Source organism: Homarus americanus, unplaced genomic scaffold (genome assembly GCF_018991925.1).
Source record: "Homarus americanus isolate GMGI-L3 unplaced genomic scaffold, GMGI_Hamer_2.0 scaffold38801, whole genome shotgun sequence".
In the NCBI taxonomy this organism is placed as follows: domain Eukaryota; kingdom Metazoa; phylum Arthropoda; class Malacostraca; order Decapoda; family Nephropidae; genus Homarus; species Homarus americanus.
Window position 1 is genome coordinate 137,927 of NW_024732537.1, and position 144,179 is coordinate 282,105.

Consider the following 144,179-nt stretch of genomic DNA (forward strand, 5'->3'; position numbering starts at 1 on the left):
AAATGCACGTGTCATCAAGTGGCTCTTCAACTGCCAGAAGGCACAGGGCACGTATGTCTCACGAGTATCTTCCACCAAGAGTTAGCCACATGGCTTAGCCACAGTATTTACTAGTCTTCAGCCATTATTAATTGCGTAAGAGAGGAAAGTGTGAGGGGATAAGCAGACTAGCTGTTCCCTCCTCTCCACTGTTGCACATCTTTGGCTGTTTTACTGTGATAATCAGAGTGAAACCTCATACATAGAGCACAGTCAGCCCTAAATAGTTCAGCAGTCATTTATCCTAAGTTGCAGGATCCATCAGAACATAATTATAGAATACACTTCTAATATTAGTACTGTACCATAGAGAGTGGTTTATCTCTCTTTGTTTCTTTAACGTGTAACCACACAAAAAATTTTCTTATGCATTTTAGCAAATGATATTTTCCACACCTCGGAATGAAAGATTTGGAACGAATACTTGGAAAATCTAAGCAATGAAAAATTAATATGCTGTACAGTATGGACATCTGTGGTGTAATGGTCAGCATTCTCGCCTCTTAAACAAGTCGACCTGGGTTTGATTCCTGGGCAGAGTGAAACTATGGGCATGTTACTTTATCCCATTTGCCTCTCTCTACCCAGCAGTACTTGGGGACCTAGATGGTAATACAGTAGATTTACTGATCGTGTTCCGGGGTAATAGTTGCATAAGAACTCTACTGGAAACAAGTCTCTCATGGCAGACCACCAAGAACAGTACAGTACATGGAGCATGAGTGTGGCAGACCACCAAGAACAGTACAGTACATGGAGCATGAGTGTGGCAGACCACCAAGAACAGTACAGTACATGGAGCATGAGTGTGGCAGACCACCAAGAACAGTACAGTACATGGAGCATGAGTGTGGCAGACCACCAAGAACAGTACAGTACATGGCGATAGTGTGGCAGACCACCAAGAACAGTACAGTACATGGAGCATGAGTGTGGCAGACCACCAAGAACAGTACAGTACATGGAGCATGAGTGTGTGTGGCCACCAAGAACAGTACAGTACATGGAACATGAGTGTGGCCATACAGGCATGAGTGTGGCAGACCATCCAGTACACATAAGTGTGAGACCACCAAGAACAGTACAGTACATGGACACAGAGAACAGTACAGTACATGGAAGTGTGGCAGACCACCAAGAACAGTACAGTACATGGAATGAGTGTGGCAGACCACCAAGAACAGTACAGTACATGGAACATGGTGTGGCAGACCACCAAGAACAGTACAGTACATCATGGAGAGCACCAAGTACATGGAGCATACAGACCAAGAACACAGTACATGGAGCATGAGTGTGGCAGACCACCAAGAACAGTACAGTACATGGAGCATGAGTGTGGCAGACCACCAAGAACAGTACAGTACATGGAGCACGAGTGTGGCAGACCATCAAGAACAGTACTGTACATGGAGCATGAGTGTGGCAGACCACCAAGAACAGTACTGTACATGGAGCATGAGTGTGGCAGACCACCAAGAACAGTACAGTACATGGAGCATGAGTGTGGCAGACCACCAAGAACAGTACAGTACATGGAACATGAGTGTGGCAGACCACCAAGAACAGTACAGTACATGGAGCATGAGTGTGACAGACCACCAAGAACAGAACAGTACAGTACATGGAGCATGAGTGTGGCAGACCACCAAGAACAGTACAGTACACGGAGCATGAGTGTGGCAGACCACCAAGAACAGTACAATACATGGAACATGAGTGTGGCAGACCACAGTACATGAACATGATTGCAGAGAAGAACCACAGCTGGTACTGTAGTGTACTCCTATGCCCAACTGAGCCACACTTTACAATTACTGTATGTTTAAAATACCTGCAGAGTTGTTTGTCTTAGAAATAAGGTTCCTAGGAGGTAGTAATGTCATACGCCCATTGAATTTTGTTGGAGTTAATTTGTAATGCTAAATGAAAAATCCAAAGTAATTCATGAGGTATAGTCCTTACTAAGTGCATTATGGTTTGCCATATTTGGAATTTGTTTGTAATTACCTCAGTTTCTTGTCATAATTTTCAACGATTGTCATACAATATTTACTTATTCAGGAGGAATGCATTACTTGCACAAACTACAGGAATTAAGTGTAAACCATAACCGAGGCTCAGATATATTTTTAACGAATTTGAAGTCAAAAGTGTTTCAGAAATCATAATTTACTTAAAAGTCAAAATCAAATATTGTATTGTAAAGCCTCACATTACCAACAGGTTAATACATGTTTTGTTTTTTTGCTTATTATATGTGAAAATATTATATAACACCTACTACAGCACCTGTGCTTGGAGAGTACAGTACTGTACAGTACAGTACAGTACTTGGGAAAGAGTCCATGCCATTTATTAACTAATATCTTATTGCACAGTACAAAAAATATGACAATTATGAACATATATCTTGCTGTTTACAAAATTGTCTTTCTTTACTTTTAATGTCGGTTAAAATACACAATTTCAAAGTATCCAATGTACTCTCTTTATAGCTCCTGCTGTAGAACTTATGGTACGGGTACAATATTGCTTATAGAGCACCTTACATACTGAAATGAATTAGTGCATAAAAGTTTGTGGAAAATTTTTGAAAAAATAAAAATACATAAAATTCCTTAGATCATGCAGGCAGCTTGTAGTGCTGGTACTTTACTGCAAAATTACTTTTGGGAAATAGGAGTTGCTCCCTACACCTCCATGTTCCTAAAATTACTTAATTAAAAATTACTTTTTACAGTTAACCCTCAGTAAACTTTGTAATCTCCACTTCAGTATTGAATTATGGTATATAAGGACAAAAGTTACATTTTACAAATGTAATTTGTCAATCTTGACTGCACAGTACAGTATTATCAAAGAAAACCGAATTGGTTAAGGACCAATACAGTATTTTACTTGGCAAAGCATGAGTTTATTGGCCTCATGAATGCTGCTTTACAGTGAGAAACTTATATTAGTTGTACTGTACATGTGCTATATGTACTGAGTTACATACTGCCATTATAACTGTCCACATCTCCAAGTTAACACTGTACACTGCCAATAATATTGTCATTTAGGGCATATACATCAAACATTTGTACATACATTTATGCTTCATTGTGAGTACTGTATTTGCATTCATTTATGTTTGACATTCCATAGTTTATATATATTAAAACAAATTGTAGCAAGACTGAAAAAGTAGATGAATCTTACCATATGTACTATATTAAGAACCCCAGAGATATAATTTGAAACTAAATTTATGTAAAATTTATATACTGTCCTATAATGTATTGTGACATTTTTGTTAACAATATTGTGACCAACTGTTTATTGTACATATATAATGTATTACTTAAATTATGAAGGCTGATGAACTATAATTCTTTGGGTTTATGGATTATGACCGAAAGTCACTGCCACAGAACATTGCCTTGACATTCACTCCCATACTTGACTTTGGATTAGTAAGGGTCAGCTGACATCTCTACTGATGGCCACCTACCCCAGTGCCCCTTGAAACGTAACTAGTTATGTGCCGCTCCACACAAGAGAGAGACTTATCTTATAATTGAAAAGCTTCATTGTGGTGAAGCGTCAATGACAATGTGAAATTTAAGGAGTACTGTACATAGTGCATTCACCGCATCAGAATGGAGAGGAGTACCAATGTACAGTACACTGTATGTACAGTACAGTACTATCATACTGTTTAATAATATAATGGATGCCTGTAAACAAGATCCAAAGCTGCTCATTAGTAAAGAATAATAAATTAATTTTAGAGAATTTAAACTAAGTTATTAGGATGGTGTATACAATCTATTATTATTTAGAGTTCCTTTGTTTTGAGCAGACAATAACATTGCACCACAGTTATGGCAAGTTACAATAGATATGGCAAGGACAAAGTTTAGATTGTCATATTAATGCTTGGACATATTTGTCTACATTTGGAATTATTGTGAACTTTAACCCTGTCAAAAATGAGAACATGGACACCTCTGCAATATGGCATTGCATTAGGTACAGTATTTCACTGTACTTAAGGTACCTGTATCTGAATCATGATAAATCTCCAGGTTTCATGTTACCAATACATTACTGTATTGGGTAAAAGTAAAAGTTTTTCATAATTTTAGCTTTTCATATAGAGCCAGAGTGAATGTGTCAGCAGAAGTCAGTAGCTTTAAATTGGTTCACAGTGTCTGAACTGCAATCTTAAGAAACTAGCACAGCTAATTTTATAGAAGTTTTGTATTGATATAAGTAGATTACTGTACATATTATATACAGTATATGGAGGATAGATTAATGAGAGGGTCTTGTTCTTTAGAGAAAGTCAACTGGAACTTTCTATAATGTTTTAATCTTATGGGATTCATAGTTATTGGTAAGCAGAAATTTATATTCATAGCCACATTGAAGAAAAAAAATGGCATGAATTTGCATCCACAAAAGGACTATGAAAGCTATGCATTTGACTAGGAAAGAGCCAAATAATTTCTTATTAGAAAAGAGCATTGATAATAATCGATTGTTCTTTATGAATTAGCTAAAGGTGCTCAAAAGTGATATTCCCTTAAGTATATAAGTGCATATATCTCTAGCCATGTGCAGTTTATCTATACCTGTACTGTACCCTTTAACACAGCATATAATCAAACTTTACAGTTTACCTAATATTATTGAGTCAAATTAAATATTATTAAAATTAAAATGGAAACTCTTTCATTGTATAAAAAGGAACATCTACAATTCATCATAAATAATTGTTAATGCTGCACATTGTTATTGATATAAAAATTTCCGTTGATATTTGAGGCTTTTTACTGTTGTAGTCTTGTACTGTATGTTATCTGTGTACTTTAGTAGAAAACCAACCAGTATTTAAGTATTTCTATTGGATAAATGTGTTTATATTGACTTTTACAATGAATTTATATTATGTATGATGTGTGTGTAATAAATCCAATAGAAAGTAATCATTACAGTATATCTTTTCCCCTACTGTTCCTGTATCCTTATGGGTTTTCAAAATTGGTCAGCTGAATGAGAAAAAGTTGTAAGAATGCCAACAATTATTATACAGTACTGTATAGCAATATGAAAGACAAGCTAATCAGTATACTTTGAGTAAATCAATCTTGGATGAAGTCACTTAATTCTATTTTGAGTAGATTTTTTTTTCCATCATGCAATGTGTGTATAGTCAGTTCTCCTATAATGCCAAGTTCTCCCAGTATATAACTATCGCATTATAGGAGGACAGTAGAGCATACTGTGTCTTTGGTCAACAAAAATTACTTTACATAATGACATGTTTTCTTTTACTTTTATCCTCTTCACCACTTATCGGCTCGTTAACTGCTTGAGCAATCGGTCACGTCTCTGTCACACACTGTTGGCAAGTACTAGTCATGTACTGGCTCTCTGTTATGCACTGTTGGCAGGTACTGGGCATGCACCTACTCCTGAATGGACCTGAACCTGCTCCAGTGTTGGTCAAGTCTGATCTTGAAAGAACTCACACTCGGTGCCGTCACAACACTTTCTGGCAGATTGTTCCAAGAGTTCACAACTCTCACACCGAAAAAGTTTGCCCTCACAGTTTTCGGGACTTGCAGCTTCTTCAATCTTGAGCTGTGACCCCTTGTGGGGCGAGATACCGCCAGCTTTAAGTAAGGATACTCGACTGAGTAGTGCCCCTTGAGATGCTTATACGCCTCAATTAGGTCGCCCCTTGCCCCTTTGTAATATAAGCAAAGCAAGTTCAGGCTCTCTAATCTCTCAGGGTAGTTGAGGTGCCGAAGTGCAGGCACCAGTCTGGTGGGCCTCCTTTGAACATTTTCAACCAATTGATAATCCCTAGCATATCTCGAGGACCAGACGGGAAGACAGTACTCCAGATGGGGAAGCACTTCACTCTTGAAGATCATTACGAGGGACGGACCGTCTAGATATCTGAACGACCTTCTCATAAGACCCAATAATTTATTTGCCTGATTTACCTTCTTCTCGCAATGGCCCGAGAACTTGCATCTCATTGTCAACATACACACCTAGGTCCTTCTCACATTCAGTCTCAAATAGTACAGTTTCTTCATCCCATTGGGACATATGATACGCCTCCTTACCGTTGGTACGCCCCAGGTGCATCCTCTTTCACTTTGTGACACTGAATCTCAGCAGCCACTTCTTCGACCATTCTTTGAGCTCACAGAGATCCTTCTGCAGCTCTTCAATGCTAATTACTCGCCAATTATAGGTTCCGGGATGATTTTGATGTTTTTGTTTTATTCTGGAAGTACTGTACGTAATTAGTTAATCTCCGAGAAAAAAGTATATCTTGGTCCAAATATTCTTAAGCCTTTTTTAGGCTTACCGTTTTGGTGATTTCAGCCCAAAATCTTGATTTATGGGATTTTGTTCAAAATCTTAACTCCTGAGCCTGCTGATTCTGAATATATGATTCATAAGTCGATTGCAGGGTAATTTGTGGTCATACTGACACTTGGAAGATTTTAATGACATTTTTCGATGCTAATTACAATAAGTCCTCGCTTAATGTCGGGGTTACGTTCCTAAAAATGAGATGTTATACAAAACAACGTTAAGTGGATCAATTTTCCCCATAAGAAATACTGTACAGTAGATAAAATACGGGGGTTATGCTCCTGAGCCTCCCTTTGACCTGTGAAATACATTACATATACAGAAAATCATTGGCATTTCTATTGAAAATAGTGCATACATATACAACTGCTAAGTTTGTATTGGTACTCACCAATGGGCGGAGGTGGTAAAGCGAGTGTCTGGTGGGTAGTGAAGCAGAAGAGGCGGATGGCGGGAGGGGAGGAGTATGGGGGAAACGGAGGAGGAGGGCGGGAGAGGAAGAGCGTGGCGAGTCACTGAGACTTTGCGCCAAGCCGAGAGAGCGTAGCACGGCCAGACGAGAGAGGGTGATGCACCGCAGAAAGTAGTCTGTGACGACGCAAAACAACATAGTATCGGATCACCGGGACGCTAAACGAATTTTTGGTCTCTAAAGTTTAGTGACATAGTACTGAAACAACGTTAAGCGGGAAGACGTTAAGCGCGGACTTACTGTACTCGCCAACTATTGGTTTCTGAGGTGCGATTTTGGTGGTTTTGAGTTCTCCTGGAAGTATTTAATTAGTTAAATTCTAATTCTGAGACAAACTAATATCTCAACATAAACTAACCCACCTAATCAAATCTAACCCAAAGTCTATAGATATACTGCAAACCTTGATCTGCTAGGCAGTTGCAGGTGTTCTAATCTCTCTGGTTAATGAGTTGCTGTAGTGCAGACCGACCTGTGTGACGGTCCACTGTCTACGTACAAGAGAGGTACCCTGTGTCTGGAGGACATCACTAGGAGAACAGAAAGGTGCGTCCAACGACACCAATCTGCTGCAGGGGGCCGACCCTCTTGACCCACAACACCCTTGCCCCAACTGTGGCTCCTGCATCGGCCTACACAGCCACATGAAGTGGCATCAATTAGTTGGCGTTAAATCCTCAACCTTTCATGACCAGGAGTAACGTCATCATCAGCCTACAAAGGACTGCCATAAGCAAGTACTTAAGCACAGGTACCAGTCTGGTCCCCCTCCTTTGGATATCTTCAATAACTATTGGTCTCTAGCATATCTCAAGGACCAGGCGGGGTGACTACTCCATAAGGGAAAGCACCTCACTCTTCAAGATCGTTATGAGGGATGGACTGTCTAGATATTTGAACGACCTTTTTATAAGACCTAATAATTTAGTTGCTTAATTCACCTCCTCCTCACAATAGCCTGAGAACTTCAGTTCATTGTCAACATACACACCTAGCTTCTTTTCACATTCGGTCTCTATTAATGCAGTTTCTTTGACCTTTTGGGACATGTAATACACCTCCTTACTATTGGTACGACCTAGATGCATTCTCTTACACTTCGTGACTTTGAATCTTAGCAGCCATTTCTTCAACCACTCTTAAAGATGGCAGATCTTTCTGTAGCTCTTCACAGTCTGTTTGGTTCTTAATTTCCCTGAATAACTTGGCATTGTACACAAACATTTGTATAGAGGAGTGTGTAGCTTCTGGCATGTCATTTATGAAACAAACAAACCAATGGGCCCAGTACACTGCTCTGTGGTTCCCTGCTAGTCACTGGTACACATAACGATTTTGCCATTAATCACCACACACACTGTTTGTGGTCATGAAAAATATCTCCGATCCATGCAAGGACACTTCCCTGAATCCTGTACCCTTTCAGTTTAATTTTCCGCCGTTCTTAGGGTACACTGTCAAAAGCCTTGGTAAAATCTAGGTATATATTATTGATAATACCACCCTGTTCCAGAACTTTTTTTTTTGGAGGGGGGGAGGGCACTCCCCTACATCCTTGTGTAAGGTGAAGCGCAGAAGCCTTTACAACGCCCAACAGGGAAGCATGCTAAGTTCATACTTGCCTTTATGTCTCATGAGTTAAGGGTGTAGAAGCCTGAAGAGTCAATGGTTTATGTCATCAAGTTGTTGGAAGCTCCAACAACTTGTCCCTGAATACGAATTCGCAACTTTCGATTTACACCAGGTACCTACTTTACTGCTAGGTGAACAGGGACTAATGGGGGCTAGGAAGTATGTCCAAACAACTTCCACCGGCCCGGGAATCGAACCCGTGACATCTCGCTTGCGAAGGCAAGAGCGGTACCACTCTACCACCAGCACCCCTGTTCCAGAACTTGAGTCCAAACATTCAGTACCTGGAATAATTGTGTTAAGCAGGAGCATCCTGGCATAAGACCGTGCTGGCAGTCCTTTACAAGGTTGTTTTGTAGTATATGTTCCAATATGGTACTGTATCTCTTACAATGATTTCAAGTACTTTACACGGTATTATTTCATTTGCTGCCACTAAACGAATCACGTGAATTTTATAGTTGCAATCAGTAATTTTGACAATTCTAAGACACTTTTCTTCAATGGCATTTCTGGCACAAACTACGTTTAAGCAAGATATTTAACATTTTATTATGTATGTTTGTATGTGGCGGTACACACCCAGAACATCAAACGACTGTGGAGCTCCCCAGTTAGGTTAGGTTTGGTTGGTTAGCGTGTGTACCGACACATATGAACATACATAATAAAATGTTAAGTATCTCATTTAAACGTAATTTGTGGCAGAAATGCCACTGAAGAAAGGTGTCTTAGAATTGTAAAAATCACTGATTGCAACTATAAAATTTTTGAGATTCGTTTAGTGGCAACAAGTGAAATAATATGGTTTATCCTCGATTAGGTTTGGCTAGGTTAGGTTTGGTTTTGGTTAGGGGGATCATAACTCAGAAACGAGTGATTTCCAACAGAAATGGATGTTAGAGTCCGATGACTCTCACTAAAAAACCTTAGGAAAAGAAAATTTTAAGCTTCAAAGGGAATTGGGTGTTAATCAGACAATTTATCCAAAGCTATCCATTGAACATCAAAGCAGCTTACCCTCATACACCACCAAAATACAAGAACTTTATGAACTACTGTATACAATAACGAACCACTGAACACACGTAAACACAGCCAAATTTAGAGAGTTTACTCAAAACTTGAAGAATTGGAGGACCCAATTTTCTCCCAGTTAAGAGAAACCACAATAACACACAGCTGGTGGCCTATGAGCTCCATGCTAACATAGAAGAACCAGACCCACTATATAATGTAAAGTTTCACTAGTTGCCACTATACGAAATCGCAGTTAAAACTATGTTTTTACGGGTTAGGGTCATCTCATACTCAAGTCAACTCGTACCCAAGACAACTCGTACCCAACTCACGAGACAACTCTTACACTTTTAACATGGTCTTAAGTCAACAAAATATAGACATGCATAAAACCAGATTGATTTTCCAGCTCCAGCTATTTGTAAACAAATCAGTTAGTATACTATACAGCATATAATTCTGGGCTCTCTGGTACTTCTTCTGGTATAATGAACTTGTTCTAGGGAGTGGCTGACATCGTCAGGAATTTAGAATGAAATACAGTAGCAGTAAGGATATAAAAGAACGAAGAGTGAGAATATTGGCCAACACATACAATTAGTTATGTTATTGTATGTTAATGATACTTTGGATACATTTGTTAAAATCAACCTTGTCCACGTTTCCACTGTGGATATATATATATATATATATATATATATATATATATATATATATATATATATATATATATATATATATATATATATATATATATATATATATATATATATATATATATATATATATATACATATACATATATATAGCTTCAACCAAAAGTCTTTCTGTAACACAAGATGATTTGAATACTTCTAAGCTTTTTTCCCAAGTAATGGGATGATTATTATTCCTAACATGAACGAACAGGCCCAAGTTTGAATGTAAATGGAAGTGTTTATTGTACTCCATGTAGCAAATGTAATGGTAATTATGTAGGACAGACAGGAAAAACATTGCAGTACAGAATCAGACAACATAAGTACAATATCAGAACAGCATCTGAAAGCAGTGCCCTGTTCGTTCATGTTTGGAATAATAATCATCCCATTACTTGGGAAAAAAGCTTAGAAGTATTCAAATCATCTTGTGTCACAGAAAGACTCCTGGTTGAAGCTAGTTTGATTAAGGAATTAAAATCAATAAACCTTAGTGATGGTCAGTTCAAAACGGATAATATGTTACATAAATTTATTTGTCAGTGGCCCAAGGTTAAAAATGCTTTGAAAACCTTGGATCTAGATGTAGGATAGTTATTTAGTGGGTCCCTTTATTTTTGACCTGACCTGACTAGTCACGTTGCCCCCTTCTCTTAAGCTCCTCTACGTGTGTGTTGGTGTGGGAATTAGTGGATGACATCATTATGACCTGACCTCATGTTTAATAAGGTCACCCTGTATATTTAAGCCTCTCTCTGTCCATGTAATCCAGTTGCCTCATACTGGGCAGTCCCATTTGCACCCAACCCCTATTGCTCATATATCCATCCATGTTTGAAGCTATCCAGCGTATTCGAGTTAATGATGATGTTTAGTAACTTGTTCCATTCATCTACTATTATTTCCAAAGCAAAGTTTACCTATCTCCCGCCTAAATCTAAATTTGTCTAATTTAAAGCCATTATTACGAGTTCGCTCCTGGTTGGATAGTTTGAGTACCTTTGTAATGATCCCTTTGTAAACAGGGACATAACATACGAACATACATAATAAAATGTTAAATATCTCACTTAAATGTAATTTGCGCCAGAAATGCCACTATATAAGTGCCTAAGAAATGTCAAAACCACTGATTGCAACTTTATAATTCCCGAGATTTGTGTAGTGGCAACAAGTGAAATCACCGAATTAACATTTGTTCTGCCTACCGTTTACTCTTATGAAGGCCTGGGCTGAGGTTCATGATCCGTGTTCGACTTCACAGGCAGGGATGGGTAGTTGCTGTCGCCTTCCAAAATTATTGCTTTAAAAAATCAATAGTTCGATAAATAAGGTCTTTATTGTGCTTTGGGCACAGGAGGAGACCTGGGCAAAACACAGTGCTCACGATAAAAGCCCTGTCATTATTTTCACAGAACTCGGAAATGGCAGCAAAATAGTTCCGGGTCCGACTAATTACCCAAATGTAGCCGCAATGAAGTCAAATAATGATCCTACATGAATAAATCGGACTGCCAATCACTTCTCGACTAGTATTTGGTGTCACACAGTCACAAAAAATTGGAAAACTTAATTTAATCTGAGTTAATAGATCGCGTGCATGAACCGAGGGAGCGAGTAATTACCCAAATGTAGCCACAATGAAGTCAAATGATGGTCATACAAGCGTAAATTGGGCTGTGAATCACTTCTCGATTAGTATTTGGCCACGGACTGACCAACTGACGTATCAACCAGTGTTCCCACAAGTTCAGATGAAGAATTCCCTAGACTAAGGTTGAAAATTCCCTAGATTGGATCAAAATTCCCCAAATCCATTTTCCACACATATACAGTATATATATATATATATATATATATATATATATATATATATATATATATATATATATATATATATATATATATATATATATATATATATATATTAAATCACGGAAAAAAAGCAGCAGGCATAGCTTTCTGTCTTTATTCAAGACATCTTCAGAAACTAACTGACCTACTTGAAATATATATATATATATATATATATATATATATATATATATATATATATATATATATATATATATATATACAGAGGAGGGTGAGACCAAGTCCACAATGGTCAAGTATTAGGTAATGACCCTACTAATCTTCAAAAAAGCACCGCAGCACTCGGTTGTCAGGTCAGGTTGGGTCAGCTTACCCTCTGACATGACGACCGAGTGCTGCGGTGCTTTTTTGAAGATTAGTAGGGTCATTACCTAATACTTGACCATTGTGGACTTGGTCTCACCCTCCTCTGTATATATATATATATATATATATATATATATATATATATATATATATATATATATATATATATATATATATATATATATATATATATATATATATATATATATGCAAATAAATCACCGCAGGTGCGCGTGATCCAGGTATATGCTGATAACCACAAGGAAAGAAGAAAACACGAAGTTCCCAAGCCCTTTCGTGTAATTCACATCTTCAGGGGTGAGTACAGACTAAAGAGAAATACAAACCAAGGTGTATATATACAAAGGAGGGTGAGACCAGGTCCACAATGGTCAGGTATTTTAATCAAGAACTCCCCCAACAACACAATTGGTTGCATTTATAAGGTTCCTTGCAAGGAATGTAATATGTTTTACTTAGGCCAGACAGGTAAAGATCTTGCAACTAGAATTAAACAACACAAATACAGTGTTAGGACAGGCCAGGAATCCAATGCTCTGTTTGTTCATTTGAGGGATAACAAGCATTGCATTGACTGGGATATTACCTTGTAATTCAATTGATAGTAGGAACATCTAGTCTTATTAAACATACCGAAGCATTCAACATGAATTTGAGTAACGGCATGTACAAACTGGACAATTTTGTAATTAAGAAGATTTGTAACCAGGTGAGGTCGGGTCATCTTACCATCTGACCTGACCACCTTGGTTTGTATTTCTCTTTAGTCTGTACTCACCCCTGAAGATGTGAATTACACGAAAGCGCTTGGGAACTTCGTGTTTTCTTCTTTCCTTGTGGTTATCAGCATATATATATATATATATATATATATATATATATATATATATATATATATATATATATATATATATATATATATATATATATATATATATATATATATATATACACACAGTATGCTAGTGACTGCTGGTTGATTGACAACACCCAAAAGAGACACTCAAAAACCTTACCATTCACAGTATCTAATAGTGAATGGAGTTAAGCCCTATGAGTTCTTTCAAGCTAAGTGAGGCAATAAAGGCATACAATATATTACAGGGTACTTGGTGCGTGTCCCCTGATTTATGATTTAGGAATTTGATTGAAGTGATATCATAATTTATTGTTACTTTTTAGTGACACTGAACACTTGGATGGGATAAACTTTATGGAAGACAGAGAAACTAAAGCGAGATCTTACATAAAAAATGATAATGGATAATAAAACATAATGTACATGGAAATTTCCTTCACGGTAAGCTTTTATCTGAATGGCAAACATTACAATGACATCTTGGGGACGGCAAACAGCAGTGATTTCACACAACTTTTGATTTTACTTACAAAATCATATTCATGTAATTGTTGTCTAGTTTGATATCATCCCCGAATCATATACTACGACTCAAACATTTAAATACTATGATAGACAGTAGAAGTTGTATAAATAGTATGATAAGGCTTAATATAAAGGTGAGACTGCATCTCTAGTTATCCATATTACAACTTTAATCTATAATAATAGCTTATGTCAATTATGTGATAAATAAATATGAATAGTAAGCAGCAGTCTCAGTCATATAGAAACATCATCATCTGCAGTTTTACACTGTACAGCTTACCTTTATACAAGGTTACACTGATGTGTAGATATTTCCATCCACACAATTATGGGGGTGTACAAAATGGAATAAACATACACTGGTGTCGTGGTTTCTGCCCTCTAACTCGAAGGTAATATTAGGGTGGGATAGTTCTGAACAGAGCAACATCTGAGAGCAAACAGACAAAGACGGAGTCCTTTTCAAGGTTGCAATTCAACATATCATAGATGACACTATAAAATGTGAGACTCAACCTTCACAAGAACCTGCATTTTCTTCCCATTTTTGCAATGAAACAAAAAGCTTTTTTTTTCCAATCCAGTAAAATACAAATTTAATTTAGCTACTGTATTATGGCTTCTGTCCCCCAAAATAATTCCCATTTCTAATGTATTACACAGATCTTACTCATTTTTTTTCTACTAAATTATCATCTCTCTTCTAACAACATTATTCACCCTCCTGTCTGCTCTCACCTGTGGCTGTTGAGCAACACAACTTCATACATTAACTTTAGAAATCACAGACAGATTATAAAATGACTCACAGATAGCATCACTGGTGTCAAACACTGATCACCAAATTATGCTAATCTTCAATAAAAACCCATTTCATACTTGGTGATGAAATGATCTTCATTGTGATTTCACTCCAACTTCAATCTTGTGATCATGTCACATTCAGTATTATACTGACAATAACAAAGCAGTACTGTACACAGTTACTGTATATCCCAGAAGTTATCTTGATGAGGGTCTTAAGTGACACCATGCACTCTTACCCTGCACTTACAACAATTACAACTTTAATATTCAAACATAATGAAATACCAGGTACTTAACTTTTCACATAACCTGGGTCAATTTTGGAATGAAAACATCATAAATCATACCACAATGTTCCTTCTCAATAAACACAGCTCCTTCATTAAAGAATCAATACTCATCCTGTAGGATCCAAAACACATTTGTGGAAGCTTCACACCGAGCACACAAGCGTGAAATTAGACAGAAAGTGTGATATAATAATTATGACAATCAAAGCTCACAAGGCTTTGTGGTAGACAGAAATAAATAAACTGTCGCCCAATGTATACACACTGTACATAACTTAAAAGTACTGACTGACACCTGGTTTCATGACCCGAGTAACCCGAGATAACCCAGGCAACCCGTGACACCGTGCGTGACGTACAACTATTTTTGCAACTTATGGTGACCTGAATAATTCATGATCACATATAGATCAGAGAACTTTTCACACCACCAAACTGCATTTAGTACAAGCAAACCATGATACATATCAATTATGTTGGAAGTCAGGTGTAAAAACATATATGCACACTTCATATACCCAACAGCTTTGTCATGTGTCAAGTTCAAAACTGCCTAAAATTTTTACCATGAATGTCAATATGCATAACCTTAATTTTTACACCTGAATAAATAAGTGGTTGTACAACCTATAGCTAGACATAAATCATTGCATTTTATATTAGCAAGGCTTTTGGATCTATTTGATCCCATTGGCATCCACAGTATAGTACAGTATAATATTGTAAATTATGACTAAAGACGCAGTAAAGACAGGTTAACATAACTGCCTGCCCAAGCGTCAACAAACACATTGATCATTGCCATTAGTTGGCACTTCCATTAAATAATAAATAATGAACTGTCAACCTACTCATTAATTACAATACTGCATATAATATGCTTCATTAAGAGCCAAAATAGTTTTCTGTATAAAATACTGTAGTAGTAATATATTTATTACTAGATAGCAATCACATATTTTGGCCATCATATCAATTAAAGCACATCACTTAGGGTGAGTTGGTGAAAAGGATCTAATACATACATAGATATGGCACCCATAATGAATACTGGATGATGGTGTCGAGAGTACAAGTGATTTGATTCAAATTATGCACTTCCTATCATAAAAGGACATGTCTACAGTACATACCACCGGATGCCGTCGGACTGAGTACCACACTAACTAACTATGACTTCATGGAAAAATTGGAAACTTTGTTTAAACTCAAAGTGAATATTTTGTGCTGCAAACCATAAATAATAAAACTTTTCTTAAGATCTATTGACACCCTGAATTAAATATAGCAAATTTTCACAGTAAATAAATAATTAATATTATTGATAAAGTTATTTCATGCTTAAGGCCATCCTCAAGAAACTTTCTGATATTAACCACTTGATGCACAAAAGCCTTACCAACACAATTACTTCAACTGTTTACTGGCTCCATTATTAATGTGTTGCACATATGCAATCCCATGATTTATGTGAGGGATGGTTTTCCAACATTTCTTGAGTATGAAATACATAATAAGTAACTTTGGTAACAAATTCACTTTTTAAATAATAAATAACTAATATTTAAACACTTTTGACCCACAGAGGGTAGACAATGGCATCCATTCATACAGCTTGTAACATTTGTAACTCAGAGCAAAGTTATACTGCTGTAAAGAACAATTAAAAATTACAAGCTATTCCCCCACCCCCCCAAAATAACAGAAACAAAATAAAATAAAGATCAGAATTGTGAAATCACATTTTATGGCTAAGGAGAAAAGACAAATGACCTGCAAGATTACTCAGCTAGAACACCCTTTGGCAGATCCTGTCTTGCCAAGGGGAATATCTGCTTTCTGAGGTAGGTACACTGTCCTCTCAGATCACTGTAATTTACTGCATAGGTGAACAATGATTCATGAAACAAGCTCCAGTGGTTGTGCTTCAAGAAGCTATCAGGTCAATGGGTGCACCTGTGTGAATCATTGAGCTGGTTCAACCGACTCAAACATCTCGGTCATAAATTTGAATTCTAATCTTCATTCCTCATGAGTCGACATAGCTACAAGCTCACCAAGTTATCATGCAGAAAGAATTTAGGGAAATACTTTTTCCCACAGAGGTTGGTAGACCTATGGAACGGTCTACCAGCCCAAGCTGTGGAATCAAGAAGAGTACCGAGCTTCAAAAGGGCCCTTAACAATATTATCAAGAACAATGGAAGGATTCCACAGAGGCCACTGGCCTCCTCCTCTCAGCATGGCCACCTCTAGTGGGTGGCCATTAGGTAAAATAAGATAAATTCTCTTACAGAAAGAGGAACCCACCAAGGGATGATGGTAGGATTCCAGGCCACTTTCCCCTTGATCATAAACTAAGATTTCAAACTTTAAACCTTTATTTTATGACCTACAGATCATTTAATAAGTGACCCACAAGATTTCAAACCAGTTAAGAAAGAAGTCATGCATCAAGAGAAGCAACTGAAAATACCAGCTAAGATAAACTCACTTTAAAAACAAAGTACTGTAGGTTAATCTTAAGATCTTGTCTTGCTCTGAAGCATCTACAAGATTTTTCACTTAGACATTATAAGATGTCTTGTAAAGGTCTGGAGAGCAAAATCTTAAGCCATTCATAAATAAGCTAGTAAATGGGTAAACTCTCCCAGTAATGATAAGTACCCTGTAAAGAGAAATAAATAAAGGGAAGACAGACCTAATCCGTTACTAGTTTACCATGTCAACTTATGAAAGAAACGAAAAAAATTATTAAAGGACAGAGAAGAACAAAGGTAACTCTTGTCGACAGTAAGCCAAAGATCGGTGAAGTGTGAAGACTGAAGTCTGAAAAGTCTGAACCCTAAGTTATGACTGCAGGGTTTGAGGAAAGTAACCTATACAAACAAAGTATCACAGTGTGTCATACCAGGTGACTTGATATCTCCTTGACTCTTACCAAGATAAAGATGGGAGCTTCCTTTTTAAACCAAAGTTCATCTGAGTAAGAAACTGTTAAAGTAATAAATTACACTGACCTAACAAGACAATGCCCATTTCAGAACAATGGGCGAGGCAGAGTCTACAGGAGGTGCTGGTGGGGAAATTACTTGTCTAATGACTGACCTAGAGGCCATGAAATTATCATTACAATACAGGGTTTGAAGTTAAAAATGTAATACATATCATTTTTCTTAAAATGTAAATTTCTATTACAGTACATGCATACATATACCTATACAGTAAATATATGTGTGTGTGTGTGTGTGTGTGTGTGAGTATGAGTGTGTGTGTGTGTGTGTTTTAGACAATGACAACCCCATACAATGGCTTCTTCTAAAACTTTTTCAGAAATATAGTTCTGAAACTTAATTTTTATTAAAGTAAACAAAGAGAACAAATGCCCATCAATGCTATTATCTTGCTCTCACAATGAATAATGAAGAAATGAAGTTAAATGCATAACCTTGACAAAGAGATATGACACTTCTAATGCTCTTCCGTGCATACTGTACTGTACTGTACTGTACCTGAATTTAATATTTTCACTGTTATCCATTCTTCAGACATCACAGTCAGACTCACTTAAACATTATAAATATGACTTAGGGAATATAAAGAATGCCCAGCAAGTCTTTGGAATAAGAAATATACATGTTGTAGTACAGAACACTTTAACAACAACATGGTACCCAAACACTTATTACCCGGGAAGTCCAGTTCTCCATTACTGTACTACATTCAAAGAAAATTATATGGTTACAAATCCAAACTAAACTTATGAAAATGACAATGAGAAGGAAGGACTCAGATGAAGATAAAGTCAAAATTTCTAGGAAAAATACTGCAGAAATAGTTTTCAACCTTACACCTGTACTGTACATTCTATCATGGGGAGAATTTTCTACAGAACAAGTCAAGAGTCAGCACAATTGGTGTTCCTTCTTTCTAAGTTACTAGAGATCCTCCCTCAAGCAGGTCACCAGTTCCTTCTTGGTCATCAAACAATCCACTAAGAGCAGATCTTCCTCCAACACCATCAGAAGTACAGTACAATATGTGGAGTACAGTACTGTACCAGTAGATCCTAATGATGACACATATGTGATCTAACTCTGCCTCTGCTCCTACCAATGTTCCAGCCCACTAGTACTGCACCCCAACTCCTATAAATAACATATGCACACCAGAAGAGGCACTGCTACACCTTTTGAAGCAAATTCATGTTGCTAAAAATAATTTAGTAAAATTTGGCTAAAAAAATTTTTTCCTATATGCAGTACATATGTTTTGTACCTGGGAACTATTTTGTTAACAAATTGCAGTTATTATGATTCACTCACATTTCTTAATGCATGACTTATAGCAATCTCTTACAAGCTATGTATTGTACTGACAAATAAGGTGAGAATGATTGACTGAAACTAGTACTGTACTGTACTTTATGTAACAATCTTAAGATACAATAAATATGCTTTCAGTATTTAGGTTGATCAGAAAATAATGACAAAGATCTGTAAGCACAATGAATAGCTGAAAATGATAATGCAAAAATGTTCACATGAGAAAATTTGCAGTGTTGTAGTACATATATCATGGTCAAGGGATATGCAAGTGGGTGAAATTTATCTCAACTATACTATAGTATAGAGGTTTAGAATGACTTGTAAACTGGCAGAAAGTGAGTCATTTAAAAATGGTCAGTTGTACAATAACCTCTGACCTCTGCACTGCACACCCAAATGGAAGCTGTTGAAAGAGTTGGGGGGGTGGGGAGGGAGGATATCTCCACAACTAGAACCTGTACTATGATCTCCCATACTAATACAGGTACTGCCGCCAAGATGAAGTTCAAGAATTGTTGCAAACAGTATGACAGGAATAGTGCGATGGAGACACACTCTAGGATACACACTACCAAAATAAATATGTAACAAGTAATGAAATAAATTGCTTTCAGAACTAAACACCTTATTTCTGTACTTTCTGATCATATCATATACATACATATTTGCATTATACAGTGTGTATGTATGTATGTATAAAACAAAAAAGATAAATTGCATTTGAGGACTTAAGATTCTTCCAGGCTTTAAGCAATATTTCCCAAAGAAAAAAAAGAGTCTTTAGTTCAGTCAGCATGGAATAAAACAAGTTCCAACTATCCCTATACGGAGCAAATTAATATTAAGATACTGAGGATGAATATTTTTCATAACTGATATTTTCCACAGTTATTATTGTTTGCAATGCTTTCCTTTTGAGGGCAACCTGTTCTTCATTTCCTGTCTTGTGTGTTATTCAATATGAATTATATTTTCTTACACAATAATACATACATTTGCAGGGGTACTGGTAGGGTGATAAGTTCTAGTCTTTGTAATGCACAGTCTCCTGGCTGGCCACTGCACGTTGTCTCTCACAAAGAAGGTTACTTATCTTATACCTCTTACCTTCACTATTGGCTCGCACGAGAAGATTCCTCGTGACGGCAGTCTGTTCTTCACTGTTAGCCCTGACAAGAACATTCTTTGTTGAAGAATTCTGTTCTTCACTGTTGGCTCTGACAAGTATATTTCTTGTAATTGTGCTTTGGTCTTCACTTCTGGCTCTGACAAGAAGATTCCTCCTGACAGTGCTCTGTTCTTCACTTTTGGCTTTGACTAAACAGTTCTTTTTGGAGAGAACTTTCCCATCAAACCTCGGTAAACACATGAAGTCTCGCCGAGTGTTGTTCTTTTCTTCTCCAGGTGAGTCTTGCTGCTTTCTGTCTCTGTCTCTCCTCCTCCGCCCAAGCTGGTTCAGGATGCGCCTAAGAAAAGCAGTGGGTCCAGCCGGTGATCTGCTGACATCAAGAGCGTCAGCAGAGGGAGGCGAGGGTCACCAGGCGTCTGTATATCGCACATCTACCTCGAGAAGGGATGGCAGTGTTTCTTTTAGTGTTTCAAAAGTTTGTACAGATAGGCTTGTACTATTAAGGTTTAACTTTCTCAGGCTCTTGATGGCTGCAAGAAAAATAACACAGGACTTACATAACATCATATTATAGTAAAATAATAAAAATAATATGAATAACAATGACCAATGAAAGTTCTATATTACCTCTGCCAGAAATGAATGGCGACAAAGAATTGACAAAATCTTCCCCCAGTTAAAAGTTTATTATAAAAAAATTGTAGTGAGAGATGTGGTGCATTTACTCTGCTCACAGACAAAACTATTTAAAATAATTCAGTTCTAAACAATCTATTAACCATACCAAATAATAGGCATAAATATCCTTACCTGCTAAAGCTTCAAGACCTTTGTCTGTAACTGGAGTTTCACATAAATTGAGAACTTGTAATTTGTGAAGATGCTCAGATATAAGCTGCAGTCCCACATCACCAAACTGAAGGAGGGAGCCACTTATAACACTGTGATCATAAGTCATGTTCATGATGGATGGATGGATTTAGCTTCTTCACCAAAATCCTAATCCTAACCTACTACAACTTTTTACCTGATCATTTTAACCTACTTTAACATTTTGAATGGATGTTTATCCAGGATGCAAAAAAATGAAACATCTATAAAACCTAATTACAACTAAATATCTATCAGGTTTAACTAAATACAAGACAATAATGTACAGTATAGTCTCAATTTACGCGGATTTCCTTTACGCGGCACCTGGCCAGACACCAATTATTAGTTATGCGGTACATTCCATCATTTACGCGGGAAGTGACGCGGGCAGGGTGCGCACTAGGTCGCCCAGTCAACAAAACATTACCGAGTTCTTCACCCGCCACCCACCACAGCCAGCCCAAGTCAGTGATAGTGAGGATATGGACTTTGAGGGGTTTGACAAAGAGGCCCTGCAAACCTCTGTGGTGGATAGTGATACAGGTGATACACGTGATACAGGTGAGGGCCAATAATCTGCCCTCTGCTTCGGAACCAACCCCCTATCCCCGTGTGCCCAGCCATCTCTTCTACTAACGTAATTGTTAAAAAACCTAATATTATTGATATTTCTCTTATATATTAATTGTGTGTGCATACCATCATAAAATTAAGATGTTATTTTTACTACAACGTAGGTATTGTGTCGGAAAAAGGGTAGTCTGGGGGTCAGCCCAGTCTCTATTTCAATTAATCCCATATGTTCTGTTATTTCGTTTACTCGTTTCTCGTTTTATGCAGACCTCCACGGGTTTAATTGACTGCGTAAACCGAGACTATACTGTACTGTACTGTATAAGTAGAATCATTAGTTTACAACTTGACCAATAGTCATGCGAATGAGTCCTCAGTAACTGCTACATAAGAATTTATTTAATATGAATCAATCAAACTAAATCTGCACATACCTGGGTGGCCCAAAGGTTGAGGTAGCGAAGGGTAGGTAGTTTGATGAGTTGCTCAGCGCAGGCACTGGTAACACGGGTAAATGCTAAAGAAAGACACTCCAGATTGCCAAATGAGCCAGAAGACAGCATGCGATTAACATCTGCATCAGTACTGCGGCTGGGCAGAGTGAGCTTTCTGGGGCCGCCTTTCTGTTGCTGTGTAAAAGAGGATGTAATAAATACATAACTTACTGCATTGTGTATAAGCAATACGACATGTAAGTGTTCTTCTCTCTATCAGTCTATAATAATCAATGTATAGTACTTCTCAAGCTCTACAACTGTCTGTAAATACTCTCAACTGTGTACTGTACATCCTCATGTTGACAACTTTACAACAACTCATTAAATATGTGACAATGATTCACATCTTCTAATCCACATATACAGCTACTCCCCGACATACGACCTACTCGACTTAAGTCCACCCGCACTTATGACCTGCCTCAGTCGTACCAAAATTTGGTCAAATTATGTATTTTTGAGTCCCAAAGTCAGTACACAGACAAAATTTTCATCTGTAATTCACTTTAAAATGGCTGGCAAGCTTAAAAGTGAGTGTTTTGTGGTGCTGAGAAGAAAAAGTGACACCCATTTTCGATTTTCTATGTGTTATTTAAGCATTTCTGACTTACGACCTGGATGTCGGTCCCTAACCCCATCGTAAGTCGGGGAGTACCTGTATTGTATCTGTGAAAGAATTGCCTTTTTCACACAATGCAAGTTCAGTACAATATTGTTATTATTATTTTTTTAATTCCATCTACAAGGGGTAGGTTATATACATAATACAGTACCTCCTTTACATACATCATAAGCCAATACTGTACATTTTTTTTCTGCCAAACTATGTCATCAGGTGAGATTTCCCAACTCCATCCACTCTTTACCTCACATATAAATAACTTGTACAAATGTGCCCATCCGATCTTAAACCTACCTCTCTGTAAGTGTAATGACTGCAACCTTCCACACCACCACTCACAATACAGTCTACCACACCACCACTCACAACAGTTTACCACCCTACCGCTCACAACACAACCTTCCACCCCACTAATGGGGCTGTGATCCTGAAAACCCATTTCATAACTGAGTCACTGATGAATGACTCTAACATAAGCCCCACCAGAGCTGGATTGGGTTGCTCCAGGTACAGTAACTCCACTCTGAGGAAACAAAGTTAAATTCAAAGATTTATACCCAATTCCCCACAGTAACCATCACCTTCAATATAGGGAGATTAAAAACCAAGATGGCCCTAAAGCTGAATGTTTTTTGAGTCACTGCACTACACAGCTTCTTGCACAGTCCAGACCTCAACTGTCTTGGCTACAAACTAGGTCTGCAGTGCCAGACATTCACTCCAGCCAACCTTCAAGGCATACATGGAGGCTGAATGTTGCTCCTTAATGACTCATTTAAAAAATGTGTTTTCACACACAAACTCTCATTCATAACCAAGTATTATTTTGGAACAACTCAAGTATCAAAAGTTATGAACACATTGTATAAAAACAAGATTTTCTAACATCTGATCTCTTCTTTTGTACCATTCATGGTCCAAAGACTTGTTGCTTCTCCTGATGCTCCACAAACCTCAAGATTCAGACTTGTGAACCCAAAGCAGTAGATACTGGTGCATTCTTCTGTCCACGGATGCTTTGGAATTACGAATCTGAATCTTGTGGTTTATAGAGCAGCAGGAGAGGTTACAGGAATTTTTACCACAACTGTAAATTTTGTAAAAATAATAGACAATAACAATCCTTCAAATTAATGTAAAGCCTTAGAGCTGGACACCAATCTCCCCAACACCTAGTATCATTTAATACAGTAGTACTACAAGTAAACCATTCCTTGTTCAAAGGCAACTGTCCAAATAAACGAGTTACTACAAGTTCATATGATTAATTTCAATACAGTATATTTCATTTCATTAAAAGTTTGAAAGGTATTTTAGTTACCAATTAAATAAACAGAAAGTCCTCTAGCAGTGAGTGGATGCACTGCATGTAGGAAATTCCCATAAAATACTTTTTCAAAACACACTCGAAATGTTGCTACCTTAACTTATACTGACTCAGGTAACATGTACAGGTTGTACCTCTCTAGTCCGGCAACCTCGGGACCTGACCGGTGCCGGACCATGGAAATTCACCCTTTTCCTGGATAGATAGTGACTTGTGCTTATGCTTGGAAGCACTAGCCCCACTTTCTCTGCTTCATGGTCTCTTTGAAGACATATTGAAGGGTTAAATGTCGTACAGTAGCTTCTCAAATTTCGCGAGTTTTTAATTCAACGTTTTTTATTTGAACACACAAAAAAAACACTACACAATTTAAAATTTTGATGGCGGAAACTCGAATTTCGACGGGTTTGAACGGCCCACCAACGTTCAGACGACGTGCACAATCGTGTAAACAGCGTCATTTCTCATATGTACAAAGGATTCGTTATTGTTTATTATTGAATGTCTTTTTGATTGAATTAATGTTTATGTGTGCAAAATGAGCAATACAATTCATTAATAATGCGTAGAATATTAAAACACATGAAATGAGACAGCATTGTTTTCGTTGATTACAAAACCAGTGACTGGCTGGTTCTACATACAGTGGGGTATGCTATAACGAATCTAATTGGTTCTAGAACCTTGTACGTTATAGCATTCGTTCGTTATAGGAATAATCCGTTCCAGGCCCCCAAATACAACCACTTAACACTGAAAAATATAATATAAAATTGAAAAAATTTGTAAAAAGTGCATAAATATGCATCTAAACCCCTGAAATAAAGAATATCATTAATACTTGTAATAAAAAAAGCAATAAATTAGTAAAAAAAAATATATACTGTATATATATTTTTTTAAATAATGTTCGTTGTAGGAGTTTCATTTGTTATAGCATTCTCAATTTTATAGGTAAAACCGTTCGTTATAGGAATATTCGTAGTAGGATCCGTTCGTTATAGCATACCCCACTGTATAAAACTGAAGAAAATAAGACCCTGATTGTAGATGTAGTAAAATTAATTTGGTTGTTTTAAGTAATGTTATTTAATGTTAATAAATGGAACAATAGAAGTAGCTAACGATAATGGTAAAGAAAAAAGAGAGATCGCGTATTTAAGTGCGCACATGTGAAAACATATTGTCATTACTCTACATAAGAATATGAAAGCAACACTTATTTACTGTTCATATATATTTTACTTAATGTTTCTGAATTTTTGTTTTATTGAATTAATGTTTGTGTGTGCAAAATGAACAATACAATTCATTAATAATACGTGGAATATTAAAACACACGAGGAGACGAGACGGCTGCCGGCTTTGTTTTCGTTAACGTTTACAAAACCAGTGACTGATTGGTTCTACATATAAAACTAAAGAAAATAAGACCCTGGTTGTAGCTGTAGTAGAATTAATGTAAAAAAATTAATATGGTTGTTTGAAGTAATGTTATTTAATGTTAATAAATGGAACAATATAAGTAGCTAACCATTAATGGTAAAGAAAAAAAGTGAGACTGTGCATATATAAGTGCGCACATGTGAAAACATATCGTCATTACTCTACATAAGAATATGAAAGCAACACTTATTTACTGCTCATATATATTGAAGGGTTAAATGTTGTACTCTGTATGGACAAGCAGAGAGAGAGAGAGTGCAGCCGAACTGCCGGATGTAAACAAACCTTAACTTCCCGCGGCTTGTTGATGTTTTTTTTATGGGGATTAGCCCACCCGGGCATAGGTCACTGACCCACATTGGGGCCTGAGGGGCAAAAATTTAATACTCCTGTAATAATAATAATAATTCAGATAAGTAAAAAAAAATAATAATAATAGTTGCCTATCTACCTATTGGGCAAACTAAAATCGTTCCGGACCACGGGAGTTTCCAGACCACAGAATGCCTGACTAGAGAGGTACAACCTGTATCAATGGTGTAAGTGAGGGCAAGTCATCATGGGGAAAGTGTTACACCAAGTCACATTAATGAGAAACTCAACTGTATCTGTGCTGGTGCTTCTTGGTTGAATATTATAAAATTCATGAGTGTTCTTATAAATGAAGAACAAACATGGGAACAAATAGAAACACCCTCACTGAAATCATCTAATTTGGTTTCATCCAACTAGAAACAGAGAACAATACAGTTACAGTACCCGGGAAAATGGATATTAGGTAAACATCTAATAAATTCCCACAGGTAAACATGGCAACCCCTGAACTCATCAACTCCATGAGAATGTGTATCCTGATGCACTATTTTTGACCTTGCCAATGAGTTCCTGTTAGAAGCATAGGATGGAATTCCCCTAGAAATAAAGCAGACTGAACTAGGCACTGGAGAGTATTTGCTGCCAGTAGATCTCCTTATCTCTGCCATACTCAGTAACTCTTAGGTTAGGTTGTTAGTACAGGGGTATACATAAACACTGATACAATGAAGTACAGTGGGTATAAACCACCTCTTGTCAGATGTACAACACCTACTACTGAATAGGACTAGCGCACAACCCAATGTCAAATTAGAAATAAATTTAACTTCTTTCAATAGATGTGGTTAGACAAATAATGTTGTGTCAGTAAGGTTGGTGGGCAGAGTGAGGGTTTGGTACTGTAAACATGTTAGGAGTCAAAACTCAAAATAACTGAGGTATGTAGGAAGCTGCATAGTATAATGGCTAGTCAGTCTTCCGGGATTACAGCAACCTTGGCGTCTAATCATCCATTCTTGAGGGCAGTGGTTGCATCTGGGGAGTTGGTTAATCTTTGAATCAGCCACCTAGTTTAAGGTTCCTGAGCTAAACTTACAGCTCTTGGTAGTGATCATACACGAGTCATTCAGAAAGAACCCAAGTTATAAAATTAGTTTAAGCAAAGGTATTTATTAAACACAAACTTAATGGTAAAATTCCCTTACAGTTAAAGGCATTGTGGTCATGATCAAACATATGTACCTTGTCATTACTCACACATTACCTGTACTTAAAAAAAAATAATAATTAAAAGTTGTTGAAAAGAAATTTTACAAATGAAAGTTTTGAAGCTACTGTACTGTACTGCACTGTACTGTAATATAATTAAGGCCACCATCATCAACACCGGCAATGACCTTAAACTGTTTATGACTAACTTAATACTGTACTCACTAAATGTGATTATACTGGTCCAGTTAACAAACAATATTAAGACTGATGGAGGTGGAGACTAAAGTATAAAAAGCTGAACCAATTATGATGATATTATATCCAAAATATTCATTATATGATCAATTTAGTCAAACTTGTGGGACAGCAATAAATATTTAACCCCAGAAAGTTAATTATATATGAAAAAGGTGGCCATGAGAGGATCTTCCTCTACTTGACAATACTAACATCAAAGGAATGCTTACATGGATGACCTTGGACAGCACAGTGGATCCAAAGGGGAACAATGAATTAACAGCAGTTTAAATTTGGCAGCAGACACAAAATAATACTTAAGAGAAATGTTGGGCTGCAAGGAATTTACATTTGTTTATGTAAACAGGAATAAAATGGCAAATATTTACAGTATATCTATTATTATCTATCATACCTAAAAAGATTTTCCCCCCTAAAAATGGCACATAAGGAAACCATCTCTCTGTCATGTAATATAAATAATCCCTAAATTCATCCACTATAACTGGCCATAATAATTTTGTATGATATTCTCCCATTTTCCTAACTTTTTTTTCATTCATAGACTCCCTTCTTCATTTCATCTAATTTTGAAAAAGAAGTGTTTTCAGCTGTCAAAATCTCATACACTCGTTCATCCTAAAGTTTGAGTTTGCTGACAGATTCCACAGGACATACAATTCTATCAACAGTCCTGAAACTCATGGTCTGCCCAGGTTATAATGCTCCATCAGTGGGTCTCTATTATGGGAAGATCTCCGGGTCTAGGGTTCACCTAACATGTTTTCCACCATCTTGGCATTTGCTCCAGACCCTTGATTTCTTCATATAGTTTTGCTGTATATTTTCAATGTTACTTTGAAAACATTTTGATAATGGATAAGCCTCAATGTCAATTATATTAGGTTAGGTAATTGTTAACTTAAGGTTAGGTTAAGTTTAGGTCACATGGAAAGAAACTACAGCTAAAGATAATAAGCCAAGATGGTAGGAAAAGCATAAATGCTCAAACACAGGGACTCTCCATGTAGGGTTCAATTGACAGAACAGTGTACCTGCAAGTAATGGTAGTACTGTACAGTGCATTGATGATTCTTATCTCCAAACTTCAGATACCTCAAAACTATGGCCATTTAAATCATTTGGATAATCTGAATTCAATTGTTATTGTTTTCAATAATAAATGTTCTTAAATAGACCTTTAGTGTCATTTCAGTATGATTAGGGGAAGAATATTTTTGTAGGATTATATCTCCCATTATAAAGTTAAAATTTTTAAATAAATATAGCTTTTATATCAACATTTATATCACTTATTTTTTTAATTAACAATTAGTACTACAGGTATAATGTAGTCATTTATCTTAGTTACAGAAAATTGGTAGATACAGTACCTATTTCCTTCTGGGATTGTCTTGGGACTGCATCCTCTAACCTTCAACATACTTTCTCACAATTTATTTAATACTTTATGTACTGTTACTCTACTATAGGCCCATTACAGAATTTCCCAAATCCAGAAAATTCTTGAATTACCTGTAGGTTAATTTTTGGTCTTAAGTTTGCCGGATAACCGATACACAGTATTAGTAGTTTAGGGCTGAGCTGCTGGAGCTGTAACCCTTTTATTTGAAAAAAAAAAAGATTCAATCATCCTAAACCCCTTTAAATTAATTAATGTGATATTCCTCCATATTTTTACTAGGCATAGACACATGATAGACTAGATAATAAACGGCCGGGCTACAAGACGTAACCAAAAGGGCAGCAGATGAGTGACACTATCTCTAGCACTCACAACTTCACTTTAACATGGCCCAGAAGCAACTGTAAAGAAGCAGGACTGACATCATGCACTCCATCTGTTTCAAAGATCAATAATCATAATGACTTACAAAACATTTTACTCGGTTGTAATGCAGTGAAGGAAAACTGTTCCATCCTTGCTCTTCAAGTTCTTTTCTGCATCCAATTTCTTATGTTTAGCCTTACTAAAGTTATTACGGCACAACTGGGACAATCTGCCACTTGGTTATTTACAGCTTGGGTTACCGAGTTCCAGTATTTTTCTTAAAACACAATATGGGATTCCTGAACATACTGTACATATATTCATTATCCTGGACTGATATTTGTGTCCAGTATTCTTTTCCACTAATGTTGACTGAACCTGTCCATTATACTTCATTCATTCTCAAAATGTCATATTGTAACCTCTCCCTCCAAACATCTACATTTGGTACTTCCAACTTTCACAGAATTTCCTCACATTCCAAGTTCTATTTTGAAATTTTTCTGTTCATTGTTGAGCTTCCTCGGTTGTTATTTACTGTCCAGGACTTTGTTTTATTCAGACAAAACTTCCTAGCTCCCAGCGACATATGCTTACAAGCTTGGGAGCAAATGGGTTTATCTTTCTATGTTGAGAGTTACACACCATCTATTGCCTTTTATCATCTGGTCTTTTATCGGTCCATGTATCAGGTATCTCCTCTAGGTATCATTCATCAATCCAGTAGCTTTTATAAATCTAAAGCCCTTTTCAGAAACAAATTTGTAATGTCAAATTTGGGATGAACAAATGTTACCGTTCAGGTTCTCTAAAAGATTTGAAGTAAGCAAAGATATATAAGAGCTGGAGGTCTAAATATAGCTGGTAATAGTGTTTTAAACTTTCTGATATAAAATCTACCAAATTTGCCACCACAGTTAAGCTTGGTCACAAACATATGCAGAAAAATTATGTTTTACTTTAAACTCCTGGCCCTTCTTTAGTAACCCAGCCCTCTCCTCCCACTTTCTGTGTGTTCACCTAAAACTGATATTTCATGAACATACCAATTCCCTGAGATGCATCTGGCGGTCACATAGGGCCTGGTACCGTCTTTTCCCCGTGGGTGTTGACTGCAGTGTTGTCACCACCTGGAGGCTCTGGTCTGACCCCTCAATGAGCTTCCACTCCAACATTAGACACAACACCTGCAAGAAGAAGTCTTGTTATCACATCACTGTGGAAACTTTTTAAGTTTAATGTAAAAACACAAAGTTCTTTAAAGTATACCAGATACACACAGAGTAACCATTGATAATATTTATTCATTATACAGTACTTTTATATTTCTTATATCAATATATATATAAGTTTCAATCAGTTTACAAGTTTTTCTCGACCCCAAAGTGTCACGTCACAGCTCGGAGAGTATGTTTTGCTCCCTAAACTGTACTGTGGGGCGAAATTGTTTAGACTATTTCTGTGTTTCAACAACTAAGTTCTTTAAGCACATACTCTAAATAGGGTCTCACACACACACACACACACCGGCTGCAACTCTATTAATAAACAGTTTATTATTATTATTATTATTATTATTATTATTATTACACACACACACACACACACACACACGCACGCACGCATGCATGCACGCACGCACGCACGCACGCACTGACCCTTTCGACTCTCACTGACCATCACCACGACCTCATCTGCAAATTTGGTAAGAAGCTTCTACACCATCCCCGACACCGGCTCCTACTACCACCTGAGATCCCTTGTCCGAGAATTGCTGTGACACCACAACCGCATCCAGCCCATACGTGCACGAACTGATCGCTATAAGAACAGCCCAGTCCCAACCATTGTAAAATCAATAATTCACTAAAGTAAACACTACTCCTTGCACTGTCACTATGTTGAAATGAACTGTAGTTTGAGCTTTTCCCCATCTAGTTATTATATGTCTTATTTGTGTCACTTATGTTACTTGTATATTATTTGTAATTCGTAACCCATTCCCCAAATATGTAACTGTATATTTACAGCCTTCTGGCTGCCAAGCTCTTTCAATAAACCGTTAATTATTATTATTATTATTTTACATTATATAAAAAAATAGAAGCAGTCCTTCCTAAAGAGGCAAGGACAAGATTACTGTAGACATGGTCCATGATCATCTATGAGGATGAAGTGTTTGGCAGAATTGCTGAGGGACTCGTACAGAACAGTAGAGGTTAACCTTAGCAAGAGTTAGGAGTCAGTAAGCTGAACAATCTATAAAAATTAATCAGTAAGACCCCAATATTATCTGAGTTCACAAGAGAAGACTACAAAGGGGAATAGTTATATATTACCTCACACATGGAAAATATAGATGAGGTCAACTGGAATAAAGTGAGGAGAGGTAACAGCATATGTACTACTATAACACAGGGAATGCTGGAATTAACTCTCATTAAGGTAGAGTTTGAGAGGCTACAGGAACTGGGAAGAGTTTAGAGAAATTTGTAGTTTACATAGTTTTTATTATGTTGCAATTTTGAATGAGGGAATAGAAGCTGAATGATGGGGTCTGGAAATATGTGGATGTGGTGAGAAAGTTAATAAGTGCTGTACAAGTGACTTACATCCTGGGCAGTGACATTCCCTCTGAGAGCCAACAGCATACAAGCACCCAAAGACTTAACCAACATTCCTAGGAACTTCTTTCTCTTGCAACAGCAGGTAATGAGTGTCTGCAACTGTAAGTATAAGTATTTCTATGATGTTTTTTTAACATTCATTACGTAAATTTTATTAAGAGTATTTGTCATCAAACAATTAACAGTAATCTCTCCAAGAAATACAGTAAATCTTTTAATTCCATATAGCTTAAACAGAAGCACATTCTTACAGTACAGTATTAGATGAAAGACTTACAATAGAGGCCCAAGCTGAGCCTTCATCCACACAGGCTAGAGAGGAGGGACAGAGAACATTGAGCCATCCTTCCTTGTCGTCCCGTGTCCCCAGCACCATTTGGTGGACTTCACATCGAGTATCAGTCCCAATTTGCTCAACAATTGGCAGGATTTGTCTGTCAGATGGAAGAGTAATTGTTAATTTCTAAGTCGATGAACATGCAGATATATTACTGGAAAAGTGATTGCACATTATCACTAAATAATATGTAATATACAAACAAGACTGGGGAGTGATTTGTTTTGTCATCTATAATACAGTAGTACTTATTTATCTTTCAAATTCTGCAAAACCAAAATTCTGCTTCTTTATTTCTTGGTAATGAATTAATAATTAATAAAACAGTACAGTACAGTACCTGTATTCATTAATTTCTCAAAATTAATTTTACACTAGCCAACCACAACTGATCTCTTACAGTAGCAGCTGTCAATATGAGAGGATAAAGACAAACTGCTGCCGTGTGATCACCCCAGGACACCAACAGTAGTCAGACTAATGAAGTCCAGCAGCGTCCGATGTCACATGCTGAGATTTTTGGCATGCGCATTTTGATCAGAATCTAAACTACCTAACCTAATATTCGAAGGATAATCTCAACATACTTTTATAATGTTTTGATTGAACTGCACATGCTCAGAATATTCTCAGCAAGGTACAATCTCAGCACCTACTACAGTACTGGTTTAGAGAGATTTCAGTGTACAGTACTCAGGCTGATCTTTCATACAAATACACTTGTACATTCTGCTAGTCTTGTATGCATTACATGGAAAAATGTCTTTAAGTATAATCATTTTCCTCCATAGAAAATTTCCCTTAAGTGGTTCCTTCTCATGAGTTAGTCCTCTAAAGTATTACAGGTTGTACCTCTCTCGTCCGGCATTCTGTGGTCCGGAAACCCCCATGGTACGGAACAATTTTAGTTTGTTCAATAGGTAGATAGGCAGCTTTTTTTTTTTTTTTTTACCTGAATTATTATTATTATTAAAGGAGTATTAAATTTTTGCCCCTCAGGCCCCAATGTGGGTCAGTGACCTATGCCCGGGTGGGCTAATCCCCATAAAAAACAACAACAAAGCCGCGGGAAATTAAGGTTTGTTTACATCCGGCAGTTCGGCTGCTCTCTCTCTCTCTCTCTCTCTGCTTGTCTATACAGAGTACAATACAACATTTAACCCTTCAATATATATGAGCAGTAAATAAGTGTTGCTTTCATATTCTTATGTAGAGTAATGACGATATGTTTTCACATGTGCGCACTTACATACGCGCAGTCTCACTTTTTTTTTACCATTAATGGTTAGCTACTTATATTGTTCCATTTATTAACATTAAATAACATTACAGGTACTTGAAACAACCATATTAATTTTTTACATTAATTTTACTACAGCTACAATCAGGGTCTTATTTTCTTCAGTTTTATATGTAAAACCAATCAGTCACTGGTTTTTTTAAGCTTTAACATAAACAATGCCGGCAGCCGTCTCGTCTCATCGTGTGTTTTAATATTCCACGTATTATTATTAAATTCTATTGTTAATTTTGCAAACAAAAACATTAATTCAATAAAAACAAATTCAGAAACATTAATTAAAATATATATGAACAGTAAATAAGTGTTGCTTTCATATTCTTATGTAAAGTAATGACGATATGTTTTCACGTGTGCACACTTACATACGCGATCTCTTTTTTGTCTTTACCATTATCGTTAGCTACTTCTATTGTTCCATTTATAAACATTAAATAACATTACTTAAAACAACCATATTAATTTTACTGCAGCTACAACCACGGTCTTATTTTCTTCAGTTTTATATGTAGAACCAGTCAGTCACAGGTTTTGTAATCAACGAAAACAATGCTGTGTCATTTCCTCGTGAGTTTTAATTTTCTACGTATTATTAATGAATTGTATTGCTCATTTTGCACACATAAACATTAATTCAATAAAAAAGACATTCTGTAATAAACAATAATGAATCTTTTGTACATATGAGAAATGACGCTGTTTACACGATTATGCACGTCGTCTGCACGTTGGCGGGCTGTTCAAACCCGTCGAAATTGAAGTTTCCGCCGTCAAAATTTTTATTTATTTTTTTTGTGTGTGTGTGTTCCAATAAAATACGTTGAATTAAAAACTCGCGAAATTTGAGAAGCTACTATACGACATTTAACCCTTCAATATGTCTTCAAAGAGACCATGATGCAGAGAAAGTGGTGCTAGTGCTTCCAGGCATAAGCACAAGTCACTATCTATCCAGGAAAAGGGTGAATTTCCATGGTCCGGCAATTTCCATGGTCCGGCACCGGTCAGGTCCCGAGGTTGCCGGACTAGAGAGGTACAACCTGTACTAACAAATAAAATATAGATGAATGAATAAAGTACTGTATATACAGTGGCCCCTCGGTTAACGAACACAATCCGTTCCAGCAGGTTGTTCGTTAACCGAAAAATTCGTTAACCGAAACCATTGTTTCAATGGGTTTTTGGGTAATTGGTTCCAGCTCACCGAAAATTGCCTAAATTCAACAAAAATGGTAGAAAAGTTCACTTACTTTGAGGTGTGTATGTAGAAGGCTCCTGGATGATGATAATGATGGGAATTAGAATGGGGGTGGAGGAGAAGGCATTGGGGTGGAAGAGAAGTCACCCCATGGCACCATTTCACCCATAAAATTTTAGTTCTCTTGGTGTAATTCAAGATTATTTTCTTTAAATCAACACTGCACTGCATTATATATTGTCAATATGTAAAATATATTTCAAAATGACCAATAATTTGCTTGGAAACAGAAAAAAGCGTTTAGTTGAAGAGAGTCTCAAGCAATATGTTACCTCCACTGAAAACAGAGAGAGACTAACGCCTGTTTGCTGTGTTAAGAGGCTGTATGCCACGCATTAAACTAGTCACTTTACCTTCAATTATGTTCAATAATTGTTAAAATGACTAAAAAATTTAATATTAAACTTTTAAAATTATTGAATAGTATAAACTTCTTGATATTTACTAAAATAGTAAGAAATTTAAGCCCTAGAACCGATTAATGTATTGGCGGACTAATACTAAAGCTGGCTGACCGGCCAGTGCAAGCGAAAACATGTTGAGGTCGGTTCGTAAGAAATTCGTTAACCGAATTTTTGTTCGTTAACCGAATTTAAGAATATTATGGGAGGCAGTTCGTTAACCGAAATTTCGTTAACTGAGGCGTTCGTTAACCGAGGGACCACTGTATGATGAATCTGAAGTCAATTATTATCTATCTCACAAAAAATGTTCTGCCACATACACTTTGTCAAGAGAAAATATTATTCATGATTTATCTTAATATAATGTGGCTATCCTCACTAAACCTTCCTCACAATCTATGGGACACTGACCTGATGAATTCTTCGTCTGCAAGAGCTACATCAGGAAAGGGGATAGGCTGTAGGAGCTGAGCAAGGCCAGGTCTCCAGTCATCATACTCACAGCTGCATGGAGAGAAACAAAAGAAAAGAAATTAGAATTGGATTTTTTTACGAGTACTCTACCTAATTTTACCTTCTGGCCACCCTTCTAGAAGTGGTTATGGTGGGTGATGGAGGCCATGTCTTGAGAAGGATCTCCCATTATTCTTGATAGTCTTATTTAGTGCTGTCATAATATTTACAGTCCCTACACAAGTCTTTATTATTTTATTGGGGAGAATTACATTCACAAAAACTGTACTGATAATTAAAAGTACTTTATTTTGTGAAATAACAAAATGATTTACAGTGTTCTCTTTATCACAATTCCTTGTTATCTGCAGGTGTAACTGTTCACAGTCAGTAACTATTCTGTATGGCTACATCTTGAAAGTTCTCAAAACTTGTGGAAACTTCTCTGGCTGCATCACAATACAAAAAGTGGTGTGGACTGGTGCAACTTTCCTCTTGTGTGAGTCCATGCATCACACCATGACTATCTGTCTCCCTCCCTCTCTGCTCCACTGCTCTACCATACTTTACCCATTTATTCTACATCTGGGGCCGCTACAAGAAAAGCAGGTAGCAATAATGGTGCTAAAGTGATGGAAAGGAAAAAGAAAGTGATGACTCTAGCACAGAAAGTTGAACTGCTAGATAAACTCGCATGTGGAATGACAGTTGCAGTTATGGGTTGTGCTTTTGCCAGTGACAATATAGAACATTAAGTTAAGCACAGTAAATCCTCCAGACTTCCATGGGCTATGTTCCTGGAAAACCTTATGAATACAGAATTTGTAAATGTGGATACAGTATTTTTATCCAATAGGAAACACAGTTTGTTCCCAGGTCTGATTGAACATACAGAGGATGGTCATACATTCTCTCTGCAGCCACTGAGGTACAACTGACTCGAGAGCCAGCCAGCACAGTAGATGATGCGCTACCACTCAGTTGCCACATCAATTGAAAAGCCTTAACTTAAAAATACTTCAGCATAAAATTAACAAACAACAAAACTAAAAAGTTAAAGACAATTCAAATGATTATAACTTTAGGCAATTGACAGATTTTTAACTCAGAAAGCCCACAGTAGGCTTTTATTATGTTGCTAGCATATACAATACAGTAGGGCAGCCATAATTCCCAGTCCACTCACAAGGGTAACATTAAAAGCAAAAATAATTAAGCTGAATCTTCAGAATCAAAATTCTCATACAATCTACCAAATGAGGATGAATTGTAATCACTACCTACCTACCTCTGCCAAATAACTGATAAATAATAACACCATCATAACTAGTCCCCTACAAGAACAGTAAAAGATAAATTATTGTATTGCAAACAACAAAGAACCCGTCAACAATGACAAAAAGTAAACCAAGTAGTGACCCTCTAATTAATATTTACCAGAGGGTATTATCATGTTACTGGCTGTAGTTTTACCTATGTTACCAAACATATAATAATTTTAAGATACTGTGCTGTACTGTACTGATGCAGGTAAAACTATTGCCATACTATTCTTACACCTAACCTTACCTTTACCATAGACAATACTCCATCTTTGACAGCTGTAGAACATTTACCTGAAATCCAACCACAAACAGACTGTCAGCTTCTAATGACAACTTGTATGTCTTCATGTCAGGTAAGGCATAGCAAAAGCACCTTAAGTGTATACCGTATATATACACTGTATTTTGAACGGCCTCCAGGACAAAATCCCACAGTACTGTATCTGGGGAATATCAAACAGATCCTCACTAATCGATAGTTGTAACTATACATTTTTCTGGGCTCTGGATCCAGTGAATCTATACACAGTACTGTACTGTATTTTATGACTCTTCTGGCTGTACAGCAATGAAAATCAGCCTCTGCACAACCCTGTCACTGTAACCAAAGTGTTTATAAGTTCAGAGTAAATGACTGTGTTGATGTGCAAGAATCCCAACAAAACCTTTAGCACACTAAGATGCTGATCTCACTTTACTTGGAACCCTCAGTAACTTCCTAAGGTTACAATTGAAAGAAAAAATAAATAAGATCGTTCATAACAAATAACTCTAAGAAACAAGTGAGTCTAATTGATGAACATAATACAATCATCTTACAGACGCTAACACCAAAACTGTATAGAACTGTATCCCAACAACTGTGCAACAAAACCCAAAACTGAAATATCAAATTCTCAATTACAGAAAAGTGTATGGGAAACCATTCATCCTAGGTAAGTCCATGAAACTACTGTACTAGTGTCTTTAAAGTGTAGACTGACAGCAGAGACCTGAGGGGTGAAGCTGTCCCAGGTGGTGTGATAAAAGGAGATTCATCTGATACACTTGAGAACTACAGTAAAGGACACCAACTTGACTACCCCGGCTGGAATTTAAGACAATCACTATATTTGCACATATTTGACTGATTGGAGAGTTTACAATACTACTTACACTGGTTGAGGTACTCTAATATGAAGTCAATGAAGATAATGTCCCTGCTCTGAAGCATTATACAGTATACTCTCTCTAAAGAGTATCTTTACGGAGAGATCTGATAAATTTCAAAATGAACACCACGACTCCTATTGTCTCAGAAGGGATGTCAAAATTCTTTGTCCATTGTATCATATTGTCTCATATAAGATGGTAAAGATACTTTTTGGAGTGAGTGTACGCTATCCGTACAGAGAATGGAAGTGATACACCTCACAGATCTCTAGCATGTTCATAAAACTGACTAAAGCTGTATACAGACAATCCTCACTATGTTATACACCCTCAGGCTATACAGTAAGTGTTTATGCATATAAAAAATTCATAAATTAGTGAACCCTTTTCACCGATACATATTTTTCTTAATACCTGTACATTATACAAATATCTAATGTTGCACTTAATCTTATTTGGTCCATATTGTTCCAGTACAATTCACACTGATGCATTACAACCTGCACTGCTGCATTACAACCTGCATTGCTGCATTACAACCTGCACTGCTGCATTACAACCTGCACTGCTGCATTACAACCTGCACTGCTCCATTACAAACTGCACTGCTCCATTACAAACTGCACTGCTCCATTACAAACTGCACTGCTCCATTACAACTTGCACTGCTCCATTACAACCTGCACTGCTGCTTTACAACCTGCACTGCTGCATTACAACCTGCACTGCTCCATTACAACCTGCACTGCTGCACTAAAACCTGCACTGCTGCATTACAATCTGCACTGCTCCATTACAACTTGCACTGCTCCATTACAACCTGCACTGCTCCATTACAACCTTACAACTTGCACTGCGCATTACAACCTGCACTGCTCCATTACAACCTGCACTGCTGCATTACAACCTGCACTGCTCCATTACAACCTGCACTGCTCCATTACAACTTGCACTGCTCCATTACAACCTGCACTGCTCCATTACAACCTGCATTGGTCCATTACAACCTGCACTGCTCCATTACAACCTGCACTGCTCCATTACAACCTGCATTGGTCCATTACAACCTGCACTGCCGCATTACAACCTGCACTGCTCCATTACAACCTGCACTGCTCCATTACAACCTGCACTGTTCACTGCACTGCTCCATTACAACCTGCACTGCTCCATTACAAACTGCACTGCTCCATTACACTGCTCCAGCCTGCACTGTTCCATTACAACCTGCACTGCTCCATTACAACCTGCACTGCTCCATTACAAACTTTACAAACTGCACTGCTCCATTACAACCTGCACTGCTCCATTACAACCTGCACTGCTCCATTACAACCCGCACTGCTCCATTACAACCCGCACTGCTCCATTACAACCCGCATTGCTCCATTACAACCTGCACTGCTCCATTACAACCTGCACTGCTCCATTACAACCTGCACTGCTCCATTACAACCTGCACTGCTCCATTACAACCTGCATTGGTCCATTACAACCTGCACTACTCCATTACTACCTGCACCATTCCAATTCTTTTCACTAAATGTTGAAACTGTAATAGATGATGAGAACAAATTTCCAGGGATGTTAATACAGGTGCTCCTCTACTTAAGAATGTTCAACTTACAAACTTTCAGAGATACAAACATCATCACTGAGGGGGGGTTACCTGCCAGAACAGGTGTTTAATGTGGATGAGACTGGATTATTTTGAAGAAAATTCCAGAGAAAACAAACATTACCTGAGAGAAGAGTGAGCCAAGTTTTAAGGCTGTATTAAAGAGTATAGCTGTACTAAATATCCATAATCTTTTAATTTTTTACAATATGTTTGGTATCTACAAGAGTAAAGTTGGACTTACAAACAATTTGACTTACAAACAAGCCTCAGGAACGTAACTTGTTTGTAAGTAGAGGAGCACCTGTAACTGATATCCTCACCTGAAAGAAATACATTGAAAAAGAATAATTAGGATAAGAAACTGTAAATAAAGAAATATGGTAAATAAATAAGAACAGTTCTCGCAGACTCACATTTTGTTAAGAACACTCAGGTAGCAGCTAAGATTGTTAATAGTATCGTCATTAGTTTGGTGAAGAGAATTGAGACGTTCCTGATCCTTCTGCTCCGCAACCAGGACACACACAGCTGCCGTACAGACAGCCACGAGGTTTGGTAACACTCGCAGGTGAGGGCACGTGCTGGTCAGCCCATGCATACTGTGCACAAACTCATGCACAACTCTCCGTCCATCATTCTGACTATTGAGAGCTTGGATGTAGTCCTGCACAAAACGACGCACATATGGATACTTTCCAAAGTCCTGGAGGATGAGAAAAACATCATTAATGGAAAAATACCTGGAAACCATCCAAAATACTTATGGTAACATCACATACACATTTAAGTACAGTATTTAAGACGTCAATTACACTGTGCGTAAATTTTAAATCGCATATGCAGTGGTCCCTCGGTTAACAAACAGTTTGATTAACGAAATTTCGGTTAACGAATTAGCTCCCATAAGGATTTTCAGTTTGATCAACGAACAAAACTTCAATTAACAAAATCCTTACGACAAACACATTTTCTTGTGCGCATCAGCTGATCAGCTGATCGGCTAGTCCGTCAATACAGTAATTGGTTCTATGTTTATATTCGTTTCCAATGGAGTACATATCAAGAAAGTTGGTCTCCTGAATATTTCTGCACTTTTTATATTAAAATTATTGTTCATTCTGAAATTTAGTTAACATATTGATAATATAGACAGTACAGGGAACAGTTTTTGTGCGCCCATCAGCTGATTGAATCACCCAACAACGCTTCTCAGTTTAACTTTGTTTGAGGTTCCAGAAAAAATGCGTTTTATCGTGTAAATGGTGCCTGACGTATGTATATTAGCCATCATTTTGGCTGCTACCCATAGCCTTCAAATTATATACTGTGTACCTAAAATAAAATTAATAAAAAATAGTTGCTCATTTCATTAATGAGTTACCTTTGTAGTTATTACAGCATATTGTGCTGCATAGACTTAAAGGGTGCAATAAAGAGAAAAAATTTAAAGCCCAGCTTCTCTAATTAGATGATTTTTCAGCCTCAAAAATTCCACAAGACCCTTTGCTGCTGATACGTACATCAATTATTGTGACTAAACTGTTTTACTTGTATGATGAAATTAAGCTAAAGTACAGCGTGAACTTTCTAAATTTCGGTTTGAGTAAGTTTGAAATCTCACAGCATAATAGGCAAGAGAGCGTATTAAATCTAGGTACTGTATTGTACAAATGTTTATGATTCTTACAATATCTCGGTGGTTATATTTTCATAATTAGGTTAAAATACTGTATTGTACACTTAATCTACATTATCAAATGTCATTCAATTGGTGAACCATGAAGATAATCAAGAAATAACTACTTTACTGTACGAGTACTGTACTATCCATCAAACTCATTCTTGAATTATACAGGTATTAAGGCATTGGCTGATATTTCATAAACAGTACAGTATTGTATAGATAAAGGTCACACTATATATCAATTCTCCATTAAGTTTGGGACTGGAAATGATCTATATTTGGGAGTTTCTAAATTTGGGAAATAAGAGACCGAGCATATACTGTACCTTAGTTACTTTTAGTTACAACCTTACTGGGATATTCTTACCACATTGTGTTTCAGTATCCTTTTAATAATGGGCGTGAACATGTCGATGACGAGGCACGAGCGAGGGTTATCTGTACAGTGTTGACTGAAGAACTGACAGATCTCTGGAGAAGGTTGGTTGTTCTCCAGGAGGGGGGCCAGCGTCACGATGATCTCCTCAGTCATCTGTCGACTCAGCCACTTCTCACCCTGGAAGTATTGTATTATCAGCACAGGTTTAGGTGTTTGGTCTTTATTCTTAACCACAGACACACACACACACACACACACTACAGAAACTTCACTTGCAGCAGTTGAACACTTGACTCACAACGAGGGACTTACGAAAGGAATCGTTAATAAATTAGGGAGGTGAGGCATAATGAGGCTATGAGGGAAGTGGGTTGTGGTGTGGGGATGAAGAGTAAGGGTGAGTATGTAGTGTGAGGAGTGAGGGTGAAGAGTGGGAGTGAGGGTGAGTTTGTAGTGTGAGGAGTGAAGGGTGTGGCAGGTAGTGTAAGGTGATCAAGCAGGGGACTCCACCCTCTCCCTAACATATTTTCATTTCGCTAATAACGTCATTTTACAGAGTGCTTCTCCTCCTCCTCCCCTCTTCCTCCCTCATCTCCCTCTTCCTTACCCCCCCCCCTTCTTCCTCTCTATCTCCCCCTTCTTCCCGGTACACAGACTACACACGGTACACTGGGCGGGTGTATGGGATATAACAGGTAAGGGAAGTAGCATCGCCTGATACCTCACCTTTAAGCTGGTGAGTGGGAGTTAGGAAGAGGGAGGGAGATAGGGTAGGGGAGGGGAGGGGAGAAGAGAAGCAAGCAGATGAGAGAGGGAGTGGGGAAAGGAAGGGGGAAAAGGAGAGTGAGAGAGAGAGGGAGAGGGAGAGAGAAAAGGAGAGGGAGAGAGAAAGAAAATGAGAGGAGGGGGACAGAGGGGGGGAGGTGAGAGAGGATGGAGGAGATGGGAGAGAGGCATAACAGGAAGAGGGAGGAAAAAATAGAAGCTGGAAGGTAAAGGACAGAGCGGAAAGGAGGTAGAGAGAGGAGGGAGAGATAAGAGGTAAGGGAAGAGGAGGGGCGAGGAGAGGGAAGAGGAGGAGGGCACGAGTAGGTGTGAGGAGAGGAGGATGAGAGGGATAAGAGAGGGAGGGATATATCGTTATTGATACTGTTTAGTGGAGGCAGTCTGTGTCATCCATTGCGCAGTGAGTGGAAGGGAGCATTGAAGGGGAGAGGTGAGATAGGAAAGGAGAGGAGGTGGTGAGGCGGGAGAGTGAAATGAGAAGAGAATGAAATGATATGGGTGATAAAAACCTGAAGAGAGGAGGAGGAAGAGGAGGCTGTTCAAGTTTATTATGATCGTAAACATTCTTACACACAAGTTTGTTGGACTGAATGTATGACAATTTATATACATGTACTGTATACACACAGGTGTTCATGTTTGTATATATTTGTTTATAAACGTGAATGTGTAAATAGTTATGAATGCATTTGTACATTTGTTTATATCACGTAAATCTGTGTGAACGTTTGAGTTTATTTTGTTTATACATGCAAGTAGCCTACACAGATGCTTGCGTGCCGAGCCCTTGAAGAATAAATCAACGATACGCCTCTGTATTGCCTATATAGTAACATATGGAACCAATGTAAACATGTATGCCGATTTTACTGAAGACAAAATCTATCTAGTTACTTATAAATGAAGGCACAGTTTGATACAATACTCTTTACCACCCCTTAAGGAACACACTATTAACTATACTGTATACTATACACTTTACTTTACGTTATATTTCTACCCAAATTTTATTGAACTTTTTTTATTTATTTTTAGCTCATAGACAGACTTCAGTGCTAATAGTGTTACCTAGGTATATGTCATAGGTCTTGCTCTCAGTGTGTATGTGTGTATGTTTGTCAGTTGAGGTACACATATGCTCTTGCAGGTGTACAGGTGTTTGGAGGAAAGGTGCGAGTGTGAGGTTGATGCGTCGCCAGGTAAGTGGTTAGGGGTGTGGCGTCACCATGGTTACCACGCCCACGCAGCCCCTCAGGAGCCAGAAACGCGAAGGAGAAGTTGAGGAGGGGAAGGAGAGTGGAGGGACGAGGGAAAGGCGAGTGGAGGGAAGAGGGGAAGGAGAGTGGAGAGAAGAGGGGAAGGAGAGCGGAGGAACGAGGGGAAGGCGAGTGGAGGGAGAAGAGGAAGGAGAGTGAAGAGAAGAGAGGAATGGGAGTGGAGGGAGGAGGGGAAGGAGAGTGGAGGGAAGAGGGAAGGAGAGTGGAGGGAGGAGTGGAAGGCGAGTGGAGGGAGAAGAGGAAGGAGAGTGAAGAGAAGAGGGAATGGGAGTGGAGGGAGGAGGGAAGGAGAGTGGAGGGAGGAGTGGAAGGCGAGTGGAGGGAGAAGAGGAAGGAGAGGAAGAGAAGAGGGGAATGGGAGGAGGGAGGAGGGGAAGGCGAGGGAGGGACGAGGGGAAGGAGAGTGGAGGGACGAGGGGAAGGAGTGGGAGGGAAGAGGGGAAGGGGAGTGGAGGGACGAGGGGAAGGCGAGTGGAGGGAAGAGGGAAGGAGAGTGGAGGGACGAGGGGAAGCAGAGTGGAGGGACGAGGGAAGGCGAGTGGACGGAAGAGGGGAAGGAGAGTGGAGGGACGAGGGAAGGCGAGTGGAGGGACGAGGGAAGGCGAGTGGAGGGAAGAGGGTAAGGAGAGGGAGGGGAAGGAGAGTGGAGGGAAGAGGGGAAGGAGAGTGGAGGAGGAGGAAGGCGAGGGAGGGAAGAGGGAAGGAGAGTGGAGGGACGAGGGGGCGAGTGGAGGGACGAGGGAAGGCGAGTGGAGGGAAGAGGGAAGGAGAGGAGGGACGAGGGGAAGAGGAGGAAGAGGGGAAGGAGAGTGGAGGGAAGAGGGGAAGGAGAGTGGAGGGAGGAGGGGAAGGCGAGTGGAGGGAAGAGGGGAAGGCGAGTGGAGGGAAGAGGGGAAGGCGAGTGGAGGGAGGAGGGAGACAATGGTGGAGGGAAGAGCGCCATGACCAAACACTTGTACTGTACATAACACCTGTACTGTTAGAGGTTCCGGGTAATAGTGTCCAGCAACAGGTGGGTACGTACCATAGTGTCCAGCAACAGGTGGGTACGTACCGTGGTGAGAATGGAGGAGGCAAGTTCGAGGGGAACCCGGCAGACGGTGTGGTCGTGGAGGGGCGTGGCCAAGGACAGCTCCACCAGGTTCTGCAGGAGGGAGGAGGCGTCAAGGGGGAGGCTCACGACACAGCCATGGTCGCCCGGGTCAAGGATCATGACCACCGGACCCCTAATGTCTTACAACTTTTTCAATTAACAACTTTATTGACGGTATATTATATTATGCAGGGTGATCGAAAAGTCCCTGTGCACCTGTAATATTAATAGTATAGTTTTTTAATCGTGTTCTACCTTCAGTAAATAAAAGGAATAGCCTCGGGTGCACAGGGACTTTTTGATCACCCTTGCGTATGATTATTTTAAATGGTCAGGATTTCGATCTGATATATGCAGTATTACCATAAGTACATTTTACGATATAAAACAAAATTAAAAACTTTCATAAATTTGTGAAATATCTAAACAAATATATATAAATATAAATCTTAAAACTGAGAAATATATAGTACGTTTGGTTGGGGAGGACGATGACTTACCTTGAGCTCTTTGAGGAGTACTTCAGGCCGCTGAGCTGTCCGCAACACGTTACGGTATTTATACACGTTTTTCTGTAAACAGACAAGGTAAAGGTTCTTCTTGGTAATTAAGTTTGAATTTATATACATGTTGTATGAAATGTAACATACATACATACATACATTATTTATGTTACACTTAGCCTCTCTAAGCGGGTTCTAATGCGTTTATTTAACCAATTTGATCCACTAGCTACTGACGTCATGTGCAATATGTCGCTGTAGTCGTGTTAACCGGAACTTATCAAGGTTTACAGTATGTCTTAGAATGTCGTTTAGCTCCACCTGAAACCTGTTGAGCATTATTATTACCTGTTAAAATGCCTCATGTGTATATTTGAGGGTCACGTGTCAAGAAAAACACTGTGTCGTGGTGTCGCTGTTATTGTGTTCACTATTGCTACACTCTCTGACGGAGGAACCAACCACGCATCCTGGATCCGGCTGGAGCTGCATGAGCGTACACTTGCTTTAAGGACTGTTTGACCTATAGGCCTAATACTTACATCCTTCTGATACACACACACACACACACACACACAACACTATCACTGCCTCACCTTCCATATAATAGAGTGGAGCCACTGGTCTCTCGTGTAGGAGTTATTCGCCTGTAAAGAAAGAAAGAAAAAAGTTTACAGTACAGTAAAAACAAAGGTGACTTACAATTAATCTTTGGGTCCCTCCGTTAAGCAGCACTTGGATAAACACACAGAAAAACAAAACATTGATCATCAGGACAATTGAGACAGACATTTGCTGGCTAAACGTAGTAATATTAAACATAAATCGTTCTGACAAAAAACTAGTAACACATAATACATATAAGAGGGCAGGAAACTGTAGAAAGTCAGGAAGTAATTTCTCTCAGATGCCAACACATTCCCTCCTCCTCCTCCTCGCCCCGTCTTGAGCGGCTACTCCCCAAACTTCCTCTAGTTTCTGTACTAAATCTCAACTCTGGCCATAACTCACAAAATACAAAAATATTATATAAATACAATACCTTCACCAATCATCATTTAATATAGTGATCGAAAACTAGATGGGAAATATTACATAAGAGGATATAAATGTTGGCAGTGGCTTGGTTCATGTGCCCGGGCCCTCTTATGTCTTGGCGGGAAAAACTGGCTTACCTTGTGTTAGTTTCGTTCCTGATGATGGTTCGGGATAGTCCTGGACTTATAATTTACACCATTTCCTCCACGTGTTATTAAGCTCCTTTATTTACACTCTCTATCCTAGCTTTTATTTCCATTTGTTTATCTACGACAGTTAGAACTGGCTGGATCATGTGTAACTATGTGCCTCTTCATTACTCCTTTCATTATCACTGTATCTGGCCGACTACCCACCCTTCCCTCCCACCCACTTTACCTCGAGTAGCGATCATAGCAGGTTAGGTGAGGTGAGGTTAGGTAAGCTACGAGAGGACGGAAGACAAGCAGGAAGTACACGAGGAACAACAACACATTGTCACCCCCAACGGAGCCAAACAGGAGGCCACGTCACCAGGAACTGTGTACGTCAAAAGTTTCCTGTGATGATCAAGGGCCTCCTCTCATCACTACTCCACCGAGGGAAGTATTTAGTCACACATCCTAGGAAAATATATAGACAGAAGATTCATGACTTTCAGCATCACCAAGAGCATAATCATTGGATGAAAATAATTAATTATTCTTGTGTTATTTTTGTTTTGTTTTATAAAGTAAAACCAACATTTGGTTTATACGTAGGTCCATGTAAAGATATTATGCACACTAAATACTTATCCCAATATAAATGGAACTTCAAGAGAAGAGATCAACTGTAACCCAAGGATGTGGTGTTGAAAGTCACGCCATAAACACTTCAGGGACAAAACTGGTTATTCCGAGTCAATGAACGAAACGAGGCCGCTTGTTTACTGTAGTTATCGCTGAAACAATAAAAAAATGGATTATAAAGAAAACGAAATTTTAATGTCAGACGCTACTGAGGGAACAAACTAATGGTTTTAGTGACTTCACGTGTTTTAATCAGTGTCCAAGAGCAGTATACCGTACGTACAGATGAAAATTCACTTACATCTGTCTCAATGAGTAATGTTCTAGACACATTTCACCTCTCATCTGTACCTCACCATAGCGCGGGGCAGTGTTTGGTCTGGTGTTGTCATGCAGCAAGCGGATGCCGGCACCTAAACTGCCTCTCATATTATCCCTGTCCCTAACCAAGTCATTGTATTATACTATAGCGTGGTAACATTGGCCCCACATCTCTGGTTTTGTGCCCTTTGCTTACTGAAGTCTAATCACAGTACACGTCTCAATGTTTGGCTTACGCGGGGGTGATGTGAGGGACAGGTACAGTAACACAACATGGAAACCTTACTACCATGAACAAATTTGCATTGTCTTACTGTACAGTATATACTGAAAAGTTAGTAAATATGGTAAGTGAGTGTGCGCGCGCGCGCGTGTGTGTAGTAGTAATAATAATAATAATAATAATAATAACAATAATAATTAACGGTTTATTGAAAGAGCTTGGCAGCCAGAAGGCTGAAAATATACAGTTACATATTTGGGGAATGGGTTTCGAATTACAAATAATATACAAGTAACATAAGTGACACAAATAAGATATATAATAACTAGATGGGGAAAAGCTCAAACTACAGTGCGTTTCAACATAGTGACAGTGCAAGAAGTAGTATTTACTGGGAGTGAATACACTGATTTATTACAAGTTATTGATAATTTTTACAATGGTTGGGACTGGGCTGTTCTTATAGCGATCAGTTCGTGCACGTATGGGCTGGATGCGGTTGTGGTGTCGAACAGCAATTCTCGGGCTAGGGATCTCAGGTGGTAGTAGGAACCGGTGTCGAGGATGGTGTAGAAGCTTGTGTAGATGGTGTAGATGGTGTGTGTGTGTGTGTGTGTGTCTACAGTTCACCTCGCCCAGGGCTCTCAGCTTGGCACATGGATGTAAATCATTTAGATGTGTAATTTTTGAGGAGAGAGAAACAAAGAGAGCGGTGAGGGGTGTTGTACTTGGCGGCTGGCTGCTCAGTATGAGTAACTGTATCAGGACTTGTCTTTACGCAAACACGACGAAAAACACACTCAACTGAGGGAGTTCCCTTGTCACTTCTTACATTATGTATATTTAAATATTTGTCTACTAAGCCTGGAATTAAATTAGTTTTACTATTAGTGGGTACAATGTGTGTGGTGAAACTTACAATGACTTGATGTTGGTGTTCGTGACGATAAGGGAACTCATCGTGAACAAAAAGCCAAGATTTAACTCACACTCTCACAAAAATATTATTTGTTTACATTTTTTATAGAGGATTCCCCATCAAATCAACTTCGATATAAGGACATTCGTTTTTGTCTAAACTGGAATGTTCTTTTTTTTTGTCTTACTTGCAACTATTTTTAGTACCGGTATCACTTAGGTAAATTTTCTGACACAAAGCATCAAACCAGTTAGTGATCCCGGACTGGTTTTTACCTCTCATCTCACAAACACTCCAGATACTGGTCCAGTTTCCTTATACTTCAACAGGTGAAGACAGACAGGCAAGGTGTCGTAATGCCGGAACTTATTAATGCCCGCTGGGACAACACCCTCTCCTTCCCCACCCCTTCTGTGTCCTCAACCCCTAACACACACACACACACACACACACACACACACACACACACACACCTCCGTCCTCAACAAACAAAACTTCAAGCAACTATTTATTGTCTTTTTTGTATATTCAGTACTTTAGTAAGTGTGTGTGTGTGTGTGTGTGTGTGTGTGTGTGTGTGTGTGTGTGTGTGCCACTCTTTCATCATCTTCTCTGGTTCGATTGTGTAAGTAGAATCATGTCTATTATTACTACCTCATGTTTATTTTTTTCCCGTTTTTCTTCGCTTCATTTCTCCAGGTTCAAGGTGAGGGAGAGTGACTGACTCCCTGTCTTTATCTCTCACCATTTGACGTGTAGAAAATTATAAATAAATAAATAAAAAACCTTAATAAAAACACAAGATCAGCTCGAGCTCATGATTGTTATGAAAAAAATATTGTAATTAAATCGTTGGTTTCCTAATTATCACGGTATTATTAACTTATTCTCGAAATACAACAAATAAAGGCAATAATGACTGAACAAAATTATCAGTGTTCACTTCTGTTCAAAATCTACTAATAATATCCTTCTTACTATGTGAAATTATATCTTCACTCAGGTACAGGTTGAGGTGATACAAATACCGTATTATTAGTGTAAAGACGCACATTATTTGGCTTTCTTGTTATTGTGTGTATACTGATATGTGCACATGTTCACGACTACCGAGCTGTGTATACATTATCTCACATTCAATAGGGATAATTGCCTATGTTTAACCCTGTCAGGACGATAGCTAGTCCGAGGTTCCCAAAATAGAAAAAATACATAAATAAATAAAAGTTAAGGCTAAGGCTAATAGGCGATTATCCCTATTTAATGTGAGAGAGAGAGAGAGAGAGAGAGAGAGAGAGAGAGAGAGAGAGAGAGAGAGAGAGAGAGAGAGAGAGAGAGAGCAGCATCATCATCACACATTAACACAGAAACAAACATATAATTACACCCAAATAGTAATGGTTTTAAGCTAATTATTTTTCTACCTGTCACTCAAGAGGACCAACAACACTGCGTCACATTACCAATTATCCCTGAGAGAGAAAGGACCCCCCTCCGAGAGAGAGGACCCCCACCCCTCCCGAAAGAGAGAACCGCTCCCCTCCCAAGAGAGAGGACCGCCCCCCTCCCCCACCTAAATATAAAATTTATCCCGTGTTGCAATAGGGATATTTCCCCCACTAAAAGCACCACCACGAGGGTTCATAACTGAAGAAAAAAAGTTAAAAAAAAAACTTGAATTTGCCAGTGGCGGTGGTGGGCAGCTACGAGTTTCGTGTGGCACAAAACCTGCCCACTGATAGCCAGGTGAAGACTCGGTGGAGAGAACAGTCAAAGTACTCATACAACACACAACTGCCTTGGTGTTGTTTTTAAAGGACACATGAAAACTAGACACCCTTGATTATTTCACCTTGTTATTAAACACCTAACACTACTTGGTTAGGTTAGGTATAGGTTAGCGTTATGGTGGTTAATCTTAAGATTGGTTCAGCATGTATATAGATAATACAGGTGTATATATTTCAGCAGATACACACACAATGTAAATATACAATTTCCAGTGTATACATAGACAGTACAGGTATACAAAAAGTAAACAGTCAGTCCATTGAATCAAGGACAGCCAAGAAGACCAAGAGACGAGCGGTTACTCTCCCAGATGAAAGTTAAAAGACTCAAAGCGGAGAGATACAAGTTAAGGTTTATGTTTAACATAATAAATCAGTAACTGTGACAACCCAGCGTCGGAGGAGGAGATGACGTGACGAAACTATAAATATACAATAAATCAAAACAAAATAACAGCAGATAAACTAGCAAAATAATAGCGTTAATAAAAGCAGAAAAAAAAAAAAAGCCTCACTTGACAAGGACGCTCCTCACCGCCCCGAAGGATAAGTCTCAAAACAAAGGCTCTTAACACTGGCAAAAATTAGTGGAGCGGAACCATTTTTGACCCTCTGGATATTAACCTTTACACACACACACACACACACACACACACACACACACACACACACACACACACACACACACACACACACACACACACACACACACACACACACACACACACACACACACACACACACATACAGATGAACCCACGAAGACCCGAAGCGTTATACAAGGTCACACAAGCAATCACCACAACTGCCTTGATTCTTCTCTAGACAACGGGCCAGGTGTAGCAAAGTAGACGAGTATAGGGTAAGTGGGGTGGGTTGCCTAGGAGGGTTCGGTGGGTTGCTTAAGAGGGAGGAGGGTGGGTTGTCTAGGATGGAGGGTGGGTTGTCTAGGAGGGAGGGTGGGTTGTCTAGGAGAGAGGGTGGGTTGTCTAGAAGGGAGGGTGGGGTTGTCTAGAGGGAGGGTGGGTTGTCTAGGAGGGAGGGTGGGTTGCTTAAGAGCTCTCGTCCACCTGCGTCACTACTCATTGATGCTCTTCCTTGTAAAAACTAATTTGGTTAAGAAATAGCTTGTGAGGGCAGTACCGTGCTAGTGAAGGTAGTACCGTGCTAGTGAGGGTAGTGTGCTAGGGTAGTACCTGTTGGTGCTAGTAGGGTGTAGTACCGTGCTAGTGTACATGTGCACGTGCTAGTGAGGGTAGTACTGCGTTAGTAGTGGGGGTAGTACAGTGCTAGTAGGGTGTAGTACCGTGCTAGGTGAGGTAGTACCGTGCTAGTGGGGTAGTACAGTGCTGTAGCTGCTAGTGAGGGTAGTACTGTGCTAGTGGGGGTAGTTGTGCTAGTGGGGGGTAGTACCTAGTGGGGTAGTACTAGTGGGGGGTAGTAGTAGTTAGTAGGGTGTAGTACCGTGCTAGTGGGGTAGCCTAGTAGGTGTAGTACCGTGCTAGTGAGGGTAGTACCGTGCTAGTGTGGAGAGTACCGTGCTGTCACAATATTAGTACTCACTCTGTGTGTGTGTGTGTGTGTGTTTATATTGCCTTAAGATAATTGATGGTGATAGTGAGGATGGTGGTAGTGGGGATGGTGGTAAGTGAGGATGGTGATAGGTGAGGATGGTACAGGTGGGGGTGGATCTATCCTTGACCAGCTTAGCTATTAATAACCTTCACAGCTACCACACACACACACACACACACACACGCACACACACACACACACTATAAACCACACAAACTACTACCACCATCCCTACCACAAATACCACTACCCCCACCCCTAATACAACCACTACTACCACTATTAGCTGGGCCCGTAGCCAAGCCAAGGAGTGACAGCAGGTAGGGATATGAGCCAAGACTCGAAACATCAATTACCTTACATCTGACGGCGAGATCCTCAACACAGCCGACCTTCTGCCTGGGTCTGGTTAGGTTAGGTTAGGTTTATGGTGGTTAATGTCAAGATGAAATAAACCAGATGGAGATGCTACAGTAACCATAGTAAACTTTCGAGGAAAAACAGACGTGAAGGTTTTAACAGACGTGAGGAAGGTTTTAACAGACGTGAGGAAGGCTTTAACAGACGTGAGGAAGGTTTTAACAGACGTGAGGAAGGCTTTAACAGACGTGAGGAAGGTTTCAACAGACGTGAGGAAGGCTTTAACAGACGTGAGGAAGGTTTCAACAGACGTGAGGAAGGTTTTAACAGACGTGAGGAAGGCTTTAACAGACGTGAGGAAGGTTTTAACAGACGTGAGGAAGGCTTTAACAGACGTGAGGAAGGTTTCAACAGACGTGAGGAAGGCTTTAACAGACGTGAGGAAGGTTTTAACAGACGTGAGGAAGGCTTTAACAGACGTGAGGAAGGTTTCAACAGACGTGAGGAAGGTTTCAACAGACGTGAGGAAGGTTTCAACAGACGTGAAGAGGGCTTTAACAGACGTGAGGAAGGTTTCAACAGACGCGAGGAAGATTTCAACAGACGTGAAGAGGGCTTTAACAGACGTGAGGAAGGTTTCAACAGACGTGAGGAAGGTTTCAACAGACGTGAGGAAGGTTTCAACAGACGTGAGGAAGGTTTCAACAGATGTGAAGAGGGCTTTAACAGACGTGAGGAAGGTTTCAACAGACGTGAGGAAGGTTTTAACGAGTCATTATACAGGGCGCCAGGCAGAGACCTCCTCCAGCATACAGGAGGGAGGTGACGGGCAGTGGCTCAGGGTCACGGCAGGTAACTTTCATTATGTACCTTCCTTACCTGAGCCGGGAAAACCCCCTAATGGAGGCGTGTCAGGAGGGAGGTGGCACAGGTCCGGAAGGGAGGGACGGAGGGAGGGAAGATGGGACGGATGGAGGGAGGGAAGGAGGGAGGGAAGGCTTCCTCTACCATCTACATCTATTGGTGCTGTTATAATTTCTCCTAATAACACTTCATTTCTTACTAAGTGGGTGTAGTATGTGTCCTGGGTGGGTGTCCTGGGTGTGTGTCATGGGTGTATGTCCTGGGTGGGTGTCCTGGGTGTGTGTCATGGGTGTATGTCCAGGGTGGGTGTTCTGGGTGTGTGTCATGGGTGTATGTCCTGGGTGTGTGTCACTGGGAGTATAGCCTGAGTGTGTCATGTAGGTAAGGGCAGTGAGCTTAGTGACGTCAAATTCGACACCAATCTACACTTGTATACACACCTGTGTCCTTCATGCCACACACACACACACACACACACATAATAGGGTGATCATCCTTGACGGCATGACAGTGAGAGTGAAGAAACATATTTACTTTCCACTCACACTGAAACTGTAAATAAGACGATGAAAACGACTGAAGCCTCAAGAATAAATGCATACATAATTATATGCAAACAATAATAAATGTAACCAATAATAAATGTAAACAATAATAGATGTAAAAAAATAATGTAAACAAAATCTCTGGAGGAAATAAAATATTCAAGCAAGGTCGTATGTTTGTTTACCTTGGCATCGCACCGCCCACCAGAACACCATATTGATACATCTGGGACCTAACCTGACCTAACTTAACCTAACCCTATATAGATAAAAAAGAATCATGAATGTCTTAATATTACTTGAGTTTTAGTCATCTTATCTCTAAAACTATGAGAAAAAAGTCTTAGAAAATGTGTCCCATGAGCAGTACAATATATATTGGTCAGGTTGGGTACTGTGGCAGCCTTCATATATCAGTTGTGTCACTAATAATATTTGACAGGAGTAGTGAAAATGTACCCAGCGACCACCAGCCCCGTGCTAACACAGGTGGAGACGGGGAGATAAACTACTAGAAACAGCCCACACACCTAGCTGGTAGGGGAGGTTAGTAATAGCCCAGACAGTAATAAATGAATATCCCCTTAGCGGAGACTGTGTCACTGCCGTCATAGCCAGGCGTACTGATACCTTGATAATAAACAGTGAGTGAGTGAGTGGACTGACCCAGCTGTTATGATATCGGTGACGTCAGTGATGAAGGCCGCTATATCCTGTGTTATTAGCCACCTGTATATAGTGACTACCTGGCTACAACGGCTGGCAGAAGAGTGTTTGTTCTGACAGAAAAAAAGAACATTCGCTTAATTTGAGGCTAAGTAATCTATCCTCTTATTAACCTAACCTAACCTAACCTAACCTAACCTGACCTGACCTGACCTTTTATGTCTCATAGATAAATAAATAAACTAGAGTTCTATTTAGGTATGAGGTGACAAGAGCCAGTCTATCGTCCATCCTCCAAGGTGGGTGAAGTAAGAACAGGGGCAGAGCTTGTGGTAGTCAGAGCAACGTCAGCAGCAGGGCCCTAACAGCAGAGGCAACATCAACAATAGGGCCCTAACAGCAGCAACAGGACCCTAATAACAGTAGTAGCAGCAAGGCGCTAACAACAGTAGCAACAGGGCCCTAACAACAGAGACAACAATAACAACAGGAGAAATAGCAGCAGTAGCATCCAAACAGGAGGAGAAGGAGGGGCTAACGTCTTGGAGGGTGAGTCAGAGCATCCTGTTCCGGAGATAAACCTCGGTGTGTTTATGAACGTGTCGGCCCCAGCACAAACACACAACGCCCTGCTCTGCTCCCCTCCCCTCACCCCCCTCCAATATGTTTCTTACCTCCCTTCCTCTAATCCAGTTCCTTATGTCCTCTCCTCGTTATTGCCAAGTCCCTCCCTTCCCTGTTTCCACATTTTAAGTTGTTCATTAACTATTTGAAGTCTTCAGCTAGACATCCACCGTTTATAATCACTGTGTCTATTATGTGTGTCATCATCATTATCGTCCTCTAGTTAGCGTCACAACCATGTACACTACACATTACTATGGCATTCCTCGGGGTATGTAAGACTGTTTCCCTCTTGTCTCTTATCCTCCATATGTTACCCAGAAGATGTTATCTCCCTCCCTCCCCTCCCCTTCCCCTCTGGCTGTGATTGTTGTTAACGAAAGCTTATATACATGTACCAGGCTCTAACATTGTCTGCATAACTCAACACAGTCTCCGGCGCCATATATTACCCCTCAGAAAGTGTTATTATGTTATGGCCCCTGATTATTTCTCTATATAACTGCCAGCACAGAGGTCACTGATATCTTTTTTCAAGTCTGTGCTGCAAAGTAGTCATCAATTTTCCCTTAACGATTCATCACTATGCACTAAGCTCAGGTCTGGTACTTACGTGATCGTCTGCCTCTTAAAGCCAAATAACCTGTTCTTAATTCATCAATATTTCAATAACAGTTTTCCTTTGGCAACGCTGGAGGACTAAAAGAAATTTTGTAGAAGCTTGTACCTGTAGTATTAGCCTGGCTTGGTTAGGTTAGGTAAGGTTATGATATGTTAGGTTAGCATTCACCATTTCCCATCACTTAGCTTACTAACCATTCGAGCGGTTAGACTTTGTTATGATTTATATTGTTCCCTTCTTCATTCTCCTTCTCTTCCTCATCTTTCAAGATAAAAGAAAAAAGGCAATTGCGGAAAAGACGTCTTCCTCCCCGTATGGGAGGTACCCTCACATCCCTATCCACGTACTGTCGGTCAAGGCCATTATCATATCTCTCTCACACCCCACTCCACGTACTGTCGGTCAAGGCCATTATCACATCCCTCTCACACCCCACTCCACGTACTGTCGGTCAAGGCCATTATCACATCCCTCTCACACCCCACTCCACGCACTGTCGGTCAAGGCCATTATCACATCCCTCCCACACCCCACTCCATGTACTGTCGGTCAAGGCCATTATCACATCCCTCTCACATATCCCTCTCACACATCCCTCTCACACATCCTGCCGGAGATAGAACACTAATCAGCCAGCAAGCAGGATGGTGAACCCCAAGCACAAAGACGCCGCCAGGGGCCCCTCACCTGATTGTCTACCCAGACCTCAGTTAAGAGAGGGTGATGGGGGGGGCTTGCTTCTGTCTCAGGGAGGGGTGACGATCACGGCAGGAGGAGGAAGAGGAGGAAGTCATGAGGTACGGATGGGCATGTGGGTGAGAGGGAAGGGGAGGAGAAGGGAGCGGGAGAAGAAGGAAGAGGAGGAGGAATGGGAAGAAGTCATGAGATAGGGCTGGATATGTGGGTGAGGGAAAGGAGGGATGCTGTGTCAAGGTGGATATGAGATTGTTGGTTGGTGTTGGAGGAAGGAAGGAAGGAAGGAAGGAAGGAAGGAAGGAAGGAAGGAAGGAATGTATGTATGTATGTATGTATGTATGTATATTTGGTTGGTTGGACAAAAGGCTCCGAATGTGGCCAGAGTTAAGTGGAGGGTTATGAGAGATGTATGGGGTTGGTGAGGAGGATTGATGAGGTGGTGGGTGAAGAGAAAAGGAAGGAAGGAAGGAAGGAAGGAAGGAAGGAAGGTTAGATATCACTAGACACTATCACTCCACTGTCCTTACGTGTCGAGGAAAATCTGATGAAAAAAATGTCACACACACACACACACACACACACACACACACACACACACACACACACACACACACACACACACACACACACACACACACACACACACACACACACACACACACACACACACACACAGCACCATCCCATCTATTATATATTAAAATAATAAACAACTCCTGATTTATGTACTGTACAGCCCTGTAAATGTATTCAATGCATATTATATCATTATGTCTAAATCAAATGTAAGTCTGTATATTTTCAGCCACCGGCTGCAACTCTATTAATAAACCGTTTATTATTATTATAATAATTATTATTACACACACACACACACACACACAGAACTTACAATTTTTTTTTTACAAAACTGATACACCTGTTAATGAGTCTTTTACACCTACAACACTGGCTACACCTGTTAATGAGTCTTACACACCTACAACACTGCTACACCTGTTAATGAGTCTTACACACCTACAACATTGGTACACTCACCCACGACAGGTACTGCAGCTGCAAATGTAATTAAGCAGGTGTTGCCGCAGGTGTAATCAAGCAAGTGAGTTTAAACCAATGTATTGATGTACAGGTGTCATCGAGAAGTCAATTAAGGCGACGGTAGTTATTGCAGGTAATTAGGCAGTTATTAAACGGAAATAAATAAACCAGAGTAGAATTTGTACCTGAATGAGTGTAGTTTAATTAATTTTTTTCAGAATCGGGTAGGTTCAGTTAGTGTTAGGGTAGGTTAGGTTATGATACAGGGTAGGGTAGGATAGGGTTAGGTTAGTGTTAGGGTAGGTTAGGTTAGTGTTAGGGTAGGTTAGGTTATGATACAGGGTAGGGTAGGATAGGGTTAGGTTAGTGTTAGGGTAGGTTAGGTTATGATACAGGGTAGGGTAGGGTTAGGTTAGTGTTAGGGTAGGTTAGGTTATGATACAGGGTAGGGTAGGGTTAGGTTAGTGTTAGGGTAGGTTAGGTTATGATACAGGGTAGGGTAGGGTTAGGTTAGTGTTAGGGTAGGTTAGGTTATGATACAGGGTAGGGTAGGGTTAGGTTAGTGTTAGGGTAGGTTAGGTTATTTTACAGGGTAGGGTAGGGTTAGTGTTAGGGTAGGTTAGGTTAGTGTTAGGGTAGGTTAGGTTAGTGTTAGGGTAGGTTAGGTTAGTGTTAGGGTAGGGTATGGTTAGGTTAGGTTTGGGTGTTAGTATTAAGGTGAAGTATAAGCTGTATGTATGATTTTAACATACATATGTATTCTGATCACCACGTAACTAAAACACATATCAGAATATATACTTAAGCTTAATCTACCGACTATAAAATCCCAACATACATACATACATACATACATACATACATACATACCATGCAATATATTTATCTAGAGTGAAACCTTTCAAATCATACTTGGTCCTGTGAAGTGATGTGCGAGTTACGAACACCGACTGAAAGACCGAAGCAGAGGTCCAGGAACCACTCAACTCTACACCTTATACACCCTCACCACACAGCTCACTTCTCCTTACTACTGAGTGTCTTGTATATGTCTTTTAGCCACTCTGTTTACTGTAAGTGTCTTCATAACATTGGCTGATCTGAGTGAAGTCACGGACGGACCCAGTTATTTACGAGCCCAGTTAGTTACTCACAGACCCAGTTACTCACGGACCCAGTTACTCACGGATCCAGTTACTCGTGGGCCCAGTCACTCACGGATCCAGTTACTCACGGACCCAGTCACTCACGGATCCAGTTACTCGTGGGCCCAGTCACTCACGGATCCAGTTACTCACGGACCCAGTTACTCACGGACAACGAACGTACTTTTTTCTATAACTGACAACCGTAAAGAAAATGAGAAATAGAGAAATAATGAGAGAGAGATATGACAAGAAGGTGGGGGAAAAATAGTTGATAAATAAGGGAGATTATGAGAGAGAAAAGTAACTAGGAAGAGAAGCCAGAGAAAGAGAGAGAGAGAGAGAGAGAGAGAGAGAGAGAGAGAGAGAGAGATAATGTTACCTTCGGGAGGACCCAGGAGCCGGTGTTCCCTAACTGCCTTTACTAAACCACCCAGAGAGAAATCAGGTCGTGTCCTCAAGCCGGATATTACCACACTGGCCGGATATACCACTAATGGATTGGCTGAGAAGACTGACTGACTGGCTGGCTGACTGACTGACTGGCTAACTGACAGGCTAACTGACTGGCTGACAAACTGACTGTTGAGACTGCTTGACTGGTGATGAAAACCTTCTCTACTACAATAATTGACTGTTAACTGTTACCGCTTTAATGTTTTGTATTTCTATGTGTAATAAATTTGTGATAATTACAAGGTTATGGTTGATACAATAGTTAACAATACAATACTATACAATAACATACCAAAATATACAAAAATACAAAACATTCTAAAATCATACAATAATATACAATGATACAATTACGGTATACTAAAATAAATAAACTTATACCAATGTAACTGGAATGTGGTGAGCACTCCTGAACACTGTACTCAACAAGGGTCACTGAACGGCCAGATGCAACTCATTCCCTGATCCAACCCACAAAAAACAGTTCCAATAATGTTTTCCTTCATGTTAAAACAGATGTGTTATTTCCCTCACACACACACAGCTACAAGGTGGCCAGAGACTTCTAAAGTTAACATAAAGCTTTAATTTGGTGTCTTATTAAGTTAATATACAACTATAAAGTAGCCCCGTCATATATCATAGCTATATAATAAACTGTCATGTATTAGTTTAGCTATAAACATGAGGTGTTATGACTGGACTCGGTCATCAATGGATACAGCCAGTGACCCTCTCGTGTAATGCAGGGAATCTACGTGATTGGTTCATATGAGTAATAACGTCAGAAAAAAATTTGCTGGGAAACTTGAATGACGTCATGGCTGCACCCCTCAGAAAATAATGCAATGACTTATAAAATTCGTAGTCAAGAGAAACGGTCACATTGCAATACTAATAAAATAAGTCCTTAATAAACAAGTTGAACCCCTGACAATGATGAAAAATAACATAACTCGTAGATAATATTTGCCATCACCGCAACACACAGGTGACGTAAACAAACCTTGACCAATAAGAGAAGAGCTTGTGTGGTGACGTCAGAGTCATCTTAACCAATCACATTCCAGAGAGATTGGATCCGGTTCGTCACATCGCTTATTTCACTACAAGTGTTGATCACAAGGGCGGCTAAAGGTCCCTGTACCTCGTAACACACAAATACTGAACTTGTCTTGAGCAATTAAGTTATGTCTGATGTTGTATTTATATTTTGTTCTGTATCAAATAAACATATAAGAGCAACACTGACAAGACGTGATCCGCTAATAAATGTAAACAAATATATTATACGCTTTTTGTTGAGGTTTAGAAGAATATGAATTTATTCACAATGATTTATACTGAACATAAAGCCTTGAGTGTTAAACAATTACTGGCACTTCTGTATATGAACGACACGCTCGTTACTGTATATAAATACACACATACATAGTACACACACACAAAGCTGCCATAAAATATACATAACAAATCGAGTTCCAGAAAATATTAAATGGATAAAAAATACCTTCATCAAATTTCCCCAATTCAGTTTTATGGCCAGTATTGCCACCCCGCCCCCTACCTGGCCACCACCCCCTGCCTGGCCACCGCCCCCTACCTGGCCACCACCCCCTACCTGGCCACCACCCCCTACCTGGCCACCACCCCCTACCTGGCCACCACCCCTACCTGGCCAACACTCTACCCTACTGCCCCTACCCAACACCACACCACCACCTGGCCACACCTGGCCACCACCCCTACCTGGCCAACACCCCTACCTGGCCACCTACACCCACACTACCTGTACACCCCCCACCTGGCCACCCCCTACCTGGCCAACACCCCCACCTGGCCAACACACCCCCTACCTGGCCACTGCCCCAACCTGGCCACCACCCCTACCTGGCCACACTACTACCTGGCCAACACCTACCTGGCCACACTGGCCCCCTACCTGGCCACCACCCCCATTACACCCCTACCTGGCCATCTGCCCCTACCTGGCTAACACCCCCTACCTGCCACTGCCCCAACCTGCTACACCCCCTACCTGGCCAACACTCCTACCCACACCTACCTGGCCACTGCCCCCACCTGGGGCCAACACTCTACCTGGCTACTGCCCCCAACAACACTTACCTGGCTAACCCTCACCTGGCCACACAATATTTAACAACACCCCCTACCTGGCCACACGCTACCTGGCCACCGCTCCCAACCTGGCCAACACCCCCTACCTGGCCACACATCTGAAGGAGAGTGAAGTGTTGTATTTTCTGCTCTAAAATAGATTCGTCATGGCAGCTGACAGCCTGTATGTTCATAAGTTGTTGTCACTCACGAGTAAAAAAAATGTGTTAGGTGGAAGCTGCCGTCCTCTCCCCAGCTGGTACAACGTCTGGCTCACTCTGGCCCACTTACTGACTGTCATGTGTATGGCACCGTGTACTGTACTGAGTTTATGGCACCGTGTACTGTACTGAGTTTATGGCACCGTGTACTGTGCTGAGTTTATGGCACCGTGTACTGTACTGAGTTTATGGCACCGTGTACTGTACTGAGTTTATGGCACCGTGTACTGTACTGAGTTTATGGCACCGTGTACTGTACTGAGTTTATGGCTGTACCGTGTACTGTACTGAGTTTATGACACCGTGTACTGCTACTGAGTTTATGGCACCGTGTACTGTACTGAGTTTATGGCACCGTGTACTGTACTGAGTTTATGGCACCGTGTACTGTACTGAGTTTATGGCACCGTGTGCTGTACTGAGTTTATGGCACCGTGTACTGTACTGAGTTTATGGCACCGTGTACTGTACTGAGTTTATGACACCGTGTACTGTACTGAGTTTATGGCACCGTGTACTGTACTGAGTTTATGGCACCGTGTACAGTGATGTGCTGGGTGGGATAGACACGGCAGTACGAACACACAGACAAAACCTCATCAATGTAAAGAACAAAATACCACCAACGCAATAATAATAAGACAGGCTGGGTTGGTCTTCCCTCAGTTATCAAAATTTCCCTCACGTCAACAAAAGCTTCATTCCCACTTCTTTTACTCCCCCCCCAAGCATTACCTGACGTCACTACGGTGTTTCCCTATTGGTAATCTGTGTGTGTGTGTGTGTGTGTGTGTATATATATATATATATATATATATATATATATATATATATATATATATATATATATATATATATATATATATATATATATATATATATGTGTGTGTGTGTGTGTGTGAATATATAAACAAAATAAAAAATCGTGTTCGTCATGCAAAAATACATCACTCTCATTATGTTATCATTATATAACACCTGCATAATATACCAGTACCTATGACGTTGTTTCTTAAATTGTTACTATTATCCCCAGATGGACGATTCACCAGGCCTCTCCAACACTCACCTGACAGGACTGAACGACACACCAATAAGCACAATCCAGTCAAGTGACCACACACTCAGAAACAATTGACTTGTAAACCAGCAGAAATTCAAATTCCATGAGATCATCAACGATTTAAGCGTAAACAGCAAGAGAACATAAACATGAGTGTTTAAATATAAAGAAAAACATTTAGGCAGTCGTGGGGCGAGTACATCTTGGTTGTTGGTGAGCAAAAAGTGGACTTGTGACGGGAAGGTATCCGGGATGACTTCCCCTTCCCGCCCCGGGCCTATACGAGGCCCCTGCTCCAGTAATATTCTCCTTATATATAACTACACGAGTCGACCCACTAAACTGACAAAAACACCAAGTATGTTAGAGCTACACCTGACAGCCTCTTGTTAGTGTTTCTACGGTAACTCTTCCATCTCGACACAGGAACAGCGCGAGTAACCTGTGTTAGGTTTAATTCAACAAACATTAAAGTGAGGTAATAACAACACGTACAGGTATAAGACACAGCTGCTACACACAACAGATATATAGTAAAAATGTATTACTCTTGCGATCATCAGTGAAACTTGTCTGATGAGTGGTGGTGAAAGGAAGAGATGGTGGTGATGGTGGTGAGAGGAAGAGATGGTGGTGATGGTGGTGAGAGGAAGAGATGGTGGTGATGGTGGTGAGAGGAAGTGATGGTGGTGATGGTGAGAGAAAGTTGTAGTGATGGTGAAACATGTAATGCATGACTCATAAAGGCAAGCATGAACTTAGCATGCTTCCCAGTTGGGCACTGTAAACGCTTCTGCGCTTCACCTTGCACAGGATGTAAGGGGGTGCCCAATAAACTAGCCCCCTCCGGGCCAATCTGTAAATCTGTGAGGTACAACTTCGATTTGAACATGGGGTGACTTGGGAATGTAGTAGGAGTAAGGTAGGAGTATGGTAGGAGTGTGGTAAGTGTGGTAGGAGTGAGGTAGGAGCATGGTAAGAGTGTGGTGGGAGTGAGGTAGGAGTGTGTGTGTGGTAGGAGTGAGGTAGGAGTGTGTGTGTGGTAAGAGTGTGGTAGAGAATAATAAAATATAAAGCGTCATCACCCAGTTTGCCAATTTTTTTTCTTATACTAAGGAGTTGGTCATCATATAAGGGTGTGTGACGTGTGGTGGTGGAGACACGCCCTTAGTGCCCATTTTTATACTGTCTGTTTAAAGCTTTGACCTTGGGGGCTTAACTATTAAAAAACTTTATCCTTAATCAATTAATCACTTTAACACATTAACCTCAGCACTTAACGATCTAAAACATTAACCCTAACAGTGAACTATTTCAAACATTAACCTGAACATTTAACCATTTACAATTTTAACCCCAACACATGACCATTTATTTATAACTTTAACCTGAGCATAGAACCATCTATAACCTTAACCTGAGCACATGCTGTAACCATTTAACCTGAGCACATAACCATGTATAACTTAACCTTGGTGTCTTGCTGGCTATTGAAGTGTAACCTTAACCTCAGTGCTAGTATGGTCAAGGTTTTAGCTAGTGTGCTTCTGTATGGTCAAGACTTATCTCTGTTTAATCTCTCTCTCTCTCTCTCTCTCTCTCTTACAGTTGCATGGATTAATAAATTCTATCTCTATCTCCCACTATTATGTCAGCCATCTTCCCAAACACCTATAAATATACATATAATAAATGTCATATGTGTATCTACGAGCACCTGTATTGATTAGGCTATTGTTTCATTATAATAGTACCTGGACATAAAAAAAACCATATTGATGTAACTGTTCATTGATGTAATATCGAACATGAACAATGCAGGACTTACCTAAGTGTCACCTAATATTACAGTACAAGAGACATTTTCAATCTCCAACGCAAAGTATGCCTCGTCATAGCCACAAATGGGTGTTAAATCTGTCACACACACACACACAGAGGTTGAAGATATTCCCACTTATGTGTCACAGTTGTATAAAAAGAAGCGGCTTATATACACGCAAATTACTGTACTCGACACCGGACCTAAAAAGCGGCAGCGAGTTTTTTTTAAGAAGCAAAACAACGAAGGTTAAATTTCATACACATTTCCTGCATTAGTTGACGTTTGTCGACTACAGACGGTAAATAAAGCTTAATCTGTCATAAAGTTTGTACATGAGGGTAACCAAAAAATAAGGTATGATCTTGCCAACAACAGGAGGGTCATATACGTGGAATGATGATGACTCGCAGTTTTAGCAGGTTGCATGACGCTCCTCTGGGCGGTCGATGGTGTGAGAGGGGAGGAGCGCTTGCCCCAGTGGGACGCCCACACCCCAGGCCCCTGCTGACGTCACCGCTCCTCTGGGGATTCCACCTTACGAATTCCTTCACATAGAATATCTCTAACTTTCTTTCTGATAGTGTTATTTTCTGTTGGTTCTGTGGCTAGTGTTAACGTTGATAATTTCCTCATAGTTGGGTGGGTGTACTGGACCAGCGAAACATTCGTGATGATGTACTGTATAGTAGTGCTTCTCATCACATAAGTTTACTGGTGAAGTTATCCCTCAATGTTTCTTATGTGATGACTATTGCCTCTGTTGCTATTAGCCTTAATTTTCTGCTGAACTGCTGTCTTATATATTGCTAGTGCTGAACTGCTATTTTAATGGTTCAAGAAAGTTCACTTACAATGTAGACTTAGTCACTGGCTTCTACTCTGACACGAGACTACAACAACCTGATCCACGTGGCGAAGATAACTTGATTCTGATGTAAACTTTCCTCTTCGTACTGCCCCACAGGTGGAAATCCCCCCTACCCCCTCCCGCCCTTCCTCTCATCCCCTTCCTCCCCTCCCTCCTCCTCCTTCCCCTCATCCCCTCCGCCTTCCTTCCCTCCTAAACTTCAGTGTAATAACCGAACCCATAAACAGACTCCCAAACATGTACAAACATTCACCTGAACACGTGTGGGATCAGTAATGGCTGGACAAATGTTTATGTCCGTAAACGTGGATACCATAAATGTCGTCTTTACTCACACAAAGAAAAATATAAACAACAGACTGGTGTCATCTCTGATCCTTTATGTGGTGGCCAAGTGGTTACAACGCTCGTCTCTTGTCCTAATGGTCGCAGGCTAGGTACTCCGAGTCCACCCAGCTGTAAATGGGTACCTAAATTTACAGTTGGGGAAGTGTAAGGAGGTCGAGTGCAGTGTCACGCGCCACACATGGGCGCTTGACGTAACTCGTGCTACTTTAACGTCACTATGCCACCCCTGATGTCTCTATGATGTTTTTGACATTACTGTTACTGCCTGAGTGACATCCGTGACATCCCCTGCCACCCCATGATGCCGTTGTGTCATCCCCTGCCGCAGAATGTCAACCTTCATGATGGTTTGTCACGTGTGGTTGACTGTCACTAATTTACTGTCTCAAGTGTAATGATAAACTCTTCCACACGCTCGTCTGTCTGTCTGTCCGTCCCTCTATCCATCCATCTCTGTTCCTGATGATGATGCCTACCTGTCTGTCTTGGCTGGTTTCTTCGTCTGTTCTGTCGACGTCTTACCCCAATCTGTCTGTAGTGCAGGGCATGTGTGTGTGTGTGTGTGTGTGTGTGTGTGTGTGTGTGTGTGTGTGTGTGTGTGTGTGTGTGTGTGTGTGTGCGTGTGTGTGTGTGTGTGTGTGTGTGTGTGTGTGTGTTGTTCTTTATGGTGTAAGTCACTAAGAACGAAAGTAAATAAATTAGTAAGCATAATTAAATAAAATTACCCAGTATAAGTAAACAAATACGCAAACAAAAAGCAAACATCTAAACAAATAAGTAAGTTTCCACATACAAAAAACATTCGCCATTACGGTGAGCAGGACTCCAGCCATTTACAAAGGGGGAACAGCCTCCCCCTCCTCTCACGTGAAGAGAAACGAAATAACAAAAGGAATTTCTCTGGACGGACGGAAGCCTCGGTAAATCCTTATTGTGGGTCGCTGCATCATCACCCCTCAATCCTACCCTGGAGAGAGAGAGAGAGAGAGAGAGAGAGAGAGAGAGAGAGAGAGAGAGAGAGAGAGTTATCTGCCATCCAAACCACTATACCTCATCGTGAAGTGAACGTCACAACCCACAACATTACCACCACTACCTCCCCCACTACCACCACCACTACCTCCACCACCACCACCACCACTACCTCACCCACTACCTCCCCCACCACCACCACAACCCCCAACACAACCACCATTCATATATACACAGCACGTCACACAGGCAGGCACATTCATCTGCAGGAGGGCATGATTGACAGAGGGCTGGTTGAGGTGTGCTTGGGTCTTGGTGGTGGGTCTGGTTACCACACAAACCTTAGTGTTGATGAGTCTGGCCACTTGACTCACAGATGGCTCTCTCTCTCTCTCTCTGCTTCTTGGTGAGTTAAGATGTGGGACCAAGTGAGTGGGCACACTTAGCTTTGATTTTGGGTAAACAAACCACTTAATTCTTGTTACACTCTCTCTCTCTCTCTCTCTCTCTAGGTGAACACACGTCTGCCTGTCTGTCTGTCTCTCTCATGCTCCAGATCCTTCTCCCTTCCCTCATACATTTCCACAATGCAGGTAGGTACTGGTCCTTGGTGTTGTGACCTTACTTAACCATTATATATTGCTCCAGAAACAGGTAATGTATGTGCGGGTGTGTGTGTGTGTGTGTGTGTGTGTGTGTGTGTGTGTGTGTGTGTGTGTGTGTGTGTGTTACGCTATGTCAGGTTAGTTTAAGTTGGAGTTAGGTTATTTAATCATTATTTGAAGAAAAAAAAACCTGGGATGTCTAATCTTCAGGTGATCCCCACAACTAAAACCACTGTATTAAAATTTAATCACGAGAACTCCTACTTATAAACGAGCACCTAACTTTGCAGACGGGGAGGTAAAGGCATTCTAGTGCTGTGCCCGCTACTCATCCACCCCCCACACCTTCTTCACACACACACACAAGCCAGTACATCTCTGTGTAGTCCGGACGCAGCAGCTTCAGGAGGGTGTTTGGAGAGCTGAGGGAGTACTTCTCGGCGCCTGCCCCTCGTTATTCAGTTCCTTGTTGACATTAACACCAGGGAGATACTGACCTAACTCCTTCCCCTGTGTGTGTGTGTTTTAGGTTAGATTAGGTGTGGGTACAATGAAGACTAGACCTTCAGTACACAAGGAGCCAGACATTGTACCCGTCCACCTTCACTTCCCCAAACTATAAAGTTAGGTTGCCTGGCTGGGATTTTCCGTGATCGAACGCCTGAAATTTTGGACAGGAACCGAGAATTGCATTCACTTGGCCACCAGAATCCAACAAACACACACACACACACACACACACACACACACACACACACACACACACACACACACACACACACACACACACACACACACCGTTGTCATTGCCTCCAGCTTTTTATTAATTGTCTTAAATATTTCACAGGTAGAAACGGTTCCAAACACATCACTCGTATTCTACCTGTAATTAACTCGTATTTACCTGTAACATGACCTGAGAGCCGAAAGTTTACAAGGATACAGTGTGTAGTGTTGACCCGTGTGTGTGTGAGAGAGATCCTACCATTATGACCTATCCTTCACCATCTCACACCTCCTGTACCCTCACATGTCCTGCACCCTCACTCCCTCACCCCTCCTACACCCTCACCCCCCCCTTCTCCCCCACCACCACACACTGTGATAGATGATAACATTCATAAATAATCATGTTTATTTGTTTTAGTTTATTCTCTGTCATGGCTCTGTGCATTGTTGTATGTCATCAGCTGTTGTTGTTGTTGTTGTTGTTGCATCACACTCGTCTCTCTTGTTTACATAAATGAATAATAAATTGTGTGTGTTGGTTTTATTAATTGAATAAAATATATCTCCTCCTTTCCTCGACAGTGTGTGGTGGTGGTGGTGATGGGGTGGTAGTGATGGTGGTGATAAGGTGGGAGTGGTGGTTGTGGTAGTAGTGGTGATGGTGCTAGTGGTGGTGCTGATGGTGGTGGTAGTGGTGGTTGTAGTGGTGATGGTGGTTGTGGTGGTGGCGGTAGTGGTGGTGATGGTGGTTGTGGTGGTGATGATGGTAGTGGTGATGGTGGTAGTAGGTGTGGTGATGGAGGCGACACATACAGTATATCCCCAAAAGGAATTTATCACCTATCATCACAACATAACATAACAGAAAAGCCTCCCACAGTATAACAGCCTTCCACAGTATAACAGCCTCCCACAGCTTATAACAGCCTCCTTCACTATATTTCACCAGACAGCCTCACCATCAACCCACAACTTTTACACAACATTATTACTAAAACACTCAAGGTAACTACATCAAGGCAGGCAGGTATACACACGCGTCGGGTCTCAGCGTTGAGTAATAAGGACTACAACTGGTCTTATGACGTCTGCAAGCAAGGTCACTTACGCGCATGAACGTTACTCTCAGAATCTCCTAAACACACACACACACACACACACACACGGAGGTGACTATGTAAAAGAGTGGGAAAAGAAGGGCATTTTAAACTTAAGTTGTAATATATATATATAAAGAGAGAGAGAGAGAGAGAGAGAGAGAGAGGCAACTTAGAATACTGTATCATAAGGACGTGTGTGTGTGTGGGGTGCAGGATAGGCCAACTACGCTACTGTCCCCCGTCGTCCCACACACCTCACTACAATACACTGACTATAATCTCTACTCTACCCCCCAGAGATCACCACACATAATATATTTAAGTTCCTTCTCTGCACTTATGTTCCGCTACTTGTATCATTATTTACACAAACACGTTCTTTACGGTCTGCCTGGATGCTCCTACGTCTTCTTGTCTTAAAGAACAAAATCTGGCTCCCTAGACACGTAGTTAAGATGTGTCTGTGAAGCATAAGTGACCTGTCTGTTAATAGTGTCTGTGTACAACTTACCTCTTCTCCCCTCATCTCTCTCCCTCTACCCCCCCTTTCCCTCCCTCTCTCCTGCAAAAATCCAAACCAAACAGCGTCAAAATCTGAAATCTGGTCAGGTAACCCAGGGACAGATATATTGAAGGTTGGTACATCACACTGAGCACACAAAGAGGCACTGCAGTGGACAACCTTTACCTCCCCATCAGTAGAGTTAGGTACAGTACTTACTCTCAGGTAGGTAGAGTAGCCTTGAGGCGGGGCCCCCGGATGTGACCGAGAGACACTTGCGACAGTAAACGAGGACTACTGTACAGTGTATCCACTTTTTGTGTAACTTTCTAATTAACTCGGATATGACGGAAGTACTGAAGGACGGACGGACGGACGGACGGACAAGGAAATGACAATTAATATTATAATAACAACATACACGGATAGATGTACACACACACACACACATACCAGCGGCTGTAACGCAACATGTAGTGACACAAGAATCGGGGAATGCCCAATCACGAGGAACTGATTATATGTTAAGATCCTTCCCACTATTACCTGTGTCCTAATGTATCACCCGTGCCCTAATGTATCACCCGTGTCCTGATGTATTACCCGTGTCCTAATGTATCACCCGTGTCCTGATGTATTACCCGTGTCCTAATGTATCACCCGTGTCCTGATGTATTGCCCGTGTCCTAATGTATCACCCGTGCCCTAATGTATCACCCGTGTCCTGATGTATCACCCGTGTCCTGATGTGTCACCCGTATCCTAATGTATCACCCGTGTCCTGATGTATTACCCGTGTCTTAATGTATCACCCGTATCCTAATGTATCACTCGTGTCCTGATTTATTACCCGTGTCCTATAATATAATAGTTTAACCCTTTGAAGACTATGGTTTAACCCTTTGAAGACTATGGTTTAACCCTTTGACTAAAAAACCCGGAGACAGGTGAGAGGTAAGGCAGGTACAGACTGTAATTTACCTGTAGGAGGAGGGCGCCGTCTCTGACAATGACTCTGACGCAGAACTTGTGACCTGAAGTACCACAGGGCACCACCACGTGTACCTCCTCGATCTGTGAGTACGGCACCAGTGACTCCAACAGACCCGTCGACTGTAACGAGAGAAGATCATGGTTAGTACAGGAGTAGGTAAGATTTATAAAGGCATTGGTTACAGCACTGTCGATTGTAACCTAACCTAACCTAACCCTGTCCTACACTTCCCTCCCGCCCTTCCCTCAGTTTCCCTCCTCCCTCCCGTCCATCCCTCCCTACCGTCCTTCCATCCCTCCCCTCCCGTCCTTCCATCCCTCCCAACCCTACCCTCCCGTCCCAACACAGCGTCACCATCAGTATAAGGTAGGGGAGGAGGGCGGGCCACTATTATATATATAGTGTTAGGACAGACAAAAACTACTGCTGTGTTAAGGCCAACATAACCTCACCTGTCATTAGTTGTTGACAGGTGAAGCTGGCTTGGCTCTCTCATCTCCTTCTGTCACATTGATCATGGCTGTAAATAGTACTGTTTATGTCTTATCCCAGGAATTAAGTTATTTCTGTCTAGTATCTACTGACTCTATAGACCTCCATTGTGTGACGGTCGGACGGAAGGAGGGATAAAAGGAGGGTACGAAGGAGGGATAAAAGGAGGGTAGGAAGGAGGGACAAAAGGAGGGTAGGAAGGAGGGACAAAAGGAGGGTAGGAAGGAGGGATAAAAGGAGGGTAGGAAGGAGGGATAAAAGGAGGGTAGGAAGGAGGGATAAAAGGAGTGGTAGGAAGGAGGGTACAAAGGAGGGATAAAAGGAGGGTAGGGAAGAGGGATAAAAGGAGGGTAGGAAGGAGGGCACGAAGGAGGGATAAAGGAGGGTACGAAGGAGGGATAAAAGGAGGGCATGAAGGAGGATAAAAGGAGGTAGGAAGGAGGGATAAAAGGAGGGCAGGGAAGGAGGGGATAAAGGAGGGTAGGAAGGAGGATAAAAGGAGGGTAGGAAGGAGGACAAAGGAGGGCATGAAGGAGGGACAAAAGGGAGGGTAGGGAAGGAGGGATAAAAGGAGGGTAGGAAGGAGGGATAAAAGGAGGTAGAAGGAGGATAAAAGGGAGGGTAGGAATGAGGATAAAAGGAGGGTAGGAAGGAGGGATAAAAGGAGGGTAGGAAGGAGGGATAAAAGGAGGGTAGGAAGGAGGGACAAAAGGAGGGTAGGAAGGAGGGATAAAAGGAGGGTAGGAAGGAGGGACAAAAGGAGGGTAGGAAGGAGGGATAAAAGGAGGGTAGGAAGGAGGGATAAAAGGAGGGTAGGAAGGAGGGATAAAAGGAGGGTAGGAAGGAGGATAAAAGAGGGTAGAAGGAGGATAAAAGGAGGGAAGGAAGGAGGGATAAAAGGAGGGAAGGAAGGAGGGACAAAAGGAGGGTAGGGAAGGAGGACAAAAGGGAGGGTAGGAAGGAGGATAAAGGAGGGTAGGAAGGAGGGATAAAAGGAGGGTAGGAAGGAGGGATAAAAGGAGGGGTAGGAAGGAGGGACAGGAGGTAGGAAGGAGGGGACAAAAGGAGGGTAAGAAGGAGGGATAAAAGGAGGGTAGGGAAGGAGGGACAAAAGGAGGGTAGGAAGGAGGGATAAAAGGAGGGTAGAGGGGGGGGAAAAGGAGGTAAGAAGGAGGGACAAAAGGAGGGTAGGGAAGGAGGATAAAAGGAGTGGTAGGAAGGAGGGACAAAGAGGGTGGTGAAGGAGGGGATAAAAGAGGTAGGGAAGGAAGGATAAAAGAAGGATAGGAAGGAGGGACAAAGGAGGTAGGAGGAGGGACAAAGGAGGGTAGGAAGGAGGATAAAAGGAGGGTAGGAAGGAGGGATAAAAGGAGGGTAGGGAAGGAGGATAAAAGGAGGATAGGAAGGAGGAACAAAAGGAGGGTAGGAAGGAGGGGATAAAAGGAGGGTAGGAAGGAGGGACAAAAGGAGGGTAGAAGGAGGATAAAAGGAGGTAGGAAGGAGGGATAAAAGGAGGGTAGGAAGGAGGGATAAAAGAAGGGTAGGAAGGAGGGACAAAAGGAGGGTAGGAAGGAGGGACAAAAGGAGGGTAGGAAGGAGGGATAAAAGGAGGGTAGGAAGGAGGGATAAAAGGAGGATAGGAAGGAGGAAAAAGGGTAGGAAGGAAGGATAAAAGAAGGATAGGAAGGAGGGACAAAAGGAGGGTAGGAAGGAGGGACAAAAGGAGAGTAGGAAGGAGGGATAAAAGGAGGGTAGGAAGGAGGGATAAAAGGAGGATAGGAAGGAGGAACAAAAGGAGGGTAGGAAGGAGGGATAAAAGGAGGGTAGGAAGGAGGGACAACAGCAATGCAATACAGCTCTTCTAAGACGTGTAATAATGTGTGTGTGTGTGTGTGTGTGTGTGTGTGTGCACAGTACAGTGACGTCATCAGAGGCCACTTATTTTCGTATCCAACAAAGTTTCTCAGCCATAAAAATTCTGATTCAGATTAATTTCTGTTTACGACTTTTAATTCCGATGAATAAACTGTCTGTCTTGTCTCCCTGTCTCTCTCTCTGTCTATGTAATTTCTGTATATTTTTCTATGCTCTTGTCTGTATGTCTATATTTGTCTATGTCTGGCTATGGTCTTTGTTTATTCTACTCCATGCGTCTGTATGTTTCTTATGATTGTCTTGATATCTTTAAGTTGTCTGTCTGTCTATCTGTCTGTCTATCTATCTATTTAAGTCTATCTGTCTGTTTCTCTATCAAAGGACCATTCCCATTTATTAAGGTGAAGTGAATTACCAAGAGATGCTACCACCTCAATCAGGATAATTACCAGATGTTACCATGGCAACCCCGAACCGGAAATCCACCAGCAAGTGGGCGGTGATCTCTCTCTCGCTCTTCTTCCATCTCCCCTCCCTCCTTTTCTCCTACCATCCTTCCCTCTCTCCCTATCTTTCTTCTTCCCATCCTCCCACTCGGGTCTCTTCCTCCAGTCAACGCCCCCAGAGCCATCATGTGGTTAGAGGACATGGTTACCTTTGCTTTACGGCTCTCCTGATTGGCTCATAACAAAGACAACTGCTGAATAACGAGAAGACTTTGCCAGAGAGAGAGAGAGAGAGAGAGAGAGAGAGAGAGAGAGAGAGACGAACGAACGAACGAACGAACGAACGAACGAACGAACGAACGAACGAACGAAAGAAAGAAAGAAAGAAAGAAAGAAAGAAAGAAAGAAGTCATTATCTAACGCAAGAGAAGTGCGTCACGACAAGTCCTGTGTTCAGATAAAGGTATTCAAGAAACATCCTGTCACACACACACACACACACACACACACACACACACACAGAGGACTTGCTAAATAAACATTCATATACATTTAGGTACACACAACATAAGTCAACATACAGTACAACATCAATATACTGTACATGTAAATATCACCCAAAATTTTGTCACTTTTGTCTGTTATGTCGAGTGAGTGACAGGTGTTGATGTGACACTCGGCCAGGGTACAGTATACACTTATATGGACTCCAGAACAAGAGTCCACAACATCCAACAAGAGTCCACAACATCCAACAAGAGTCCACAACAACTACAAAGAGTCCACAACATCCAACAAGAGTCCACAACAACTACAAAGAGTCCTCAACATCCAACAAGAGTCCACAACAACTACCAAGAGCGCTGTATACACTCGGCCACCGCACACTTACTGAATTATAATGCAAGATCTGTATCACATTTATAACACGTTCACTGCCACTACATGAGATTCACTGTACCACTAAGATACATAATTAATACTGTACCTTAAGTGATATTTCCTCAATAAACTCACTGATTCTGTAATGTTCTGATGGAGTCAAGTTCCATGTGAGGATGTTGTGTGTTCCGCTAAGTGTGAGAAACGATCTCTTCTTCACCCGTAAGTTGTGTTGTTTTGGTCATCTAGTGCATAATTAAGTAACATAACACGTACGTAACAGTTTATTTATGTCAAGGTGAAGTTATCTCTCTCTCTCTCTCTCTCTCTCTGTTAGGGACGCCATAGTTTTGACCTCGAGATAAGCCCAGGATTTTTTGTCCTCCAACATTCGTATAATCTCGCCAGACCTCGCCAGACCTAGACCAACCTTCAGGGGCTAAATCTTCGAGGGTAAAACCGACCAGAACGGAAATATACAAGGTCAGGTGTTGTCAGTGTGTGTGTGTGTGTGTGTGTGTGTGTGTGTGTGTGTGTGTGTGTGTGTGTGTGTGTGTGTGTGTGTGTGTGTGTGTGTGTGTGTGTGTGTGTGTGTGTGCGTGTGCGTGCGGGAAGATGGTGTTGTGTGTTAGGTCAGGTTAGGTAAGATAAGGTAAGGGTTAGTTAGATAAAATTAGGTCAGGTTCATGTTAGGTTAATTGAAATTAGGTTAGGTTTGGTGAGGGAGGGAGGGAGGGAGGAGAAACAATATCTACCTGTTATCAAAGTCTGTCAGTATCCGGCACGAGTAAGAGATGCCAAGTGTAGCTTCCTTTGTGTTAGTCATGGTGTTATATCCTGCTAATTTCACCCCCCCCTCTCTCTCTCTCTCTCTATCTCTCCCTGGAACTTTGGTGATATTCTTTCTCACTCTCTCTCCAATTCTTATTTTAGCATCATCTCTCACTCCCTCCTACGTCAGGTGTCAGTCTCCACAGGTGTGTAAACAGAAGCACGCCAAGACCCACCTTCCCAAAGACTTATACACCAAAACCTACCAATACCTCGAGCTGGTAGTCCATTTATAGTCTCTGAATAATATCAAGGCCATTGTGTCTCTTGGCGTCCCAGCTTAAGACGATAAAAGTGTTCTTAAAAGGATCAAGACTTGGATATAGGGATGGATTTGGGTGTTAATTTAGTGATCACCTGAATATTAGCCCTCCACCTTATTTCACCCGATGATTAACAAACTTAACACAAATCTAAGCTAATTTTACCTAACCTAAACGTAAATTAACCTATCTTAATCTATTTAATCTAACCTAACCTAACAAGTGATGGTGTGGCCTCTATCTCACTGTCAGGGCCACACACTGTAGTAATAAGTGATGGTGTGGCCTCTACCTCACTGCCAGGGCCACACACTGTAGTAATAAGTGATGGTGTGGCCTCTACCTCACTGCCATGGCCACACACTAACTGGCTACCACAGGATGAGGTCAGCCACTGCCCACACAAGGTTAGGTTAAATTTATCTCGATGCTCTTGTTTTATAATTAACTTCTGAGGTGGGGGTGCAGTGGACATCCTCAATACTGACACCACCTGGCCACCATCAATAGTGACACCACCTGGCCACCATCAACAGTGACAACACCTGGCCACCATCAACAGTGACAACACCTGGCCACCATCAACAGTGACAACACCTGGCCACCATTAATAGTGACAACACCTGGCCACCATCAACAGTGACAACACCTGGCCACCATTAATAGTGATAACACCTGGCCACCATTAATAGTGACAACACCTGGCCACCACCACAACAAGCGGGACTCAAGACCTGACTGGTGGCTGGTGGTCATGCTCTTCCGCCTGTGTGCTGTTGTCTCTACCACCAACCCCTTTCCTCCTTCTCTTCCTCCCTCCCTTCACCCCTTATTCCTCCCTTTCTTCCTCCCGCCCTCCTTTCTTTTCTTCCTTCCTTCCTATGTTCATTCAGCCTTAATATTAACTTAACCTAACCCTCCCATGTAACGTTAGGTGCGTTGTGTTTAATCATCAGGTGAAAAAAGCAGGTGTGTGTGTGTGTGTGTGTGTGTGTGTGTGTGTGTGTGTGTGTGTGTGTGTGTGTCTCCATATTTCCGTCTGTTTCTCACACCTACAGTATTCTGGCTGGCATTAATGACAGCAGCGGGCGCCCGTATGCCAAGTCAAGGTAACACCATCATCACCCCACACAATCACCCAAATAATACAGACACTTTCCCCTAGAACACGGTAATGGCGGAACCTCATCTGCACTCCCCAGTTCCTGTCTGTCTGTCTGTCGCTCTTCTGTCTGTCTGTCTGTGTGGTCTGTTTCTGTCTGTCTCAGCTCCAGGAATGTACCGAAAGCTTATCAACACACTACATCACACACCTCCACCTGCTTGGCGACAACCTCTCACACCAACAGGTTTACACACACAGGTAAATTAAGTGATGAGGAAGATTCTGGTGAAAAAATTATATGCTCCAAGTGTGGTCGGTGATGGTGGTGAATTATTGTTGTTTTGGAGGTGAATGTTACCTGGTGTTACTGATTACAGGTGAGAGAGAGAGAGAGAGAGAGAGAGAGAGAGAGAGAGAGAGACTGTGTGAGTGTGTAACTGAGAGACAGACAGACAGACAAAAAAGATACGATTCCCCTAATTAATTTGATGGAAGGAAAGGAAAAAATTACAGGGGAAGAAAATATATAATGAAAAATCAAAGGTTAAGCATTAGAGTAACGAACACACACACACACACACACACACACACACACACACACAGAGGACGTCGTCTACATCACCAGTGTTCACTTAATGACTATATAAACGTCACAAGTTCAATTCCCAGCAGAGTAAGAGCCGCTCCTTCCCTGTTCTCTAAGAGCTTGTACTATGTAATGTTGGTGTACAGTACGAGGTGTGCTTGTTGACGATGGAACAACTCTACGATGGGACAACTCGAAATCCGTGGTCATGTTGTTAGCGTGTGTTCTTGCTGCCAACACCAAGCTAAAGACTCGACGTAGATCTTTAGTCTGTTTTTTCCTCTTCCCTTATTATCATGTTTAGTTCCGGGTTGAATTACGTTCTGGTTATCTCCCTCACTACATCCTGCCAGGCCCACTGAACCTTCATCCAACAGGTCACTATCATGTCCTCCTACAGGTCCCCAGGTCACTATCATGTCCTCCTACAGGTCCCCAGGTCACTATCATGTCCTCCTACAGGTCCCCAGGTCACTATCATGCCCTCCTACAGGTCCCCAGGTCACTATCATGTCCTCCTACAGGTCCCCAGGTCACTATCATGTCCTCCTACAGGTCCCCAGGTCACAGGTCCCCCAGGTCACTATCATGTCCTCCTACAGGTCACCAGGTCACCTCATGTCCTCCTACAGGTCCCCAGGTCACTATCATGCCCTCTACAGGTCCCCAGTGCTATCATGTCTCCTACAGGTCCCCCAGGTGTTATCATGTCCCTACAAGGTCTAGATGCTATCATGTGTCATCCTACAGGTCCCCAGGTCACTATCATGTGTCATCCTACAGGTCCCCAGGTAACTATCATGACCTCCTCCAGGTCCCTAGCTCACTATCATGTCCTCCCTACAGGTCCCCAGGTCATTATCATGTGTCCTACTGGTCCCCAGGTCACTACCATGTCATCCTACAGGTCCCCAGAGTCACTGCCATGTCCTCCTACAGGTCCCCAGCTCACTATCATGTCCTACAGGTCTCCCCAGCCGTCAGCATCATGTCATCTCTTCTTGATGACCAAATATCTCGCCTCCTATAGACAGACCTGACACGCGATAGGTCACCAGGTTACGTTCAACAGGTCACGGTAGGTCATGAGGTCATATTAGTCACTACATCACATGACACACACACACACACACACACACACACACACACACACACACACACACACACACACACACACACCATCACTCCACATTCATTGATTAGATATGGCTACTTAAAGCAGATCTGGCCACCTTGATTAGACAAAAGTCACATTAGTAGACATTGGCCACAGATACTAGGCAACGGCCACATACAGTCGACAACGGCCACATATAATACACAATGGCCACACTTCACACAGTTCCGACTCCTTCACCGGCAAAATGTCAACAACGTGTGCTAGATTTCACTCTCTTCTTGCCTGCCCTCCCTCTGTCTTGCCCTCTCTCCGTCTTGCCCTTCCTCCGTCTTGCCCTCTTCAAGCTTTACCAATAAAGCTATTAAACTAAAAAAAAAGGGGGGGCTGAAATCCACTAACTGTGTCGTAATGGCGCAGTGTGTGTCTGTGTTTGTCCTGAAGTTTACTACTCATCCAGTGTTGGTGGACGGAGGGTTGAAGGCGTAAGGTGACTTCAACGTCCACTTCGGCACGACGATCAAAGATGTCTGAAAGCAACAACAACTCCTTCGTGAGAGAGAATCATAAGACTTGAGACGGCAGAGGGCAGTGTTAGATGACGGGGGGAGAATGCGGACGGAGGTAGAGATTGAGGTGGGGTGAGGAATGAGGGTAAGAGATGAAGATGAGGTAAGAATGAGGTGGGGTGGGGTGGGGTCGGGTGGGGTGATGGGGGTGATGAGTGGGTCCAGGGTGGATGTTGGTGAGGATAACAAGAGATTCCTTCGTTCAGTGCCAGTGTAGGTTGACCGTGGCCTCACCCTGATCGACCAACGGTGTCTTCCTCTGCCTCATGACCTAACCTCCGTGCTGCGTGTGGGGACAAAACCGAATCTTCATCTTCCTCTGCTGGGACTGTCCTCTACCAGGTTCCTCTCTGCTGGGACTGTGCTCCAAAGGGTTCCTCTCTGCTGGGACTGTGCTCCAAAGGGTTCCTCTCTGCTGGGACTGTGCTCCAAAGGGTTCCTCTCTGCTGGGACTGTGCTCCAGCGGGTTCCTCTCTGCTGGGACTGTGCTCCACCGGGTTCCTCTCTGCTGGGACTGTGCTCCACCGGGTTCCTCTCTGCTAGGACTGTGCTCCAGCGGGTTCCTCTCTGCTGGGACTGTGCTCTACCGGGGTTCCCTAGCTGGAGTATTGGGTGTGTATATCTTGTTCACTGTGGAGATATGTTTACGTCTTTTTGTCTGCCTCTGACAGCCTGCATACCTCTGTTTGTTTTCTTTTTGTCTATGTCCGTACGTATGTCGATAATGTTTACCTCTCTCTCTCTCTCTCTCTCTCTCTCTCTCTCTCTCTCTCTAAAATTATAACGACTATATAAGGAAGCCGAAAAGAACAGTGGTTGTGTTTCATTTTATCTTGCGTTTCGATCTACCGTTTGAGACAACAATGAAACATTAACAGAAGCGGAAGTGAGAGACTGTGTGTGTGTGTGTGTGTGTGTGTGTGTGTGTGTGTGTGTGTGTGTGTGTGTGTGTGTGTGTGTGTGTGTGTGTGTGTGTGTGTGTGATCGTCATTAACCAAACCCCGGGACAAGAGAGTGTTAAGCGGCCTGTGGTGGTAAGGGTGATAGTCTTAAGTTATGAGGAGGGTCGACTGGTCTCTTGGGTTAAGCTTAAAGGTGTCGTGTCTTGAGCTCAACCCAGATCGATGCTTACTGTTGTTAGTCTTGAGTCCTCGGTCACGGATCTTGTAGTCTGGGTGGTAGTAGTGGTTGATTGTGGTTGTTGGTGGTTGTTGGTGATGGTGATGGAGACGAGGGTTAGGTAAGTTTGGTTAGGTTAGGTAAGTTTGGTTAGGTTTGGTTAGGTTAGGTTAGATTCAGTATACCTAGGCCCTGAAAGGTGTAGGGGAGGTGAGGTAAGATAATGAGGAGTGGGGTAAGAGAGGAAAAGGAAGGGAACGGGAGAGGAGGTGCAAGGGGGGGGGTGCGAGGAAGAGGAGGAAAGAAGAGGAAAGAGGGATGGCACTAAAGGGAGATGGGGGTGGAAGGGAAAAGGAAAGAAGAGGAAAGAGGGAAATGGCACGAGAGGGAGATGGGGGTGAAAGGAAAAGGAAGGGAGAGAGGGGTGGAAGGGAAGAGGAACACTTGCTGGGGAGTGAAAGTGAACAAGTAACGGAGTGTAGGAGGAAAATTTCATACAGATCTACCTTCACCACCACTCCTCTGTGTGTGTGTGTGTGTGTGTGTGTGTGTGTGTGTGTGTGTGTGTGTGTGTGTGTGTGTGTGTGTGCGTGTCACCAAATATCAATAACAAACCACTTGAGTGTGAGCAAACAATAACTTGAGTGTCAGCAGTAAATAAACAACAATAACTTAATTAATAACTACAATCACCTCAATAATAACAATAACTTCAATGATAACAACAATAACTTCAATAATAACAACAATAACTTCAATAATAACAATAACTAGTGTTATTTACTGTCATCAAGGTTTTAATTAAAATCTATTGCCTGTTATTAAGTCATTTCGAAAATGCTTGCTTGAGCTACTTAAGGGAATAATTAATTGCCTTCACCTTAATTAATTTGGTTCATTATACCTACAAAGCTCACAAACTAATTATCTGGGAGTGTATGATGATATATAATTATAATTAACTCCATTTAGTAAGTCATGATTAGATAGAATACAATTAGTTGGATTAAGCTTAAATGAATTGTAGGAAGCTGGCAATAATTTATTTATTAATTTAGGTTGTAATTAAGAGCTATAACTACTACTTTACTTAGCTAGGTTCTGAATGGATCCACTCTGCAATAATTGGTTGGGTCATAATTACATGATATACAATTAGGTAAGTTCTAAATGGGTAACATAACAAGAAGCTAATTAAGTTAGATATTTAATTCCTAATTGGATTACTTGTAATTTGTCACGTAATGAGGCCAAGGGTTTCATTAATCAGTAACATGAAGAAAGTCGAGTGACAGAGAATCGAGTGACAGAGACATTAAATAACGTAACGTAATACTCACTCATCTTTTACGTCACCCATATATACCTACAGACCAGGTGACGTCACAATGTCTCGACCAATACAGTGGCAGCAGCATCAGCGAGGACATTATTATTAATACCATATAAGTCCTGATTCTTAAGGCGACGATCACCATGGCAACGAGACGACGCCATGAACTCGGGGACGTCATAGAAACGATGGGGTATCCATGGCAACGGGGGGAGGACACCATGAACTCAGTGACGTCATAGAAACGAAGGAGTATCCATGGCAAAGGGGGGAGGACGCCATGAACTCAGTGACGTCATAGAAACGAAGGAGTATCCATGGCAACGGGGAGGACGCCATGAACTCAGTGACGTCATAGAAACGAAGAGGGTATCCATGGCAACGGGGAGAGGACGCCATGAACTCAGTGACGTCATAGAAACGAAGAGGTGTCCATGGCAGCGAGGAGGACGCCATGCATCAGCTGATCTTCCTTGATACAAAATGGAGGAGAGAGAGATTCACCTTTAGACTACACACACACAGGTGATCATGTATGTCCATCTGTGTCTATGTCTGTCTAATGTCTGTATGTGCGCATTTTGACGTATTGCATGTTCGTGTGTGTACTTAGGATTGAGGGTAGAAGTGTCACACATATAAGCACACACATAAACACGCACTCAAACTCAACCAACCGCACAAACACAATCAATCACCCCCACACACTCAACCACCCCCACACTCAACCACCCCCACCGCCACACACTCAACCACCCTCACACACCAACAGAAAGCATCATCACCACAAGACACCGGACACTTCTGACTAGCTTCCACACAGGATATCAAAGGACTCATTATACTGTACCAAAATAACCTGACGCACTCAACCCCGTCAGTTTATCCCTTGGTCCAGCTGGTGGGTCATGTACGGCACTGCCTTACCTCCACTCATCATCATCATCACCTAACCTAACCTAACCAAGGTAGCGTTAGGATATTTAATCATCACGTAAAATAAACTGAGGGTGTCTAATATTCAGGTGAACCCTTTATAACAGGTAACAAGTCATTAAACCTCATCTTTACAGAATAAAGGTAAAAAAACCAATTAACATACCTACAACTTGGGTAAACAAAGATAATCGCTGGATAAACACCTGATAAATTAACATATACCTCTTTTATTACAGGTAACAACGTCTCCTTACTAACCTCATCCTCGAGAGATCATAAAGTGGAGGATTACCTGTTTTATGAGGGCAGGTAAGGAGGAGGTTAGTGTGGAGACTTACCTGAAGAAAGTATTGTGTGTTATGTCAGGGTATTGGTTAGGTTAGGTTATGAGAGCATGTAAGGTTAGTGTGGTGGAGTCTTACCTCCCCCTCCCACTTTCCCTTCTTCCCTCTATCTATCCCCCTCCCCCCTTCATCCCTCTATCTATCCCTCCCTCCCTCCCTCTACCTATCCCCCCCTTTCTCTCTCTACCTATCCCCTTCTTCCCTCTATCTAGCCCTCCCTCCTCCCCTCTACCTATCCCCCCTTCCTCCTCTACCTATCCCCTTCTTCCCTCATCTACCCCTCCCCTCTTTCCTCCCTCTCCCCCTGTCATGGAGAGAGACGTTATCAAACAGCCGACCATCAAGAGGTTACATCTCAAGGTCGTATTTGTGTTTATTTTAATTTAATTCCTTCGTCGCACCCCAAAGATTTCTGCCCACGTCTCTTTGTCTTTCATTCGTTTCTTCAATTCTTTCTTAGTAGACTGCCTTCATTCATAACGTTTATTGCTTTTTCTTCAAATTCTTCTATCTCCATTCATAATTTGTCTATCTATCTGTCTATCTATCTATCTGTCTGTCTATCTATCTATCTATCTATCTATATATCCATCCATCCACCCACCCATCATTCAATTGTTTTTCGACCAGCTAGAGGACTACCCTAACTCTGAGGGGTATACTGTACTGTATGTGCTGGTCTCTCAGTTCTCATTTGCTGCGTAGTTAGATGCTGTGGGGGGCTGGTGGAGGGGTGACGGATGCTGAGGGGTGGGAGTATCTGTGCCCGGGGTTGGATGTCATGCGTATGTGTGTGTGTATTCATTGTCTGTGCATCTTATGTATGTATGTGTTCATATTTATGATTGTGTATGATTATATCTACTATATGTATGTAACTATATATGTATGTGTCTATGTATATAACTATGCATGTACGTATCTAAAAGACTGTACATGAAACAGTTAATATATCTATGTATACATATAACTAAGCGTATACATGTGTGTGTATTAATAAAAACTATGAGTACATCTGTGTATTATTATGACCATATGTACATGTGTGTGTATTAATATAACTATGTGTATATGTGTCTGTGAGGGTACGTTCAAGTGTATGTCTGTTTATTACACGACATAAGAATTCGACCTTGACATACCACAACATGAAACCATTTGCATAACAGTTGACCAGCACGAGGCCCTGTCACTCATAGCTTATAGTCATGAGGAGGTGAAGGGGGGGCGGGATGTAGGTGTCTGGCAACGGGGGAAGGGGTGTCTATCAAGTGGGGTCTATCAAGGAGGGAAGGCTGAGGTTACGAGACTCACACAGGTGCAGGTAGACTCACACAGGTACAGGTAGACTCAAATAGGTACAAGTAGACTCACACAGGTAAAACTCACACAGGTGCAGGTAGACTCACACAGGTACAGGTAGACTCACACAGGTACAAGTAGACTCACACAGGTGCAGGTAGACTCACACAGGTACAGGTAGACTCACACAGGTGCAGGTAGACTCACACAGGTACAGGTAGACTCACACAGGTACAGGTAGACTCACACAGGTGCAGGTAGACTCACACAGGTACAGAGTAGACTCACACAGGTACAGGTAGACTCACACAGGTGCAGGTTGACTCACATAGGTGCAGGTAGACTCACACAGGTACAGGTAGGCTCACACAGGTACAGGGTGGAGCTCACACAGGTACAGGTAGACTCACAGGTGAGTAGACTCACATAGGTACAGGTAGACTCACACAGGTACAGGTAAGCTCACACAGGTGCAGGTAGTCAGGACAGGTACACACAAGGTGCAGGTAGACTCACACAGGTACAGGTAGACTCACACAGGTGCAGGTAGACTCACACAGGTACAGGTAGACTCACACAGGTGCAGGTAGACTCACATAGGTGCAGGCAGACTGACACAGGTACAGGTAGACTAACACAGGTGCAGGTACTCACACAGGTACAGGTAGACTCACACAGGTACAAGTAGACTCACACAGGTACAGGTAGATTCATACAGGTAAAGCTCCGGTTCACCTCACCTTCTGTACTTCAAATAAGAGATTAGGTAAGGTGAAGGTCAACCCACAAGGCCCCTAAAGCAGTTTTTGACAAGGTCTAGGTTGAACCAGGTGAGGTGTTGATTAGATTGAGGCACTGGTAGGTGTGGTAGGTGGTGGCAGGTGTGGTAGGTGGTGGTGGGTGTGGTAGGGCAGGGTGGTGGTGGTGGTGGCATCAAGTCGAGGCCCAGGCAATACTGCACTGAACATTCTCTGTTAATAATCTGCTCACTGATAAAACAAACCCGCCTGATACGCCTCCCCCTCACACAACATTTTTTTTCTGGTGTGTTTCGTCCAGGTTCAGAATGGTGGCGGGCGGCAGTCCCTCCTTGGGGGGTATAGTGGATAATGTGACCGAGAATATGAATAAAATTCCTCTTCTGGCGAGAAAAATTCGAGGAATGGCACGATCATGGCTGAGATGTGAGCGGGAAAGCGTAAAACTCTAGAGCTGCTCCTGCGGTTAACGGTAACTACGACTGACGTCACGATGACGTCAACAACCCGACCTCCTCCACTCTTGCCACAACCTAAATAATGATCACTCTTTTACTAAGGATTTTCAGCGCTTTACTTTTAATGCTCACGAAACATAATAAAAATCTTGACCTTATGTGATGAAGTGGCGACCGCCTCTACTTGCAAATACTCCAAGGGATATTATTAAGTAGGGAGGAGGGGCGAGGTGTGGCAGCGCGGAGAGCAAGAAGATTACCCCTCCCCCCGCCCACTGAGGGAGGAGGGGTGGAGGGGGGCGGGAATGGCTGCTGGTATTTCTATGAACGAGTGTGTTCCGCCTCACTGTTTATCTTCTCTTCTAAATGTAACTGAATATATTAACACACACACAGTGAACCACAAGACACGTGTAGGACCTCTCACTACTTCTGTACCTCACACTGCTAAATAATGATGACAATAATAATAACATACCCCACATCCGGATTCTTAAACTAACTCACTAATACTATTTCATCATTAATTATGCAAATACAAGAGAGACATCAACACCCACATACTACCACTCACATCAAAAACAATTATCTCCTATAAAAACAAATTATCATAAACACTCCCAATAATATATATATATATATATATATATATATATATATATATATATATATATATATATATATATATATATATATATATATATATATATATATATATATATATAATTCTAGTATAATCAACTTTTTATACCTTTTCAGACCTACAAGAATGAAGTAACTATTTATGACGACAGCGACCAGGTGAGTGAGTGTCGAGAAAGGTACTACACACGCGGCCTACACCTTACTGCCATACTCGTGCCCAGAAGTGAAATGAATTGTCCAGAGAAGTATAGATGGGAAGATGAAATGGCCAGTGATGAATTTGTCCAGAGATGAAGAGGGTAGGCAGGTGCCACACACACACACACACCCATCCTCCACCACTCATACACACACCCATCCTTCACCACACATACACACACCCATCCTCCATCACTCATACACACACCCATCCTCCACCACTCATACACACACACACACCCATCCTCCACCACTCATACACACACACACACCCATCCTCCACCACTCATACACACACCCATCCTTCACCTCGCACCTGACCTAACCTAACCCCCTGTATTTAGCAAAGCGTTTTATAACATATTTTTCCTCGTAAACTGAACAGGTATAACTGGCTCTCTATGATGGATATCAGCCAATTTTAACGCCAGTCTCTCCTCCCTTAACTAGTACACAGTCTTCAGGGTCTTCTGTTGTGGTAAGAGGCGAAAAAACTTGCCTGACAGTACAGTTCTCTTTGAATGCTCAGGTGAACTGTTTTTAAGGCAAGTTCCAAGTTTAGGATCACAAGAAGATTAAGCACCCCGTCTCTGTTTATTTTACATTGAGATCAATTACTCTAATGCTAATTTAATCAAACCTAACCTTAAGCTAACCTACCGTAACTTAACCTAACCTAACCCAATCTAACCCAATTAATCTACCCAAACCTTCCCCCCCCCCTCCCAGGTAGCGTTACAATATTAAATCATCAAGTTAAACAAAAATTAAGCTGAGGGGCGTCAAAATCTTCAAATGATCCGCTCTGTTCTCCAGTGGACTATACCTGTCACTAATTATTATACCCTCACCTGTAATTATTGTACCCTCACCTGACCTCATCATCACCACACAGCACATACGTCAAGCATCAGTAAGAATTGTGTCATGATTCCTTTAACAGTCCCGTGACTTATGAATGACGTACACGCGAGACGTCCTGTTGGGGGAGCTATTTTGATGGTGTGGCTGTTATGGTCAGATGGTGGGGATAAGTACAGTGTTGTATGTGATTCATCTCAAGAATCTCCACTCTAGTTTATTTCACCTAATGATTCATCGTCCAAACATTATTTGAGGGTTGGGTTGGTGTGTGTGTGTGTGTGTGTGTGGGTTGGTGTATGTGTGTTGTGTGTGTGTGTGTGTGTGTGTGTGTGTGTGTGTGTGTGTGTGTGTGTGTGTGTGTGTGTGTCCTTGGAATTCATTTTGGAGTGGCACCGTTTTTTGCTTCGTTTAGCAGAATAAGAGAATGAATATTAAGTGACTCCCCCCTCTCTCCCCCTTAAGCTAACACACACACACACACACACACACACACACACACACAGTAACTAATAAAGTCAGGCTATAAATGTATTTCCTGTGACCTCAAACACTACATTTTAAACAGAACCAACTGAAGATTACATACTTAAGAGCCATTGTCTGAGGAAGCCTTTGTTTACGTACTGGTTAGGTTAGGTTAGGTTGGGTTAGGTTAGGTTCTAACCACTCTGGCCCAAACCAAAACGTCCGTGACCCAAATATCCAACATTTGAGACAGACAGACCCATGACGTGTTCCGGCGTGGCTGTGGGTCCAGGAAATAACAAAACACACACACACACACAAAGGCCAATGTACACAGGACCGAGTTATCACTTTTTGGTAATCTAACCGATCTGTTGACGTCAGAGATACCCGCCCGCCTCCTCGCTGCCCTCACACAAAAGCAACTCTTATAGACAACACGAGTGGGCTTTTTTTTTCCCGACGCGATTTTGGGAATGTTTCTCTGATAATGTTTCTTCTTATTCATTCTCGTCATTTTCCTTCCTTTAATATTTATTTTTTTTCATTACCGTCATTTTCCTTCGTTTAATATTTCTTCTTATTCATTATCGTCATTTTCCTTTCTCTTTGTCCTTCGTTAACATTTCATCTTGTTCATTATCGTCTTTTTTCTTTATTCCTTTTTATTTTCCTTAGTACTACAGTTTATTAGTACAGATATATATTCTGGAGACATATATACACTTATACATATGTAACATGAACACACAATAAGAACCGTGCGGGGAATTAAAGAAGAAATCATTACTTTGTCTCTTGTAAGATTCCAACCCACGTTTATACCAGGCTGGGTGATGTGGGGAGAGGTGGTATTTCACAGACAGAGTGATACACAGACGCACAGATAGACTGACACATAGACATACAGACACATACGCAGAAGATGAAGTACTCGTTTACTCTGTTCCTTAAAGTATTAATTGTTCCATCACAGACACACACACACACACACACACACACACGGTACAATGGTCAAGTGAACCACTGTACCAATAGGTCTTGGCCATCACTCCTATACTCTGAACATTACATCCATGACCCCGGCGTCTATACTATTAACATACTCTCTCTTGTAAGGTCTTTCTGAGTCGTGTTAAGCAGCTTGTGGTTGAGGAGGACCTACGGCAGATAGACACCTGTGGTGGTGGGTACAGCTGGTAGTGAACACAAAGGTCAACAGCTGGTGGCAGATGGTACCCCAGCCACTGACGTCACCAGAAAGTGTTCACACATTCACTGCTCACTGTGTTACCTTAATTACTTCCTTGTTAACGACTGCCAGGTGAGTGAAAACAACAAAAACTTGAATAATATTTCAACTTTCTGCTGCACCAATAACTGATTTAGATAAAAATATATTGTTATTGTCTTAATGCAAGAGACCCGAGTCATTATCTCCCAAATGATAGTCTCTCTTGTCTCTCCTTGTGGTGATTATCTCTCTCCCTCATCCACCGTCAAATCCCTCTCTCCTTCTACTCTTATATACCTCCCTCATTCCTACTGTATCCCTCCGTCTTCCCTCATTCCGCGTCTCTCTCCCACCTCTCCATCTCTCTCCTAACTCACTATCTCTCCCTACTCTAAGTCAACATTCTCTTAAAATCTTATCTACTTACCACTGTTCAGTTCTCCATATGCTTCACCACAACACCACCAACGCGACTCACCTGAAATACAAAAGAAAATAATTTAGTTTAATTATAATGTATTGGACACTCTTGTGATATTTTGTTGCTTATTATTGTCATTATTATTATTATTATTATTATTATTATTATTATTATTATTATTATTTTTATTATTATTATTGTCTTTAGCATTATTATTATTGGTGTTGTTAGTGCTCGTATTGTTGTTTTGAATTGAATTGAAACAGTTTATTTATCCAGAAAAACACATATACAGAGTGGATAATAATAACAATATTAACATTATTTTATCATTTCACTGACACGCACGGACATAACATTATCCAATCACAAACCACACACACAAACACACACACACACACACACACACTCCTTCCCCATCTACAACAACTGGGATTCCCGCCTGAGAAAGCTGACGAGGATATTTATGAAGAATATCCTTATGGAGCAATGTACAAGTCTCAGGGTTCACGAGTCGCAGGGATCATGAGTTTCAGGGTTCACAAGACTCAGAGTTCGTGAGTCAGGATTCACAAGTCTCAGGGTTCATGAGTCAGGGTTCACAAGTCTCAGGTTTCACAAGACTCAGAGTTCGTGAGTCTCAGGGTTCACGAGTCAGGGTTCACAAGTCTCAGGGTTCATGGATGGGAGAGCGTACTGACAGGATTTTTTTTTGAGGGGGGGGGGGTGTACATGACAGTAGGGAGAGACGCGAGGCTATTAGCAAGGCCCTGGTGACATTCTCAGAACTGGCCGACGTCACTAACAAGCACCAGACCTTCCATTTAACCCACTTGGTAAATGTATACTGAAATATGTGTGTTATTATATGTGTAAGATGTCGTTAGTTTACAAGTAGTTAACGCTCGTTTGTGTTAAGTAATGATCATCAGTAGTAGTAGTAGTATTAGTTGTGGTATTATTATTATTATGATTAGTAGTAGTAACTCGAGAGAGAGAGAGAGAGAGAGAGACTTAAGAAACAGATGGATGGAAGATAGACGAGAAGAAGAAGACCCCCAGAGAAGTACCCCCAAACATAACCTTTTACTGAGCCAAAAGGTACACCATACACCCTCACACCCCGGTATATGGCGGTGTTTACTTCAGGAGTTATTTCAGGATCACATAAACTTATCTTGAGCGGATGGTGGCGGTAGCTGGGTCACTGCGCCATCACCATCACTACTACTGCGTTACCTCTAAGTTCTATACGCATCTGCAGTCTATGTATATTGTTTATATACCCGTGACGTCTATGTACATTTGTTTGTATACCTGTCCTGTTTATGTACATTGTTTACATACCTGTGTGGTGTATATGTATATTGTTTATATACCTGTATTGTCTATGTATATTGTTTATATACCTGTACTGTTTATGCTCATTTGTTTGTATACCTGTCACGTAACACAAGATAGAGACTCATTAAGACAAGAGACTCAGGTAAAACAAGAGACTCACATAAGAGCCTCTAAGATACGAGTAGCAAGTAGTTTGTGGGAGAGATAACTGAGGTTGTTTCCTCAGCACTGGTGATGTAAGGCGCGAGGATGACGTCAGAAGTTGAAGATACAGGTGTAATGTAATACCTGAGTGACGTCACCATGTTTGTAGGTGATATATACTGAACCATCTCTCTCTCTCTCTCTCTCTCTCTAAAATACTTGGTGTTTTATCGATACGTCAGCATTTCTTTGGACACTAATTTCTCGATAAGTGAGGAGATGTGAGGGAGGGAAAGAGGAGAACTGGTGAGGGAATTGGCGAGGGTCGATGGCAGGGAAGAGCTGGAGGAAGTGTGTGTGTGTGTAATAATAATAATAATAATAATAATAATTAACGGTTTATTGAAAGAGCTTGGCAGCCAGAAGGCTGAAAATATACAGTTACATATTTGGGGAATGGGTTACGAATTACAAATAATATACAAGTGACACAAATAAGACATATAATAACTTAGATGGGGATCAGCTCAAACTACAGTTCATTTCAACATAGTGACAGTGTAGGGAGCAGTGTTTACTGGGAGTGAATACACTGATTTGTTACATGTTATTGATAATTTTTACAATGTGGTTGGGACTGGGCTGTTCTTATAGCGATCAGTTCGTGCGCAGTATGGGCTGGATGCGGTTGTGGTGTCGAACAGCAATTCTCGGACAGGGGATCTCAGGTAGTAGGGGCCGGTGTCAGGGGATGGTGTAAAGCTTCTTGCAAATTTGCAGATGAGGCCGTGGTGATGGTCGGTGTGTGTGTGTGTGTGTGTGTGTGTGTGTGTGTGTGTGTGTGTGTGTGTGTGTGTGTGTGTCAGGCAGGGACGGGCTGAGAGCGGCTGCGACAGGAGGAGGAAGGGGGTAGGGAAGAGGGAGGGGGAGAAGGAAGGGGAGGGGGGTAGAAGGGCGACACACTCCTCGTTTCAAGCTATCAACTTTAAACTTCAACCAGAGGAGAACATAACAGACCAGAAACAGCGAAAATAACAACAGTAAGCGCGACAACAACGGGAATATTAACAGGAGCGATAACAATAGTAGCTAGACCTGCTATATTAATGACAATAGCAGTACAAATTGTCACAACAGAAACCACAACAGTAAGGGTGACAACGACAACAACAGTACCGAAGTCATCAACAGTAGTCGTAAAAATTGACGAGGATAAGTAAAGCTGAACTCACACAACCACACAGGAGCTACCACCACTACTACTACTACTACTACTACTACTACTACTACTACTACTACTACTACTACTACTACTACCACTACTACTACTACCATTACTACTACTACCATTACCACCACCACCGCCACTAAGAGAGGCGGCTCCGTTGTGGCGGCCCATAACAATAAACATCAACACCACCATTACCATTTATCATCACTCCCGCAACCACACCACTACAACACTACCACACTGGCCTCCCTTACACTATATTTTAACACATAATTCCTTGCACTGGCCTTTACCCATGCATTTTAACACTGGTCCCCCACACTGGCCACAACACACTGGTCCCCCAAAACACTGGCCCCAACACTGGTCCCCCCAACTTTTTTAGCCCCAACACACTGGTCCCCAACACACTGGCCTGGCTTGCCATTTAACACACAGTCCCACGACCTCCAACACACTGGCCTCAACACTGGCGCTCCTTTGTCCCCCTTTTTGGCCCCATGTTTAACACACAATTCAACACACTGGCCCCCCAACACACTGGTCCCCAACCTGCACAATTCCCCAACACACTGGTCACAACACACTGGTCCCCCACTGGTTGCCCCAACACACAACACACTGCTCCCCAACACACTGGCCCCCAACACACTGGTCCCCACAACACACTGGCCCCAACACCTGGTCCTAACCCTCATTTTCAATTCCCCAACACACACTGTTTACATTTCTGGTCCCCAACACTTTGGGCACTAACCTGTATTTAACTTTGGTCCCCAACACACTGGTTTAACACACTGGTCCCCCAACCTGCTGGCCCCAACACATGGTCCCCAACACACTGGTTGCTTTTGGGCACCCCTGGCCCCAACCCCATTATTACAACACATTTAACACACTAGCCCCCCAACATATTTCCTTTCAAACCCGCTTACACATTTCTTATGGGTCCCCAACACTGGCCCCAACACCATTTTAAACACAAACCAGCACACACTGGTTCCCAACACCAATTCCCCAACACACTGGCTTTAACATTGACTTTAACACACACTGGTCCCCCAACACAGTGACTAACACACTGGTCCCCAACACACTGGTACAACACGCAGCCCCAACACACTGGCTCCAACACACTGGTTTAACACTGGTCCCCAACTTGCTGTTTAACAGTGACCCCCAACACACTGGTCACAGCACTTTGGGCTTTAACACACCTGTTTGTATAGTCCCTGACACACTGGCCCCAACACACCGGCCCCAACACCACTGCCTCACATGACCCCCAACACACTACCACACTGCTTTTTACCACACCACTTCCACACAGCATGGACCGTGTAACATTACTGAGGCCTCCTGCTGAGAATCGATACAGTCCTCAATGTGTAGTGGTACAGGGGGCACCACCACATATCTCGTGTGCTCACTGGGAACATAATTGCCAGGTATTGTGTGATGCTACAGGTATATCTAACATCCAGGCCCCTCCAGGTTACATATATCCTTTATATATATACACACACACAAAGGTCAGACGTAACACAATAGAGTTTATATTTGTCCTCAGTTCTTATCCATTATGCTGAAGAATATAGTTGTGTTTTAGATCAAATTGTGTGTGTGTGTGTGTGTGTGTGTGTGTGTGTGTGTGTGTGTGTGTGTGTGTGTGTGTATGTGTGTGTGTGTGTGTGTGTGTGTGTGTGTGTGTGTTCGATAATGTTGTCCTCCCCTTAATCTTCTCGTGTACATAACAATAATCATATGTCTGTGTCTGTCTGTTACTTCTATAAAATAATAAAAACTCCGTTAACGTAGCTTTAATAAATAAGGAATTAAACAAGCAAAACTTTTATCATTTCTCTCTAAAATAAAAACCAAAATTCAGTGATACAATTCTCACCATTCACTAAAAAAAATATTATTTCCACAATTTTAATGTCAAAGGGGTTTGTGTATTAACGTGTGAGGAAGTTGAAGAAAACGGGAAGTGGCGCATCGTCGGGGTGACAATCGTAAAACTTGATTTCCTCTTTTATTTTTTATTTTCCTTTAGTCGTCTTTGGAAACTTGGCCGTGAGTCAGGTTGTAACATTGTTAAGGTGGTGAGCTATTGATCTGTGAAGATGTGGGTGTCTTTGTTCCCGACCCACGCTACCCACCACACCACGACCCACCACCTCCCAATACCCACCACACCAGCTGTGTTGTGACTCATGGGAACACATACCAACACAGAATACATGGTGAGGACACATACCAACAATGGGTGGCTAGTGGCTCGAGAAAGACGAAGAGTGCGGGGAGATATGATAGAAGTATTTAAGTGGGTGAAAGGAATCAATAAAGGGGATATAGATAAAGTTCTTATAATATCCGAGCAGGATAGGACTCGGAGCAACGGATTCAAGTTGGATAAGTTTAGGTTTAGGAGGGAGATAGGAAGGAACTGGTTCACAAATAGGGTGGTGGACGAGTGGAACAAGCTTAGCAACTTTGTAGTAAGTGCGGGAACTCTGGAAAGTTTCAAAAGGAGGCCAGATAGATTCATGGATGATGGAGAGTGGTAGTAACTCTCGACAGGAGCTGCCATGCACAGGCCAACCGGCCTATTGCAGACTCCTTATTTTCTTATGTTCTTATGTTCTTATAACACCGAGTAGCCAGTGAGATAACCGAGGTGGGAGAGAGAGAGAGAGAGAGAGATCTCTCACGGCAACTCACAAGAGGGCATGGCCAAGATGGTCTACACACCCACCATACTTCTTCCTACTTAACAACGCCATCATCATCACTACACCAGCCAGAGGAGATGAAAGGAGTGTGTGTGTGTGTGTGTCAACAAGGCCCAGGTGTGACAGGTGTGAGACTTAAGACACCTGTGATGCCGTTACCTGAGGACCCAATAAACTTAACCCTTCTTTAGTACACCACACCACCACCAGGGGGCCAAGTTGGTCGGTAATTCCAATACAGTATTCCACCAGAGGTCTCGTTGGCGTCTCTGGGTAACACAAGACTGGGGGGGAGGGGGGTTTCTCTTGTAGAGTGAAACCTCCATATAATGAATTTCTCTCTCCATATAATCCGTTAATGGGAGGGTTCACATCTAGTGGACCCTAGATATAACAGTGTTTAGGTGTTGTAGTAATTTAAACGACTCACATCTTACGCCACTTGAGAGTTCAATGTCCTGATTTATATGTCCACTATATATATATATATATATATATATATATATATATATATATATATATATATATATATATATATATATATATATATATATATATATATATTATCGGGAAAAATACATAGGTTTTGTTACATTATACAACGCTAGTGACGCAATGTACTCATTTAGAATCCTGAAATACTATTTTAATGTTAATCTTGTTGTAAATGTTAGAGTACACATGAAGTAACAGCGTACAATAATTAGGAAAGTGTCAGAGTAAAGAGCCAGTACTCTCGACGGAACCTTCAGCGAGGCCACACACTCTTTCGCCATCCCGTGAACCAGTCACGAACCCGGAATTAAAAAGTCGAAATCTAATCTGGCTGGCGCGGTCCGCGGTGAGGCACAACACAACACAAACCCCCGGAGGAGGGAGGAAGGAGCCTACCAATACGAGTGAGAGTTGACCAAGTAAACCATAGGCGGATCGACCCTCCTGACGTGTCGCCCCCTTTGGCATTGTAACCCCGCCGAGACGTCCAGGAGCGAGGAATTGTGTCAAGGCCGTGGAGGAGGGAGGGAGATAGGAGGTAGGGAGGGAGATAGGAGGTAGGGAGGGAGAGAGGTAAGGGAGGAGCGGGGGGGAGGGAGGTAAGGAGGTATGGAAGGAGATAGAGAGAGAGAGAGAGAGCCACACGACCTTCCCTCTACAGCTGGTCTACTATTAACATCCCTTGTCTTGTTGTTCCTTCCTTCCTGTAATACACCTCCCGCCCTCCCTGACCCTCCTTCACCTCCCTCCCTGACCCTCCTTCACCTCCCTCATTATCACCTCCTTCTCCTTCACTCATCATTCTGCTCCTCCACCTCTCTGTATGTCTGTCTGACTTCGTCTATCTCTCTCTGTCTGTCTGTGTGGTATCTCAAACTTTCATCCAGTGTTGAAGAGATTTACAGTAAATTGGGTCTCGCATCTTTCCAATATCGGTCCATCCAAAACTGATTTTAAGTTCATCTCCTTTTTATTGGTGTCTGTCAACAAACTTTACGGACTCACACACGCACGCGCGCTCGGATGCGCACACATACATACATACACACACACGCGCGAGCGCGGTCACACTGATAACAAAAAGCAGGTAGGAGGGAGGAGGAAGAGGTTAAGTTAGACTTGAGTGATAATGGTTAATCGTTATATAAAGCAATCAGGGAGGCCTATTCTTCAGGTGATCCCTTACAGAGATTTATACCGAGGAAGGTTCAGGGAGCCAGCCAGACTCTCGCCAGACAACACTATTGGAAAACAATTCAGTGAACGCTTTACCTCGCCTAGCCTGAGAGAGAGAGAGAGAGAGAGAGAGAGATTCAGTAGGAAGCTACTCAACACAATCACCATCCGTGTTATATTAACTAAACTAACCTAACCCCTTCTTCAAATTGTGTATAGTTAACAAGTGTAAGGTAACTTAACACCACAACAACAGTCTTGGACCTCAGAGGAATCACCACACCACGAGAGTATTATCCTTTAACACCAAATAAAACACCAGGATGACATCTATAGATAACAGACAAACGTGACCAAAAATAATACCAGTAAAACCAGTTAGTCTAGCTTGGCATGTTTACGTCTACACCACCTGGAATTGGAGTTGATCAAGATAAATCGTGACAAAAACTAGCTGGCAGTGAGTAACGTCGGGGGTATACTGACGGGGAGGGCTTTAACACTATAGCTGACGTAAATAGTGTTCTTATTTATGGTATAACTCAAGTGTGGGATATTAAACCACTTATAATTTTTCTTCACTTATAAACAGATGGTGTGTGTGTGTGTGTGTGTGTGTGTGTGTGTGTGTGTGTGTGTGTTTTATTGTTTTAATATATTAGTTTAGGTAAGGTCTGGGGTGAGGTGAGGTGAGGTGTGGAGTGGATCTTATGGTAGAGTGATATAACAAATAGTTCATTATTTAATCCACTTCATTTGACTGTTCCTTCATGTTCTCCACTACATCAACCTCTACAATAATCTCTTCCCAAACCTCTTCTTCTCCTCTTCCTTCTTCCTTTTCCTCCTCATCCTCCTATATCAAAGATGCTGAGTTCACCCTGTGTGTACGTTCACCCACACACTCCTCTATCCCTCTCCCTTGTACTGTCTGTCTGTGTCTCTCCGACTACTCAAAAAAATATTCACGCCCACATGTTTATCCTACACCTACTCCCGCTTGTTTACCCTCCACCCACGCCCACACACCGATAGCTAACCTCCATCTGATCTGATCATGAGCGCCTCACACACTTCCAGGAGTGAGGGGGGGGGGTCCCCTAGAGGCAGTGGGAGGAGGTACTGGGAGAAGGAGGAGGAGGCACTGGGAGGAGGAGGAGGCACTGTGGGAGGAGGCACTTGAAGGCGGTGACGCATGATCCCGGAACTAAATGCCAGCTGAGGTGACGGGAAGAGGAATGATGGGGAGGGAGAAAGAGGTGACGGGGAGAGGAGTAACAGAGGTGACGGCGGGAAGAGTGACGGGGTTGACGGGAAGAGGAGTGACGGAATTGGCGGTGAGAGGGGTGACGGGGTGATAGAATGAAGAGTAAAGAGAAAGGGGTGAACAGGAAGAGGTGAATGGGAGACAGAATGAGGGGTGTGAAGAGGCATGACTAGTGATTAAAATATGTGACACAAAGATTATATTTCGTAGGTGAAGACTCACTGTCCACGACATACCAAACATAACTTAACCTAACCTAATCCAGCCCAACCTAACCAAACACACACACAGGAGTGCAGTTTAAGGTGCTGTGTTTTGGGTTGTGAGGGAGGTGGGGGTAGGGGTTGGGTGAGGGTAATGGGGCGGGGTATGGGTGAGGGTAATGGGGCGGGGTGAGGGGGTAGGGGGTGGGTGAGGGCAGGGCTAGGTGCAGGGGCTCATCTAGGAGAAAGTTCACTTGACACACCATGAAGCCTCAACTCCTTAACCCAGCATTTTACTTGTTTGATTTTCGCCAAGTCTCTTGATCGGTTACGTTACGTTAGTGTTATGTTACGTTATGTTAGGTTAGCGTTAGGGTGGTTAATCTTCAGGTGAAAAAGGTGGGGTGGAGATTCTTCAGGTGATCAACAACTTAGTCATTAATTTACCTGTTGTTGAAGATCAAACCTATGAAATTAAAACATAACAAAGACCTGACGAGGAGAGAAACTGACCGACTATGTTATTGGTGATGACGTCCTGTAAACCCCGCAGCAGCAGCAACACTGACCAGACAACACAAGATCAACACTATAGAAACACCAGGTATAAAAATAACATTAATACCCGGGTGTTGAGGAAGAACCACGAACACAGAGTTAGTTGTGTGGTTCCTCCTGACTAATACAGTGAGTAGACTCTCGGTGACCTTATTATCGCCAGGGTCACTCTCCAGGGTCAGGGCGGGTCACTCGACGAAGGAAAGAGAGGAGGAAATATTTCAACCACTAATTTGATCTGTGTGGGTGAGAGGTCAGGTCGTCCACTACTTAACTACCCTTGGGTGACGTAGATCCATCCAAAACCCATGACCCTTCAGGCCTTTACGCCCTTAATGCATGAGTCATAAAGGCAAGCATGAACTCCGCATGCTTCCCAGTTGGGTACTGTAAACGCTTCTGCGCTTCACCTTGCACAGGATGTAAGAACATAAGAACATAAGAAAATAAGGAGTCTGCAATAGGCCGGTTGGCCTGTGCATGGCAGCTCCTGTCGAGAGTTACTACCACTCTCTATCATCCATGAATCTATCTAGCCTCCTTTTGAAACTTTCCAGAGTTCCCGCACTTACTACAAAGTTGCTAAGCTTGTTCCACTCGTCCACCACCCTATTTGTGAACCAGTTTCTTCCTATCTCCCTCCTAAACCTAAACTTATCCAACTTGAATCCGTTGCTCCGAGTCCTATCCTGCTCGGATATTATAAGAACTTTATCTATATCCCCTTTATTGATTCCTTTCACCCACTTAAATACTTCTATCATATCTCCCCGCACTCTTCGTCTTTCTAGGGAATGCAAGTTAAGTTTCTTTAACCTATCCTGATATGGAAGGTTTCTAAGTCCCGGAATCATTTTTGTCATTCTTCGCTGCACCGACTCTAGTGAATTTATATCCATTCTATAATAGGGGCACCAGAACTGAACCGCATAATCGAGGTGCGGCCTGACTAGCGCAAGATATAGTTGCAATAAGACCTCTGCACTCTTGTTACTTACACTTCTAGATATAAAACCCAATACTCTGTTTGCCTTATTTCGAACATTAACGCACTGTTTTCTAGGCCGGAGGTCCGGGCTTACAAGTACCCCAAGGTCTCTTTCACAAGTCGACTTCTCTAGGTTGATGTTGTTAAGGCTGTATACATTATCAGTATTTGTTCTTCCAATATTAAGTACGCTGCACTTGCTGGTGTTGAATTTCATTTGCCATTTTTCAGATCACCCCTGCAGTTTATTTAGATCCTCCTGTAATGCATTTGCATCCTGCCCTGAATTAATCTGCAGCCCTATTTTGATGTCATCCGCAAACTTCCTTATGTCACTGCTGATCCCAGTATCTAGATCGTTTATGTAGATTATGAACAAGAGTGGGCCTAGTACTGACCCCTGGGGAACCCCACTGGTTACACGGCCCCACTCAGATTTAACACCATCTACACTGACCCTCTGCGTTCTATCGGTGAGCCATGATTTTATCCAATTTAAAACTTTCCCCTCGATACCATGAGCCTTAATTTTTCTCAGAAGCCTCTGATGCGGTACTCTGTCAAATGCTTTGCTAAAGCCTAAATAACATCGTAATTTTCGTCATTATCTACTACCTCGAAGACTTTCCTAAAAAAGTCAGCAGATTTGTTAGACAAGATTTTCCCTTTGTAAACCCATGTTGAGAGTCGTAGATTAATTTGCTTTTCTCTAGATGCGATCGGGGGTGCCCAATAAACTAGCCCCCTCGCGGGCAATCTGTAATCCATCCAGGAGGTTTCATCAGGTGGGTGGCTGGGACAAGAGAAGAGGGAGGGACGGTAATGACGTGAGAAGAGGGAGTGCCGGTAATGGCGGGAGGAGAAGAGGATGGACGGTAAGGAGGAGAGGGTCATCTTTTCACTTACCTGACACCTGACTTGGGGAAGTTTCTCTGCACCACTCTATCCTCGCAGGCAAAAAGTGTGTGTGTTTGTGTGTGTGTCTATCCTGCATATACCCCCCCCCCTCATACATACACCCTTAACCACAAAACACGTCAAGGTGAATCACAAACTGTAACATCTAGTCAACGTTTCTGGTCAAGTAAGTTAGTGAGGGAGACTACATGGTTAGGTTAAGTGCGGGATGCTACATGGTGGGCTTTCATACACGTCACATTACAGTAAACTTATTGTTGATCTACCTCTCTCCTTACTCCTCCCTCTCTTCAATTCTTAGTTCTCCTTCTCCCCAATTCTTACTCCATCAACTTACTTCTTCTCCATCCTTTCTCCGTATTACAGAATGGATATAGAATCCTTGGAAAGAATTCAGAGGAGAATGACAAGACTAATCCCGGGCATTAGGAATCTTGAGTACAGAGACAGGTTAAAGCATCTTAATCTGCACTCCCTCGAGAGACGTAGAGTGAAGGGCGATATGATAGAGGTGTATAAATGGAAGTCAGGGCTGAACAAAGGGGACATTACAAAGGTACTCAAACTATCCAACCAGGAGCGAACTCGTAACAATGGTTTTAAATTAGACAAATTTAGATTTAGGCGCGAAATAGGTAAACACTGGTTTGGAAATAGAGTAGTGGACGAGTGGAACAAGTTACCAAATATCATCATTAACTCGAATACGCTGGATAGCTTCAAACGTTGGTTGGATGCTTATATGAGCAATAGGGGTTGGGTATAAACGGGACTGTCCAGTATGGGTCAATAGGCCCGCTGCAGTTTCCTCCATTCTTATGTTCTTATGTTGTTCTTCCTCCAATCTTAATCTACCTCCGCCCCTGTTACTGCTCCTCCTCCCCCTCTTACCTTCCTCCATCCTTCTTCCTCTTTCTCAATTCTCACTCCACCTCTTCCTCCTCCATCCTTACTCCTCCTCTAATCTTTCTCCATCTTTCCTCCTCTTTCTCAATTCTTACTCCACCTCTTTCTCCTCCATCCTTACTCCTCCTCTATTCTTCCTCCATGTTTACTCTTACACCCCACCTCCTTGGTTCACTTCGCCATCACAGGAGCGCCACTCACTTGCTGACAAGTGGCAAGTGATATATCTTGAAGACCATCATCTATCTTCTTCTTCTTCTTATTATTATTATTATTATTATTATTATTATTATTATTATTATACACACACACTAATCTGGTAATAATCTACTACTCTTTATTTTTTCAATCTTGCTGAACAGGAAATTATTTATTTAAGAGCTGCAGGTGAAGTGACACTGTGTAGTCTTACCCCTGCTTCCCCTTTCCTACCTCCCTCCCTTCGTCCTCCTACCCACAGCCCATCCTCCGACACACCTCCCCCACCACCAGCATATCCCCCTCCAACATCCTCCCCACATTTATTCTCACCCAACACTTCTCCCCTACGCCCTCCTTCTCAACACCCTCTCCTCCCCAAACCACCTGGGCGGGAAGGTTAACACGTGAAGTACAAAAATAGACAACTCAGTAAATGTGATCTTGAAAACATGTACACGGGTCGATTAAAAGGAAAGTGACCTGACAGACAGGTCTAAAATACAGGCACATTAATCAGACTGGTCGAATACACGGTAAAATTAAAGTGGTAGACAGATCGAGTAAGTATATGATAAGTTAGGTTAGGTTAATTGGGTGACTTGACAGCTTATAAACTGGTAGACAGGTCGGGTAGACGAATACAATGGTCGGTGTAGTAATAGTAGTAGAAGTAAACAAACAAGCGAGGAGGAGAGACCCCAACGGTAGGAGGAGGGGGAGGAGTGTTCGCTGTATATGCCATTCATTTACGTCCGTTTCTTATTGTTACGTTCACCACTAAGCGGATCCTCACACCATACCACACCATAACATTCCTCTCTGTCACTATAAATCCCTTTGACCTCTCCTGACCTAAGCTTCAATAGGTCTTTAAGTTTTGTACGTGTTAGAGAGGTGAATGATGATACTTGAGGTCCACCTTGAGGAGTGAGCGAAATGGAACGAAAGTGATCGAAGAATTGTGGCACTAAGATCCTTGTGCAAAACTCATCAGTGGCAGCTCTGAAGATTTTGGGGAGAGAACATCCTGGCACTTAGGGGAGGGAGAGGGGGAGGGAGGGGGAGAATAGAAGGTGGAGAAAGGGGGGGGGAGGTGGGGAAGGTAGGGGGGATTGGAGAGAGGGAGGTGATGGGAGATGGGGGGAGAGGGAGAAGAAAGGGAAGGTGGAAGTGAAAGGGAGAGAAGGAGAGACGGAGATGGGGGAAAGGGGAGGGTAAAGGGGGAGAGGAGAGGGTAAAGGGGGGGTGGGTGAGGCTGGATCTCTGCCTCCGTCGTTTACGGTCAAAATAACTATGACGAGATTCAGATAAGATTCAAATAGGATACAACTACTTGGAAACAGTGTAGAAAGTGTAAAGCTCAGTGTAGTGGTGTAGTGTTTAAGTAATAGTTCAGTGTTGTAGTGTAGTGTTTAAGTACAGTAATAGTTCAGTGTAGTAGTGTAGTGTTTAAGTAATAGTTCAGTGTAGTAGTGTAGTGTTTAAGTACAGTAATAGTTCAGTGTAGTAGTGTAGTGTTTAAGTAATAGTTCAGTGTAGTAGTGTAGTGTTTAAGTAATAGTTCAGTGTAGTAGTGTAGTGTTTAAGTAATAGTTCAGTGTAGTAGTGTAGTGTTTAAATAATAGTTCAGTGTAGTAGTGTAGTGTTTAAGTAATAGTTCAGTGTAGTAGTGTAGTGTTTAAGTAATAGTTCAGTGTAGTAGTGTAGTGTTTAAGTACAGTAATAGTTCAGTGTAGTAGTGTAGTGCTTAAGTAATAGTTCAGTGTAGTAGTGTAGTGTTTAAGTACAGTAATAGTTCAGTGTAGTAGTGTAGTGTTTAAGTAATAGTTCAGTGTAGTGGTGTAGTGTTTAAGTAATAGTTCAGTGTAGTAGTGTAGTGCTTAAGTAATAGTTCAGTGTAGTAGTGTAGTGTTTAAGTACAGTAATAGTTCAGTGTAGTAGTGTAGTGTTTAAGTACAGTAATAGTTCAGTGTAGTAGTGCAGTGTTTAAATAATAGTTCAGTGTAGTAGTGTAGTGTTTAAGTACAGAAATAGTTCAGTGTAGTAGTGTAGTGTTTAAGTAATAGTTCAGTGTAGTGGTGTAGTGTTTAAGTAATAGTTCAGTGTAGTAGTGTAGTGCTTAAGTAATAGTTCAGTGTAGTAGTGTAGTGTTTAAGTACAGTAATAGTTCAGTGTAGTGGTGTAGTGTTTAAGTAATAGTTCAGTGTAGTAGTGTAGTGTTTAAGTAATAGTTCAGTGTAGTGGTGTAGTGTTTAAGTAATAGTTCAGTGTAGTAGTGTAGTGTTTAAGTAATAGTTCAGTGTAGTAGTGTAGTGTTTAAGTAATAGTTCAGTGTAGTAGTGTTTAATTAAGTAACTACAGTGTGGTAGTAAGGGGTGAGGAGGAGGGAAGGCACTATTCTATATCAGCAATTCAATTAAAATAATCATAACTAGGACACGAGATAATGATCCTAAGACAATGATGATAATAATAATAATTTGCAATAATGTCCAACACAATAATTCCGAGTCACATAATTAACTATATAACAGAGGAGTGGAATTAATTATCATCACAAATTGCCTCATAATACAGATCATTAGGCTAATTAGCTCTTATTATATAGCGTAATGACAGCGTACACACAATATACCAAGTCGTCTCAAAGAAATGTATACACACCATATTACATTATTTTGGATGTAGCTCGTGTGAATGTTTGTAATACAACACCATCATTGTCCTCACTTGTAGGAGACCGGGAGCACCAACACGTGAGGACAATAGTGAAGCTGTAACTCAAGTATTCACGTCATCTTCACGTCATCTCCACGCAAGCATGAGGGACAGTGTGTGTGTATACATTTTTCTGAGACACTATACCCAGTAGAGGGTATTGGACCAGGGACCAGTGGGTGGAAGATCTGATCATTACCACTCATCCACACTGCCCCCAAAAATAATGTGACCTTCCATATATGCATTACAGGAGAAGCATATACTGTAACCCTGTACTGTAACACACACACACAAGATCCCGGATGTGTCACCATTGTACTATCATTTATTCATACAATTAACAATGGTTATGAGAACAGGATTTTACTCTTAGACGATATAAGATAACAAGTCCAAAGTTGTGAGATAACAAACTGTGTCCAGGATACAGCCATTATATAACATACAGGTAGTTAATATTAAGCTGATGTCATTCTATAATAATAATAATAATAATAATAATAATAAAATAACAACAATAATAATAACAATAATAATAACAATAACAACTTCTACATCAACAACAACACCAACAGAAATACACCATACAACACCTGGTCTCAACACAAGAGCTAAATCAAATGTCAAGTAAAACGCAACTTTACTAACATGTCCAACTTAAGCCTTAGTAACGTCATGTGTGTGTGTGTGTGTGTGTGACCTTCCAGTACGCGGTAACACAGTGCTACACACAGCCTCTCTCTCTCTCTCCCCCAAAGTAAACAGTCAACTCGCCACAATTTACATAACTAAAGTATTACCACCACCAACTATACTGTAAACCTTATGTCTTACCAGGATCTTTGGGTGCTATGAATACCTCGTGTCTCTCTCTCTCTCTCTTCCCCCATCAGACTGCCTCTTTTTCGCTCACCACACCGCCTGTCTCCCCCACCACAGCCTCTCTTCCCCCACCAGACTGCCTCTCTTCCCCCATCACAGCCTCTTTTTCCCCCCCCACACAGCTTGTCTTCCCCCACCACAGAGCCTGTCTTCCCCCACCACACCGCCACCCTGAGAGACCTTGAGGCTAGCGATGAAGAGATGTTACTGTGAGCCCCATGCAGCCATTTGGTATTCTAGTGACCCTCTCCTCTCCCCTCGTCTCTCTGTCTGTCTTCTACTCTTAACCATCTCACTCTGTTCATCTCTCTTTCTCCTCCTCTCTCTCTCTCACTACGCTGTTCATCTGTTCATTCTAGCCTCTCTCTCTCTCTCTCTCCACCTTCTCACTTAACCTCATCCCCCAAATGGCCTTCGGATGGTTAATCTTCAGGTAAAATAAGCTGGGGTGGTTATTCTTCAGGTGATCCAAGGTAATTAGGCTACGACACACTTCAATAAAAACCCAATCATGATGTAAGTGCGGAAGTGACGTTCGTCCTACTTACAAAAAAAACCTCCATCTACTTAGTAGTACTTAAGTGTATGTTAATAATACTCTCACAATAATAAACACTTAAGAAATAGTCAGAATACATTAGTTGCGTCAATTATTTAAGTTATTTTTAATACGAATTATTACAATACTATGAACAGTAAGACGCGAACATAATACAAGTGCAATAAAATTATAAAATAAGAACAGAATCTACTTAACACTTTACAGGGACTACTTAAGACTTCTAGGACTTCACATGACTTACTTAACACTTTACATGACCTACTTAACAAATTTACATGATTTAACACGTCTACAACTTCACAGGACTTACTTAAGACTTCACAACATCTACTTAACACTTTACACGCTCGCTCCATCACTCACGCCACGAGTTACTTAATGGCGTGGATCTGATGGTCGTAAAACGTCTTTCAAGAGTAGCGGCTCAGAGACACACGAGCTGGCGTGTCAACACAGTGTTCCGCTCGCGTCCCTTATCCATCACCCAGCTCTAGCCCCAGCCCCAGCCCCTACCATACCTTCCTGTGTATGGTGACGTAATTACCATACATCGCTTCCTGTGTATGGTGACGCTATTACCATACATCATTGCTTCTTGTTTATGATAATTGATAAGGGTAGGAGGGGAAGGAAGGGAGGATAGGAGAAGGAGGAAGGGAGGATAGGAGGAGGAGGATAGGTGGGGGAGGAGGAAAGGGTTGTTTAGAGCGTGTGTATGGTGGGAGAGAGAGAGAAGGGAGGGGTGGAGAAAGGGGGGAGAAAAGGGGAAGGGGAGAGATGGGGAGGAGGTAAGGTGAGGGAAAGGGAGAGTCTTAGAGAGTGTGGAGGGTGGGAGGGGAGGAGCGGTGTTATGGAGAGGGGATCGATATATCAAAAGAGACTGGGAGAAGGGGGTAGGAAGGAGAGGAGGGGCAATGAGGTAAGGAGAAGTGAGGGACGGGGGGAGGGAGGAGGAAGGAGGGTGTAGGAATGGGGAGGGGAAAGGGGGGATAGTGAGGTAAGGTGTAGGAGGGGGATGGGGAGGGATAGTGAGGAAAGGAGGGGGATGGGGGGAGGGGATAGTGAGGGAGAGTGAGGCAGGCACATAATTATCACCCATCAGAATAGAACATCACCTAACCTTATCATAATACCTCGTCTTGTACAGGTAAAAATCAAACCCAGTTATACATTCTGCCTCCCTAAAGAACACACCGACTGGCCGCTTCACACAGGCAGTAGGTAGCTGACACACAGGCAGTAGGTAGCTGACTCACAGGCAGTAGGTAGCTGACTCACAGGCAGTAGGTAGCTGACTCACAGGCAGTAGGTAGCTGACACACAGGCAGTAGGTAGCTGACTCACAGGCAGTAGGTAGCTGACACACAGGCAGTAGGTAGCTGACACACAGGCAGTAGGTAGCTGACACACAGGCAGTAGGTAGCTGACACACAGGCAGTAAGTAGCTGACACACAGGCAGTAGATAGCTGACACACAGGAAGTAGGTAGCTGACACACAGGCAGTAGGTAGCTGACTCACAGGCAGTAGGTAGCTGACTCACACCTCCACTATAACTGGTCTAAGCTATACTGTACATATATCACCCTTAATGTTTACACTCATATATCAGTGTCCATATAGAGCTAAGTATATCACCTGGGGTCTGGTTCACCTTCTCCATGTTTCATTTACTTAAATTAACTTCACCTGTGCATTAATTATCCCCTACCACTATCCACAAGGCTAATTCATCGTATTATTAAACACAGTAAAACGATTCTAATCTAATCTAACCTAACATAATCTAAATTAACGTAACCTAAGCTAACATAACATGACATAACCTTACCTAACATCGTCTAACCTTGACTTGGACACCCAGGTAGGCTATAGAAATAAATGACAGGACAATATAACATCCATCTCACGGACCTCGATTTAACGGACTACCATCACCACAAAGTCCGTTATAAGGAGGTAGATGACTCGGAAAGAGTGTTTTGTGCCACACATCAAGGTGGAGGCTTATGTAAAATTATGGTGGTGTACATATGTCCGCCTCACACACTAACCAACAGTCTAGATTCTCAAGAGATACACACCTCACATTTTTCCCCTTAAGTGAGCATAAGGTGTGGCACCTCACCACAACACACTACCATTACTATTATGGTTATCCCCGTCGAAGTGAGTTACAACCAATCTCGATTAACCCTTTACAGAGCACAGCATCACTTACGTATTTTGTTCTGACTAACGCCAGACGATTTTACTCAGCTGGGGGGTGGGGAGCGCTGACCTACCTCTTCACCAACTGCACTGAGTAGATTAAAATTATACACACGACCTTTTCAGAATCCTGGAGGCGGTAGAGAGTTGCAGTTAGTTACATGTAATGATTCCTGAGGCAAATATTACTGTAATTGGGTTAGTGCGACTCATGTGCTATATTTTGTTATTATCTTTCTTTTTCTTCTCCCTTACCCCCTGCCTCTCACCCCTCTCCTCCTCTTCCTCTCCACCTCCTTCACTTTCTTCCTCCCTTTGACTTTGGTTAGGTTAGGTGTGTACTGGCATCTCTTTCTCACCGTTATAAAACAAGGTCATATTCATATAATGATAAACGAAGCCTGACCTAGATTCAGTAGCCACATGACGTCACACGGCAAACTAGGTCAGATTTCTTTCCCGAGGCGAGGCAAGAACTGGAATGGGAATAAGCTGGAATAAACAGCCTCAAGGACATGTGAGAGAGAGAGAGAGAGAGAGAGAGAGAGAGAGAGAGAGAGAGAGAGAGAGAGAGAGAGAGAGAGAGAGAGAGAGAGAGAGAGAGAGAGAGAGTAAACTAGGTCAATAATTTTTTACAGCTAAGCGCTGTACTGGAGTGGCTTTACCAAATTGAAAGGAAGGAACAGAAGGGAAAGAGAAAGAATAAAGGAAGAGAAAAAGGGGTAGGTAATGGGAGGGAGATAACGAAGGGATAGAAGCATGAAAGGAGTGAGTGACGGTAAAGAGAGAGGGTGAAAGAATGGAAGAGGGAAGAGAGGAGACTGGTGAGAGGGGGACGTAGGAGAGAATAAATTGGGTTTGTTCTGAAGCCCACATCAGTTAGTAGTAACGGTGGGTACTGTCTGTCAGCTGTAGGTGTTGTTATTATTATTATTATTATTATATTGTTATTATTATCAGTTATCTTAATTAAGGACGCAGTCAACGATACATATAAATATAAAATAATCCAATTTAAGACCAATATATAATAAGGTCACGCCAATTACAATCAACTGAGGTCAAGTTACACGTCACTAAACGGTCGTGAATAGCTGGTTAAATGTGAACAAACGGAGAGAGAGAGAGAGAGTGTTATCAGCGGGGCCTACTGATGTTATCTGGTGAATGATAACAGGAAAGTGAGGTCAAACACACCATCACCACGACCTCCCAATACCTTTCTCTCACGGGACTCTCTCTCTCTCTCTCTCAAAATCCAAATCATTTTCTCATTCTCTTTCTCTTCATCAGTTCAAATTTCTTCTCTCTCTCTCTCTCTCTCTCTCTCTCTCTCTCTCTCTGACACTGCTCCAATTAATTGATCGTTAGTGAAAATATGACTGACGGTATACGGCGGGGTAATGGACTAGTTAATTTAAGTGGAAGAAGAACCAGTTAAAACTAAGTGGATAACGAAGCAGTTAAAACTAAGTGGAAGGCAAAGAAACACTCGCTAAGTGGGAAGGAACCGATAATAAACAAAGAGAGAGAGTCGTTAGACCAGGTTACTACAACGACCTTCACTACGGCACCTCGGAGAGTTACGACCTCAGTCAGAGCTATCGTACAGTGGTGGAGCATGACCAGTGTATGAATGAACCCTGGTGACGTCATGGCCGGTGTATGAATGAACCCTGGTGACGTCATGCCGGTGTGTGAATGAACCCTGGTGACGTCATGGCCGGTGTATGAATGAACCCTGGTGACGTCATGGCCGGTGTATGAATGAACCCTGGTGACGTCATGACCAGTGTATGAATGAACCCCTGGTGACGTCATGACCCCTGGTGACGTCATGACCAGTGTATGAATGAACCCCTGGTGACGTCATAGCCGGTGTATGAATGAACCCCTGGTGACGTCATGACCAGTGTATGAATGAACCCCTGGTGACGTCATAGCCGGTGTATGAATGAACCCTGGTGACGTCATGGCCGGTGTATGAATGAACCCTGGTGACGTCATGACCAGTGTATGAATGAACCCTGGTGACGTCATGGCCGGTGTATGAATGAACTGTGATGACGTCATGGCCGGTGTATGAATGAATCTGCTACTGTTATAACACAACGAATCACTTGTGTGGTCGATGACATCACTAGTTGTCTTACTACTGTGATGATGTCAAGAAAGTGTTGTCTTAGATTGTTCATTTGTTTGTGTTTGAGTTGAGGTGATGCGCAGCTGTCACTGATGACGTCACGGACGGGTCTATATTCTCTTTATATTGTTATAAGTTGTCCTCCTCCTCCTCCTTCATCTTCTTCTCACTCCAATTCACGTCACCTCACACCTCCTAACATCACCTCACACACCCTCCTGACCTGACCTGACGTGACCTAACCTTAACCCATCTTACGTAACGTTAGGGTGGTTAATCTTCAGGTGAAATAATCTAGGGTGTGTAATCTTCAGGTGATGCCCCCAAAAATCATTACTATGCCACCTGCTGACAAGGGCACAGAATGGAGGTTAAAGGAAGAGTTTTATATTGTTTACAATACACAACCTTCTCTCTCTCTCTCTCTCACCAAAATATCAACAACTTGAAGCTAATATTTATCACAATATACTGTCATCCTCGTGAGTATCCTGAAATCCTTCGTCAGCGTCCTACCAAGTTTTCCCAGAACCTCTCCTCGCTCAGTCTCCGCGCCCTCTGGGAGTGGCACACAGTAAATAGCTTGATAGCGAGGCGTGGGGGTGCGGGAGGGCGTGTAGGTGGCGTGGCAAGCGAATTTTCATATGCCTAACCTCAATATCCGGCTTGGATTGGTATGAGGGGCGAGTTTGGTCCTTGAAACCGGTGGTCATAAGAGCGAGTGTCCCGGCACTGTGTCTCAGCCTTGTTGTGATTACTCTTTACGCAGAAACCAGTGGGTGACGTCACGAGACTGGGTGTTTGATCTCGGTGAAAATATGAAGGGGGGGATGACTTGTCCCTGTGGAAATGTGTTATAGAGGGCGTCTGGTCCTGTTGAAAATATGACGAAGGGGAGTGTCTGGTCGCAGTCAGAATGTGATAAATGTGACGGGGCAATGTTCCTGGGTCCCTGTGAGACTATGAGGTGGTGCCTGGTCCCTGTGAGAACTGTGAGGGGTGCCTGGTCCCCGTGATACTATGACCGGGGTGCCTGGTCAGTGTGAGAATGTAACCGGGGTGAGCTGCTTCGTCTCTTGCTACACATTACACATCCGACTCACTTCCTCTACCCACACACACAACTGGTAAAGTCATAGGGTGTGAGTACTATAACCTGACTGGGAGTTTTCTAGTAAGTAAAAGTCCGTCCCCGTGAAAAACCCTACAACCTTGTTAATGTGTGTCATCCCCCACTACCCGGCCCCCACACATCCTTCCCCACTCCCTGTGTTACGGTTCACTTGCAGTACGTGACGTCATCCCACATTCTACTCCGGAACAGGATTCTAAAATTCGTAAATGATGACGTAACTTAAAGACCTGACAGTACATAACACAACTACGAGAATGACAGTGACTAAAAAATGGCACTTAAATTACAGTGATTTATTTCCATTACAACTACCATCATCCCTTTACGTTAAAAACTCAAGCATAATAATCTAAGTTTTAATTATATAACCAAGAAACACCCAAATGGCTTAATTAACTGTATATTAGGTATAATTCTTAATTAATTTGCATAACTAAATACATAGAAATAAGTTAAGGAAGCATTAATGATATAGGGCGACCAGTTACGATTCAGCCAAGTGTAGAAACAGGTGTAATAACAGATGAGTGACAGGTGTAGTAACAGGTGTAGTGACAGGTGTAGTAACAGGTGCAGTAACAGGTGTAGTGACAGGTGTAATGACAGGTGTAATGACAAGTGTAGTAACAGGTGCAGTAACAGGTATAGTAACAGGTGCAGTGACAGGTGTAGTAACAGGTATAGTAACAGGTGTAGTGACAGGTATACTGACAGGTGCAGTGACAGGTATAGTGACAGGTGTAATGACAGGTATAGTGACAGGTGTAGTAACACGTATAGTGAAAGGTGTAGTAACAAGTGTAGTGACAGGTGTAATGACAGGTGTAGTAACAGGTGTAGTGACAGGTGTAGTAACAGGTGTAGTGACAGGTGTGTATGTCCGTCCTTAATCTCCAGGAAGATATTAAGTCCTACTGGGTTTTATTTTTATCTGTGTAATAGTTAATATTAGGTTAGGTTAGGTTAGGCGGGGTAAGAGGTGCGAGGAGGCAGCATTAGATAAACACATGAGGGAACACAACAGTGTGGTCTAGGGTAAGAGCTCTTCTACAGGAGGCCACACCACATGTTGAGGGTCATTCATTAACCTTAATGAGCCGTATACTGTATATATTAGAACCCCTCCCCTCCCCTATGACAATCTCCTCTCACACATACAGTAGGTCAGGTTGGTTAGGTTAGGTTAAGCAAGATTAGATTAGGCTAGTTAAGTGAGGTTAGGTGAGATAAAACATAAACCCAGTCAAGACACAAGACCACCGTGAACGAGTATCACAACCACAACTACAGCAGCAGCAGCGGCGGCCTGGTGCTCTGATGAAGACTGTCTGACGGAGCCATGTTTACTTTTCTGGCCAAACACTCACATAGTTGTGGTGAAACTCAAGGTCGGTGAGGGGGCGTGACACTCCTCCAACACTGAGGGAGGGGGCGTGACACTCTTCCAACACTGAGGGAGGGGGCGTGACACTCTTCCAACACTGAGGGAGGGGGCGTGACACTCTTCCAACACTGAGGGAGGGGCGTGACACTCTTCCAACACTCTTTCCAAACACTGAGGAGGGGACACTCCAACACTGAGGAGGGGGCGTGACACTCTTCCAACACTGAGGAGGGGCGTGACACTCTTCCAACACTGAGGGAGGGACACCTTCCAACACTGAGGAGGGCGTGACACTCTTCCAACACTGAGGGGAGGGCGTGACACTCTTCCAACACTGAGGGAGGGGCAGACACTCCAACACTGAGAGAGAGGGGGGGACAATCCTCCAACATTGAGGGAGGGGCGTGACAATCCTCCAACCCTGAGGGAGGCGTGACACTCCAACACTGAGGAGGGTGACACTTCCAACACTGAGAGAGGGGTGGAGGGAGGGGTTGTGACACTGAGGGCTCCAACACTGAGGAGGGGGGGACACTCCTCCAACACTGAGGAGGGGTTGTGGACACTCCAACACTGAGAGAGGGGGCGTGACAATCCTCCAACACTGAGGGAGGGGGCGTGACAATCCTCCAACACTGAGGTTGGGGGCGTAACTCTCCTCCAACACTGAGAGAGAGAGCGTGACAATTCTCCAACACCACCATTGAGGGAAGAGGGAGAGGGAGTATGACACCAACATTTCTGGGGTTTATTTTGGGTTGATGATAAACTTATCCAAGTAAGGAGGAATCCGGCGAGCATTCACCAACAATTTGTGTAAGGCATTGTGACGTTTGGGTCTTAGGAATTACAACACTGAGAGAGAGAGAGAGAGAGAGAGAGAGAGAGAGAGAGAGAGAGAGAGTCGTCATCACCTCAACCTCCATGACCCTGCAGGCCACCACCACCTCCCCTTCACCTCCACGCTCCACTTGTTCTTACTGGAGTCCGTCTGCCACCAGCTGTCGAGCTTCTTAAATAACCATCTGACAGCAGGACTTCCCTTGCCCCAGTTCCCCCCCCCCCCGTCCCCCATCAAGGTGACAGCAGATGGTACCTATAGTAAGCTAGTACAGCAGGTGGCAGGATAAACAAGCGGTGTGGAAATAAGAAAACTACCAATGGGTTTAGTGATCGCTGAGGCGTTCCTAGAGCCGTGTTTGGAGACAACAGGAACGGTAAATGAACCTCCTATATTTAGACAACAGAATGGAATACTCTATCTTACATTAATATTATGAATATAATTTAATAGCTTACAAGCACGCATGCATATTACCTACCCCCCCTCCCCCGTGCTTGATACTTTCATTTCATACGTGTAGAGATGCCAGTACACACACACACACACACACCGACAACAAAAACTTTTAATACTGTTATCACCCATCACCAACAGGTAACACAAGTAGTGATAATAACAATGTACCCCCCCTCCCACCATGCCCTCAACAATAACACTAATAAAAAACACCCATTATTGTTTCAGCGCCATAGCCAAGATAACCAATCAAGAAATCAAATAAGCAAGTAAACAAAAAGGCGTAATCAATCTATATTTTTTTCACATATGATTCGTCTAACAACTTGGAGACGAAATGGGGAGAGGAAGAAAGAAGGAAGGAAGGAAGGAAGGAAGGAAGGAAGGAAGGAAGGAAGGAAGGAAGGAGGTGTATAAAATGTAGTGCAGGAGGCAGGAGGATGTTACGCTGCTAGTGTATCGTGCAAGAACACTCGCCTCCTTCCTTCGTCTCTCCCGTCAACTTATCCACACAATCAATCAACAGTCATTAAATAAAAAACAAAATAACATCTTCCTCGTGTCTGTATTCCTCTACCTTCGTTATCTTTTATCACTGCCAGACGAATGAATATATTTATTTCCCTGTGGTATGTGACCATTTCAGCTAAACTTTACATTACAGAAACAGAATAAAGAGATTTATATCCATGGCCTCCCCTCTCTCTCTCTATCTCCCTCCCTCCGTTCTTCTCTCCCTCTGTCGTTCCCTCCCTTCAGCCTTCCACCTCTCCCTCCCTCCCTCCTTCCACCTCTCCCTCCCTCCATCTCTCCCTCCTTCCTGCACCTCCGCCGAATATCTGGTATCCTGATTGTAAAATAACATCAATATAATGTTTAGGAAAATATATATATATTAATGTATGTACCTGCGCCATCCCATTTAGCTGGTCATTGGATATGGCTTAAAACATGAACAGACAAGACATGCGAGTACACACAGATAGATACCATACTGTACTGTATATACGTGTTTGTGCGTCAAGAGATACACACACACGGTCAAAACGATAGGACAATACAGAACGATAGGTGTATTATAAACGCCTAACGAACGATAAAAACCCTAATGAGAGTGAAAGATAGATCGAATGATATATTGATAAAAATGATAACCTAACTGATAAAGAGCTTGATAACTTTACAGACAGACCGATGAATCAAAAGAATAAAAGCTTGATAAGTTTGTGACGAGAATAATAAATTTACATATCAATAAAATATTAGATTAAGATAAATTAGACATAGTGAAACACAGAAATAAATAAAACCTCCGAATAACGGATTCTCTCTCCAATAATCCGCTAGATGAGGGGGAACGGTTTCACACGTAACGGACACTCCATATAACGAACTTTCACCTCTATAGTTCGTGAGATGGAGGTATCACACATCTAAAGGCCTTCGACATAACGGATTTTCCTCTCCATATAGTCCGCTAAATAGAGGTTTAACTGTAGATACAAAGAGTGACAGATAAAGGGTAATACAGTTGACGGGTAATACAGTTGACGGGGTTGAGGTGCCCCTGTCCTCTCCTGTCAACAAGTTAGACAGTGAACCAAACGACAAGTAGTGTGTAAACGACATGAGACAGTAACGATAGATGGTGAGACAGTAACGATAGATGGTGAGACAGTAACGATAGATGGTGATACAGTAATGATAGATGGCGATACAGTAACGATAGGTGGTGATGCAGTAACGATATAAAGCTACAGTAACGATATAGACAGTAACGATGGGTGAAGATACAGTAACGATAGCTGGTGATACAGTAACGATAGCTGGTGATACAGTAACGATAGATGGTGATGCAGTAACGATATAAAACTAGAGTAACGATATAGAGACAGTAACGATAGGTGGAGATACAATAACGATAGATGATGATGCAGTAACGATATAAAACGACAGTAACGATATAAAGAGACAGTAACGGCAGATAAAATAGAACATGACTCGTGTCGCAACTGGAAAGAGAGACAGAGGAAAGCTCTGACGGATGTTCTTATAAACCAACAAAGACTTTATCTATTCTCCTCTACAACGTTCTCGCCTACCGATTATTATTTTCTTTAAACTTTCACAGTAAAATATTCATCCATGTATACTTTGTTGATGGAGTTTAATACATAGACTGACTACAGCATTTTTAGGAACAGTTTAAAATACAGTAGTCTTAAAAACGGTATACAGTACAATGTTAATGCCAGGAACCGCTTGTCTGTACCACGATACGGACAAGCTGCTACTGGTGTTAACATGTACGCCGTTTATAAGACTACTGTACCAGCCAATGTATACCATAGTCTTAATAAATCCTCGCTACTTTTGGCCGTATCACAAGACCTTCAATAACTTCACAATAAATGTAGAAAATTCAATTTGAACTCGATGATTTTTGTGCATTTTTTTCCAAGACAATAATCGTAGAAAAACATAATTACACTGAAATAAAGAAAAATATTAACGTAAATAAAACAAAAATTAAACGAAAACCGCAAATATTTAGGTTTGCCTTTATAGTAAACTTTTTTAAATGCAGGTAACGTGAAGAAGCTAAACCACAACTTTAACTTTACCTGATTAAACTACAAAATAGTCTAAGATCGTTTGATTAAGTGAGGTGAAGTTAAATTAGGTTAGGTTAATATCTATCTCCCGTCTTTCTTATATCATATTAAAGTTCATTCCTGTCAGAGGTTAAGACGGTATCCTGTTAAAGTTCGTCGTGGTGACGTAACCTTTGTAGTGTTTGATCTCCGTGAAGCGTGAGTGTTACAGCAGGACCACCACATAGGCAGCTGTACTGTAAGAGTACTAAATCCGCCAAATGCTTCATGTACAGTACAGTACGTCCCCTTGGGGTGCTGACACTCTCTTAGACGAGTCATGTAAGATACTGATGCACTTAATGTGTGTGTGTGTGGCAGACAGCCAGGTAACAACTAGGTGCTTGACCTGAGACACTTACCGTCCTGGCGGCGATAGCGGTGTGGGTAAGGACGAGGTATTCCTCCCTCCAGCCCTCAAGGTCGAACACAAGCTGCCCCACCTCGCCTGTCACGCGGTGCAGCAGCCGCTTGGGCAAGCGAGCAAGTTCACCCACCTCCGCCCTCAGGCCGCCCACGCCCACGTCGACGTCATCGACGGTGATGGGCACCGTGCTCAAGACGGCGTGAACATTGTGGATGCTGCCCTCGGAACGGGAGAGGGAAGTGGTGAGGGCCGCGGGGGCCGGGATGACGCTGTTATTGAGTCGCAGAGGCCCACCGCCCCCACTGCCCCTGCGACCCACCAAGTTGTCTTGTGAGCGAGACTTCTTCCTACACAGACGCTGGTGACCACAGGCCAGGCGCTCCATCATGGCCGAGTGCCGCCGGGGTTTACGGCCTGCAGGGTCCACAACTCCTACTGTAGAGGGTTGGGGGGAGAGGGCGGCGGTGGAAGTGGGGGTGGGAGTGGTGGGACGTAGGTCTAGTTGACACGGTTCATCCATGTTGACCACCTTCTCCCAGGGGGGAGGAGCGTCGTCCTCGGGGCGGAGCCACTCACTGTGTGACTGTGACCGCATGTAAGAGGTCGGCGGCGAGGTCTCCAGGGGCGGCTGAGGTTGCAGGTTTTGGTTGTCAGAAGGTGGGTCACCATTCTCGTCGAGAACGTCGCCGCAGGAGTGACGTCGGTGGTAGGGCGGACTCTCGCCCTCGGCCATGACGTAGGGCAGGTGTAGCCGCATGTTGAGGGCCGCCACTCTCTTGAGCAGCACGTAGCCTTCATATCGAGCCTGAAACTTACGCCGCCGACTGTTCATGAACACGCAGGCGGTGTTGCAGGCATCGCAATACTGCAACTGATGACGAGATTTAGGAGAGGGACCAGCTGGAGCTGCCCCATTAGCGGGAGTCACCATCGGGGGCGTGGGGGGCAGGGGGCGCGAGGGGGAGGTATACAGCCCCCCCTGCAACGCGGCCAGCATGTCGCTCTGGCACTCAACTCACTGCTGGCTCTGCATCACTGGATCACTCTGCCTAGCGCGAGACACACACACCCGCACACTACACGAGCACCACACACACTGCCCGCTCAGCTGAGATGCCACTCTGCGGCGGCGCACCTCCCCGCGCACTCCACCCGCGCACCCCTCACCCCGCCAACACCCCCGACGCACTCTGACCCCCCTTCCGCGCACTCTTCACCCTGTCCCCCCACCCACGGATTTCATACTCCGGCCGCCCCTCCAAACACACACCTGTCACCCTGCCCCACCACACACACACACACACACACACACCCTGCCCCACCACACACACACACACACACACACACACCGCCCTCCACCCCCCCCACCCCTAAAAATAACTTACATCTATGATCTATGAGTATTATGTTATCACCGTTTTTCATTTATCTCATCATTTTATCTTCACTCTTAAGTTTTTATTCCTAAGCACTTGAACTTATGGAATTTCCTTAGGTGTTTACAATCCACTTTTGACTTAATTACTTTTATCTTCCCTTCTTACTTATATTTACTGATATCGGATCACCTGAAGAATCTCCACCCCAGCTTATTTCACCTAAATATTAACTTACCAAACCTAACCCCCAGGTAGCATTAGGGTGTTTAATAACCAGGTAAAATAAGCTGGGGTGGGGTTAATCTACTTACATCCCAAGCTTTACTAAACAACTTTCTTGAGAACGTGAGCGTGGCAACTAAACCTTCTTTAACCCTTTGAGTACGATGCCTTAACCTGTCTGTCTGTCTGTCCGGCCCGAAGCTTGGATAGAAGGACAGGATAAAACCATGACCGTCCAATCTAACCTAACTTAACCTAACCAAACCTATCCTAACCTAACTTAACCTAACCTAACCTATCCTAACCTAAATTAACCTATCCTAACCTAACCTGTGACCAAATTGATTCTACCTCGTGAGCCTCAACTTAACAGGGGCCTGGGAGTGGACGGTACCAAGGACAACGACTAGAAATGGATATAGACAACTCACACAAGGTATTTACTGGAAATTGAAACCATAAATATTGCTTAACTGACAGAAAACTTGGAAGAGGTGGGGGCGGCGGTGGTAGTGGTGGTGATGGTGGTAGTGGTGATGGTAGAGGTGTTGGAGGTGATGATAATGGTGGTGTAGGTGATGGTGATAGTAGTAGTGGTGGTGGTAGTGGTGGTGATAGTGGAGGTGATGGTAGGGGTTATGGTGGTAGTAGTGGTGGTGGCGGTGATGATAGTGGTGGTGTAGGTGATGGTGATAGTAGTAGTGGTGGTGGTAGTGGTGGTGATAGTGGAGGTGATGGTAGGGGTTATGGTGGTAGTAGTGGTGGTGGCGGTGATGATAGTGGTGGTGTAGGTGATGGTGATAGTAGTAGTGGTGGTGGTAGTAGTGGTGATGGTGGAGGTGATGGTAGGGGTTATGGTGGTAGTAGTGGTGATGGTGGAGGTGATGGTAGGGGTTATGGTGGTAGTAGTGGTGATGGTGGAGGTGATGGTAGGGGTTATGGTGGTAGTAGTGGTGGTGGCGGTGATGATGGTAGTATGGTTGCTTCCTAGTTGTGATGGTTGGTAAGTAAAGGTTACTGGTGGTGATTACAGATTGGTATATGGTATAGGAATAAGAATCACATGAAGATTAACACCCCCAGCTTGCTTTACCTGAAGATAAATCATATTAACACTAACCTAACCCAACCCAGATCCCCTCAGGTAACGTTAAGGTATATAATTAACAGGTGAAATAAGCTAGGGGGTGGCTAACCTTCAGGTGATCCAGTTATTACTTCAAGTATTTAAAACATTATTACATAGCTTAAAGGCAAGTTTCAGCCGCCCCACCTGAGAAAGGCGCCATACCTGCCTGGAATAACGCTCACCTGAGGAAAAACCCGGTTCGTGGGAAAGAGTCGTAGCAAATATGAAGGGATTCCCATATCGTCATAATTAAGGTAACACAACAAAGGTGAAAGTTTTACCTACCCTACCCTAATTTAACTTAACCTAACTCAACTCGAATCCAATCCAATCCACAAATGTGGGAGGCAGGTTCTTGGTTAGGTTAAGTTCTAACTACCCTGGCCCAAACCTCCTACATCAGGTCCCACAACCTCGGTTCTTCGCTCGTGACACATAAACCGAGAAAAAGACTACCATTTGTCCTGAGCGGCAGATGGAGGAACGCTGGGGAAATATTACATCCCTGTGTTGATGATACATAGGACTAGAATGCCGAGGGTCGTGAGGTAATGGTACTGTTGTTTGCTTCTACACTTGTCAGGCCTTGTTGGATGGGTAGTGTGTAAAACCATTAAATCGGTGGAATAAATAATTATGTTTCTTGGGATTACCTGAACGAAGATTAGCCATACCTGCTTATTTATTCTTAAGATCGTACAACCTAACCTGGTCAGAGGGACACATCAGCATGACACGACACGAGATACTAAGCCAAAGTAAGCATATATTCGACCTCTCATGTTCTTAAGTAGGAAAGTATGTACATTGTACACTGTACAGTACAGAACTTGTTTGCGAGGGGAGTGTGTGTGTGTGTGTGTGTGTGTTCACGATTCAATTGTCTTTATCTTATGTTTATATTTGTATTTTTGTGTATACTTATATACATATATAAAGAAACATATGTCCCTGTAAAATACATACATGGATTGACACGTAAATACATACAGAGAAACAGACAGGTACACACACGTTATTATGAGTATACGGTAGACTCGGGCGGAGGGACACTTGAGGTGGGTGGTGGAGTGAACCTTGAAGGCAGCGAGCGCCAGTACCGTCTGTCATATGGTAAAACACGGCTGATGGGTCACTCGTTTACAAAAGGTCACCTGGACGAGGTCAGATGACCGCTTATGTTGAGGTGAAGCAGTGAGAGGTCTTTCCTGGGAGGTCTCACGCGCGGGGTGGAAAATCTACACTACACGCTGAGATCAGGGCGCAAATGTAGGTGAGATCCCGTAGGCCTGATGGTCCCTTAGTCAGGAGGTAAGTGTTGTATCCACACCACAGGGAACAAATACAATACAGCAGAAGACAATTGACTCAGTAAAGGGAGACTTACTGTATGTTTATAAAACAATACTGAACTGTCTTATTCAGTAAAGGTAATAATAATAAAGAACAAAAACTTTCATAATAGAATATCACCAACTTCACCAACTCCCCATAACGTAAATACTCAGGATCGGTTACATTAGAAAAAATAGACCGCTACCAGCGCTCTCCTCGACGTAGCAGGAGAAACGCAAACTAAACGGCTTGTAGGGGGGTAGACTCACCTATAATCCACATTACACAAACTATTTTTGTCCACTATTTCAACAGTTTAACACCTTGTACAAAAAATAGAGAGACAAATTAGAAAACTTATTTTATCCAAGTTTATAGGATTTAATAAATTAGATGGTGATAAGGTATTTGTACTCTAATAATTAAATCGTTCATAATACCAGCCATCTTCATAAAATTGGTGTAATATATAAGCACATTTTTTAGTCGGGTAATACTCTAGTCTTTAATGACTACTGCTGTTTGTATCACTACGCCTCCGTCCAGTGATGGCGAGAACAGGTGTAGGTGTACGATATAAGAGAGATGTTACGGTGTAGATATTATATTCTTATGGCCTCAAGGTGTAATTTTGTAATAGTTTTTCTCCTCGACGTGTGTGTGTGTGTGTGTGTGTGTGTGTGTGTGCAAGAAAGAGAGAGAGAGAGAGAGAGAGAGAGAGTGTGTGTGTGTGTGTGACTGCGAGAATGAGAATGTATGTGTGAGTGCAAAAGTGTGAGAGTAAATGAGAATGAGTACGAGATCAAGCGATTGTCAGAGCGAGAGTGAGTGACAGACACGAACGAATATTATGGTACTAAAAAAACGACATTCAAGGAATGCCGTCGGGCCGGAAGTCAGTTTAGGTCACCCCGAGAGAGGAGGTAGGCTGGTACGAAACAAAAGACGATCGAAAAACAAAAAACAAAACATAAGAGACACATACAACTCTCTAAATCAAGTAAAAACAAAATAGATGTCAGAATTGGATCGACTGTTTTGAGTATCTACAGAGTAAATATAAACGTCCCAATACTTTAAATTAAGATTATTACAGATTCAAGGACACGATGATGAAAAGTGAGAGATTTGATTACTTTCTATTGACTGAGTGAGAGAGAGTTGAAGGACATCTTTTAAGGCCGTGTTAACTTCATGGAAAACTCACAAAGGATGTAGGAGAAAGAAATGAGTGAGAATTGAATGTGATGACGTAGGAAGTATGACGCAGGTGAGAGATGTGGGAGGAGGGGAAGTGAGAGAGAATTTCAGTAATCTCAACAAGACTGTGTAGGGGATACATTGACCTAATGTGTGTTCTCTCACCTTCCCTCCCCCCTTCACTGCTCCTCTTCTCTACTAACTCTACCTCTTGTGAGATATTGTTGATGATGATGATGTCCCTCCCACCCACACCCACACCCACCCTCCATCTCAACACCCCTCTCTCACCTACACATATACACTCGCCCATTCACCCCTCACCCATATACACTTATCCATGCACTCCTTTCACATACACACACCACCTCACACACAACTCTATACTGACATACACAAAGATACACCTTTATCTCTCTCTCTCTCTCTCTCTCTCTCTCTCTCTCTCTCTCTCTCTCTCTCTCTCTCTCTCTATCTATCTCTCAGGGTCAATCTCTTCCTCTCTCTCTCTCATTTTTTATCTCGGGCACAAAGGCAGATGTATCACTTTGTATCCCACACTCTGACGTCAAAGGTTTCCAGGGGTCTCAATTTACATGTTTTCCTACTCATCAATATGTCGAGACCAATATGTCACAGAACGAGACCGAGAACGAGGCCTGACTTTCCGAGAAACAACAGCGAGATCTACATCACTGTTATTATGTTCTGTCAAGCAAGGGGTTATGTGAGCTAGGAGTTGTGTGGGCTAGGACTAGTGCAAGCTAGGAGTAGTGTAAGCTAGGAGTAGTGTAAGCTTAGAGTAGTGTAAGCTAAGAGTTATGTAAGCTAGGGGTTGTGTAAGCTAGGAGTTCTGTAAGCTAGGAGTTGTGTGAGCTAGGGGAAGTGTAAGCTAGGGGTTGTGTGAGTTAAGAGCAATGTAAGCTAGAAGTTGTATGAGCTAGAAGTGTCAGTTGTATAAAAACATTTGAACCAATCGGGACAAACCCACCGTACAAGCCAGTGTGTTGGTCATGGATAACACAACTGTGAGAGATAAAGACCTAAACCAGCCTTTGAGTATATTAGTAAAGGAAGTGTGGTTTAACCCTCTGAGAAAGATGTTTTAACCCTCTGAGAACGATGTTTTAACCCTCTGAGAACGATGTTTTAACCCTTTGAAGATGATGATTTAACCTTTTTGAGGACACACACACACACAGGTTAGCAATATTATCACCATAAGAAACAGGGAACTTCTACCTGCCTCACAACACGTAATTTCCGCTAGAACTCAAGTGGAATGTTTCTGTCTGGGGAAAACTTGACGTCCAAGTTGTTATCAGGGAAGCATGCGCGCGCGTGTGTGTGTGTGTGGTGTAACAGGGGGTTAGGTTAGAATAGTTTAGGTTAGAATAGTTAGATTAGGTTAGGTTAGTTTAGCATAAAGTTAGGATATTTAATCTTTTGGTGAAATAAACTAGGGAGTCTAATCTGGAGGTGAAATAAACTAGGGAGTCTAATCTTCAAGTAACCTCATTATTGTACACCAATTATCCCAACAGACAGGTAAAACACAGGTATATATAACAGCCTAAACATCATCTTACATAGAGTCAACATCAGAACAAAGCTTAGAGGGCCTACAACATCAGTCAAGAAATAGATCAAGACAGTTAACTCTGAAGGAGTGACAGTCTGGCATCAACAGTTACTGAAATAAACTGCTCCACTCTATGTCGGTCAGGTCATTATTAGTAACATTTTTGTACAACTTTCTCTGTGATAATATTTCTAGCCCAGATCTCCGCCGTGTGAACTGATTGGTTTGTTTTCACTGTTAATGCATGTCGTGTGTGTGTGTGTGTGTGTGTGTGTGTGTGTGTGTGTGTGTGTGTGTGTGTGTGTGTGTGTGTGTGTGTGTGTGTGTGTATTTACTGTATAAGACACGTATAATAGCCACATATACAAACGTAAACTTATAACAAAACACAAACAACACCTCGGCAAGCCCACGTCACAAGTGTCGTGGTTAACACTCAATAACACGACTCAATATACACCCTTACCTCTGTCTTATAACATTACTGTATATATTCTTTCATTATAGACACACCTAACCCAAATATAAAAAAAACTGTCAACATCACAATATCCTGAATACAAACGGCATATTATATGAATGACCAAAATACGAATAAGAGAACCAGGGCGAATGAGTAAATTTACAAACATAAAGAAAACGTAATAACACAAGTGAAGAAAGATAAAGTAGTGATAAAATAAGAGACTTAACTTGCCGGGAGGAGACAAGTGGTATCAAGTGACGCGGAGAAGCTGATAAAACGTCATGCTATCCTCACTGTTGACTTACCCATAAAACAAGTATTAAAATATTCATGCAAACTCCCTATTTTTTACCTACAAATTCCGTCTAACAATAAAAAACAGCTGATTTACGAAGCAAGATTGTTTTACATAAGGAATATAAGACAGTCAACATTATAATGAACTTAGAGGCGGTATGAACAGCGACTTCTATACGGTTCACAGCAGCTAATACAAAGTTGCCTTTTAGTCTCCCCATACCATGCGCTGGGTCGTATGTAGAGACTTGTTCAAAGGTGAATTACCCAATAACTAATCACCGTGGACATTATAATCAAATTAGCAAATCGCTTTAATACTGGTTGATCATTCTCAATTTTTCTCAGAGACTAATCCATTAAAACTGTTTATATTATATTTAAAAAACCTCAGTAAATATTGCGCTAAGTGACACGAAGGCCGCAATAGTCTGTCTCACTTGCCAATACGTATATTTAGGTTCTCATACAAGTAAATAGTGCGTAATAAACTGTCAATGAAAAGTCACTTCAAACAGAAATATAAATAAAATCACCTTGAATATTACATTACTAATGTGTTCAAGTTATATAACACACATCACCTTCCAAACTGACCACATGAGACAGGAAAATTTCAACATAACTAAAAATCACCAAAAAAACAGTATTCACTCAGATTCATTCACATGTCCTGGCACTAAAAAATGTCGTTTCTCATAAAACCACATTTTTTTAGTTTGAACACTACAATATCCTGAAAAATAATAAATATTCCTAAGGTTAACTATACTTCAGACAGATTGTGTGGTTTCAATAAGTAATTAAAAGAAGCTTTCACATAGTTATAGCTCGTGATATAGAATTGTATATGAAATAATGTAAATACTAACCTTGCTATACGTGCTGAACATCAGTTGTTGGGGTGTAGTAAAGCGCCCACGTCAGTTTGTTTTGTTTTCTATGGACTTCCAAATAAAGTTCTTTTCTTTTCTTATCTTTTTATTCACAACTGTTCCTTTTTATCACTCTTTCTGTTTCCTGGGTTATCTTAAGTTACACTGTTGAGATACATTGCTGTTTTATACTCTTTTTGGTGAAAGGAGGAGACGTGTACTGAACTTAGCAGCTGTTGGTCGGCCCTGGAGGAGGAAGAAACAAAGGGTAAACAACAAACTGTATCAGGAAAAAAACAAAAAAGGAGTTCGACTCCCTTTACAACATATTATATTCTCCGTGACCTCCGAGTGACACTCCATCTATGATATCATAAAAAAAGTTTTGGTATTACCTGGGTAACAACTTAAAAAAGTATTTTCAATCTTTGTGACATCATAGAATATCGTGATAGAAAAAAAAGGCGGTCTTATGATTACCTTCGGTGACTGGGAGCAGACCGAACACCTGATGAACGTTACGTGTCCCCTCCACTCAGGTGGAAGTGAATCTCTTCGATAATGTGACGTGGGGAGTGATCTCCCACGCAGATATGCAACACGCAGAAAGAATAGATTCAAGAACTTATTGGAAATGTCAAAGTGGAACGAAAGATCAAGAAAGCAGACGGAGAATCCACCTCAGCTCTGGTTGACTTCTTTCACAAAAGACCCGCCAGGTGCTACAGAAATCAGAGCTATGGCCACCCAGCGAGGTCTGTGCCACGAGAGGGACGACCGGGCACCACCACAACACGTGTCCAGCAAGAAAGATGGAATGTGCAGCTTGTGGCAGCCCTCATTCCTCCTCCGATCGGGAGTGTCCCAAGTGGAGGGAGGAAAGTAGGGTAGCTAAGCTGCGATCCGAAAAAAAGTGAACCCATAAATAACATCCACACCTACGGTAGCGTACCGTGTTGAAGCGACTCGTTTCAGCTTTTGGAAACATCCTGTTGCATAGAACTGTACCTTAATGACAGCCTCAAGTTCATCAGAAAAAGTTAAGGAGAGAGTCGCCACTTTATCAGGTTTTCTTTATCCTCTGATATTTTAGGCGGCAAGATGCGTGTTACTCCATTTGAGTGTTTTAACTAAATTGACCTTGTGTGTGTGTGTGTGTGTGTGAAGGTCGTTATATTGTACCCAGGCCATGACATAGAGTGACTGTTAGTAAAGTTTGTTGTAAATCTGATCCTACATCACCTATTGATGGTGTTAAGACAGTGAATAAGCTGCTCGTTTAGAGAAGCTGGTAAAACATTAAGGAGACTGATAATTTATTTCGTCGCTCCTGGAGATGTCAAAATGGCTTTTACTGGATCTTCACAAAAGCTGAAACACAGAAATAATGTCCAAATTCACTTTTTGCTCTGAGTTACACTTGTGAGTTACAGCCATGATGACTGTTTACATTCACTGTGTAAAGTTGTGTCGAGGAGCTGTGAACCGTGTTGAAGGTGTAAACATCGCTCTCTGTTCTTCGTTGATGAACACAATGTTAAAACACAATGTTATTTCAAAACATCGAAAATAAAAAAAAGACCAATGTTCAGTCTACCTCCTCCACTGTTTTCCTTCGTATTTTTAACGGTATCTTTACCAATATTTTTGTTTTAATATGTAACTTAGCATTTATTAACAAAACTGTGCATAATTAAAAGTAGTGAAGGCAGTGTTGTATAATTATTCCCTACAAGAAGGTTGTGTCAGGGTCATCGTCCAAGAGGCAGCGCCAATATTATTCACTAAAGCCACGAGTATTATGCCAAAACGAACCTTTATGGACATTGGCTTGATCATTTTAGATTAATCTTTCTCTTAAAATAACAATGTCGTCAGTACACAAGATATGAACGTTTAAGACTATTTACAGCTAAACTTACTTGTACCAGCAATTTATACGTGACTGTCACTCTGTCACTGGTGGAGTATAAAATATTTCTTAAGTTGTTCTGACACAGTTTGTACGATTTTACTTGTACTTGTTGTGTACAGCAGTGGTGGTGTGACACTCCCTCCAAAAAAAATACATCTTTACCCTCCGATGAATTTCATAATGAATATTAAGACTCCTATTGTATCGATAGGGTTGTTAAAATCCTTCGTCCGTTGTGTCATAATTACTGTCTCACACAAATCCACAAAGACACTTTTTGGTGATGTACAGTACCTCATGACGCCCTTAACTGTGTACTATGATAAACAATGAACATTATTCTCTCTCTCTCTGCACTGTGTCTGTCTGTCTATCTAACAATATTCTCAAAAGAGTTAAATAGCTCCTGTTGCGGTTTCCCATTTTCTGTGGGTCAGTCATCCTCATTTGCTGGCACGAAGGTCGACCAGTCAAACGCCTACATGATATTGAGGGCGTCTTAAGTTGCCTCCTTCAAGATGATTGGACGTATTTGGGGCTTGACCTTCACTCACTCAGCGGTGGGTAGGGAGGTGTGATGGGGAGATGGGTAGGGAGGTTGTTGTGGGGAGCGGGAAGAGTGAAGATGGGGAGGAATGTGTGGTGGAGGGAAAGTGTGGTAGTCGGGAGGTGTGGTGGGGTGACGGAGGAGATGGTATATAAGATGACTAAAGAGAAAGGGAGAGAGAGTGGTTTAAGGGTAGATAACTGATGGGTGGCAGGATAGGTAGGGATGGGCGGCAGGATAGGTCGGGATGGGCGGCAGGATAGGTCGGGATGAGTAGGATACCATCAGACATGTGTTGAAGATGGAAAGCGAGTGTTGTACTGGCCTCCTCCTCACGTGGTCAAGATCTGGAGTCTGATTCATCAAAGATCCATAAAGTAAAGAACATGTCTCGGTAACTTGAGCTGTGAGGACGATGACACAGCTGAGTGACGCGATGTGAGGACGATGACGCAGCTGAGTGACGCGATGTGAGGACGATGACGCAGCTGAGTGACGCGATGTGAGGACGATGACGCAGCTGAGTGACGCGACACCACAAAACAGATAAAAAAAAACTACGTGCCAAATTTCAAGACAAAAGTGGATAAATGTTTTCTCTTGTATCCTATTCTTATCTCCTCAATACTCCTAGAAGGTCGAATATACGAAATTTTATATACCGTATACAGTACATAGTGAGGGAGACATTTTTTGTTCATTCTTATATGAACAAAAGGTTCAACTGTTACGTCAAAGAGAACTGTAAAAAAAAATAAAAAATAACCTTTACACTCTTTCCTCGGTGACCAATCAGGAGCCGCGTGTGAGCCACCCACCAAACTCTGTATGAAGGGAGTGAGGGAAGGACCAATCAACGGTCAGGGTGTTAGGTACGGACCAATCAGCGGGCAATATCAGAATGAACGTGAAGGGTTACATATCACGGGAACTTCCCCCATCGACGAACCCGGAGAAGTTCACACACACGCACGCACAAACACACACAAACGTACATACACACACACACGGACGTTCACCCACCACCAAACACCACAAGAGAACCATTGTGAAAACTCTTGTGTAATGTCCGGGGTGGAGGTTGATGGTGTGGGTCCAAGGACTCCAGGGGCAGCAGTCACCCACCTGTCCTCACCTACACCCATCTGTTCTCACCTACACTCACCTGTCCTTACCTACACTCACCTGTCCTCACCTACACCCATCTGTCCTCACCTACACTCACCTGTCCTTACCTACACTCACCTGTCCTCACCTACACTCACCTGTCCTCATCTACACTCACCTGTCCTCACCTACACCTCCCCTGCACAGTTGCCTCCCATCACGAGAAACATAACGTCAGTACCTGTACCTCGACTCACTGGTCCTTCCCCTCACGACACTGGCCGCTGACATTTTAGGACACCATCTCCATCTCTCCCCCCGAGTACACTCATCCACCTCACCCTCCCTGGCCTTTAAAGTCAGGTAAATATTCAAACTCGTCTGCCTAAAGAAAATCGACGATGCCATCACCTCTCTCATGACCCTCTCCCTGTGGTGCGCATGTTGACACTGGGAGAGTTGTGGCAGTAGTGTGGAGCCTTGAGCACCAAACTAGCAGGAAGATTAGAGTCATCGACTGGCCTTCTACACAAACCCTGAAAGCACAGCCATCCTCGCGAATGCCCAGGAAGACGACGCTGCCTTCCCTCACACCGAAAATATAGAATCGCCTTAAGACCAGCGGCGGTACATCCTAATGTTTGGTTCTTACAGCGTTATTTCTGCAGTTAATTTAGGGACACAAACCTAAGAGTAATTAATGTTTTAGATTAAAGTAGATGAAGGGTAGTGTGTGTGTGTGTGTGTGTTTTAAGTTTTCCCTGTCCATACTGTACTGGGTTGGGTGTCTCCAAATGATCTCATAAACTTTAATAATAATGAAATGCGCAATACCGTCCAGCAACACCGTCCAGCAACACCTTCCAGCAACGCCTTCCATCAACACCTTCCAGCAACGCCTTCCATCAACACCTTCCAGCAACGCCTTCCAGCAATGCCTTCCAGCAACGCCTTCCATCAACACCTTCCAGCAACGCCTTCCAGCAATGCCTTCCAGCAACGCCTTCCCATCCAGCAACACCTTCCAGCAACGCCTTCCATCAACACCTTCCAGCAACGCAGCACTTCCATTCCAGCAACACCTTCCAGCAACTTCCATCAACACCTTCCAGCAACGCCTTCCAGCAACACCTTCCAGCAACGCCTTCCAGCAACGCCTTCCAGCTTTCCAGCAATACCTTCCAGCAACACCTCCAGCAACACCTTCCAGCAACGCTTCCATCAACACCTTCAATCCAGCAACGCAGCACCTTCCAGCAACGCCTTCCAGCAACGCCTTCCAGCAATACCTTCCAGCAATACCTTCCAGCAACACCTCCCAGCAACGCCTTCCAGCCCTTCCAGCAACGCCTTCCATCCAAACACCTTCCAGCAACGCCTTCCATCAACACCTTCCAGCAACACCTTCCAGCAACGCCTTCCAGCAACACCTTCCAACAGTGCCTTCCAGCAACGCCTTCCAGCAACACCTTCCAGCAACGCCTTCCAGCAACACCTTCGAGCAACACCTTCCAGCAGCGCCTTCTAGCAGCGCCTTCCAGCAACATCCTCCGCTTCTGGTGACCAGGAAAAGGCCATGACAAAGGAATGATACAAGGAAGTGAGTCAAGTACAGGAAGATAGTCCCACAGTTTCCCAGATTTCTTAACCGGATGTAGTAGGTACGCCCTATGGATCCTCCGGGTTACGACGCGTATAGTAGGCGTAGGTGGAGCAGGGAGGGAAGGATAAAGGCAGGGAGAGGGGAGTGGGTCAGGGAGGGGAAGAAGGGGTCAGGGAGGGGAAGGGATGGCACAAGAGAGGAGGGACTGGGCAAGAAGGGAGTAAGATGGGAAGGGGTGGATTAGAAAGGGGATGGATGTGTCGGTAAGGGAGGGGGGGTGGGAGTAAGAGAAAGGAGGGGTGGAAAATGAAAATGATTTGGAAATGAAGGGGAGGGAGGGGAAGGAAAAGGAAAGATTGAGTAAAGAAGCGGGTGGGGGAGGAGGAAGGGGAGAGGATGGGGTAAGAAGAAGTGCAGGAAAAGATTGGTGTAACTAGATATAGAAGAGAGAAGCAGGAAGGTAATGGGGAGGGACAGGTAGTAGGGGGGACAGGTAGAGGAGGAGTGGACAGGTAAAGGATGGGGGTGGGTCAGGAGAATTGCGGCAAGAGGGGTGGGGAAAGAGGGGATGGGGTAGAAGAGAGGGTGGGTCAGGAGATGGGGTAGAAGAGAGAGTGGGTCAGGAGGGAGGGGTAGAAGAGGGGTGGGTCAGGAGGGATGGGGTAGAAGAGGGGGGGGTCAGAGGGGGGATGGGGAAGAAAGGGTGGGTCAGGAGGGGGATGGGGTAGAAGAGGGGTGGGTCAGAGGGGGGATGGGGTAGAAGAGGGGATGGGTCAGGAAGGGGGTGGGGTAGAAGAGGGGTGGGTCAGGGGGGATTCCCTAGGTCAGTGTCATAGGCGGATGTCCTACAATAAGTTGACGTCAAGACGATGATGAAAATTTTGTTTTCCGAGGATTTGTTAGACCATTGTTAAGAGGAGAGAGAGACGTCCTCTGACTCTGCTGGACTCTAAGGCTCTTTTCTACCCCATTTAGCTCACCATCTCCCCAATTAGTTCACCATCTCTGTAAAAAGGACCATTATCACCCCCAACTAGGTCAATCTACCCATTTTTTAGCTCACCATCTGCATAAAAAGACCAATTCCATCCTTTTACCAGACAAAATACGTTTCCACCCAAAGATTTAGGGAGGCAAATTTTTTTTATCATAGGATTGATAAGAGAAAAAATGAGGCTGGTTGTTGTATCTCACACAGAAAGACGATCTCTCAAATATTTATCTCATCACTCAGGGAGACGTTGAGAGATAGAGAAGTGGGGCAGCCTCACCACACTCACTATTACATTTTGCAGTTAAGAGAGAGATTATCGGATCACCTGAAGATTAGTAACCCAGCCAAGCTCGACTAACCCCGACCTGACACGATACGACTCGACCCAACTCAGACCAATCCAATCCAAACTAACCTAACCTAATCTAATTTAACCTAACGTATCCTAAACCTAACAGTAAACTAACTGAACTTAACCCCATCCCTCAAATAGCACTTGGGTGGTTAATCTTCAGGTGAAATAAGCTGGGATTCATCAGGTGATCCGACAGTTTACACATCAGTCACACAGATGGCGTAGCTCTCGCTTCAGTAATCTCACATTTATCAACACTAGATATGGAGGCGTGTACGTCAAGATAGTCACTAACATGTCTGTACCGTCCAAGTTATGTTCACAGTGGATGTTTACAAGTTGTTGGTGAGAATTAAGGCTATGTAAATTAAGCGTCTAATTTGCGTATGTTGATATTAAGCGCATTGTAGTTCTGGTTTGACGTCAGTATCAACCATGGTGCTGATGTGACCCTAAAACTGGTGGAATGATAGTTGAGTTATGGTGGTAGTGCACAAACATACACAAAGGCACTGTATTGTTAAGTGAGTCCTCAGGACGCTAGAGCTGACACCACCTACCACCACAGACCAGACCTGACACCACCTACCACCACAGACCAAACCTGACACAACCTACCACCACAGACCAAACCTGACACCATCTACCACCACAGACCAAACCTGACACCACCTACCACCACAGACCAAACCTGACACCACCTACCACCACAGACCAAACCTGACACCACCTACCACCACAGACCAGACCTGACACCACCTACCACCACAGACCAGACCTGACACCACCTACCACCACAGACCAGACCTGACACCACTACCTCATAATTAAAGTAAAATACAACAGCTGGTGTCATCCGGGAAGTGACGAGTTCTGTTGGTTTGTATTTGTTCACTGAGAGAACTTTTTAATATTTGGTAAAAGGCGTTTCTCGATGATGGGGTGACGACATCTAGAGATTAATGGATCACGTGTTCTACTGCCACCTCCTCCCCCCTCTAACCACCCCGTCCCTAACCTCTATCTCCCCCTCCCTGACCTCTCCCTACTCAACTTCCACCTCACCAACTTTCTCCCCCCCCCCTCCTCCACTGTTTATAATGATGTATAATAAAGTGATGGGTGTGTGAGGAGAGGTGGGAGGAGAGGTCTCATCCCTAATGCCTCTCTCCTCACCATCATTACACTGCGCAATTTACCCCCCCCCAGGATAAAACTGAGTAAATATCGTGCAGAAAAAAACGATGTTGAATGATAGCTTCCATATTTATCAGATTAGAGAGTTAGGTGTTTTTTTTAATGAATCGGCCTTTTCATAATGTTTCGATTTTTATGAGTTGATGTAGATTTGACTTAAGTATTAATGTGTTGGGAGCTTTTAAGGAATGACCAATAATTTATTATTAGTAGTATTTTTCTTGAGCGTGGTGGTCTTGGGGAGACCTTCACATCATCAAGGACTCAATAATGACCCAAGTGTAATATAAAAATCCATCAAGGGGAGGGAGGGTGTCGAGGGTGTGGGGGTCAGTGAGGGGGTGGTGGGGTATGTAGGGGAGAATGGACGAAGTGTGGGGATGTGGTAGGGGTGGTGGTTCCTGAAACTGGTGGTAATTGGCACGACTAGACTGTGTTATAACTCACCCTGGCTGTTCCTGTGGCAGTGTGGATCAGGATACCTTGTACAGCCATCCACATTAGTCCTGTCGCCTCTCCTACTGCTCCACCAACCCCGAGATTCAGATTCGTGAACCCGATGTATGAGACACTGATGCATTATTATGGCCATTTAATGCTTCGGTGGTGGAGAGGGGAGGAGGATGGGAGGATAGTGATAAGGAGGAGGAGGATGGTGGGTTGGGGAAGGAAAGGGGAGAAAGTTGGAAGGAAGGAGGGGAGAGGCGAAACAAAAAAATAGCTGTTCACGTCAGCACCAGGGCCGCATGAGTCAACAAGGAGAGATAGGGATGACGGGCTTGTACAGGATAATAGTTACAACATCAACTAATTATCATAAGATTAACTATTTCCCAAGGTTGGCTTAATCAACGCGTGGATGTGTGTGTGTGTGTGTGTGTGTGTGTGTGTGTGTGTGTGTGTGTGTGTATGTGTGTGTGTGTGTGTGTGTGTGTGTGTGTGTGTGTGTGTGTGTGTGTGTGTGTGTGTGTGTGTGTGTGTCTCATTAGCCCCCTCTTGTTAGGTAAGGTCTCAGGTGAACCAACTTACCTGACATGCCCTGAGGTGACTCGCTAACAACTGTCATGACACTGACCACCTGGCACCTTACTGTTATTTAGTGTGCGGTGGCCGAGACGATACTGTACTCGCCTCCTGTCCTAAGAGTAGTTCGTTCGCGGCCGGGGCATACATAGAGAGAGACTGACTGAAAGAGAGAGACAAAAGACAGGTAGAGAGAGACAGAAAGAGAGACAGACACACACGCAGACTCGTTTTAGCAATTTGCAGGCTGACTCGTGTTAAAAGGAGTTGTGTTAGTGATTGTACAAGTTAGTGTGGCAGGGGAGACGACACCAGAGAGAGAGAGAGAAGCAGCGTATTACTGGTGTTATTGTAGGAAAGCGCCATTGTGTGTGATTTACCAGCCGTTATCAGCGCGGTGTTGGTCGTGTTTCATGGCAAACAATGGTACGAGTGAAGCTTGGCCTCCTGCAGTTTACTTTACCTGATGATAATATGCTCTAATGTTACCTGGGGGGTTAGGTTAGTGACATCACCAGTTCATAATCCTTGATTCAAGGTCAGGTCACGTGGTTGTTCAATTAGCAGAACTTACAGTACAGTAGGAGAGAGAGAATTGAAATAAGTTGTGGTGTGACCGTAGAGTTATATTGCACCCACCCACCACCCCACACACAAGTGGAACAGCTGGAGGGGCCCCGGTGATGTAGCAGGAGTTAAAGTGTCTTGATGTGCGACGAACTGTGATTGGTTGTGTTGATGTATGACGAATGGTGATTGGGTTATTGTGGAACATGACGTCAAGACATGCCCTCACCCCCCACCCCCCATCCCAGCACCACACCTGTGCCTCACACCTGCTAAATCATCTCCGCTTAAACCTAATTTTATTTAATCTGAACGTAAAGTAAATTGACCTTGATCACATGAAGATTACCCCCCCCCCAGCGGCTTATTCCACGGTCAAACACACACACAGCCAACGAGTAAACAAAGTTAGTGTACAAATTTTCCCCAAAAACTTCTATACAGTAGATGAGAGGAGAGTCTTTGTGGTTGTTGGTCGAACCGGAAAATTACGGTCAAATAAATCCATGATGATGACGTTCTAGAGATACAGGCCATGACGTCACGAGGAATAAATGGCGGGAATGTTAGAAATCGAATGGGAATTGTGGCAGTGAGATCCCGGGAGTTCCAGTGTTTGTCTCTTAAGGGACTTTGAGAGAATACCGACACACACGCACACACACACACACACACACACACACACACACACACACACACACAAGCGCTGTCGTCTTGTCATGGGTATAATTTTGTGGCATCAATGACGTCACGCGGGCATGAACCAAGGGACCAGACACTCGCGATTAAATCAATGGTTATTTAAGTGTTTCTTGGTCACGAGCGGCCAGACTCACCTCATTTATTTCTTAACTGTGAGTGTGAGACTGAATATAACTGTACTTGGGCGTGGGGAGGGGTTAAAACTTAAACCATCGAGAGAGAGAGAGAGAACAAACCCAACTCCCGATTGTTTCAACCAAATTTTTCCTAGTAGAACGTGTAAAGAAGTCATCTGCCTGACAAAAAACAATATATTATACTGTCCAGCAAGACCCACCTGCCGGAAATGGGATATATATATATAGTACAGTAAACAGACTACAGATGGCGACCTGCACCTTCAGAATAAAATGTCCCCCCCCCCCCGCGTCACTAAAGGCTTACGGGTCTTCTGCCTCGTGGGACTATATTTATGGGAAACGGGTTTAAGGAAATAATTGGTAATATTGATCCTGTTTGGGGAATTCGTTTGGTTTAAGGCAGCCTGAAGGTGAAAGTGATGACCACGAACCATCAACAGTAAACCACCACACATTAACCACCACACATTAACCACCACACGTTAACCACCACACATTAACCACTGCACATTAACCACCGCACATTAACCACCACACATTAACCACCTCACGCTAACCACCTCACATTAACCACCACACATTAACCACCGCACATTAACCACCACACATTAACCACCTCACGCTAACCACCTCACATTAACCACCACACATTAACCACCACACGTTAACCACCACACATTAACCACCACGCACGAGGTTACTGGCACGCAAGCCTTAGTAAACGTGTGTGGTGGGAAATTCCACGGCATGACACTCCTTCATTACTACATCACAGTTCTGGACCATCCGCCAGCACTATGTGTTGCTAAGGCCGCCCCCACCATCCTGACTCTCCCTACACCAGCTCTGGGCTTGGCAGATCATCCCAGTAAGTGGCAATTAGCTCAAGGATGTTTACTTCTATTCGGCACAGTATGAGTCGATGGTCTGTCTGAGCCATCACTGATATATTTTAGCTAAAACTGAAGATTCACAATATTACCTCAACCCCACAACCCCACAAACCCATCCCTGGCAACGGGCTTCACCAGTGTCAATGTAAATATCGAATTAAATTAATACAAAACGTCTTTAACTTAAGTCTATAGTTACCCATGAAACCTTGATGACACACGCATTTTCTATGTCTCGTGAGGTGATGCCAAACCCTTATTTTGTGGCCAGAGGATTGTTCTGTCTACCATTGTTCAACCTTTGGCTTGCTGTACAGTACGTTACGAGGGCCTTGGTTAGGTTAGGTTATGAATATGATAATATATATAAATAAGTAAATATTGTGTTTTGTTTCACTTTGCTGTCTCTTCACGATCGTTTATTTAGTTTACACCTCACCTGAACTAACACCATGGCGGGCGTCGGGTGTGAATTCTTTACTTGATTTAAACACCAGGTGTTGGTCAAACGCCTATGGTCACTTATTTCTCTAATAAATCCAACGTTGCTATCTATTCAAGGAGGATAATTACACTGGTCTCTCCTACGTCCCTATCTGACCACCTCCAAAAACATTAGAATAAAGCCACCTCACGCAGCCCCGGTACTACTGACAGAGGTCCTTCAATAGTTGTGATCTTACCGGATTAAAGCATCATTGAAACTCATGTTGTCTTGCTGGGTGAACGACGGAAGTTGTAAATGACTTCTGGTTCGGCTCGAGTATAGTGTTAAACAGTATACCTCAGGGGAGTGTGTTGGGACCTGTACTATTTGTTATCTCTCTCTCTTCAATAGCTTTCACGTGTGTGTGTGTGTGTGTGTCTGACTTCTCTAGAGCTGGTCACCGTAACAGTTCTCTACGAATTAAGTTGTTTGTTCACACTGTCGACAAGCGTGGGCACTACCAAAGAATCACTAAGATCAGTCATCTTTACATACATACATACATACATACATACATACATACATATATACATACAGCCAGCAGGTGTGGGTGGCCCGGCTCACACCATCAGCTAGCAAATGAGAAAAATTAATTATGTATGTTGTGAAATGGACCATTATTCTTACCAGCAGCAGACACGGGAGAAGAGCAGGGAGGGGGAACTAAGCTTGTAGGATTCCCGGGATTTAACACCACTACCTACTTTAACCTAGAACTCTTAAGGACTCTCTCTCTCTCTCTCTCTCTCTCTCTCTCCTGTGAATAAATGAAAGGAAGATTTTGGGAGGCTTCTCGTGCCCCCCCCCATCTTGTGTTATGTGATAATAATATTTAGAAATGTGCTATTAAATCCGGGTTACGTATGGGAAAAATCCTTTATACAACCCCTTGACTCGACGTATAATAATAATAAAGATAACCTGTGTATATATGTGTGTTTGTTATTTTAACTACTATTCAACAGAGGAAACACTGGCGGGGAAAATATTACCTGTAGGTTAATTAGTGTGAGTCAAAAAGTATGTTATATAAAGGTAATTATGGGAGAGATTAAGAGCTATGTTAACGAGGATGTTTTATGTCTTCTGAAGCAGCGCCTTTAACACCGCTCTGGTGATACTGCTTATGTTAGGTGTTAGTGTGTAAGTGTTAATCTGACCGATTCATCTAACCTGGGCCGCCCCTCCACGAGTCAAAAGGTCGTCCTCCACGGGTTCAAGGTTGTCCTCCACAGGTATTGGTTGTCATGGAGACTACAGCTTTAATTTACCGTCAAACGCCCTCCCCGTCACCGCCCCCCCTCCCCCTCCACCACCAGTGACAACATATCTGGCCGTGTTCAAAGCAGACTCATGTCCACCGTGTGTTGGGCAGCCTCAGCTCATTTTACGGTCTGATTCTAAATACGCGGGTCTAGAATTCTAAATACTCTTAATAAGCCTAAATTTTGTTTTCTGTCTTATTTTTCCGGTAGTTTGATATGAGAGAATTCGTAATATCGTCTAATTAATAAAGTACTTTTTAAATTTCGTTTCATTAAGATTTACCTTCCCTCTCCTCCTCCCCCCTATCAATACCCATCCACCCCATCCTACTCCTGCTTCTACCCCTACCCACACCCACTTCCCCCTCCTTCTTCCCTCCACACACACCCTCCTGCTCCCTCCCAACAACCACTCCCCACTCCTCTCTCTCCAACACACCCATCCCCTCCCCACACACCCACGCCACGGCCCAAATAAGTAGTAAGGTCTTCTAATAAGGCGAGGGGGATTCCCGGAACTACCTTCACAACCTTCCAATCAGGTCAAAGGTCGTGTCGTATCCTAAGCCCCATTATATACGGCCGCCCACCCGTTATCACGGTCAACACTCCCGCCTGATGTTACGCTAAGGTACAAGGATCACCTGAAGATTACCCATCCCCAGGTTATGTCACCTTGTAGGATTAATAGTTACTATGCTAACCTGACCTAACAGAGAGAGGGACATACAGAGAGAGAAAGAAAGCGCTAGACAGAGACAACAAGAAAAAGACCGACAGACAGACAGACACAGAGACAGCAAGAACGATAAATAGAAAGACACAAATCTAATCTGAAGTTCTAATATTGGTGTGTGGCGGGTGGGGGGGGGGTGTTGGGAGAGTGAGTGACACAACTTATTTCCCGTCGACCAAAACGGAACTATCGGGCCGGGATATCGTACATGTAAAGCTTCTCGTTCTGTTGTGTAGCGAACGAGATATTTATAAACGCGTCTGGTGCTCACTCGTTATAAACTTCGTAAGGCCTTCACTATAAAAGTTTGTCATCAGTTTTGGTTAATGTCCGGTATAGTGTGTTGGTTAATGTCTAGTACAGTGTGTTGGTTAGTGTCCGGTATAGTGTGTTGGTTAATGTCTAGTACAGTGTGTTGGTTAGTGTCCGGTATAGTGTGTTGGTTAATGTCTAGTACAGTGTGTTGGTTAATGTCCGGTATAGTGTGTTGGTTACTTTCCGGTATAGTGTGTAGGTTAATGTCCGGTTAGGTTTGGTTAGGTTAGGTAAACATTAGGTTAAATTTGGTTAATATTATGACGTTTAATCACTAACCAGACAGCTGACAACGAGACAGCCAAGTATATGTTTGATTAGTGTTTACTGAGTTGAGTGCCTGAGTGAATGCCCCAACTCATTGTAAATCTCCTATATAAACTACGTCATTTGTTGCTGTATCTGTCACCTCACGTCTCACAACTGTAAATTCAGGTTAAAAAACGCAATTTATTGACCCTCATACGTCACCAGCAGAAAACCTGTTCGTTTGAGCCGAAAAATGAGGTATTATAACTCAAGCGTTTTATCACTATGGAAGGATGACGTTTACTGTCAACAAGGTAAACAGTGTAGCTAAACAACAAGGTAAACAGGTAAACAGGACCCAGGTGTGAAGGCCAGTGTCCAGCCAATATTGACCCAACATTTAACATGGGCGGATGTGTCACCCTTCTATGACGTCACGCCGTGTATGTCAACAAAATAATCCTGAACTAACAAGACTAAATACACTCACTAATAACCCGTTTTATATATGATATTGTAAGCTTAATCAACAAGCTTTAACCAAGGACATAACGGAAGCTTGGATTAACCCTTTGAGTCCTAGAGGGTTAAACCATCATCCTCAAAAGGTTAAGGATCATTAGTCGTATTACTCATTAACTCCATCAATCACCATTTAATAACAACCATTAATTCAAGCAATCACTACCAATAACAACCATCAACCCCATCAATCTCCAACAATAACAATCATTGACCCCCTCAATTACCAACAATAACAACCCTTACGTCAATCGCCATTAACAACACAGAACAGGATCGGTTGTTAGTAACTCAGTGTAAACAACAGGTGTGTAACTCTGGTGGAGGTCCGTAGCGATTCTGACGTGCAAATCGATCGTCGGAGCTGGGTATAGGGGCGAAAGACTAATCGAATTCATCCCAACGAGAGGTACAACTGAGGGTGTAAACAACAGGTGTGTAACTCTCCCCAACGAGAGGTACAACTGAGGGTGTAAACAACAGGTGTGTAACGCTCCCCAACGAGAGGTACAACTGAGGGTGTAAACAACAGGTGTGTAACGCTCCCCAACGAGAGGTACAACTGAGGGTGTAAACAACAGGTGTGTAACTCTCCCCAACGAGAGGTACAACTGATTAAACAACAGGTGTGTAACGCTCCCCAACGAGGTACAACTGAGGGTGTAAACAACAGGTGTTAACGCTCCCCAACGAGAGGTACAACTGAGGGTGTAAACAACAGGTGTGTAACGCTCCCCAACGAGAGGTACAACTGAGGGTGTAAACAACAGGTGTGTAACGCTCCCCAACGAGAGGTACAACTGAGGGTGTAAACAACAGGTGTGTAACTCTCCCCAACGAGAGGTACAACTGAGGGTCCTGGAGGAAAAGGTGACGTACACACACGACGTCTAGTTTTAGCCATAGTTTGTAAATTTGTTGTTCTAGGAAAGTTCAATGAGGCGTGACGTCAAGGCCTGGCATAAGAGAGGGAGAGAGAGAGGCAGTGATGACGTCAAACCTTTTTTCTTCTTCTTCTTCGGCGTCTTAGACAACAAACCCGCTTTTACCCGTAGTTATGTGAGGGCTCTCTCTCTCTCTCTTTCTCTGTGTGTTTATTGCTACCTCTGTCTCTCTCTCTCTTCTCTGTTTCTATCTATCTGTTTCTTTCTTCTCTGTCTGTCTGTCTCTCTCTGCTCTCTACACTCACCTTTCTCTATTATCCCTTCCTTTCATCTCGTTACGTCCCTCCCTGAGATAAACAGACGTTGCATACTACCTGTAACGAGGTGTATCATCCACACTCATCTATTACTTCACTCAACTCATCTTCTCGTCCATGATGTCTGGGTGCACTGTATCTGTGTTAGCCCTGCACCCGCGTCCTCTGCCATAGTCGAGGCGACGTACTCATATTAATGGAGAACGTCTACTAACCCCTGTGTACGAGGCCCCCTATGTGATGAATAAAATCCCTCTGGCGTTAGATAAATAAAAAGTGAAAAGTGTGGTCCCCGTAGTGAAGGGGTTAAGTGAAAGAAAGGTTAATGAAGGGCAGAACGGTGGGTACGTTCATCATGTTTGGAAGTGATGTTCCCCTGAAGCTGAATCCATTGAACCCGCCCGAGTATCGTCACCCAAGACCCAATTGTTGGATTCACCGGACAGACTGTTTGAGTAGTGAGAGTGAGGTGATCCCATTGAAGGGTGAAAGGCATTTTCTAAATCTAATGTGACCACCATTTGTCATCCATGGTGGTGATGATGGAGGACTCGCTGCGTGGACTGATACTTGGGGGAGATCCTGAACCTTAAGTTAGCTTGACGTACACTACCCACGGCTGCTGCCTGACGAAGGGAGGGTGTTGCCGGCTCTCATGGGTCTGATTCCGCTACCTTTTTATTTGTTCAGGGCACACCAGAGCTGCCCCGAAAAGGGTAGGCTTGATACCACCAGGGATTAGGGCCACCATGACAGTTATTGACGAACCTCCTGATCCCTGACACCAGTTTCCTAACGACCAGCGTCAAGGTCCAACTCAATCATGTTTCAGATGTTAGAGTTTAAGCCGGTGTTAACCTCCACTGTTGAACCATGTAACTACTATCACCATTACCACTAACATCACCACTCACCACCGTTGTCACTACCACCACCAACACCACCACTACCATCATCACCACCACCATCACCTACCAACACAGCCAGAGTTGTTGCCCGATGTTATGACCAGCTTAAATCACACACACACACACACTTATTAATTTATTTATTTATTAGAATGGGTGCGCGGGCAACATGAGGTAGGTATGCAAGTAGCCATGTTACCCCGCCATAAGAGACACATGTCACGGATGGGACGGAGACTAACACTGGGTTACATAAACGAGAGATCCGGGTCGGTGAGGTAAGTGGTTGATTAAGTGTATTCATTCTGTATATCATCTGTTGCTTCCTGCTTCACACTCCTCCTCCTCCTCCTCTCTCTAATAACTCATACAAATGTCTTTTTCTATATTGTCTCTCTCTCTCAGGTGGTTGTCTCTGTACCTGAGAGAGATAGAGCGGTAGAGTTTAAGTGCAAATTAGACGCCATTTTGATGTTATCATTGTGTGGAAGGATAACTGAGGATGGAAGGAGGAGACAGAAGGATGTGTGAGGATGAGGAGGAAAGAGAAGGATGTGTGAGGAGGATGTGTGAGAAGGAGAAAGAAGGATGTGTCCCCGGCATCCTACACGGATACAGGATCACCCCCCCCCCTTCGTCTCTCCCCACAAGATCCGCCACACTCTATTTTGCTATTTCCCCTCCTTCGCTCCTTACCTTCCTTCCATTCTCTACCTTCCTTCCATCCTTGTTTCCGTTCCTCCCTTCTTCTTTTCTTCCCTTCCCTTCCTTGCCTTCCTTACCTCCTTGCCCTCCTTCCCCTTTCCTCTACCTTGCCATGCCTTGATGAAACAGTGTGTGTGTGTGTGTGTGCAACGTCAATTTCCATTAAGTTATTGCAACCCAAACAAAAGTTATCCATCTTTCACAAATAGGTCAGTCGCGTTTCATCACACACACACACGTGGCGAACAGATGACGAAATCAGATAAATTGTTACAGTTATGCCTTGTAAAATGGCCTGTGTAGGGTGAGGGTGGTGTAAGGTGAGGGTGGTGGGTGTAAGGTATGGGTGGTAAGTGTAGGGTGAAGGTGGTGTAAGGTGAGGGTGGTGGGTGTAAGGTATGGGTGGTAAGTGTAGGGTGAAGGTGGTGTAAGGTGAGGGTGGTGGGTGTAAGGTATGGGTGGTAAGTGTAGGGTGAAGGTGGTGTAAGGTGAGGGTGGTGGGTGTAAGGTGTAAGGTGTGGAGTGGGAGGTGTGGGGTGAGGCGGTGTAAGGTGAGGGTGGTGGGTGTGGGGTGTGGGTATGGGTGGGAAGTGTGGGGTGAAGGGTGGTGTAAGGTGAGGGTGTAGGGGTGTAGGTATGGGTGGGGAGTGTGGGGTGAAGGTGGTGGAGTATGGGGAGGTTGTGACCCTGAGAGCCAGGTCAGGTCCAGGACTGCAGGGCGTGTAGGGCTGGCTGGCCGCCTTTGGTTCACACGGTGTATTATTTCCAACAATATAGATCACATGAAGATTAACCACCCAGGCTTATTTTACCATATATTCTAAACACTCTAATGCTAACTAATCCTAATCTGTGTGTGTGTGTGTGTGTGTGTGTGTGTGTGTGTGTGTGTGTGTGTGTGTGTGTGTGTGTGTGTGTACAGTATCGCCCCAGGTCATCGTGTACACTACCAAGGGTGAGACAGGCGACGCTGATGTAGACAAAAAAAGAGTTTCTTTGTCCACCTGAGGCATGAGGGGAGGGGGGGAGGGGGAGGGGTGGGGTGGCAGGTCACGTGGCTCACCTGAGTGATAATGGTGATGGGGGAATTACCTGTGACCTCTCTCTCTTTCTCTCTCTCTTTAATGCTTCAATATCACACTGAAAACACTACAACAGAGGAGAGATCAAGTCACACCATTACAAAACTCAATTAACTCACAAACTAATTACATAAGAAAGATAATAAAGTTAATTAAATCATCTGACATTACATAATTAGCTTATTTAATTCAGGTCCATGTAATTAGTTCACCTGAAGATTGCACCCCCATATACCAGTGTATTTCACCTGATGATTAAACACCCTAACGCTACCTGGTGTGGGATAGGTTAGGTTAGGTCATATTAAGTTAGGTTAGGTTAGCATTAATGTGAAATAAACCGGGGTGACTAATCTTCAGGTGATTCGTTGAGTCCTATCACCTGTTTAATTAGGGGTAAGGGTGGATAAGGCAGGTGTAATTAAGAGGGCCTTTGGTGGGCTTTAGGTAGGTGGGATATTAAGCTTATCACCTGCTTAATTAATTACTGAGGTGAGGGTTAAAGAGGTGTTAGTGAGAGTGAGTATTAGTACAGTAAGTGTCAGAGTGAGGGTATGAGAGAGAGAGTACTGAGAACAACAAAACAAAAACAGCAGTAACAACAATAACAACAAGTACTATAATAATAATAATAATAATAATAATAATAATAATAACAAAATCAACAATAACAACATGAATAACAAAAACAATAACAGTAACAACAGTCCACCTGGCAGCCACCACCTCACTTACCTGCTCCCGTAATAATGCTACAGGTAAGGAACGAGGGAGCCGCATCAATACCCAATACCCAACCTAATTAACCAGCTCAGCAGGTATGGATTAGACACGATACAATTCCCCCCTAAAAATTGACCTCTGACCTTGAACTGTGATCTTGAGTTGTTACTGCATATTAGGTTAGATAACGTTAGGTTTAGGTTA

The 144,179-nt window shown here is 42.4% G+C and overlaps 2 protein-coding genes across 6 annotated transcripts in view; one reads left to right on the plus strand and one right to left on the minus strand.

Moving 5' to 3' along the window:
• LOC121868889 (formin-like protein 5) overlaps window positions 1-925 on the plus strand; it is a 68,048-nt gene extending 67,123 nt beyond the window's left edge. For all 3 annotated transcript variants that reach the window (XM_042369886.1, XM_042369887.1, XM_042369885.1), the window contains exon 3: window positions 1-925. This exon is cut by the window's left edge and continues 1,378 nt beyond it. In XM_042369886.1, the coding sequence (XP_042225820.1) occupies window positions 1-85 (85 nt within the window). In that variant the 3' untranslated portion in view covers window positions 86-925.
• A 12,804-nt stretch (window positions 926-13,729) lies between these two features.
• Window positions 13,730-117,346, minus strand: LOC121868892 (C-Maf-inducing protein-like). Of its 3 annotated transcripts, XM_042369891.1 has the most exons (15): window positions 116,250-117,346; window positions 70,472-70,603; window positions 46,081-46,131; window positions 45,482-45,553; window positions 44,943-45,032; window positions 41,814-42,002; window positions 40,176-40,465; window positions 35,623-35,715; window positions 32,190-32,346; window positions 31,898-32,011; window positions 30,332-30,472; window positions 27,724-27,732; window positions 22,272-22,466; window positions 21,202-21,307; window positions 13,730-20,921 (listed from the first exon to the last, which is right to left on the minus strand). In XM_042369891.1, the coding sequence occupies exons 1-15, from the start codon at window positions 117,249-117,251 to the stop codon at window positions 20,797-20,799; spliced, it is 2,766 nt and encodes a 921-aa protein (XP_042225825.1). In that variant the 5' UTR covers window positions 117,252-117,346; the 3' UTR covers window positions 13,730-20,796. The 3 variants fall into 3 exon arrangements, with proteins under 3 accessions (XP_042225825.1, XP_042225827.1, XP_042225826.1); XM_042369893.1 differs by lacking the exon at window positions 27,724-27,732 and having other exon boundaries at window positions 22,272-22,460; XM_042369892.1 differs by lacking the exon at window positions 27,724-27,732.
• Window positions 117,347-144,179: the final 26,833 nt, after the last annotated feature.

What these genes read in the sequence shown, in the direction of transcription:
- LOC121868892 (XM_042369891.1), bottom strand. Translation starts at nt 117,251, where the DNA reads ATGCTGGCCGCGTTGCAGGGGGGGCTGTATACCTCCCCCTCGCGCCCC. An exon ending in ACGGCGCCCTCCTCCTACAG is followed by an intron (nt 46,132 to 70,471) that starts GTAAATTACAGT and finishes CTTTCTTTACAG; the next exon opens with GCGAATAACTCCTACACGAG. An exon ending in GCTCAGCTTGGGCCTCTATT is followed by an intron (nt 32,012 to 32,189) that starts GTAAGTCTTTCA and finishes TTATACTTACAG; the next exon opens with TTGCAGACACTCATTACCTG.